Source organism: Tauraco erythrolophus, chromosome 9, assembly GCF_009769465.1.
Source record: "Tauraco erythrolophus isolate bTauEry1 chromosome 9, bTauEry1.pri, whole genome shotgun sequence".
Lineage (NCBI taxonomy): Eukaryota > Metazoa > Chordata > Aves > Musophagiformes > Musophagidae > Tauraco > Tauraco erythrolophus.
Window position 1 is genome coordinate 19,261,652 of NC_141473.1, and position 144,179 is coordinate 19,405,830.

General features: G+C 39.4%; 1 protein-coding gene across 4 annotated transcripts; it reads right to left on the bottom strand.

Annotated features, from left to right (window-relative positions):
* Positions 1-31,977: 31,977 nt before the first annotated feature.
* Positions 31,978-96,076, bottom strand: PCGF5 (polycomb group ring finger 5). 4 transcript variants are annotated; one of them, XM_086616355.1, is made up of 11 exons: positions 96,034-96,076; positions 83,634-83,751; positions 61,798-62,106; positions 49,196-49,292; positions 44,618-44,673; positions 44,436-44,495; positions 40,242-40,390; positions 38,760-38,858; positions 37,017-37,106; positions 35,047-35,106; positions 31,978-32,740 (listed from the first exon to the last, which is right to left on the bottom strand). In XM_086616355.1, exons 3-11 carry the CDS (start codon positions 61,907-61,909, stop codon positions 32,693-32,695), a joined length of 771 nt encoding a protein of 256 aa, XP_086472481.1. In that variant the 5' UTR covers positions 61,910-62,106; positions 83,634-83,751; positions 96,034-96,076; the 3' UTR covers positions 31,978-32,692. The 4 variants fall into 4 exon arrangements, with proteins under 4 accessions (XP_086472481.1, XP_086472482.1, XP_086472484.1 ...); XM_086616356.1 differs by lacking the exon at positions 96,034-96,076 and adding an exon at positions 95,573-95,611; XM_086616358.1 differs by lacking the exon at positions 35,047-35,106.
* Positions 96,077-144,179: the final 48,103 nt, after the last annotated feature.

Genomic DNA, 144,179 nt, shown 5'->3' on the forward strand with positions numbered 1-144,179 from the left:
GGCCAGACGATGAGTTAGCTTAGCATACTGCAATTCAGCTTCATCAGGGGTGTAGCAAGACATCAGTTTCCAAGCAAAGCATGGGATAAAATTACATCAGATGCCATACCAGTCTTCAGCTACCCTGAGAAGGCCAGTCACAGAGGAAATCTTTTTTCCCTGTCTTAAGTCACAGCTTTCCCCCCGAAAACCTCAGATTATTTTGAGGTTCAGTATTGATTCTAATGTCACTTTTTACCAACATGAAATAATTTGTCATTTTCAAAAGGAATAGAGTTAAAATTGAGAATGTCATAGATCTTATCAGAAAAAATCTGTTCAAATTACATGAGTTGGAAGCATGTTCTGAAAACTCTTTAAAGGGTCTTAAAAATGCAGTAGCGGCAGAGAGATGACATTCACTTAGTCCTCTAGTCCTACTCATCATCATGACTACATGAAATACCAAAATAATGAGCTTAGGAGAGGTCAGAAAATGGAAAGAAATTGAGCGAAGGACCCAGCAAAGCCAATATTCCCACCTCTCTGTGATTCATTTCATTCTACAAAGCCAAAGATTGCTTTCTTGTCTTTAGAAAATGAAAGCAAGCCCTGCCCTGTTTTGTTAGAAAGTGACGATCTTTTTATAGCACCTATCTGCTCAGACAACCAGCTAATTTCAGATAAATCCTTGTAACAGCTTCTTTTTTACTGTAATGCCAAACAAATGGCTGAGGTATTTATTTCTTGGAAGAATAATAAATGAGTTTCTGCTCTGCCTCTGCGTTTGTGCCCATTAATTAGCGAGAGCAATTAAAAATTATTGCCTTATAAATTGTTTCCATTACCAGCCTAGTTCACATGGAGGGAGGCAAAGGTGAGCAGGGCCACGGCGACTGGTGGATTTCTCAGGTAGGCAGCCAACACTAGCACTATTGCTGTTGGGTCTCTCTTCCTGTGATGGACATGCACAGGAGCAGAGCTCCATCAGCCTTCGCAGCACGAGCGGTGGCATGTATCTCATAGCACGGCAGCTCCAAAGGGCTGACACAATTGTCTCTACTTTCCCGTATCTTTGCTACACGTGAGGCTAAGTCACAAGTCAGCTAATGGCTTTAACAGCCACCTGCCAAGGGTCAGATGGACATCACTTCAATGAAGGTTTCACAGCAAGCTCGAACAGCTTGTGGTGGAAGTGGTTCTGTCTCATGGGGAGCTGAACTGCAGGGTCCCATAGCCCAAGTAAAAATCAGACTGCATTTATGCACCCAGGCTTTACAAAACATCCATCAGTCGCTTTTCAGACACAGGGGACTTAGGTGGGTTTTGGCAGCTGGATCCTCAAATGCATTCAAAGAACAGGATGGAACCATACTGTGACCAAACTATTAGGAGTCGGTGACACAGACCTGAGGGACTGCTCCTGGGACAGAGACCCTCTGTCACAGCAAACCCCATGCCAAGAACTGCAGTGATGCAAGGACAGAAAAATTCATCTCACTATCTATGAGGTGTTAGTTTTGTGGTTTACACAAGAAGAAATGTATTATTCATAGCAATTTTGGCCCTTGCTTTCAGACAGAAAATTTGCAAAGCTATGAAGCCAGGTGTTTGGTACTGTAGAAATCAATTCAGAGATGAACACCACCAAAGCTGTTTTTAACTGGCCATTGTGGAGGTGTTTCCAAACGTGAAAGCCTCTGTTTAACGAAATCTGCTAAGTTGCCAGGTGACAATAAATAGAATTTACAGAATTTGGATGCTTAATACAAAAATGAACAGATAGGATTGCAAATCTGTCTTATGCTATCTTATTCAGGGATCTCTAGATTTTAATGTTTATGTTTTCTAATACTTGACTTTCATTATGGTAGCAATTACATTACTGTCATTTGGTCAAATCTAGTAGCCATTACTTTCATTACAATCAATGGAAGCAAGATTAGATGCAAACCTATTCTAGCAAAGCCAACCAACCAACCAAAAAAACCCCAACAAATCCCTAAACCTGTTATTTATAAAATTTTATTTGATGCAGCTCATGCTGAGCTCCATGAGAACCATGAGGGGGTATACAAAACCCTTTTAAAGGCTTGAAGGAGGCAAGTACCAGGTGGAAGACACTTTATAGTGGATCTACTCTGACGATTTCTAAGACATTGAAACTTTGGCAACTGTTTGAGATGTCTTCAGGTTCTCTGGCTATAATCTGTTCTTTCAGATTGAACATGGACATTCACAAACTGAAACAGTTTTCTAACCAACATTGCAACGGATTAAAAAAGAAAAAAGTCCCTTCTGCCTTACACAGTTAAGGGAAAACCCACAATCAAGAACTCAAAGCCAATACTCTCCTTTTTATACACAAATCCCAAGAAAAGAGGAGTGGGGTAACAAGCATAGTAAACAGCCAAGGAAAGGTGTTTAAGAAGGATGAAACATTAGGCAGTTTTCTAGCGTGTCTTAAGCCTACATCATTGTAAAAATGGCTATAAGGAGCTTTTGTTAGTGTTACAAATTTAACTGGAAGTAGAATTCTGCAACAGTAATGAAGCTGTTACTGTAAATATTTTACGGTGGAGAAATAAGCTTTTAGTAGATAATAAAAACATACGTATTTAAAGAAAACAGAGCATTACCCAGGTCAGCATTATGTTTCACCTTTGATTTCCTTTTTTCCACACCCTCTGCAGATTTCTTTCTTGCTGAAGGCTATAATCCTTGAGAGAGAAAGGGTAGTGAGGCTCTACACAAGCGTAGTAGTCCAAACCTGTCTTCTTTTTCAGATTGAGATTTAAGAATTTAATGATTTACAAGACAACACCTCTGCTTGAGGCCTTCTTTCAGCTTTTATTAATTAAAAGTACATGTCTTTGATACAAAGTGGAATCTCCGAGAGGTGAGAGGCATTGCATTCTCAAGTATATTTAACAGAGAGCAACATATTAGATGCATTTTAGAGTTCTTCTATACTGCTTATCTCTTTGGTGGCATAAATTTATAAAGTGTTAGAAGATCTAATGTCTATAAAGCTTAAGCATGCTATAGCAAGCCAAAAAAAAAAAAAAAAAAGAAAAAGGAGCTTATGCATTCTCTCAGGAATCTGTCTGAGGAAGTTATGGGTGTAACTACAGCGCGCTTTGGCTTTGGTGAAAGTCTAGAGCAGGAAGTATTGTGGGATGTCCCTGGGGAAACTTACAGAAACAAAAGCTATAAAGAAAGAGAAAAATCTAGATAAGAGAATGGATTATCTTCCTTCTGGAATTGACAGTTTATTGCAAAAAAAAAAAAAAAAAAAGAAATGCTATAGCAATGATGGATCCCCAGAGTGGTTACTGGGACCTGTAACTTGGTTAGGAGCTTGAGGAGGAGTGAGAGGAGGTTTTTTATTCTGCTGTTTTGTTAGTTATGGCTGTAACAGCAATTTAAGTATCAGAAAGAATTTTAAATCACTTGGGGATATAGTCAGGATTATGTGATTGACTATTATTTTGTGATTTATATAAAATGAGTGGAACTTAACACAGTGGGACTCCAAATATTGCCCTCTCCACCACTGACCCCAGAGCCGCTCCTAAGGCGGTGCTTTGAAAACCTACACTTACTACTGGAAAGAGCCATTACTGGCAAACGTGGTTTCAGAAAATGTTCAAAGTAGTCATGCAGCCTTGTGTCTGACTTGTCTTTCTAAAAGCAGAAGTTACCTGGTGAAGTCTATTCTGGAACAATATTTTCAGTTGTTTACGGAGTATTCAGAAAGTCCTGCTTTGTTTGCAAATTTAGACCAGAAAACAAACAAAAGTAGCTTGTCAGCTTCAGCAAAACTATATATTGGAAACTGGGGGCAAATATCAGGATACCTTCTTGCTTGAACATTACAGGCCAGACTACATCAAATGGTGGAAATCAGAGCAAGGTTCAGCAATGCTATTTTGCCAGTTCCCAGTAACTGACCATCCCACTGGGCTGAGCTGCCCCATGGTCGGACGCCAGCACTTATATTTGGGCAAGGTTTCTGCTTCACAGAATGGCAGAAGGGCACGAGTGACCAGTTGCCCTACAGGTACACATTTTAAGTGTAGTTTCAGCATCCACAAGTGGAGACCAATGCCTTTCCCCGCATAAAGCACCAGGCTCTGCTCAAATTTGCTGAAGTCATGTTTATCATGTTAAATTTCTTTAGGGAATAGGAAGACTAGAATTAGTCTCCTTGAAGCTATTTCTTCTGCTGTTTAGAATTTATTGGTGTAAAAAAATCAGACGTGTGCCTAATGTCAAAATTCCAGTGCCCAATATCTTATACTCTTGTTTACTTTGCAGCATCATTCAAACCCCAGAGCCGATTGGTCCAAGTAGCCTTAATAATAATTGCTTAATAATATTACAGCAGCTCCTCATGAAATTTCTACATGAAAAATCCAGTGCTGGCAGAGGGGAGAAGAGGTTCAGGTAGAAATTCTCCCTCTTGCATGCACATCTTCAGGATTTTATGAGGACCTAAACATGTGAGGAATAGCTTTCACCCACAGATGGCAAAGAACACAATCTATGCCTTCCCAAAGATAGAAAATTATACATTTATACTCAAAGAAATGCCAACATATAGCTTAAGGAAAGGGGCTCTAGCTTATGTCGAAACAGTATAATCAATTTGGCATGAAAAAAGTGAGAGTCGCATTGGTATAACATCTACTCGTTCACCAGGATCTTGTGCAACTCAGGAAAGTGCGGATTCCAGGAAGAAAACTGCCTCATCCTAATAAGGCAGAGCTGACTGCTAGCGACATAGTCTGGATGCCTTCTACATGAACTAATGCAAACCATCAGGAGAGCTGCTTCTGTGTGGCTGAGCCGTATCAGCTTTCCGTCAATAGCAAAGTGTGATCATCTTTGCAGGATTATTCATGCTGACTTGCACACAAATGCTTTGCTCATACGCATGTGGCATGAAAACTTCATGTTACAAGAAAAGCCACTTACTGGTGTCCTGGGTTACTCTGCATCGCCTTTGATATGAAAGCGTGGTGAAAAAAACCCAGTCATCATGCCTGAATAGTGAGCATTTGTTTTGCATGGGGAATATAAAATTATAACAAATATTTGGTTTATTTTTGATGCTGTAGTAAAATGATATTGCTTTTTAGTTTGACTTGTCAGGACCTGCCTTTGTTTAGATTTCACTTGATATAACTGAATCCTTTAGAAATAATAGATGTGCTTTAGAACAGAAGACAACAGCTCAGAAGAGGGGCACCTATCCAAACAGTCATGCTTCTGCCTATTGCTGAGTGGAGGTGGCAGGATGTCTGCTGAGGTAGGAGCCGCTGCTCCCTTATTTTGAAGAAATGCCTTTGTTTCTTGATGTATTTATAACTTTCATATCCACTACTTCAATGCATTTCAGGGAGAGCTGGATCTCCCTACTGATGTCAAGAAAAGCAGCTGAAAACAGGCCACTAACAATTTTTGGGTTTTAAAGGAGGCTCTGTGGCTGTGCCGGGAGGAGGAGATTTCTTGTTACAAGCACAATAAGAAAAAAAGTCATCTACAAAGAAGAAAGTAAGTAAATAATGTCAAAATTATTCATGTTTTACAGTAGCTCTTATATTTTGTGGCCTTCCTGCAGTAAGATTTCCATCTGAATTATTAGGAGATTTGCTTGATAAAGGACAGTAAGATGTGGCTTTTGCTCCAAAACTTCATTTTGGTCTATTGGCATTGCGGGCTTTTCTCATTCAGTCAGAAATAGTATATTAAAATGAAAATGAACACTCAGCTACATCTACTACATCTTACTGTTTTCTCACAATAATTATAAACATCTACCCAAAACACAGTGACATTTAGTACTTTTGTAAAGGAGCTAAGTTAAAGCAAGCCATGACCTTTTCCTGCTGCCTGCAATAATCAAGTATGGCTCCACTGGCCTCCTAATCCCCCTCTGTGCCCTCCTTCCAGATTTCTTCCTGGAATGAGACATTAGTGTCTTGAAAGAAAACAAGGAATTGTGGTGAGAGTAGGAGAACGTGCTGTGGTGCTCGTGGGTGAATAAATAGTGCAATTGGAAAGATTTTGATTAAACAGAGATGTCTATCTTGGAGCAGAAGAAAGCATGAGCTTATTGAACTTGCATTTTTATGAGGTGGTTTGTGTTTGTTTATCATGATTGGTGGCTCCCTAAAGTTTAGTTACAACTAATTTTCAGTTCAGAGGAGATGCTCTCATTTGCTTATCAGTTATTCAGGAAATGAAGGTAGCCCTGACATTCCCACGCAGAAAGGGACCTCTGCCTCAAACCTGCCAGTTACTGTGAGCAGCAACTTTTATGGCAAAATTCTGCAAAAACACAAGAGGTGCATCAGACCCAGCACAAATACACCTCTACAGCTAAAAAAGCAGAAAAGAAGTTGAAATTTGGAAAGGTACTTTTAAAAACCCTTCTAATGAATATATATACACAAAGCCAAGGCAAATTATGATGGATCTCTTTGACATGCCGTCTCATACAGATATGTCTTTTCTCTACCAACCAACCATACAGATCAAACTCTACCTGTGACAGGAGAGAAGCTGATTCTGACTAAAGATCTACAATTCACTTACAAGGCCTCCTGTTTCACTGGTAATTCTTTAACAGCTTCAATTTGCTAGTCATATGGTTTCAACAGGGGGCAAATTCCCTGCATTAGTTATGGTTTCCATTTCAAATTTCCACATTTGAGTAGATGGACAGACCCAGTTATTTGAATTTAAAAGTCTTCTGACAGTCCGTGTCTGTTGGAGCAAGAGAGAGGAGGGTTGCAGTATACTCATCAGAGACCAAAAGGTGAGCAAGTGTAGGCCACTGGTGTGGCAGAGTGCCACTGAAACATCATTAAGATGCCCTGCCAAGTCCTTGTAGGTGTAGTCTGTATAGAAATCCATCTGAAAATTTCCAGAAAACAGTTTCCACATGACTGACATCTTCTATATGTCAAAAAAAGTTTATTATTTCATCTCTCTTTCCCAAGAAGACCAGACAAGAACAAATGCTGACCCATCAGCTTTTCTCACAAGACAGAAATTGTCATTTACGGCCAGCCACCTCTGCATTTTTCTCCTTTAGATAAAGGATTTCATTCCTCTGCACCAGAATCTGTCAGCACACACCAAACAACAGTGACGTATATAAGTCTAGATACTCAGCACTATGCACCTGAGCACCTACAGCTGAGCAAGCTATTCATTTAGTAAGCCAAAAATGGAGCCTCATTCTGCTCTCCCTGAAGAAATGCTCCATCATCATTCCACTGCTTATGCTCTTGCTCTGCCATCCACAGAAAGCCTGGCCACGCAGAAGTGCCCACTGCATGCTCCAAGTCCAGAAAGTGGTTGGGAGGGAGCTCACTCATCTTTAACACGGGTTGTAATTCAGGGTTTACTACACTGAATGCCCTTATTCTGGTTGAGAAATAGTTCTCTCATTTTGCTGCTTTCTTACTCCCTTAAGTTCCTACCTGCTCTCTCCATGTCACTATGATGAGAGAACACTGAGTTGAGTCCCAAGCAATCATTCTGACTACGCATTTCAACATTGTTGTGGTTAATTAACTTCTCAGACAGCAATCCAGGAGCAGTTGGATATATAGGTCCCTCAGGCATGCTGCGTATTTTATCTTTGCTGTATCTCTAATTATAACCATAGTTGTGATTAGAATGCTGAGATTCACATTTTTACACCTCGCTCTTTCCTTTCCAATCCTAACTTTCATTTCAGCCTCCTCTCTCTGGCTCCAGCAGCAAAGAAAACAGACATCAGTGACGGGCAACGCCTGCCAATGCAGCAGGAGCGAGCCAATGCTGATCCCTCTTCCAGTAACACATCCTGGCTGAGCATGTCCAGACTAAAAAGTCATTACAGCCAAAGTTACACATCCTTAAAAGCAGCTAGTATCACTAAATACTAAAATGAACAGCACTGTCATCAGAAGCTTCTTGAACAGACAACCTTTAGATTACTGGAGAAATTGGAAGCAGGTTTAAACTAGCCTTCCTCATACTGGAGGGCACTTCTTATGCTTAGTTGCACTAATAATACATAACCCCTTAAAACGCTCATCCTTTCAGAGACCTGTTACGGTCCTTGCAACAAGGGAGTTCAGACCAACAGAGATAAAAAAGAAAAAAATAAAAGAGACAAAAAAGGATACAGGACAACATCAAAAAGGACTTATGCAGGACTCAAGTGCCTGATCTCAGACTCTCCTTGCTTGCTTGCCTCCTAACACTGGAGAAAACTCAATTTGACAGATGCCTGCTTTTTCCACTTCACAATGCCCATGTGCCCTGAGCTGCACCACTTTATACATCCAGAACTGTCGGAGCTGAGCATCCAGCTCTGCTTCAACCTGCTCTACACTCACAGCTAGGGCTTTAGCTCAGCCAGGTGGCAAGAATCACTTGGTCACAGTGCACTTGGTTTCCAAGTCTCAGAGATGCAGATAGACACCATGGTGGTTCCTGCCATCCTGTAAAACAGAGAATGACGTGGGGTCTCCTTAATTTGTTATCAGTCAATGCTTTGCTTCTGCCTGTGGGAAAGAAAGCTGTGATTCTGAGCAGGATGTCTTTGTCACTAGGTGATAGCTTCATCCCCTGTGAGGAAACGCTCCCCATCCCACCAGCTGGAGCTGCGACACTGTTCAGGGAAGCACTCACCATGCTCAGGGCACTCCAGTGCAAGCAGGGAGTCCTGGTTCTCTTTCTGCTGCCAGAAACACTTGCATATATCACTATTCAACTGCCAAACACAACTCATCTTGGGGGCAAGAACCACAGCTCACAACTCCCCTCTTCCTCATGAGTGCCCTAAGCGTTAGCTTGCAGTCCTGCTGCTTTTTTGTTTCTTTGTATTCATGCTTTCTCTCCTTTTAATTAGTTTTGGTTTGGTGGCACACATTCAAAAGGAGAGGGGAAGGATGCTCTTCCAGGATAAGCTGTTGCCTTGAAAATAGAACATGTGGAATTGAATTCTCTCAGGTTGAGAAAGGAACTGAATACGAATCCCCCGATTTCTCTGCAAGGGCTGCAACCACCCATTGCTATGGGAAAGGTGCACATCTGGCACACCCAGCAAGCTGTACCCCACTCCCTGAAGGAACGGACCTTAGAACCCTGCCCAAGGCAGAGCCAGGACCACGCTCCTGCAGGAAGGCTTCTCCCTGAAGCTTGAAGTCCGCAGTAGGTAATTACCCAGGCAACATCTTGCTAGGCATATAGACTTTGCACAACCCTTTCCTCAGGCCTTCTGACTGCTAATCTAAAATGCTAGGGAAAAAAATCAGTGATTTTGTCTAAAAATTGGTATGGTAATAATGACGCTTTCAGAATCGAGCCAATATGTGCAAGTGCTATGCTTACCTTACTGTTTGGGTGAAATGGTCTTATACCTGATTTAATTACTTTTTTGGCTGAAAAGTGCTTTTCCCTCATGACTTCTTTTCAAGTAATATTAGTATTAGGTCTGGGTTACTTAGAGCTAGTCAAACTGCAAAAAGGTTGTCTCAGGGCATGATCTTTCTGAAAAAATGCCAATAGACACAAGCTGGGCTCAGATCATGTGCTGAGTTTTATAGGCTACTGTGAAGGTGTCAAATGATGACCACTTCAGGCATCCACAGCAAAGGCCTAGGGGCTGGAGAGGCTGTGACCCTGCCAGTCCTTTAAGCTATACTGTCCTGTGTGCAAAAGACCAGAAGCAATTGAAAGAATAATTATTGTTTTATATCACGTTGATTCAATACACAAGTATATGTATTTTCACTTCATCTTGAGAGAAGTGCATTTTACAAAAAAAAAAAATTCTGTGAAATTAAATTGTGTCTGCCCAAAAGCCAAGCCTGTTCTGTTTTGTTACTTTTCAGTTCATTTACACTAACAGGATTTTTAGAAGTTCAATGTACCACCGCTGTCCTGTAATAATACTTCACAGTATGGTAAGATACACTGCTTTATTTTTCTTCTTGGCCCAGAGTGAATAATTCAACGTTGCATGTTTCACAGTCTGAGTCATAAATGTTGAAATTGATTACACAGAGGCATTGGAGTAGTCTCTCATTTTGCTTGCTTAAAGATCCACTGAAACTCATTGAGACATTTACAATTCCCATGAAACTCAGGCTTCTAACTGGAAGCTTTTTATTTTTCCCACCCACTGTCAGGACAGTGACTCCAGAGATGCAATACATGTTCAGAAACTGCAAGAACGCTGAAACCCCCAGATATTCACTTCTCGGACAGTATGTGATGAACATCGCCTAAGCTGGCTTTCTTCTAGCAGGGAGCAGGTACTATCACAGGCAGATGCTAATTCTCAGTACTCTGTAATCTCCATGGTAGTCCCTGTTCCTCTGCCTATGAAGAATTTTTGTATTTAATGAAGTTTCTTTTTACTGAAATTACCTCTTTTAACATTCCTTTTTGGAAGCAGAAGAATGCAGTTAGATCCTGCCAACCCTTTCTGCTCCAGAATACACAACTCCACTCCCCTTTAGCTTTCCTCGTCTCTGTTATGTGCTCAGCCTCCTCCTCAGCCCCCCATTTTAATGGCTCACTACTGAATTAATCTATTTGTCATTAATTGCACTTGTTTCAAAAAAATAATATATATATTGCTGGTCTTCCTACTTCAAGTAAGCCCAAATACACCAGAGTGCAGGATGAAAGACCTTCAAGGTTTTTTTTAAAGGTGAGATTTTACTTCTTGCCTATGGAACCAGTTCAGTTAACTCAACAACAGTCATCTGTGCCCCTTTTGAAGTCTGTACAAAGCTGGAGTAAATCTACTACAGGAAATGCAGGGTTGTTTGTTGTTGTTCTTCATACAGGTGTTACTGACCCAATCTTCTACACTAAATTCAATGCCAAAGCAGATGGACGTTTGCCATTTTGGAACAGAGGTCAGAACCGATACTTGTCTGACTTACCTAAGACACCTGTGATGCAGGAGCAAGCTAATGTATAGTTAGTGTCTAACAGGGTGCAGCTCAAGGTAATATGGCTAGAACAAAAAGGACACTAGCAACACCTACTTTGAATTCCGAATATGCTGCCAGGGGAAAAAAAGTCAGTGGAAGACTTTAGGAATTTCTAAACATGCTGGCCGTTTTGGTAATTGTGTTACATTACATACAATAGTGCAGATCTTCACCCATCTGTAAGTACTGTGCCAACTTCTTATGCAACACTTGCTCATTTTCTCTTCTGCGAGCCAATGGGTACTGAAACGGGGGCTCCTAGCAGATCAAGGGAGCTGACGGAACAACCTCAGCAGCCCCCTCGTTACACCTCCTACACGACTGGGACTGGGCAGGATTTTCTGCACAGCATGTTCCTCTTCCCCAGCCTCACAAGGCGAATTAGAATACATCCAATTAAGACACAGAGAAAGCTTCAGCTGGAAGGAAATAACCTGATTTGTATTTCATGGGGACATGAGGGTGATACATCCATCTTTATTAAAGCAAACACAACAAGGATAACAATGTTCTGCAGTCCAGGGCCAGAACATAACCCTTACTGGAAACAGAAGGTTGAAGTATTATTCTTAGAAGGATCATCTTTTAAAGAGTTGCCAAAACCCTCACTGTCCAGATCTAATGCCCTCTGACATATAGGGAGTCATATTTTCAAAATGTTTTGTCTTCTTGACAACCTTATCTCCTAATGAAGGACCATCCCACACATGCCCCGTTACAGTTTGCTGTGTGGCAGCTCGCTCTGTGCATGCGTCACACCTTGCAATCCTCCCCTTGTTTGCAGCACTATATTTCAACACGGCCCTGACCAACTGGTTCCCTGTAACAACCTTTGGAACTTTAATATTTGAAAAATTATACTGCAAAACCGCTCCAGAGATAAGAGTTTTCAGGTGGGCTGCAAAACGCTCCTTGTCACAGGTGAGACTCAGGAGTTTTTCATTTGCTTTAATGCAGTACATGTTTTTTCTGGTATCAGTGGGGAAAGAAAATAATGTTGGTATCAGATGATGATAAATCAGGCAAAGTATTTTTTAAACGACTGTATTCCACTGTCTCCCAATTGCACAACAGTTTCCTGGAGAGGAGCACAGACATAAGGCAAAGCAGCACCCATCAAGAGAGAAGAGAAGGGTTCGTGCTGGCACTGGGACGCAGCCGGACCAGAGCACCTGGTCCCTCCCCGCGCTGCGTATTTGCTCTGCACAGCCTCAGGTATGCGGAGGGCTGGCTTGGCTTGCTGCGTGCTTTTCCAAAGGAGGAGTATTACCAGACTTAGAGATACCTATGCCGCACCGTAAGGTGGGGAGGGAATTGCAGTGTATCAGAAATGAGTAACGCTGTTGTGAACCTTTTACACCCTCCAGCCCAAGGCTTCAAAGTGTTTCCCAGCTGCTAGGGTAGCCTCAGGGGCTCCCCGGGACAGGGCAGTCCCAGGCACAGTGGCTCCCACAGCGCTCCCGGGGTGGCGGCTCAACCCCGTGGCATCTTACTGCAAACCTCTCTCTGGTGCTGAGCTGGTTTGGTTTTAGCTCTGGCAGGAAATATTTGTGTGACATCAGGGCAGAGCTATTCTGTTCCACAGGCAGCCTCCTGATCTAACGCATGAGCGCTAAAAGCTTACTACGTAAATATCAGATTTCATATCACCTACTATTTCCCGCTCCAGTCCCAGGGCCAAGACCAAAAGCAGTGATGTAACTTTACATTTCTGATCAGGTTGCTGCTGGTCTCCTCTCCCCTTCCACCTCTCCCAAGGTTTCCAAACAGCAAGCATTAACACTTCCTCAGCAGTCACCCTCAGCCCACAACACCACAAAGCCACGCGAGGCCGTGGCATCTCTTCAGGAATGGGAGGAACACAAGAGAAAATGAGACCCAAGACACTCACCAACTGGTAGAAGGTAGAAACTATTTCATTCTGCTCCCGGGTTTAAAGAACCAGCTGCCAGGACAAAAGACTATGCAAAACGTCCTCTACAAAGACTCACAGTAAATGAGAAAGGTCAGCGGTGACAAAGCTGCTAAAGAGGCGGTAATTGTAGCTAACTAGATGGGCTGCTGCCCAGCTGTCTGAAACCCAAGGATTTGTCTGAGGTATTTTATTTTCATTTTTTTGGGCCTCTCCAGCCTTCTGTGTTATGCCGATGTAGTTCATACAACACAAAGATGTTTCTTTTCCCTTTCTTTTATTATTCATACCTTAAACGCATCACTGAGGTCTCCGTTAGGTCTTTTTTCTAGAAAAAGTAGATGAAGGTAGGTAAAGGATAGAGCTGCAAAATCTTAGATACCCACCAGAAGGGGACACTTGTGAACTTGAAAATATTTTGCTGGTGGACAATCACTGTAGTGTAAATTTTTTCATCAGGAAAAATTAGCATTTGAAATGGCCAGTTCCAACATTTTCCTAATTGATTTTTCAGTTCAAAATTAAACAAAATTCCTGTTAGGGTAATTTTAGCTTGGCATCTCCAAGTCGGCATCTCTCTCCCTTTCTTAGTGTGTCTCTGTTCTTTCCCTGCTGGAGATAAGCTGGGGGATTTGCATGCTATTTGCTCTCTGACTCATTTTCCAAATATGGCCATTTAACAAATATTATTTCTGCAGGCAGCCATCCCCTTTAGATCCTTCATAAAGGAAATTACTCAATCAATAAAGTTAATTTTCACTCCCCCCTGAAGCAGCCACCCACCCCAACAGATGTTCAGAAACAGGCTAAAACAAAGCCGGAAAACTACTCAGATCCAAAAATCTCTTGCCAATGTCCTCCTGCAGCTAAGGTTGAAATTAATACTTTATCTATACTCGGAAGCAATGCGGAAAGCAAGACCATGTCCTGCTGCTTTAATTAGCCAACTGATAGATTAATAAACAGCAGTGATGAGCCTTGGTCCATTCTCACTATGTTTACAGACAAAAAAAGCCATAGTCACTCCTTCTATAAATATTGTTTTCATGTGGAAATCCAAAGGTGACATTAACCCCAACTAGGTGTCCCCTGCGCACAGCACAAATTACTGTGCTTCGGAAATCGGCCCACTGTGACAGAGGAACTAGTCTCACTGCCTTCTTTTGTCCCAGGAGGAGGTTCACACTGGAAAGGGAGCAAAGACTTACCTAGAAATCCTGAGAAAATCCTGCAGCTGCATTACTTCAGGTTAGGTATGGATGCTGCTGAGGAGACCCTCAGAACCTCTTGAGTAGGGTCTGTTTTTACAAACCTGTAACCTGTGGCAAATCATGCACAACAGCGTTAATCACAGGAGGGAAATAAACAACAACGCTCTTTTTACATCTCTTTTGTTTGCCGTAATAAAAATGAGGTTCAATAATTGCATATACTTAAAAAAGGGTCTTAGGATCTAATCTAATCTGCTTTACATGAATGTGGTGTCCGTGGAGCAAGTCCAGACTTAAACTGAGAAAGCTTAGAATTAGCTTCTCCTCCAGAAGGGTCTTGCCGTGTCCAAATTCTTGCTGCATGCAATCTCCCTGATCCTAACATGTTGGCAAAAGCAGCAGAGAAGTCAGCCTCAGTTTGAGTTTCCTTGGGAGTCACTCTTGGGTAGAACAGACACTGGCACCCTTAAGCAGGATTTAATGAGTGCATTAACTGGCCTTAGATAAAGTTTGGACGAAGGCAGGAAAATGAAGGTTTAAATTTGATCTTTAAGAAACAAAGAAAAATTACAATTATTCTCAAGCATAATATCAAGGAAAGTTGTTAACAACTGAAGCAGGTCTCTACAGAGGCAGGAGGTACAGGGCAAAAAAAGAATAAAAAGCACTTAGTTATGGAGAAAAGGATTTCATAGGCAAAACAAACATCATGAAGTGACTCAGAAATGCAATACCAATGTAGAGCATCCATCCTTACAATACGTGGAGCACAATGTGAGAGGTGTGAAGGAACTGGAACCATAAACTGTAAGTGTATGACACAAAGCTAAAACCAAGGAAAAAACACTGTGAATAACAATAGTAGAAAAGAGAACAAAAGGAGAAATTGATCTATCTACCTACTATCTATTTACCAGGATAAAAAGAAAATAACACATTCTTAAGTGAGTACAGCTGTGCAGGGCACTTGTAGAATAGATGTACTCACATGCCTAAAATAACTCTCCTGTCTCTATGTCATCAGGGGTCTCACTACCCCAGGCACTGCAGGGCACTATTTATGTCACAGGTGTCATCGTTTAAGACACAAAATTAGCCTATCTCCCAGGGGTTCATCTCCTGGGAGTCTTCTAAGCTGAAAGGCAGAGGAAAGCAAATCAACAACCCCCCCCCCCCCCATGACTTGGGGCAGAGGCTGGGTGGAGATGCTGTGGCTGCCCTGGGAAGCCTCCGCAGGTTCCTGCCACCTCATGCAGGTGGGATAGAAAGTTTCCAGAGTAGGGGTGGCTGGCCCATGCTTTGGTATTGTGCAAAGAAGGAAGGAGCGTCTGAGGACTGAGAGAGACTTGCATTCAGACCTTAGCAACTGCACATACCTGTGACTGCTGGTTTAGCAGCAATTTCCATCCTGCTGACACAACCAGCACCAGGAGAGCTGGTTACAAAAAGAAAATTAACCACTGTAATTTCAAGCAGAGCTGCTGCTATTAAAAGGACAAAGACATTTTAATGACAGAGGAAAATTTTCTGTAAGAAGATCTGATAAGTCAGCACCTGATTTGATACGAGATCCAACCTGAAAGGATGGAAACTGGTAACACAGTGCAGCTGGTTTCTCAGATTGGACTTTTGGTGCAGAGAACAAACAGAATAGTCACTGTTACTGGTAAAATTAACAGCAAAAGATCACGGCTTCACAAGCCCACTGGCTTCTGCTGCTTGAACTGAATCGCTAACAAAAGATAGGAAGCAAAATCCTTCCACAATTTAACTGAATATCTGTAACGTGTATCATATATAATGAGCTTAAAATGTGGAGGTCCAGCATATTCCTACCAACAGCTCCTGAATATGAGCAACTGCTTTGCTCTCTTTGTTCTGCATATTGTTGGGCAGCAGGCTATCAGCCCAATTTACCTTAGCTTTTCTACATACCTACCCACCTATCATAAATGCCATCGGAAGAGTCCAGCTACACCACCTGTTGAAAACAATAGATCCCGGATGTTTTTAGAAATTGTTACCACATAAAAGAGCTAGAGCTGCAAAGCTATGTTTGGTGTCTCCTCCTGCCTGGGCATGGAGTCAATCTGTTTAACTAACACCGAGCTCCTAAAGGTCAGGACTGATGACAGACTGCACACAGATGGAGTTTCCAAACCTTAAGATAACTCTCTACACCTCCTCCCCAGCTATCACAGCTGATCTATAGCAGCTGTCTCCTGTATTTAACCTTAGTTTTTGCCTAACCACTGTAAGATATTATTTAGAGTTCAAAATCCTGACTTGGACACATCTGAACCCAGGGAATGGCTGCTTGACTGATCATGAACAGCAATAAATTCTGTTCTAACAGCTTAAGGCTCAACTGTTGTCTTTGTACAGGAAAAAGGCCAGATATTAATGAACATGAAACACATCTATAAAACCAGCTTTTTAAAAAAAAAATAAAATTCTGCTTTCCTTGGCTTCTACTTTGATGTACAATCCAGTGAGTTAGTTTTTAAAGATTCTGTAGGTTTTTTTTCTGTTTAATAAGCGTTCTCCAATTACAGAACCCTCCTCTTTTGCTGCTGTCACATTTGCAGTCTCTCCGTGCCGATGAACATCTCTCAGCGCTAAGGGAGCAGCTTTGCTTTCTGGCCTCCCAGTATTGAGTTTTACCACTAAATTTAGGACAAAAAAAAAAAATGCCTGGGGCTTTTGGGAAATTGTCAAAAAGTAATTTTTCTTTGAATGAAAAGCACAAACTCTCCATGTGCATTCCACCCTTCACAAAAGCAGTGGGTGTGGGTGAAAGATAAACAAGCCTTGATTCATTTGATTCTGGAGAGCTACGGAGGAACTTTTCCTTCTGCCTCTGTTTACTCTGTGTCCCACTCTGGAACTTGGGCCTTGCGTACACCCACATTGCTCTGCTGATAGCACTCAGCTGTGATGCATTGCTGCTCCCCATTCTTACTCAGACTCACTTTGGCATCTGGGCATTGCTGGCTTGCTCAAATATTCATGGAAGTCAGGGAAAATATTGCCACCTCTCTTTGTGAATTTTGTAGAACTGCAAGTGGAGTGTCCAAAGTGCTGCTTAGAAGGGATCTATGGTGCTTGGAGCATTTGTAATGCAACCTTCATGGGTCATCACTCACCAAAGCTGGATTTCTTCTCCTTTTCTAAATATTACTGATGCATGAAGAGATATAGATTCAGTTCAGCTTCCCAAATTAGAAATGTATATGTGCCTTGTGGTCGGTTGCATTAGAGGTGCTTGTACCTGTAGGCTTTTAGAGATGTGTCTAACTGATCCTGTACTGAAGTGGAAGAAAACATATTTGACTCGCAGAGTAAATGGAAACAATTGTCGTCTTCTGTGTGGACTACATTTAGATAAGTTCTCTTAGCAGCATGTTACAACCCACTATGCTTTTACTCTTGGGACGTGGTATCTTTCCTTAGAAGCTATTAATAGCATGAAGCACTATCTAGTGCTTACTTTCTCACAGAGATTTTTATTTATATTCACAACTCTGCACTCCTTACCACGTTATTTTCTACCACTCCCACATAAATATTCTTATTCCAGTGCTTGCTTGTGGGCAAATAAAAGCAGACCAGACAATATAGCTGCTTCACAACAGGTGGCTTTCCTTTCCCAAGACCTGCACTCCCAAAGCATTCAGCAACAAGAAACCTGTGCATCTACAGACTGAGTCTTGCACTGGGTTTCACAGCCTCAGTGTCAGGATGATGGCCACAACAAGAAGCCTCCTATGTTCTGCAACAGCTAGGACACGTTTTTTTCTGTCTGTAACACTATGGTAAGGGTCCAGAGTACCCTTGTACTTTTTCCAAGGTCAAATTCTTTAGTAACTCAATGCTAACAGTAGCTGGAACTAAGTCGAAGCTTCCTGGTAGTAAAACATGAGGACATTTCAGAAACAAATTCATATCTGCCAGTCACCTATTTTAACCTGAGGCATGGCTTGACAGCAGTTAAGAAGATGGCTGATATTAAAAATGTATTTGTTGATGAAAGGTAATATACTTTGAAATATAGTTTTTTATATATACCCGATGGACAAACATATTGCAAACAATGAAGCATGGTGTAAAGGTACCCTGGCAAGCAATGAACCGAGCTGGTACCTTGGCTCAAAACCCACAGCCGCTGCCTGTCTGCTGCCAGCTTCCACACTCATTGCACGGAGCTGCGAATAGCTTGAACAGTGCTGTACCAACACAGCTATGGTACTTGTACTCAACTGGTTGCCTCATTGCTGCTCTGCGGGGTGGCCGACTGGTATTCCCTTCTGTTGGCATGCTGAGCAATTTCCTCCACATGGTGCTATCTGTGATGCTACATCTTTGGAAATTCTTCGCCCCACCTGCTGTTGTACAATTGAGAGAGCTCAGAACTAAAACAGCTGAAGAATTAATTTCTTACAGGCTATTCAACTTTGGCTTTAGCCAGTCTCCTCCTGTGACTAGCAGTAGACGACATTCGAATAAAGAAAACTAGTACACAGCCCTCTCCCTTGGAAAGACAACTAGTCTCTCCTACCACATCCATCCCCTTCTCAAAATCCAGCAGATATTATGAGGCACTTAAAAGGATTTAGCTTCTCTTCAGCTTCTTTAAGCAGTGATTATTGTATTTTCTTCATGTTGGTAAACGAACCTATATAAAGGCTTGCAGTGATATAACATCTTACTCCATTTCCTGATGAAAGAATTGTTTCACAACTGAGAATTTGTTTGCCATAGAGTGGTCTTCAGGAGCTGCAGGCAGGAATAAGAGTGTTTCAAGGCCGAATGCAGATGGTAACCAGCTCGCCATGTGAAGTCACTGAAAGGTTTTTTCTGGGCACTTTTCTCCAAAGCCAGGGGATAGACCTGAACAGATTTCAGTACGAATTCTGATTTCACATTACTGTTACCTTGAAAACTTGTCTTACAGTTGCAGCTGAATGTAGTATTACTTTCTTGTGCTAAGTTGCTCTATTCTACTTTCACCTATGGCCACATTGCCATGGCAAAGTCACTCCTGCATGCGTATGTTTTAAATGCATAACCTACAAAGCACTTTGACAAGGTAGGCCTCTATTTTCCAGGTGATTTCCTTGTTTTAGACACAATCTGTAAAACAAATGGTGAACATGCTATCAGTAGGCCAATTCATGTTTCCACAATAGCATCACTAAAATCCTATGTACAGATGTTGCATGTTATACATGGGAGTACTCTTTAAGGACATGCCTGTTTTTTGGATCAAGCATCTACATAACACATCTTTGGTTTCATGCTGTTATCATGCTGCAATATAATTCCTTGTGGTTTTCATAGCAAGTATAGAAAATTAAATTATAGCAGCCTTAGGTTGAAAACAAGAACAGTGCAGATTTTATCCTTCATAACATAACTTCTCTAAATAAGCATAGCATTATGTATTTATTTATTCTTGTATTCACAGCAATTTCCTCTAGCCTGTCACAATGACCAAATATTTTTGATTTTACATATCTGTGAATAAACATAAAAAAAGGTCAGATTAGATCGGCAATGCTCTGAACATGCACATTCGTCCTCTCAAAATACTAGCCAGAGAGCTCTTCAAAACGGCAATTATTGAAAAATTGAAAACCAAGTTACACATTTCTTACAAGCAGATTAGCAACGTTCTTCTATTTATGTATAAGGTACTCTGGAAGCACCTTTTCACTTTAAGAAGAAAGATTTTGGCAATCAGAAGAACATGAAGAGGGGCAGGTTAACCACTGCAAGTTACAGAAGTATTTACCAGTAGAGATCCACTGCAAGTTACAGAAGTATTTACCAGTAGAGATCCACGCCTTTCTTTTCTCTTGTTGCAGGGATTTTCATCACCAGCGAACAACAATCTGAGCTGAACATTTGCAGAGAGAAATAGTCTAGTAGAAGTCTGTGAAATTGCTGTTAAACATTATAATGCAAACAACACTGGAGATGAAGAAAGAATAGACATAAAAATATAGGTGCTATTCTGGATGCTGTTTGCTTCCAGGGGGCACCCATTGGGAGTGTCTCCCTTTCCCCTTCATTTTTAATGGATTCAAATACATTCCAGAACTTAGAGAGAATGAATGCTGTCCAAATAGCCAATTCTGGATGCTGTACCATAGAAAATCTATGAACTATTTAATATATGCAGTATAAAACCTAAGACATAGTCTACACGCAATGTTAGGTTTTAAAATAAATAGCAGGAAACCCCATTATTTTCAGCTACACTAGCACTTCTTAGATGTACATTAGAACAAGTGCCATTTTTTGCAATGACAAAATTCTTTTACATCAAGGCTCGTGACAGTCAAATTGTTCACATGAACGATATTCAAGTTACTGTGTTGAATTGTGTGTGTCCTGTGGAATTAGGCAAGTAGCCTCTTATATCACAAGTAAATGATGTATTTCTTAACGTGAGTCATGCATTATCTGTCTCAGAAGAGACCATTAGATCTGTTGATCAAAGCACGTTTTCTTCTGGGAGTTCTTAATGAGTAATAAGGTGAGTTACAAATTCAACATCATAAACCAGTAAAGCACAGGAGCAGCAGTGAACTTCCTGAGCCCACTTTTTAAGATCTTCAGAAATCTTGATGTTGGGCGTAGCATAAGGACAGGATAAGTGTACAGAATAGTCTTTTTACGTCTGCATCACTTTCAGTAGTTTAGAGGGAGGAGCATGGGAATAAAACACCTTTTAGAAAGTAGTCAAGACAAAATCATACCGCTTTGAGAAAGATACGGATGGAAAAATTAAAGGAAGGCTTCTGGCTAGTAACAAGCTCTGCCAGTTCTACAGATGTACTAGAACATTAAAATCTGTAGAAGCTACTGGCAGCAGGGCTGGAAATCTGCAGGGGCACTGACACATACATGTTGTGCATTTTCAATCACCAAAGGATGAAACAAAATCCAAGGAATTTAAAGTGTCTCCAAAACTGGTATTAAGTACAGCTTTTCTTAAGAACACGTTCATTATTGTAATTATTTTGCATATCTATAAATGCACTTATTGTAGTTATTTGCATACTGCATGACAGAACTTCACCCATAAATAGTTTACAAAAGACGGACAGAGTGCTTTTGAATACAAGAATATTTTATCTTCCTGTGTTAGTTTAGTGGGATAGATGCCAATGCTTTTATGAATTATAAATGCAGCAGTCTTCTTTCCAAATGAAGATGCTGGAAGTCTGCCACTGGAACAAGGTGCTCATACTACATACTGCCAGCAAATTTCTGTTTCTTTAATGAAAACTAGATTACTAAATCACTTTCCTTTTGAAAAACATTACTCTTGCCTATAATGATGTTGCATAGCATATTCTTCTCTAGAATAAAAGAGAAAAAAATAACCAGGATAGGAAGCAATTTGAATCACAGTTCTAACAGGGAAATTCATATGCTGTGCCCCTGATGTAAATAGCTGTTTGTATACCACCTACCTTCCTCCTTCAATAAAACATAATCCAGGTTTATGACTGATCAGGCATTTTTTACTAGTCCTATGCATATGTTTTTCCCCACAATGATTCTCTTTTTAGCTATGTGAAACAAAATAATTCATTAAAATAATTTAATCACCAATATTTTTAATGGAAATTTTGCTTGAGGAAACATTGGTCCCTACTTAGGAGCAGAATTTTGCACTTAAATATGATTCAATTTCTGTTTCATAAAGAAGGTAGTAGCATTATGTAGCAGCATTATGTAAAGTATGAGGTTTTTGCCACTGAGTGGCACTGAGTCTCAAGAACACTTTTAGAAGAAGGGAAAGTATTAGTCTGTGACCTTTGGCTAATCTGGAGGTAAAATATTCAACATGAGAAAGGTTCAAAGAAAGTCAGTGCTTCTGCTGAACAGGTTACATAGCAGCCAATGGTGCCACAACTGCTCTTTGCCTGTGTATCAGCAAACCGCAGCATTACTAATAAATCCTAGGGAAAATATGCTTCATTTAATCATATGTACATATTGCAATACACTATATACGCCTTAACGTTTTGTGTTCACAAGCAATTGTTACCATCTTCTGCTAAGATCTAGAAGGATTTTACAACAGGACAAAAAATACTATTTGTCTTGCGTTATTTTAGTTTAATCAGCAATCCCTTCTACCATTTCCAGGTCTGAATCACATCTCAGATCTCATGGGGCGGTATTGTAGGTTTCACAGTAGCATCTCAGATAAAAGGTATGAGTTTTCTTGAGTAACACCTCTCCCTCCATTGATTTTCTTTGTAATAACTCAGCATATAGTATGAAGACTGTTGGTTCACACCAAGGGCTCATTTATAAGTACATCCTCTAGCTTCCAATATGCATGCATATTTATTTTGCATTACCTTAGAGTTAAAAAACCCCAACAACATAATAAAGGGTAATGAGAAGTTAAGCGCACAGAACAATAAATACTACTGAAACCACATTAACTTAGAAAACATCAAAAAAAAGGAGAGAACAAAAAGGAAAAAAAAAACCTGACATGATAAAAAGCAGTGAAACTAGGTTTAAAAAAAACAGTGGCAGAAGCTCTATGGGATTGTTAAGCACTGAAATGTACTTTGTAAAAAAAGCCTTAAACACACAGTCACGCTGCATAACCCACTTAGTTATATTTTACAAATGGGGTGTCCAAACCAGTCAAATTTAGTCTTAGGCAGGCTTTGCACCCATGAAAATTAGTGGTTACACTGTCTATGACATTAACAAGAACAAAATTAGGCCACACGAATACTTCCTGATTTTTCTGTAAGGCAAAACATTAGTGCCTCCCATATTCTACTCTGCATTTCTGTGAGTTGATAGTATGCTTGCATGAGTAAGATACAAAGCTAGTAACTGTTTTAATTCAAATATTATTACAAATTAGAGAGAAGTCAGATAAAACCAGAGATCTTTTATTGCACAAAATAAATTATATAGAAACAATGCAACAAAACAACTCGTATTGTAGGCTGCACAACAGATGTTACAACATGAATATATTTATTGCTTTGAGAAAGGAGCAATTCAGTGCTAGTAAGCAGATTAGTTATACTTCTTGCTCATCTAGATTTTTCATAAAATTAATCCAACTGGGCTAGAGGCATCTTGCAGCATACGGGTCAGACCAAATTGTAATTTGTTATCAGCTGTTACAAAGGTGCTGTGAACATTCTTGACATTAGCATGAAGCACTCAATATCAGCAGTACTGAGCCATACAGGTAGTTACATAATTAGAAATATCATTACATATCAGATACATTCATACACAAGATTCTAAAAGGTCCATTTATAGGGTTTACACGAGTTGTTGTTCTGAAATAAATCTTGCTTACAAACGTCGATGCAGCTTCAAACAGGCACACTTCACTCTACACCAAGAGGCAGGACCACGGGGTTTTGCCAAAAAACCCCTAGTACCAGCACTTCCCTTCCCTAATTGTACAATTGCTCTCTAGTGCTAACTCGGGTAGAGGTGTCTTGTTTTTTTCCAGGGCCACACTCAGCTTCTAAGGATTTTAGCAAAGATTAAGAAAAAAAATGATTCCTTTGGTAGAAGTGGGTGAAATTTACAGTGCTCTTTTAAATACTTCAAAACACAAGATATTTGGTTTTCTGAAAGATACAAGACTGCAATACTGGTATTGCACTCATAGCTCAAATGGATTTAAGTTCTTAAAATGCTGCTTTGTGGACACTGAGACGTTAACCCCCAATGAATTAATACAGAAATTAGCTCTCAACAAAAATGATAAAAATGGACAATATTCAAATAATAAACCACATCAAAACCTGATCACTAACAGATCTTTGTGAAGCGTGTGTATTAATGAGATAGTGGCACTACAAGTGTTCATAGTCTGAGTGAAATTCTACCCTGATTTGACGAATGTGCAAGTGTTTACTCCGCTGGATTTGTAACACTGAACTCTACTGCTAGGGTACACACACAATGTTGCAAAACTTATTTACTTATGGGAAGGTTAATATAGTGAGATTAAATGTAAACAATTTTAGCCACCCATGAAAGGAAATTCACTGAGGAAGTGGGGATTCTGGGTCATTTCAAGTTTTAGCCACAAGGTTATTTAAAGAAATTAGCTCCACTGAGGTCAAGTGGAAGAGCTTAACTCAGCATCAGGCCCATGGAGTACATCCCACTGAAATAAGTAAATTGATTTCAGAATGTACACTAAAAACTACAAATAAATGTGGTTGCCACTCTTTACTTTAATAGAATTCTTTGCTTATAAATTATTTGTTTTTTCCTGAAACTGTGTTAGTTCACTATGTTGAATCAAAATACAGTTAGGAGTGATGTTTCAAATTGCTGCAAAATATTACAAGAAATGAGTTATGCTGAATTTAAAAAATACTATTTGTACAAATGCTCAGGAACTTTACTGATGCAATCATGTTCCATGCATGTACCCAGCAGTACTTTCCTTTGGAGGAAAGTAGGTATTAAATTTTACTAATCTGGCATACTTTTTCATCTGGGAAACTGGTTTTTAAATACTGTATGTACAATTCTGTCACCATTTTATAAAAATGTTTATAGGTATAAAAAGGTATAACCGAATAACCAAATATACCCTAAAACATCCATTAAACACAAACATCACAAAAAATATTAGTATTTTTTATAATTATTATGAAGTAGAAATGTTATACGGCAAGATGAAGCTAATATCAAAGATGAAAAACAGCACCAACAGTCTATGTTTTGCAATCAGCAATCTGATTAGGCAGAAGATGTATTATCATATTCAGATACAATTGATTAAGGTTAGAAATGCATTTAGCCCAGCTGTACTAACTATACAGCTTCACACAGAATAAACATTCCATAGCTCAACAGAAAATGCATTTGAGCACAAAAAAAATAAAAATATGTAAGTGATTCTCTAAGCAGCATTTTGTTTTGTTTTGTTTTTTCAAAACATTAACATAGATAGATATTGGACAGATTAAATATCTACAAGTGCTTTTCCTTTACAAAAATACATATATTCTTAATAGTAGGATAGACTGTCATTAACAATGACCTGTGTTTTTTTCACTTCAATTTGAATGATTTATAAGCTAAATTTTACAACCACAAAAAGGTTTATTTGTAATATGATGTTATCACTTTTGACAAAAAGCTTAAAACATTTTATATTTTAAAACAAATCAGCAACATAACATCACAATATGTTCTATGAGCTCCTAAGTACTGTGAGGGCTGTTATATTAAAAACTGGTAACCACTGATCAAATGCAAGGAAGCATTAGAACATTATTACTGCTCACAATAGGCTCCTTTCTTATCATAACTTGGATCACAGCTTATATAAGGACACTTAGGCCCCCATCCCAAAAAAATCCATTGAGAGTTAACTCTGTATCATCTATTCAGTAGCCTGGAACATCCAACAATTCAGGCTTTGCATTAATTTTAAAAAACGCAAAATATTTTCCTTTCAATAAGTCTGCAATAAGGGAAAAGAATGATGCATTGCTTCATGTTTATTCTAAGAAACTTGTATTTGAGAAAAAAAATATGATAAATAAGTTTTTAGAATGAAATATTTCAGTCAGATAAATAATTAAATTGTCCCATTCCTTTCCAGTTTAGTTAGTCACTATCCTGGAAAAGGAAATCAAGATATTTGGATTTCTTTATTCTTTCTATTTTACACTGCACAAGTAAAATACTTGACTTCCTGCTAATCAATGGTCTCATGTCAAGGACAGCAATGCCATTTGCTAAAAAAATATCTATAAAAATCTGCAAAATGTACTTAATATCTTCTCATTATCCTCCAAGTCTGTCCTTTCTACCCTCCAAAAAAATCACTGAACTACGACTAGAAAACCCAAAAGTAGCTTGGTGACTATTTTGTGCTTTGGAAGGTTTACAAGATTGACAGCACACTGAAGTTTTTTATTAGTTCACAGGCCAGGTATAGCAGACACATCAGTAATGCAAGCCTTTGTGCTTTTCTTCATGGACATGAGCTATGACTCAAAGAGCTACTCTAGGTCTGTTAACTCAACCTTTATGCTACTCCTGTTGGTTGTTTGTTGGTTTTTTTCTATTTTGTTTTGGAAACTGCTAGGTGTGCCTAACCCTTTACCTTGATGACACAGAAAGCTACCACCAGTTAAGTTTTGCTTGACTGATTCCAGGTTTAACTTTTCACCACATGAAGTGTCAATGCCTTATTCCAAGTCAGTTTCTGTGTGGCTTTACCTTTGGTATTAAATAGGTCCCTTAAAACTATTAGGCCATCAGATTATTCATAAGAATAGTTTATCTAAAAAACCTTTTTTTTTTTTATGAACAAACTAAATATCTGACAACCAAAAGTAATTTTAAATCAATTAATATGTGATATTTTTCAGAAAAAAGGGAGCACGTTTCATTTCACCAAATCAAAATTCAGGAGACAACAGCAACAATGCCTACTATACTCAATATAATACAAACCAGGATTTTAGGAGTAGAATACCATCGTAAAATATGTGCCTTGCACTTTGATAATAAACATCTTTAGTACAACTTCATTTTTAATACAAACCTCAGTATGTTAACTAGCAGCACATTTTATTTTTGCAGCAATTTTGTATATTGTATAGCAACCTACTCTCAACTCTTACTTTGCTTTCCACTCACTATCATGAGGAAAAAGGAAAATGCACAGTAACTACTTCTGTTCACCTTATCCTGTCAACTGTCACATTATCATACCTTATTAGAAGCATTTTCTAAAAATACACGTAAAAGTTACTTCAAAGAAAAGTACACCTAATGGTTCAGATAAACAAGTAAAGTCAAACTAATGCCTCTCTTTGGTTAAAATGAATGTAATTACAAAAACTTCCACTTGTAGACATCTTTAGTTCCAGAATGTCTCCTTCATCCTGAGCCTACAGAACTGGGTGTCTTTCTGCAAGGACAAAAGGTGGCCTGGATCTTTCCGCCCATCTATACAGCTCTTCCGTTTCACTGCCACACTCCAGAACTGTACAGATCTAAATTGCTTACTAGAAAATGAAACAACATCCTTACTCAACCGTAGTAGCAAGCTACTTGAACTCAGAAGAAGTTTTATGGCACATACCTTGAATGGAAGAATCTGTCAGGAATTCATTAAATAATCAATTTTCTGTTCTGGAATCTGATGCTTTAATCTGATCTACAGACAGCGCAGCTAATAAGTTTTAAAAAAATCAACAGGTACATCTGCTTATGAAGAAAAATATATTACCAATTTAAGATCATCTTTCAGAGGACATGCCTACAGAAGGATGTTTCAGCTGAGGTCTGAAGGCCAGAATACCCATATATGATAAAACTAGTGGTAAATGGGCAGTTGGAAGCTTTTCACATTTCCTTTAGAGTGATCAATTCCCTTGTGTCTCGGAGTTCATCCTGGAACATGCTTCAGTAGACTTCAATCCTTCCTCAAACAAGTGTCTTTAGCTGAACACCTCATGGAAGTACTACCATGTTTAAACCAGGTACAAAGGATTCAGAATGCAGAATTGTGAAAACTTGCTGAAATCCATGAGAGCTGCCTGACGAACCAAATCTATGAGCTGATTCCTCATGTGTAATTTCTCTTTTATAGTTCCACAATGTTTCTACTCGTTGGACATGAAATGGGGTGGGGTATGGGAATGGGCAAAAGATGTGTAAAAACCTAGAATTAATTACAGGACAGAGGGTGCCTGAACAGACATTTTAACTGAAATAAATAATAAAATAACATAGGATGAAGTAAAATGAGAGAAGAATATCCTACAAGATACATGCATTTTCGATGGAATCAAATAGATACCTTCGACCTGTCCAGGTTAAGTGAAGAAACTGGACCAAGCTCTTGATTTAAGCATCTCTATGTTTATATATTTGCTGCGGATAGGCATGTAAGTCTTAACTGCCTTTGGTCTTTTCCAGGATAAAAATGAGTTTGATTAGTCCATGTAATTGACCAGTATTTTATGTAGCCCCTCTATAAACAGGGCTCAATCTGTTTATTTTGGGACTTAAGACTGTCTTTGAACAACTACCTGTTCTCTAGTATTCCTACCAGATGTAGTACCTGGCGGATCTGGACACTATTCCTTTTGTTGCAAATCATCACAAGAATTTTTTTTCTGGGAAGTGAATGCCTCTTGGCATCTTCAGTGACATGAAAATGTGAAAAAAACACAAATGGAACAATACAACTCAGTGATTGGTTCAATTGAAAGACTAAACCCTGGCCTATTTTGTTATTTTAGAAAACAACAGAGAAGAAAAAATTGTTTACTTCTCTCACAAAGTCATGTCTAACAATTATACCTGGGGGAGATGAGATGGAACTCTGGATCATTACTTTGTCTGCAGCAGAGATCAAGAACCTAGCTTGTATCTAAAGGGAATGTTATCCATCTTTTTTCTGCTACAGATACACTGTAACTGTTTTCAATAACTGGAGAAGAGAAAAGTCAAGTCAAATTGTCAGAGCCTAAGAAGAAAAAAGACCAAGATCCAGAAATCAAGGGTTCCTCATGCAGAAAATGAAATAATTTCAATATAAAAGTAATTCTTTTCATATAGTTTCTACTGAGATAGGTTTTTTCCAATTTTAAATTATCTAAGAGAACACATTTCTTTTTCTGCTTGTTTCCCATGAAAGAAAGCTTCTCGATACAGTATGTTTATGAAATATTCTTGCTGAAAATATTAATACCATAGATAAAATACAGAAGCAAGTATTACCCTGCCAAATGCAAACAATGGGCTTAAAAGGTATTCTGTATTAATAATTAGGCACTTTGCTTTATTTAACATTTTCAATAAAGTCAAAATAATACTTTTTAGATTTTTTTTCTGCATAATAACTGCAAGCTAGCTGAGTATGCACAATATCCTTACAGCACTGCATACTCCTAGGACCCAAGTCTCAGAAGCTTTCATGTGAACAGTACCTACCATAGTGATGAGTCACTTAGAACTGTAATAATCTTATTTGGTATTTCATCCAAATAAAAATATGTTTATAGGACTAGGCCCTTAGCTATGAGCAGTGTAGTAATGCCTGATGGAAGATACATTTCTTAATTGATCATCTAATTCCATAGTGTTTGAGATATTACAGGATCTTGCTTGTACATTCTAGCTTACAGTTTGTTATTAGACAAATCCAGCACACAGCTATGCTCAACAAAAAGTTGCTTATGACTTTCATTAATGAGTTACCCCAGAGTTAAAAGCAGATATAAGTTTTTCACTTTTGGGGGTGGGGGGGGGAAGCATCAAATATGCTAAATAAGAGATGGCAAGGTTAGGTAGTAGTGCAGAATTTTGTAGATCTTACTCCTCTGCAGCTAGGTACTGCCGATATGGCAAAGCCATAGAAACACAGTGGAAGCAACACTTATTTTATATTGTTATTCTTTACAACCATGCAGTGGTGACACTTTGTCATGGAAATGCTCAGAAAGTGTGACTGTATAGTCATCTGCTCTAGGATCGCATATGGTGCAATTTTAATGGAATGCTTAGGTACTCATTACATTTTACCCCATCTTTGGCACACAGGAATCTGTACATGCATTCTCAGATACCTATGCTGTTCAGATATTCTTAACTGGCACAGATGAATTAAATATGCATATCTGTAGACACATGGCACATATATACTACACAGGAGAGAAATGTCTTGTAAAGAAGGCAATGCCTGTGTTATATAAGCTGCCCAGTTAAGATATTTATTTCATCGGCACTTCACTGCTACGAAAACTATTAAACTATAACTGCACTCGGGCACTGTGCCATCAAATCTGAAATGCATAAAGTGTAGGTGGCTAGATCATATACATTTAATGCCATGATTCTCAGCTGGGAACATTAAATCAAATCTGTGAGTATTCTCCATGCTTAAAATGAAGATTTTGCCTTCTGTAATCTAGCTTTAAGTTGCACCAAGAAAATACCATGAATTAAAGCAATGTTCAATTCTGATCAAGAGAATATGTGGTTCTCTGAATTCTGAATACAGAAAGTCATTAAACAGTCACATTTTCTATTAGTTGCCATTCAGAAGCCAAAACAAAGTAGGCCTATTTCAGTGGTCCTGTTAGGTGAAGGAAAAGTTCTGTGTAAGATAACTCAAAAAGGATTAAAAATAATGTGTTCTTCTCTCTTTACAACAAATCTGTTCAAATTTTTCAAGACAGCAAGCTCAATTATTGAGAAAAAAAAATTGTCCCCTGAACCAAGCAGAAATTATGCTTAAGCGTACTACCGTTAGTTTTGCGATAAACTGAAACAGGCGTTTCATCTCAAGTGAATCTACAGTGAAAATTCTGGTATAAAAACACACGAAATATATAAAAACTGTAAGGTGTCATCTGTATGTGCATGTAAATATTTACAAATAATATCCTATTTCTACCATACGAAACTGTATATACTAAAGAGAAGAATGATTGCAATTAGAACACATGCTCTGCTCTTCTAAGCTGCTCCATGAGAGGACCTCTATGTACACAAAGAATCTGTTCTTCCCTAGAGACTTTGCAGAGGAGAGGGGCCCTCCCTACATGAAGTTATTTGTCATGTAGCACATCATAGGACTGGGTGGGCAAAAAGACGACCGCTTCCCGCAGCCAGCATGTGCACCCCTTCCCATCTACAGTGTGGGCGAGGCACTGCCTATACCAGTCAGCACACTATGCCTGCAGAAAGGAGCAGCAGCTTCCTAAAGGTTTTGCTTCCCCAGGTTCACCGGCATCTGCACAATATGTGCAACCTTGACCTGCAATGGCAGGTTTCCTAAACAGACTGCTACCGACAGCATCTTTATTTCTGTATGTCATATAGGCTTTGGAGTGCAATGGTAGAATTCAACCCGACTCTATATGGATTCCTCGAGGCCAGATTTAATCCACAACATGCTTATCTCTCCTACAGAAACATATTAATGCACACGAACAAAAATTTGCAAAGGAGTTATACCCTTGCATCTATCTTTTATACTTGATCTCAAGATAGAATTTTCACTTTGTCTTATCTAAGTACAATTAATTCACTCTATAGTAGCTTCTGAGAAGTTGATTTGGTTCCTTTTTACTGTATGCAAAAGGCATAAGAAAGTAAATAGTTATCTACAACACTAGCAGGTGTGTATTCAGTAGAAATTACATAAAGATACGGAACTATAAGTATCTCCACAAAATTTGAAGTGAAAAACTCAACTGACTTTTAAGCAGAGCAAAGACAACAGAAGACTACAGAAAACATATGCATTACTATGCTCCCTGTAATGTTACCAGAAACTTCAATAAACATTCTATACTAGAACCATTACGCTTGCAATACCTAAGGCAACAATCAGTTTTTATCCAGCACTACCAGGTCTTAGGAAAAAGAAGACCTGAACAATTATTTTGGTCAGATTGCTTATCTTCAGTATTGCATTATCTCCAATTTTATGGAAATAAATTTATGATGTGACTTTAACTAATTAAAATTTCTACAATGAATTCTAAACTCCAGATAGTCACAAGAGATATACAATGTAATTAAAGCTATATATTATTTTTGTCTTAGCGTATTATATACCTCCAACCAACCTTAAAGGGAAAAGCTTACTATGTTAGGCAATAATTATGTAGAATTCTGCCTTGGTTGTAACCTTACAGCGAAATTTATTTGTTCCATAGACATTTACATTATTTTAAACTTCATTTTTATGAAGGCTTTATTAGAAGAAATGTAATCTGACCAGAAGTCATTTTCCAAAAATAGCTAGTATCCCAAATTCCAATCTTTAGGGAAATCATAGAAAAGTGAAATCATAGAAAAGTGCAATCACAAAGGCTGCGATGCTTTTAAGCAATATTATCAGAATCTATTTAGATTTAACATTGCTGTTTTGAATTACCATGTTCTACATCTCTTGTTAAGGGTAATTAATCATCATTCACTGCAAAAGGACTGTTGCACACTCATGAGTGAGCTATACCTGGACCCATGAGAAGCTTATCAAGAAAAAGGTAGTGGCCCAATTACCACTTTTCTAAATATATTTTCTATACAAAATATTTTCAAGGTATAATCCTTAGTTAATTGTACAGTACTCTATGATTTAAACAACAATATTCAGTAAAATAGTAAGTGTGAAACTGCAACACCACATGGAATGAGCACTCTGCCATTTTGCTAGTGTAATCAATATTAGGACCAGAAAAATTTTCTAACACGCAAGCAAAAATATTCCAAAGTTTTTGAATCTTGACTGTACACTTCATGATTTTGGCTATGATTTGCAGCACACTCGTAAGATACACAAATATCTTATGCACATTTCAGTAGCAGAATGGCACTTGGCTTGCTCTAATAGAAACAACAGAGATGCAACTGACAATTTTAAGAAAGACAATGTCCTTATTTGCATGCTGAAAATCTGGTTGTGTCCCCCTAATCCAGGCACATCCATTCATTGTGCAATCTGTCGATGGGTAAACAAATAGTGCAGGATTCATCTCAGTGGGATCTGGCCCTTTGGTCTATCCGAAGTCAATTCTAGGTCGATACTGAAGTACCATAGGATAAGACTAAAAACAAAAGCAAGAGAAAAACAACAACAAAAAAAACCCACAAGAAAACATGAAGACATAATTCATAAAAATTACACAGAAAATTCAATTAAAGAGTGCCTTAAGAATAGCCAGAGCTTATCCCTAAGACACATGTATATGCAGTTTTATTTATATGAAATAATTCTATACATTTCAACAGTTAAATCTATACCTGTACTTCAAATCTATATTTAATCTCTAAGTAATTTAGTTGTAGTTATATGTCATTAACATAAAATTCCTGTATCTGCTTTTATATATTTCATGATTTATATGTTTTACGACATATATACTTGGAGTGCTCAAACAAGTCCTCTTATTTCTGCGTTGCTGAGTTTGAGGAAAAACAATCTTGAAATTTTATACTTTTTAAAACAAATTCAATTTATAGATGATGTATTTTGTTTGATTTTTATAAATATGGAGATTCCATAGCCATCCTCCTAGTCAACACTAGTTAATGCGAGCCAGGCTACTCTGGTATTAAAAAGAAAAAAAAAAAAATCTGGTCAAATTGCTGTCAGCTGATTTTCTGAGAGATGAGGGCTAACTTCTCCCCCACATCCAAACTCCTCAACTTCAGATTTAGTGATATATTTTTATTACTTCTCACTGGGAAATACATGGCAAACCAACTGCTTGGATCTCTGAACTGACAAAATTGTGGGTGGGTTTCCAGAAAGTGCCATGGAATACCTGGGCACTTGTTGCTGGAAGTTCTGGTTATTTTTTCCGTCTGTCAGTATTTCATTTAAGTCTGAAATTTTCCTCGTAACTTCATTAGGATACTGGATGTTTTCTATAGTGTAAAAAACAGGAAAATGTTATTGTCTCAGCAACTATATGGGCTTAACTACTTCTCTGCAACAGGGCAGTGGAATATAGCTAATTTAAGCCTTTTTTAATTGTAAATTTGGAATTACAAAGAATTATTACAGAAGCTATCATTAAAACCAGAAATATTTTACCTTATCCTTCAAATGTGACACAGATGAACTCAAAGTGACAAAAAAAGAAAGATATCACTGCATAGACCTATACAGGTTAATAAACTTTCCATGCCATGGTAGTGAAATGATCACATCACTGGAACTGAATGTGATCATACTTGCTGGGGATTTATAAACTGGAGTGCAGAGAAACTGAACCATAAACCCAGAAGTATTCAACAGTAGCAGGAGCATTTAGGAGAGAACACAGGGAGCACCATGTGTAGTCTGCATGTGCAATTAACCAACATATAGCTCCAGTATCATAAATTACTTGGTCTCTGATTTTTTTGCATAGGATATGACTACCATATTATTTAACTGCTATTTCACATGTTTTTCACTTTGATTTTATAAATTGTCTCTAAAAGTAAACTGTAATTGGAAGTGCACACTGGCAGAGAGAGAGCAGTCAACTCACTGAAATTGCCATGTAAACCAGTGAGGCTCAGTGTTTTTGCAAACAAAATTACAAACCAACTGTATAAATGAAATGCACTATGGTGGAACAATTCTAATTATTCCACCATATAGTAGCAGAAGTAGGCATGACTGCAATAGTTCACTCCCATCCATAGTGGGGAGTGACTCTCTATCATTAACTTCAATTTTTTGCACAAGCAAAAATATTATCTCAAACTTCAAAAGTAACTTTAAGAAATTAGTTCGAAACGAAATTCCCAATGAGGAAACGGAAATATTGTTTCATGCAGGTATGAACCAGTTTGGTCAACGAAATTTGAAAATCAACTTCAGTTTGCAGGTTCTGGAGGTTTTAGTTTGCTATATTCTAGAGATAAGGCATTATTCCATTTCTAATTTTAACAGATGTGAAACAAATACAGTATTAGAAAAAGCTAACATTTCTTTACTCCATTAAAAAGAATATATGAATTGCCATAAAGAGATGAAACCAGTGTAGTCTCATTTGATTCACACTCTTCAGTTTTGATCCCTTGTCAGTGACTGCCCAATGCTACTAGTTAGAAGGATGAGACAGAAGAGGTACATAAGCTTTCCAGATTGATGCAGGTATCAGCCTACAGAATGATCTCTCTAACAAAAAGACAAATGGCCTAATGTAAAGTAAAAGAAACCCCTAAACCTTTTGAATGGATTCTATTTATTCATTCAATAAAGTTTTCTCTGTATGAACAAAAATGTTCAGGCCTTGGACATAGACTTTTAGCACTTTGTAGTGAGGAATTATAAAAACTCCACAAGTTGGATTACAATTGAAGTGCTGACAGGACCTTAATGACTGTAGTATGTACAGTCGTGAGTGCCTCTTACCTGATAAAAAGTGCCATCCTGTGAGTAGACTTGCGAAGATGAGCAGTTCTGACACCGAAACTGCGGAGGAGATGATTTTCTGATCAGATAAGAGGCATCCACAGCTGGACATATACATTTACCATTTAATGTTTTCTAAATTTTCAAATGTAAAGTTTAAAAGTAATTTACTTATTTAAAACAGGAAAGACTTATCTAATGAATAAATGGATATTTTCCCTTTACTACTCTACCTCTTGTAGGGTCCACAGGTGTGCCAGTAAAAGCTCAAAGTGAATAGTACCAAAGACGCAGATAATGGATTTACTTGATCTTGACCCAAAAGAAGAGACTGTTAATTAATTACCGTCACAACTTCAGTTTTATAACAAGACCCAAAACAGTTTGGGATAACAAAATCATAGAAGCTCAGACGTTACTGGACTTATTACCAGCACAATGCAATTTTTACAGGTTTTACTTTGTCCTCTCTGACTTCAGGGGAGTGATTTAAAACTACATTAGGGGAAAGATGAACACATACCTGACTATACTATGTGTATGTAAACAAAACTTACAAATTTAGTCAAGAGTTGTCAACTCTTATATTCACTTAATGTTAAAAACTATAGTTCTGAGATTTTTGAAAAATTTTAACCAGCACAAAGAATGTCCTTTTTTTGTCAAAATGATAGTTACTGTTGCTTCCAAACCAATGTAACTGCCAAAAGTCCATTTGTAGGCAGGGGCTGCAGGATTAAACGTCATGAAAGAATTCCATTATCACTAAAGTTGTTGCCTCAACATTTCCTAATAGTACAGCCAACGCTAACAAAAATATAAGATGGCAAGCCAAACAAACACCCACTGGTTTCAAGGCAGAAGTGGAAAAAGTATTACTTAAAGCTTCCTTATTGGTACAATGTTGGGGTTTCAGCAATTCATCAAATTTCAGTGCAATATTACTTTCAAATTTAATGAATGCTTGCCTATATAGATTTTAAGTCTCCTAATTCCTATGAAAATCTATCCTTCTTCCCCTCCTTCAGACTAAGTTAAAACTTTAAGAAACTTGCAAATTGTTAACTCCACAGTGTGCTTAACTCTCTGTCTTCTCTGTCTGTGCCCCACTGCTTGTTATTCTGAGTACAGAAAAGTTTGGAATTTTCTACAGATCAGTACATTAACATATGTTTAAGTGCTTAATCTTAGCAGCATTCCAATATGGGCTCCATTGGCAGTGATACACAACAAACCTGCACATACTACAAAGCAATAAAGAGTAAAGAACAACCAACAGCCACACACAAATGAATCTATAAAAGAAAGAGAAGAAATGGAGCTAGGACTTCTAACAAAAACAACTAAATATACAAGGCATTAAAAGGGCTACTAAATCAAACTGAATATCAGACCTGAAAGAAATGTCTTTTAATAAGTTAAATATTGCAATTCTAAAACATGCACATGCAGCGAGGAAAACTCATTTAGCTGTGTTATCTGGATGTTAGCATTATACAGCATGTCTAAAAACCAGTATTAACAGAAACAATAATAAAACAATTACCTTTCTACAATAATTTTTCAGTGCCACTTTCAGTTTACTGACTGAATAAAACAGATTCTTAATAAAGAACTGCTGGATGCAGATTTGCCAACTATCGTAATTCAAAAGGTCACTAAACCCAAATTTGTAGAGAAAGAACAAGTGCTTGGGTTTTCAGATACTTGACTTAAAACTCAGAGCAGAACTTGCATGTAAACTTTGTGTACCTGCTATTTTAAAGTTTCAGAATCTACACAATACACTTGCTGGAGGGTTTCCCTCATAGGGCTTAACACAAGAAATCCAGAAAACATGCAAATGCATTTTTAAATAAGGGTTTTTTGAAAGCTCACAGAATATATTGTGGACCTAGCTGTGAAAGCAAGTATACTCTCTATAACAAATATACCAAAACACCATTTACTAGTAACGTAACAGCATTTACGTTTTCGCCTCTTAGTCTCCATCTCGTCATATAGATGAATTCCATAGTATGATCCTTCCCCATGATTTCTCCATTGCATAGTACATCCAGCTTAAAATACAACAGAACAAACAGTAAGACAAAGGGATGAAAAATTTTAATGTCTACACGAACTCTAAGTAAATCTCTGAGACTTAATCCTTTGACTCCTCTCATTATACACTAACTCCATTGGACATGTATATCAAACCTGGATAAACACAACATACTGACAATAAACTATACTGCTATTTTTAATAGTAGCATTCTACTTTATTTTTTCACTTCTGTGTTTTCAATTAAGGAGTGGACAGAAGGCACTCTGCTAAACTAGGTAGGAAATCACTAGTAGACAAACACTCCCTGTATTTATCAATACTACATGCTATCTGTTTCAAGAGAAAGCCTTGTGCTGTATTTTGAAAGCCTTCTCTCTATCGTCAACGCTCTTTCGAACCCAAAGATACAAACCAGAAGTATTGTAATTTTCATTTTTCTAAAATAAATGGTAAAGTAGTTCAAAAAAATTACTTCAAAATAACTGTAAATTACAAGGAAAATGCACTTCTGAGTATACAAATGTGATTCTTCATTAACAGAAGGAAAAAAAAAAAAAGTAATGATCTTACTGTGAAAAATGACTGGTTTAAACTGTATTATACCATCCCACTTCTGCCCTCCCCTGAAAATGCTTGAAAATTCTTTCATTTCTATAGCTATAATGCTTTTCTGTATTTTAGAGGAAAAAAAAAGGTCAAAATTAAAAAGTAAGCAGATACTATGTAACACAAGCCATTAAGGTGCTAGAGACAGATTAAATAAACATAATTAACAAACCCAAATGACATCAAAACGGCTGGTCAGCATGTCATGATACTGAGACAAACTCCTGCATATAGCTCTGCTATAACCTGAGCACTTTGCCTAACTCAGCCCTACCTCTGATCAAAGCTGGGATGCTGCCATTTGTGCTAAAGGCAGCCTGCAGTTCACAGAGTCATTGACTCCTGGAAGACAACTGGCTGAAGAAATAGTCTGTGCTGAGGTAAAAATTCCTGTATCCCTGGGAAGGGGAAAAACAGAGGCAGGAGCCTCACATTTCTCAATTCTGTCCTGCATTGCAACTTCTATCATGTTAGGAAGACCCCCCAGGGAACAGTCTTGGCCAAGATCAAATCACTCATGGAGCAAAGACCCTCTCTCCATGAAATTCCACCTAATCCCACAGAAGGTGCAAAAAAAGTATCTGCGTTTTGAAAGATTCAAACGGTATGGGCTCCTCACTTCTTCATAATTACTGGACAGTTTCTTGCATCTAAAGAAATGAAACTGCAGAGTAATTTGGTGTATGTCTAGTTCATCTCTCCTCTTCCCCACTAGCTACTAGCCCAAAATTGTATTAAGTGACTTTTTTATTAGCCACATGGAAAGAGAAAACATTTATTTTTCACATAAAAATGTCAAAACTTAATGTATGTGTTCCTCCACAGGCGAGCATCAAACTGAAGTTACTAGGACTGTATGAGTTCCTTGATTACAAACTTTAGTCACTGTGATAAAATGATGACTTCCCATTTAAGGGCAGAAAAATATAACTGGGAATATTGAACAGTACTTAGTGATTGGCCTAAAAAATATTCCTCAAGTTCAAATATGATTAAATACCATAAAAAACTAATACTTTGCAGGAAAATAAAAATATAAGCATTATTCTTTCAAATGTACCTCATAAGAACTTGGAAGTTTTAATTTCAAGCTGAGAAACTTTTTGATAGTTCCCACGGTCACTCGAGTAGAACAGCGGATGAATTTCTTCATTAAGCCCTAAAGCAACAGCAACAAAACAGGAAAAACATGTTAGAAATTTTGAAACATGTAAGTAATCTTTAATGCAAGAACGGTTGTAACTGTGTGGGGTTTTTTTTTCATTCAGTAACCAATTGCACTGCACTCTCTTCTAAATCATAATGGCACCATAGGTTCATTTTTGTTCACTTTTTTCCAAAACTTGCATGACTAACAAGTTCATTTAACCCATCTCTGGTTCTAAAGAAATTTTGGAAAGATACAAACGGACAAAAGAAAAAAGAAAACAACAAACCATCAAACACAAGAAAAGCCCCAGAAGAACTTTAAAAATCTAAGCATCTGTGTTAGGAACATTGGTGGTCAAAGAGATGTTAAATTTCTTGGAATTTCTTCAGTCCTTGAGAGAAAAAGGAAGTAAAAATATCCTCAAATAATATAGCTAAAATACAAGGCAGCCTCAAATGTGAGATGTGATCTACTATCACAGATCCTGTGATCCAGAACCTAATAGTTTTGACTCAACAGGAAATCTGGAAACCTAACACTCCCACATGGTGAAGGAGATACAGGTTTCTCACTGTATATAGCATAAACAGACAACGATAACACATACATACGTGTTCTTGCTGAATCAAAACATTTCTGTGTAAGAATTTCCAAAATTATACATGTAATATAGTACACAGAAAATCTAAGTAGCATTTTATTAAACAAATTTTTAGTATTTTTTAAATTCTTGTCTTTGCAATTTAAAAAAACACTATTAAAATCTAAGAGCATTTCTACTTTCTTCTAGCCTCGATACCACTGGGTAATCTTTCCTTCATGAACAGAAACCAAATATCCCTAATTCTTAAAACAGCAATTAGCAGGTATTACCCTACACATTTTGCAGATGGAAGTGACCTGCCAAGGCTACAGGTGACACAACAGTGTCAGAATCAGGTTTACAGCTCAGAAGATCTGGATCTCAGTCATTCAGTGCACAACATATCTGAAATGCAGCTTCATGCTGGCATGGTAAGACAGCAATTCTGAAAGTGTGAGGCAGCTCACCTACAGCTAGTTTTTTAAGTACCTCTGTGGTATGCGGTAATCTGTTGTGTAATGGACTCATATACCATCAAGGCTCTCCAGCCTATATAATCTAAAATTAAAATATAATCCATTTTAAAAAAACAAATCCACTGTCACAGATGGCTTTCTGTATGGGATTGTATTTTTTACAAAATTCTAAGATGCACTGAAATATTTCAAACAAAAGCACTAAATAAGTGTGGAAGTGGAGACATCACCTCGTTGAAGTTTATTGTTAATTGCTTACAAAATTATTTGGTTCCTGTAACAATTCCTATTCTGCCAACAATAACAACAGCACCGATCATCTTTACTACTCACTTTGACTACATTATCTCCTGACTGCCCATTGTTGCGTAAACAGTCAAGGCAAATAGCAATCTGTGGGTCACTCCTGTGATAGTCTTTATCTTCTTCATTTTCGTCACACTCCTCATCTACTTTGGGTTTATCAGCTTTTGGGCTTTCATCTGTAAAATATGAAGATCATATTATTTAAGTGTAAAATAATTAAAAGTCACAGTAGCAACAAACACGTTTCTAAAGTAATACTTCATTTTCAAGAGCATATTTTTTCTTCAAATTAACTTTATACAATTTTAATTCGGTGTGTTCTTAAACTGATCAATTTACCAATCTCTGAACACAAAGTTCTACTACTGAAATTTTAATGTAATATACAAACAACAGATTTCTATATGACAGAAAAAAATTAGGCTGATGGATCACTAATGGTTATAGCTGTTCACTTCTGTTTGTGTCCAGTGATAAAAACCTTGCAACCGTGTGTGCATCAAGATCACTCAACCATGCAAACTTACTCTTTGGTTTGGCGGTTCACTGCCAAAAAAGATTGCTTTTAAATAAACAGTGGAATAACTAATCCCAACACTTGTATGTCAAAGAAACATGGGTAATCAATTCATATTACCTCTCTGCCACACTGTCCAAATGGAGACAAGTTCCTGAAATGTTATCAGGAAGTAAACTGAGGGAAGATAAAACTTTACTTTCATCTGCTTTTGACCTGGTCTAAGCAATGTTATTGTAAAAACTCCAAGTGTCTCTCTCCAGAAGGATTTTATAACTTAATAGCCATATACTTACTTATTCCCCTTTAAAAATAAAAAAAGGTATGAAAAGAGAAACAGTCCCCATATTTTTTGGCAGAGCACATATATCCTATACAATCATATACACCTTGTTATCTCTCTTCACTGATGCTGTTACATGTCCTATTGATTCCTGGTTTAAAAATCTAACTCTTCAGAAAAGGCACCATCTCTTACAGTTTTCAAAGGTTTAGCACAGTCGAATACTGGAATCCTAAGACTAGCACGTACATAGAATCATAGAATGGTTCAGGTTGGAAGGGACCTCAAAGATCACCTAATTCCAACTACCCTGCCACGGGCAGGAACACCCTCCACTACACCAGGTTGCTCAAAGCCTCATTCAACCTGGCCTTGAACACTTCCGGGGATGGGGCATCCACAAATTCTCTGGACATCTAGACAAAGCTACAATGTATGTAAATAACAACCATACAATGAACCATAAAATGGAGTAGTTTTTACAGATTTGGAATACAGTTTACAATAACCCTATTATATACGTTTGTTGTAATGATTTTTTTCTGTATCCCCAACTTATTTATATTGATTTAAAACAAAGGCTGCTCTCTGTTGGAATAAGACATTATCACAAGTAACTTGAATAAGCTACTTTCGCATTTCCTGAGAAACTTTCAGATCAAATTCTGCTGTTTTCTACACTTACCACAAAGTCTTTACATCATTAGAAGAGTTAAGATGAGAAGATAGAATGAAAACTTTAACAAATATCAAGCTATGCCTAAGCTTCTAGACACAGTAATTAGTTCACTTCATTCAGTTTACATACCCAAGATGAATTTTAATCTACATTCACAGCTTTTCTTTCCTACAATTTTGAAGTATTTTAGAATTTAAAAAAGGATTTGTTCACAAGTCCCTACTAGCTATTGACACATTTAGCTGAATGTGTATCATACCAACATTTTGTTCCTATCATCTTGCTATGAACAGAATTTTCCATATCATACTACAGATTACTTTTTTTCTTTTTGTGAAAGTCCAGGAAGCAAACTCTTTTAATCAAGCAGGTGCAGTCTACCTGTCACAAGCACTTGTCTGAGGAGTGTCTGCTTATGATTCACAGATTCTTTGGCAATGCAAACACATCGACAACTTTCAACAGTTGTCACTGCTGAGTAATGGTGGAAGATTTAGTTATGCAGTTTGAAAAGCCTTTCAGCAAACCAACTAAAGAACTAGAGAAACTAGCAAATTTGCAATCACAAAATCATTCCAGAAACAGGTAAACACACAAAAAAGGTTGCATCTTTCAAGATATTCTGATAGAAATTCAAATGCTCCTCCATGTAAATGGCACCAGACTATTTACTAAAAACTCCTTGTAGATATTAGAATTAATGATGTTTGTACAGGCAGCCTCCAGAAATCAATGTGACGGTCCATTACAGGCATGTTATTAAAGTTCAATGATAGAAGTTAAAAAAAAAAGAAAAAGAAAAAAAATTAATAAATTTCAATCTCACCAAAATGGACTTGGTGTTCTCCAAGTCAAAAGCATCAAGCCAAGAACAGAAGACAGGAAAAACAAACAGACACCTCCACTCCTCTTTCCATAAGTCGTAAACTGGTGTCGTTTTTCTTCTAACCTTTCTTGCAAACCTTGGAAACTGTCTACTCTCTGTGCTTTTCTCAGATATTCAATGTAAAACCAATCACCAGAGAGTGAGTACATACAAAACTGTTTGCCCTCCTCCTTCTGCAGTTCAGACTGAAGAGGACCAAAAGACTTTTCTTCTCTGTACCACAGTATGTTTCCTATCAGCATCCATGAACTGTCTCTAGCAACCATTCTCCTAGTGAAGTCACCAATACCTGAGATATGCTTTGTTCTTTGGGCTTTTTTTTCTTGTGATATGTGAAAATTGTAAATCCTGGGATTATTTTTGTTTTTATGGATCTTAGACGCTAAGGTTGGGAACTGTGTTGTGACTTGTGGTACAGCACAGAACTGAGACTCTTTTAAACTAGACTGACCATGGCATTGCAGGGCATGGTATTGTCAACTGAAACAGTCCCTTCTTACTGAAATTATTCTCACCAAACAAATTTATTCTCAGGCAAGATTCTAAAAGCTTGTTTATGGCAGAAAATAGTTTAAGTGCTCATAATTTGTCTCAATGAGTTATCATAACTTTCAACCAGTTTGTAGAGCCAAATTTCCATAGCTCAAGGATACAATCACTAACAGAGCTGGATACATCTGTAGCTACTTCAAAGTGTATTTTAAGAGTTAGAGCCGTCCTTAGATCCACAAAACAATCCAGTCACTCATTACACTTAGTAACTGATCTCCATTAGGTTTACTATTAAATTATGAGAGGAAGGTAAGAACCAAAGAATAAACTACATTCTAAAAATTTGCAAATTATGTTATTTTTTTCTATCTATGTATATGGCAGCAAATCATTTTCTCAACAGTCAACAAACATCTATATTTCGTAAAAGATTTTCTAAGTATTCTTAAAACTGAATAGGTATACATCACACAGTATATTGTAGTAAACTAATATAATTTAATCTAACTGTCCTGGAGGTCTTAGTTTAATTATACAACAGAGAAAAGAACCTTGTCCTTAATTATATAAAAGAGAAAGGAACCTTATAATGGATGACAAATGCAAATCAACAAAATTAGTGAGAAAGAAAATGAAATGTTATCAAGTTGAAAAGAAGATAATATAAACAATTAAGTGCAGAAGAGTATTGCAAGACATGTATTTGACAGTGCTCCTTTACTAAAAATAGCTATTTCTTGAGCTTAGCAGAGCCTTTCAAAAACTCTTAAAAATGTCCAAATCGAATGGGCTATAGTATCAAAACCTTGATGTCAAATTAAAGGGACATAAAAACCATTGGATGTAGTCCTCACTTAGCACCTCAATACTGAGCTGTCAAAGTTCATGGGTCAACTACAAATAAAAGAAAAAAAGAAAAAGCATTTTGGAGTCTATATAAAACAATTGTTTAGCATGTGTGGAAAACTGTTTTACTACTTGTCACAACTAATTCTTGACAACCTCCTACTTAACAGCTGGTCAAATTCAGTAACAGAAAATAATCTGTAAAAAACTCAAGTAGTTCTGCATCTTGCTGTGTTAAGAGAATTAAGAATCCAAGTAGAAAATGGCACGAGTGTTGAAAGTGAGAGCTCAGGGAAACGCGAATAAAAATAATGGTAAAACAGCTAGGGTCTGTAAAACCTAGATAAGCAGCAGTACATGAAGGCCCAGACTACATTTACATAGATTTGTTACGAATTTCTGTAGTATCTTTGAATTCAGTAGAAACAATGTACATGCATAAGTGTCTGAAGTAACAGGGCTTAATGAGCAATGTTACTTAACATTCAGATAAGAGAGAGAAAGAAAAAAATCATCACCTTGCCCATTTTCTTGAGGTTTGTTTTTCTTCCAAAATTCGATCTCTCGCTGCAGTTCCTCTAGTTAACATCAAAGAACAGCAACATGAATTTTTAAATCAATACTATAGCTATATCATTAGAAATAGCAATATTCCCTACAACAACCCAAATATGTACCCAAAATCAAATCAGAAACTTACGTTCTCGAAGTCCAGGTACTAGCTTAAATATAATTTCCTCTAAGGTGTTATCCAGCCTTTCAAAGGGAAAAAAAATACATTTCACATTAAGTAGAAACTAGTGCTTTCAATATTTTTAGCTTCTAAACAACAAAAACTTTTGAACAATAAAATGAATTGCATATTTTTGGTAATTATTACATCATGTAAAACCCAATTGATTTTTGCTTGAGAGACAACACTTATTAAAGCTTGTCTCAACCACCTCCTGAATTGATTTCTTTTAGAAATAAACAAGGAATTTATTTTTTAATGTATAAAGACAAAAATTAAGCAAAAGAGAAAAAACATTATACTCTAAAATTTTCATTGTTTTAATTTGTTTTACATGCAAACAATTGTGTTACGAAAAAGAACAAACTGGAAAAGTCCAGGTCATGAGTAGAAAGCATGAAAATTATAAACTCTAGTATCGTATTAAGTGTTCAAGTGCTTTGCTAATAAGGCTGTTACGAAAAACTGAACAGACTATTCCCTACTCATTAAAACACAGACAAACCAATCTTGGCTGGATAAAGATGACCACAGAGCATCCATGCTGCTCTGGCTAGACAGTTCTCAGTACCCAACCTAATCCATTTAAACTATTTAAATCTGCCATGAGTTTGTCTACCAGATGACAGCACACAGCACAGGCATGTCCTCCGATATCCTCATATTAGTGCCAGAAATAGCTATTACAGTCCCTTCCGGAAGACACAGTGTATTTACCTTTGTTGCTGAAACGAAAATATTTTTCTTCCTTTTTCTCTGAATTTTATCTACTCTCCTATCCATTTAATTTATTGTCCACTTTCTAGTTCCACTTCCTCATCCTGTCTCACTTATCCTCTCTCATTCTGTTTCCTTTTCCTTTTTATTCTCTGCTCTCTACCTCTTCTCTTGTGAACAGTAACTCCCACTGCCTACAGCCTAAACAAAAACCCAAAGTTTTTTGTTTTGACAAAACAAAGTACTAAGTACTATGGCCAGAGAAAGGAAGTACCTTGAAATTCAGTCAGAAGCTACAATACAGTAATTGCCTTTGGTATATTTTTAATTGTCTTAATTTTTCATCTCAATAATGATCTCTCTCTCTCTGCATATACACATATATGTATCTGTACATGTTATAAATAACAGGCCTATAGTGTATTATTAAACATATGACTGTTCTCTACCTTTTTCTCACTAGCCATGGCAAAGCAAGAAGACGACTAAATGATTTTTTTTTAAGGAATGCCTAAAAGCCATTTTAATGGATAACAATTATCTTCTTATAATAAATACATGAGCATTCCAGGTTCTGTTATTTACAGAATTTGTATTTGTAACTAAAATTTTGTATTTGTAACTAAAAGTTTACACTACTTAATCATCTTGGTTTGAAACCAATTCCCTATGTTATCTGTCAGTTCATAGAGACATTCACAAGTATATTAATATTTAAGCTATGATCACAACTTATTTTTAAATTGCTGCCATTTATAAGGACAAACCAAAACCAAAACCAAAAACCCCTCAGCAAGTGAAACAGACCTCCCCTAAACCAAAACAGCATAGAGAGTACTTTCTCACAGACAAGAAGAAAAGCAAAATCATGGGATGTTAGAGCACTTCTGACAGATGACAGTATAGGTCTACCTTTCCAAATGGTATGTTATCTCTTCTAGCCTCTCTTCTCAGCATCTAACACACCTAGATGGTACTGCTTTTTATGAAGTTCCCACAGCAGAGCACTGGGAACTTGAGAACCTGTCTTGGAAATGGAATTAATTTCAAATTGTAAGAAAGCTTCAATCTTCATAACTCACTCATTTAGAGAAAAGAAAATCAGGACTTCAAAAGAGAATATCACTACCTTAATTCAAAATCCCACTAACCATTCCTCAGGATGGTATAATACTTGCTGCTATTTCTACATTTATTTTTTAAAATTCTCATTTACCACTTCCTAATCTGTCTTCAATGGTCCCAAAGAAAAGTCACTGGTAATGCTAACATAAAAAGAAAACCAGTATGCTTAGCAAATTCACCATGCTAGAAGCAAGAACTGGCTTCATACTGTACTCAATGACTTTATTTTCTTTCAAAAACTAAACAAAAAGAGCTATTTTGTCCTTATGAAGTGTAAATACTAATACTTTAAAAAAAACACAGAAGAAAATAACACATCTGATCTTTAAGTACAGGGAAAGTAAACTTAAACTATAGGGGAAAAAATAGGAAATGATAAAAAGATTCTCAATGTCAGATGCATTGTACAGTGTTCCTATTATCCACGCCTGTGAGACCTCACAAAGATTTATATTTCTGTGATTTGCATCAAACTCATTCCAAAATGAAAGTACTTGACAAAACCCCAAAGTTGGTCTCAGTCATTTAATATGATACTTCCTGTTAAAGCTGAAACAAGAACATTCATATTTGAGACACACCTCTTTCCATCCCCACATCTTCCAACCTCTAAACCAGAACATACTAAAAGAAGAAACAAGCATTTATGTCAGCTTCATACAGTTTCTTTTTTCACCTCTTCTATAATACTGAACGAGTTATAAGATCAAAGCTACCCTCTGATATTTGCTAATTCCCTGATGTGAAGCAAATGAAGACTATCACTCAGGAAAACTTATACCAAAAGAAGCATGCTACCAAGAAAAAAACAAGCCTGCCTTCATGGTATAATCAATCCAGACCCAACTGAATATTGCTGATGCAGAATTCTGCTAAATTAGGAAAGGGAATTCTAGAATGTAACACTCTTCCTGGATTTTCATTTTAGAGCTCCATGTTGAACTTCAGACTTAGGCTTACAGTTTCAATAGACCCTAAGTGCTGTCAACTAAAAGATATATCTAAAAACTCACAGTTATGAAGTTATTCAGAATTGAGTTTATAAAGTAGTTCAGAAAGTTTATCATGAAGACCTCAGTTAAAAATACTTTCCAGAGACTTCAACGCTATTTCTCAGAAAATGACTGCATTCTTCAGCAATGATGGGGCTGGTCTCTACAGTCAGCATAGAAGACAACATATTAAGTTATGCAGGCAACATCCAAAAAAGATAATTCCATTACACTGCTCATATGCTCTTCTGATTATTAGTTTAGCAAATGTTTAAAACTGTTTCATAAAAACAACCAGCAAACTACTAGTTATATGCAGTCTGTTGGCAAATAAACCCAATTACTCTAAAAGGAATTTCAGGAAATAATCGCAGAGAAAATAGCTCTTCCCACATTTCTGGCTTGTGGTCTCAACTCTTCTCACCCTTCTATCATTTCCTGCTTAAAGCATATTATTATTTTACTAAACATCTACTAAATGTTTCAGAAAATGTATTTTTCAGCTCCTATGAAATGGTCCTGCTAAAATAAAAGAGGTATTTCTAAAATTACTTTGTTTTCAGCTTATTAGTAGCCTTCTGCACTCTGCACAGCATCTTCTGTTATAGCTGTCGCAGAGCCTCAGACACTAACAGAAGATCAGAAAAATATTTATGGTAAACATCTACATAAGCCCTACCCTTCCAAAAAACATTCAGATGATAAGGACTTCAGCTAATTATATCTTTTAGAGTTGCTGAATTTAATCTCTCTCACCTATCCTCTTGGTATATAACTGAAGCATGGGAATTGCTCTGCACACGTTTCCATCATAAAAATCAAAGCAAAACATGGCAAACTGTAGCAAACACAATGATGCTAGGAAATAATACCAATCCTAGTAAATTCCAGATGTAAATATTTATTTTAACATTGATGTAAAAATATTTATTCCTAAGGTCACAACAGTATTACAAACTAATAATATTGGGAGTGGTTGGTGGATGGTGGGAGTGTTGGGAGTGAGGGCAGGGAGTGACTTCATCGTTTCAGAAAACATGAAGTTCTTGGACTTATGATGACATTTTTTGATCTCTGCACTATGCGTGTAGGATGGCTACCACCTTTGTTTCAACACAACATCACTAAAAGAATCTAGAATTTCAATAAAAAAATTGTTTAAACAAAGATGTGTTATTGTGATATAAAAAATGCAAACTCTCAAGAAAAAGCACTTTCAGTGTCAAAATTTTAATTCATGAGTGTCTTTTCTTTAATCTGACAGCAAATTCAATTCAGATTGGTAGATCTACGCCCTGGAAAACATTCAGCTATTTGCATGATTCATTTTTACATTACTCTAAGCAGAAAAAAGTTGCATGCAGTTTGGAACGCCCTAAATCATTTGAAAAAAGAAACTCTAGAATTTAATTTAATGTAAAGAACAAATGGTATCCGGTTCATTAATTTGTTTAATAGAGGTATTAAAATATTTATTTTAATTCAGCCTTTCTGTGTCTTTTTATTATCTTTGCTATTTTCATTATATCTGAAAACACTCAATTTACAATTTACCGGGAGATGAGAAATTACCAGATTCTATGGCCATAGAACAGTTGATATAGGTATACTACACAAATAAGCAAAAAATTAATTCTCTTTCAGGATAAAGATATTAGGATTTTTTTCGTTGTTGTTCTTCTGTTTTCTCAAACATATAATATCATCTTACCTTAACATTTCTAGTGGATTAGTCTCATGCACTTGGTTGCCACACCTGGGACAGTCATTGCTGTCTTCAAAGTGTTGAACAATACAAGTCTTACAAACTGAGGGATAAGAAAAAGAAAAAAGAAAAAAAACAGCTTAGACTAAGATCTGAGTAATATTGCTTGAACGTGACTTAATGATACCAGCTAACTACTTCACGCATCAAAGATAAAAGATTATTATTTTAAAGCAAACAACTACAATGTATCTTACCCACTTCTTGTTCCTCAAAGCCATAGGTAGTTCTGCTCTGTCAAGACACTGAGTTCAGCAGCACTGAGTTCAGCAGAACAGGTTAGACAAGTGCTGCTTTAAAGTATGCAGTATTTGTACTACTCATAATTCTCCCAGCATCATAAAATGCAAAACCCGTAGCATGTAACACACGTAAAGAGCAGGTTCTGAGAAACTGCATGCTGGGGAGCTCTAGTCCAGCAGATCCAATAATCACTTCAGATGATTCAAAAAAGACTTAAGCACATTATTTTATTTCCAACCGTGTTGCTGGCAACTGAAAATACTGTTGTATGCACTTCCTGTAAGAGAAAAGTTCAGAGAAATTGCACAGAGGTTGAACGAGGTTCACTATGTTTCCCTTTTGACATAGTGCCTTCAAAAGCAATGCCAGAACTTAGAGTAAACATTTAATACTTGAATCTTACATTGAAAGATCAGGATCACGGCCATAGCAAGTATAAGCAAACCCAAAACAACAATGTGAATTTAAAACCCAATAAACTGAAATTAAACTAAACAAGGTGCTACACTACCGTTGCTTCCAAATGATTAATCGCAGACTGTAGATTTTACTGCCATTAACAAGAAAATGGGAGCCAAGCTGATGAGAACAGATATGCCTGCTATTATCACTGTGTTACAACTTTCTGGTTGGAGATAAACTCTATCCTCTGTTTATTATTACTTCACCTAAACTGAAATAAGAACTGCAAATTCATCAGTAAATGGACTGAAAAAAAATAAACGGACTGCTGCAATTGCAATATGCTTTCTGCTGAAACACTGTAATTTCTTTCATCAATTACCTAAAGCACTAAGAGTACCTCTAAAACAAGCTGGTAAATCCTAATTATATGACAATCTTTAAGGAATCTCGAAATTCCTTTTACAAATGTCACCTAACAAGCAAAGCTTGCATTTGTCTTTGCCTTAGTATGCTTCGAAGAGCTACTACAAAGCAGCTGACGCTGGTAATGCACACACGTTAAACCTCGGTGCAGGTGTGTTTTCCAGCTGCTTTAAAACACTAACTTAAGGACATTGACTTCATCTCTTTGACTGAAATTACAATGGACTTTCCCACTTTAAGTCTGACAGACAGACTTCAGAGCTCACTGGCTGGCTCTTGGTGCTCTCCTCAAGCTAAATGGCTCTGGGAGTGCTGGATGCAGGGCAGTTTTCCGGTGATCCGGTAAATTGAGCTCAGGAAGCCATGAGTCCTGCTAAACAAGCCCAGTAAGTGGGGTGCAGTGCTGTACTCTGCATATGGAGGCTTCAAAACAGCCGAGAACATTGATACTATGAGTGCACCGTTCAGCCCTCAGGATACGATATCATTTTTTCGTAACCTCAAGTTGTAAGGTATTTAGCACTGGCACACAGATCCAAGAACCTGTAATCACAGAACTCGTCTTATATTACAGATCTTTTATAATTTGTTAAATTACTAGACTTGATTTTTGCACATGCGTTCCCTAACACTTTCACAGGGTAAGAAGTCTAATACAGAGCAGCAAATATGATGTTCTGTACCTACAACATTTCTTCATTTTTCTATATACTTTTTATAACTAATACTCCTAAAACTAAACATTTTGCTACTACACTTACAGAACACAAAGAATTTCATTACCCACATAGAAGCCCTCATGCCAGCCCAACAGAGCATTTAAGAACGTGCTTAAATTAAAGCACAAGTCCCAATAACTTTTAAAATATATGTAGTTAAGATTTCTATAATTTCTCCTCATTAATATGACTGAGAATCCTCTAGAATTGAAAATAACAGAAGTTATCCTTGAAATTGAAAAGATATGAAGATTTTCAGCTCAAAGTTTTTCTTAAGATGCAGTGTCTGGATACGTTCAACCCAGGGACAAACATCACAAGGTAGAATTCTTCAGCTGATCAGTAGCTCCTCATTCCAGCTCCCATAACTATCTGAACTATCTTTCCTTCTGTCACCCACCTGAAATACAAAGAAGCACAGGGAGCAACTGAAGGCATAGTTCAGTCCCTTCACTAATCAAAATCCAGCCACATATACATAATGATATAATAGGATAGAGGCGCAGACAGTACCATACATACAAAAATCACCTCTCCAAGAATATCACCATTCTCTTTTCTTAAATTAATGCACTAGCTGGATAAGGGTTTCAACTTGTTATGCCAAGATTAAATAGAGGTGGGACTTCTTTAATTTCTTCACATACATCTATTATAGACATTTTTAACTACATAGTTTGCTTTAGATACCATAATTACTTTTTTTTTTTCACTTTACCTTAAAATGGTTTAAGATTATGTAAGATTTTAGAGTAAATAGACAAGAACATGACATTGCTTACCAATAGGTGTCATGAATCTGCTCTGCAGTGCTCCATTTAAACAAATATCCTGATTCTAAGCACAACTTCCAGCACCTTCAAAGGTAACAGAGTGTACCCTCATTTCAGGCACACAGCCCTGGTGGTTTGGAAGAGGTGTCGTATAGTAACATGTAACAAACAAAAAGCCCTCTCACCTGTAGCTAGATAACAGGTGGCCTGCTTGATCCCCTGTGGTCAGGAAGTATCACAAGCGGGTCTCAGCGTCACAGATGAAGAAGCAGCATCACTTTCCCAAAGTTATACTTTTTGAACGAGCATTGCCATAAGACATAATGCTCTGTAAACTCATGTACTAAAGAAGAAATAGAAACCCTACAGGTGTCCAGACCTGAATTACTTGCAAGCAGCCATCAACATCATTCAAGTGCACAGACAGAATTTGATTAGCTAGCCAAACAACATAGTGTAATATTCTTCAAAAACATTCTTGCTTATCTTCAAGCTCTATGCCATGGTTTAACCCAGCCAGCAACTAAACGCCCCACAGCTGCTTGTTCACTCTTCCCCACCACCCCATAATATTATTATATAATAATAATAATATTTAAAAGTAATAATGAGAACACAATAATATTTTATGAATATTTATATATTTATATATTATTTATGATAATAATATATACAAACAAGCGATGCACAATGTAATTGCTCACCACCTGGTGACCAATGCCTGTCCCGTCCCAGCAAGCGATCCCGAAACAGATAAGTCCTGACACCGCAATTCCAGGCAAGCGAGAGGCCCGAAAAGAGAGTGAGACAGAGACAGAACTCTGAGAGACTAAGAGAGTCCCACAGAATAGAATATTCCAAACTTCCCATCCATATACTGGGCATGACATTGCATGATATGGAATTACTCCATTGGCCAATTTGGCCATCAATCCTAAATATAAATCCAAAATCATAAGGGGAGTTGTGGACCCTTTGTCCTCATCATGCTCCCCCCCAGCCTGTTGCGCTCCTGCACACTGGCAAAACATGGGAAGCTGAAAACTCCTTGATGTCTCAGCAACAATGATAAACATCAGTGCACTATTAACATTCTTCTCATAACAAATCTCATACTAAATCCAAAACACAGAGCTCTCCAAGCTGCTAAAAAGAAAAACTATCTCTGTCCCAGTCGAAACCAGGACGCTCTAACTACAGTATGTTTACTTTTTTAATACTACCAGTAGTCCCGATGATTATTTAAAAAAAAAGAAACACCTCCAGCTAAATGCCATGTCATTTGAATTGAAAAAAACAACAGTCAATAATACTAACTAATATGAAATTGTGATACAGTGTTCATGAGAAAGCTAGGATGAAGTGAGCTTTTGCATCTGAAACAGGCCATGCTGGTACCAAATCATCCATTTATCTTCCACTTTTTGAGAACTGAAAAACGAGCCAATCATAAAAAGGTCCTACTCTGAACATATGACAGTAAAATCTAAACAGAAGACAAATGTGGCCCAAAACCATGATGGAGAAGGTTCTTCAACTGATAGTAATATGTATTGTAATCACTGTAAAAAAAATCAGTAATATTTCAAACAGAATATAGTGGCTAAAGTGCATTTGTTTTTTTTATGCAATTCAGAGATTTTTAGAAAGAAGATAGTCTAGAAAAGGAAATATTGCCATGAATGGAAGTATTTAACATTGTTGAATATCATATCTTCCCCGTTCACTAACAGAGCAGATGCCTTCTTCCTATTTACCAAAAAAATCAAGACATTTTTGGGGCATGATTCTTCTATGTTATTGAAGTAGAGAGCGTCAAAGCAATTAAATACAGAGAAACTAGGTCTGCACGAAGAAAAACAAAGGACTAAAGAAGATTAACCTATTAAATCCAATGTCAGATACAGTAAAAATCTGAAACAAATGTCCTAGAATAATTCCTAGATGACTCCAGTGAGAATGAAAATAACCATATTCTGCCCAAGCTTCTCAAGGAATCTGTGAAATGTGCTGCTGTCAATTGAATTCTTCAACTGCTGCACCTGGTATCTCATAATGCTGGTATTTATACTGTGATGAAGATGGAGATGATACACTACCACTGTCAAGAGAAACTGTACAGATTAGTGGCAGGCAATGGCAATACTGCTGAGAACCAGTAGGTTAATAATCATCTATTATCCTAGAAATTCCAACAGTTGCAGAACCTGAATTTAAAGAGCGTGGGGGAAAAAGGCCTGAGAAGCTAGTTTGATGATGAAATTGTGAAGTCTAACACAGTCATGAATAATGGCCATATGGAAATTCAGCTGAAAGTCACTGAGGTAAGTAACACAAGGGTTTGGTATTCTCTAGACCTTTTCTGACTTGACTTCACAGAAACTGAGCTTAGGGGTAACTCTTTTTCAATGGAGAACCACAAGTGCGATAGAGTTGCTCTTCTGCTAACTCCTACAATAAAGGAAGGGGTTGGTCTTTAATTTTTTTTTTTTGGAAGTCTCCTATCCAGTAGCAACGACAGTATCTCTATGGAGTCAGGTTAGAAAGACTTGACACCAATTTTAAATGCTTTATAAAGATTAAAAATATTGGAAGAAATGGTATAACTGTAATTGGTATTGGTCAGTATTAGTTTTGGAACTGATAAGCCTAACCCCTAACCTTCTCTTATTTGGGAAATTTTTAGCAATGGAGACTCTTAAGAGCATTAGCACAAAAATTCTTAAAAAGTATTACCAGTGGCTTCATATCAATACCAGAGTGGTTTCTTTTTTTTTCTGTAAGCAATTAGTACTAGCCTCCTTCAGAAAGCATTTCACAGTGTTTTAAGAAAGCTATGTCTGAAATTCTTTGAGGAGGCTTCAGTTCCCTTCACTTGCTCTTAGAATCTCTGCTCCATTCATGTCAGAGAAGTTCTTGAAGTCTGTGATGAGATGACACTGATCTGACTGCTTTGAAAAGGACTCATTGCTTTGTCTTGTAAAGATATTTTAAACTTGGCTTTGCTAGGCTTCTTGTTTGTTTTCCAAACTAAAGACAAATAGAACCTATCTGAGCTATGGCTTTCACACAGAATCACAGAATGTTAGGGATTGGAAGGGACCTCAAAGGATCATCTAGTCCAATCCCCCTGCCGGAGCAGGACCACCTAGATTAGATCACACAAGAACGCGTCCAGGTGGGTTTTGAACATCTCCATAGAAGGAGACTCCACAACCTCTCTGGGCAGCCTGTTCCAGTGTTCTGTTACCCTTATTGGGAAGAAGTTCTTCCTTGTGTTTAAGCGGAACCTCGTATGTTCCAGTTTATATACATTTCCCCTTGTCCTATCATTGGATGCCAGTGAGAAGAGCCTGGCTCCATCCTCATGGCAGTCACCCTTTACATATTTATAAACATTAATGAGGCCCCCCTCAGCCTCCTGTTCTCCAAGCTAAAGAGATCCAGCTCCCTCAGCCTTTTCTCATAAGGGAGATGCTCCACTCCCTTAATCATCTTTGTGGCCCGGTGCTGGCCTCTCTCAAGCAGTTCCTTGTCCTTCTTGAACTGAGGGGCCCAGAACTGGACACGATATTCCAGATGCAGCCTCACCAGGGCAGAGTAGAGGGGGAGGAGAACCTCTCTTGACCTACTAACCACACCCCTTCTAAGACACCCCAGGATGCCATTGGCCTTCTTGGCCACAAGGGCACGTTTTTGGCTCATGGTCATCCTGCTGTCCACCAGGACCCCCAGGTCCCTTTGCCCTGTGCTGTTCCCCAACAGTTCAGTCCCCAACTTGTACTGGTACATGGGGTTGTTCTTACCCAAATTCATTTAAACCCAGAAGAAATTTCAAATTATTACTTTTCAGAAGAACTCTATGCCACAGGATAGATAACTAACACATTTGTTTAAAGTCAGATGATTTGACTCCCCAAAACCTCCCAAATACTAAATCCTGCTAAACATAAAGCCTGCTTAAATCCATACTAATGTAACTTGAAGAAACCATAGAATCACAGAATGTTTTGAGTTGGAAGGGACCTCAAAGATCATCTAGTTCCAACCCCCCTGCCATGCGCAGGGACACCCTCCACTACACCCGGTTGCTCAACACCTCATCCAACCTGGTCTTGAACACTTCCAGGGATGGGGCATGCACAACTTCTCTGGACAATCTGTTCCAGTGCCTCACCACCCTCAGAGTGAAAAATTTCTTCCTTAGATTTAATCTAAATCTACCCTCTTTTAGTTTAAATCCATCGCCCCTTGTCTTATCACTATATACCCTTGTCAAAAGTCCCTCTCCAGCTTTCCTGTAGGCCCCCTTCAGGTACTGGAAGGCTGCAATAAGATCACCCCGGAGCCTTCTCTTTTCCAGGCTGAACAGCCCCAACCAATTTGTGTAAAGGAACTGAATTCCTTAGTCTGAGTATACTTATGTGCTCTCTTCATACCTTTTCTTGAGGAAAGCAGCCACGTGTGGTCCAAGAAAGAGACTGATGACAAATGAAGAGCTTAAACTCCTGTGTAAGACAGGTCTTCGAGTAGAATATATACAGACAAAGCATTATAAGGAACCAAGAATCTTAAGCCAGACATATATATGGATGTATTCCCTACTCCAATAAACATACTGATCTCGATCAAGTCTTCCTGCAGCCAGCTCAAATCATGAGGTCATCTTACACCATGAAAAAAATCCTTGAAATTGTAAATCAGTTCTGTAGTAATCTAAAACAACTTTTGCTTTTTCTCATGTAAAGCTATGGTGCTTTGAGGATTTGCCTGTCAAAACTAAATGTGATTTACCAATAGCAATGTAAAAGTCAAAAATACACAAATTCTGGCACTCAAGAAAAATGAACTGGTATGTAATACTCCTAGTAGGAGTAGGATCATCAACCAGTATTTTCAGATATGATAGGTATAATCATCCTCTGTTATTCTCAATATAAAACACTGAACCTTTTTCAAAGCATATCACTTTGAAGTTTCAGAGAACGGATGAAGTCTAAGTCTTGAGTGAAAAGGGTAGGGAAAGAGAGAATCTTTAAACACAATTAAATTACAGATATGTTTAATTCATAACCTTGGGGAGGGAGGAGGGTGTGTGGAAGCCAAACCCAAAAACTTTTAACACTACCAGTATAGATTAACAAAATGACATGGTTTCACTTGCTTTACTGTAGGTCACGGTATGACAGCAAACAGGCAAAAGAGAACAGCTTAACCAAAACATACAGAGTTTGCAGAATTCTGAGGCATGTGCTACGCATGCCAGTGAAATGAGGATCTGAATTTCATGGTTGTACTCTGACACTTCAGATGAGCCACAATAAAAGTTAAATTCACATAATTTACTACAGCTGATAAAAGCACTTGTGTGGCTTATGCTAATTGGCTGTCAATCATAACAAGCTACACAATACTGTGTTCCAATACAGAGATATCTGGTTCACACACTCTTTCACATCTTTGTAATTAGCTGAAAAACATAGACTGTGCTGTACGTCATCTTACGTAAACAAAAAAAAGTACGTATCTTGTGCATATCTACACACATATTGTTCAATGAGAAGACTCTTTCTAGGTTATTTTTTAAATGCTGATTAACAAGGTATGTAAATAATACTTCATTTGTGTTTTTTAAACAAAATATTCTACAACAGAAAGTGTAATTCATTAATTGTGGGACAAACTGTCAGAACTCATCCATTGAATTCTTCCAAGGATCTCCTCTCTAAAAGTTAATCACTCTCTGATCCAGTGAGCAACAGAGAAGCACAGGATACACACAGCTAGTGGAACATCAAACTCATCTCAGCAATGGCACAGAGATGTAACAAGTCATTTGGTATGTTTAATGAAGTATTTAATCAGCTACCTTAAACCTGCTTTAAAAGCAGTTACTTTTATCATAGGGAAAAGTGTGTGCATAAAAGTAGGACAGAAAACTTTAATATACTTAATCACTATTCTCAAAAACTATAAATGTGAGAGTACTCCACTGTTAATTACAATTACCAGACACATTCAGACTGGATTCTCTTTTGTTAAAAGGGAGAAATAATTTCAGCATGCAGTGATCACAAAAGGCTTTTTGGGTTGAAATCTTCTATTTCAAATTAAGATAGATCTGCTACATGCCATCGACTGAAGCTTCTGCAGGAGAAGGAGCATGAAAGCCGCTCAGCTTGCTTGTCTGAGGGTGAGAAGTTTTCCTGCAAGTAAAGATCTTTCAGGATCTCCTGGTGACAGCATAAGTTTTTAGCAAAATCTGAAAACCACTCTGGTTCCATACTATTGGTTTGATATTGAAAATGACATCTCTGGTTGTTTTCCTGCATGGAAGGGCATTTCTGCAAGTTCCTCGACTGCACTGATTGACAATTTCTTAAGGCAAACACTAGAGAGACCAACTAGGAGTAATACACCAGTTCATCTGCTGTTCATAAACACGGAAAAAAATGGTGATGAATAGAGTCGCAGATGGCAGCTTGCCTTGCAGTGACCACAGGATGACCAAGTTCAGGTTCTTGAGGAAGGATATGAAGTTAAACAGCAGAGTTAGGATTCTGAACTTCAGGAGATGAGACTTCAGCTTGTTTAAGCAGCTGCTAGTCAGATTTCTCAAGGAGGCTATCATTAAAAAGGTAATTAGGAGAGCTGGCTGGTTTGTTTTTTTTTTTTAAGAAAACTTATTTAGACCGCAAGAGCTAACCAGCCTACCGTACAGACAATTGTGTCAGAAGAAGTGCTTAGTGCACAAGAACTGCTTGATGCACAAGCTTCCTAACTAATATGCAAAAATAGAGCATATTAGAAGTGGAAACACAGACAGGAAACAAAAGAATATAAAAGCATTGCTCTAGCATTTAGGGACAAAACTATGAAGGCCAAAGCCCAGCCATAGCTAAAACTGATAAGGGACATAAGAGGATTCTGCAAGTAGGCTAATAGCTGAAGGAAGTTCAGACAAAATGTGGGTCTGTTAATGAACGAGGGAAACAACTTGGGAATATAGAGAGGTTTGAAGTCCTCAGTATCTTGTTTGCCTTGGTCTTCACAGGCAGAACCTGCTCCCAGATCTATCTCTCTATAGCTATACAGCCTCCTCTAGCTCTCTTGAAAGATGGCAGATCACGTCATGTCCCTCAGAACCAATTTCTAACTATATGAGGGACAAAAATGTCATCAGGAATAAGCAATATCGATTTACAAAAAGTGAATTTGGTTGAGGTTAGCAGGTAACCTAATAGCCTACACCATCTGAATAGCAGTTACAGGAGTGACGGAGCCCAGCTCTTCTTGATAGTGGCAAATAGTATCACAAGGAGCAATGGTCACAAGCTGTTGTTTGGTAGGACATTGAGAAAAACTTCTTCACTAGGTAAACAGTATAGCACTGGAAATGGTTATTGAGAGAGGCTGTGGAGACTCCACATTTGGAAATTCACAACTCGACTATACAGAGCCATGGCTTGACCTGGCAACCAATCTGCCGCATTCATGAAGTTGGCCTAGACGATGTCCCTTCCAATCAACATTTCTACACTTGTGTGACTAGTCTGATACTTCCTAGGACACTAAAAAACATTCCTAAAGAAAGTTTATTTTCCGGGTTTTGTAAGCACACACTGTACTAAGCAACAGAGTGACGCGCGACACAGATAATGGGATGTACCCTTTAGCTCATATCTAGCCTTCTTCAACTAGTAGTTCTTAAACATCCTTGACAACTGTGTAACAGACTAGAAAAAAAAGGTCTCAGCTCATAAGAAGAAACCATTCTGTTACAAGTAGTGAAAAGGAAACAAAGTACTGAATTTTAGAATAATTAATTACTCTGCAGTATTTCCTTCCCAATAGAGATAGGAAAGTTGGTACTGCTGATGCCCAAGTCCAACATCTCCAAAAACCCCATCAGAAACACCTCTTTTAAAGGCACACATTTCTCAGAGCAGAACTTCACTACTTAACATTTTTCAACAACACAGAAGATGTGAATGAACCGCTAATTTGGTTTCTACCGATCACATTAGCTCCTCTGTGATCACTGGAGAACATTTATGTCAATATATGCTTTTCATCTTATCCAGGGTAATACATTGTACTCCCAGTATCTAATGAATTTATGATACTTCTTAAATCATTAATATCTACAGATTTTGATCATTTGTGCAACACTGTTTTGAATTATGGCAATTAGTAGTACAAAACAAATATCAAAGGACAGTTAAAATTGTATTTTGTGGTAACTATTTGGATATGACTGAAGAACCATAACTGTACTTCCAAAAAAAAGTTTACATATTTTCTAAAAGACAAAGTGTAAGATAATTTATCAGAGTATCTTCCTGAATCCTGCCACATACAGATCACCTTTTCCTCTATAGACATAAGAAACCAAACTTTGCTTTAAAGAAACACCTGTGCAACTACATGGCAGCTCAGTAAAATTCATGTGCACTAATCCAGGGACTAGGCAGTAACAGAGCTGTCTCAGTCAAGAGTTCACAATCTACAAGTGAACAAAAAAAAACAAATGCTGCTGAGAAAAAAACACTCCTTCTGACATTATTATTTTGTAAAGGGAGTGAAAGTAAACAAACAAATAAGTTCTCAAAACAGAAAGACACTGTAATAAAAACAACATTTTTTTCTCAGTTTGAGCTGATGTCTGACGCAACTTTTCTCCCCCTTCACACCAACCTTTTAAAAGTTACTACTGTTCATTAATCTTCAACCATAAAAAAAAAATAACTAATGCTGGAGTTTTTCCACTTTCTTTAAAGGGAAAGATAATTTAGTAATAGCTAATATACCTCTCTCCCTCCTGTTTTATTTCAAGTTCTTATAAGGACAATTTGCTTAACTTCTCGCCTCCTGAACTTAAATTCCTTTACCAAGTAACCGAAAAGAGAAAAATAATACCACAAAATACATTATAATCCTTAGCTGGTATTAGACTTGGAAAAAGACAGCTCAACACTATTTTTTTTCCTCAAAAACTAAACTAAAAATAATATTATTATAATGGTAAACAATATTATGTTTGTACTATGAACGTTTTAGTTCTCCATGTACTTGATATACTAGGGATGTAACACCATAATGTAAAAATTAACAGCCAAGCCAATAACAACTGCAAGAACAACACTGTGCAGAAATGACAGAAAATGCTAAGATAAAGCTTTTAACTGATATTTATTAAAGGTTCAAAAATGGGAAATCCACCAGAAAACATACAGTTCCCCTTACTCCTCTTTTAGAATTCAAATTTTATTTGGAAAGACGCCAAATTCTCAAGAAGGTCTGAGCAAACTATCTTCTATTCAGGAATAAATGTAAAAATTCAAGCGTGTAAGTAACTTAGCTCATGGAAGTAAGCCGACTGAGTTTGATAGGATCGTTCCTACATTTAATATAATTCATACACACAAATGTTTTAGAACTATTAGGAGCATAAGACAACCTGAATTCTTCTTGAGTCAGTTTCATTCAGAGATCTACTCCCTGAATAAATATTTTGCCAACTTTCAAATATTTCTATGTGTTGTGCCATGGAACGCACTACAGAGGGATGTGAGCCAGTACTAACCAAACTGGTGGATCCATCATGCACACTGCCAACAGACACATTGGCTTAAATTTCAGCAGCATAGTTGTATCATCAAAATACCACACCTGACCTAACGATCTTACTTGAGATCAGTCAGGCCGTGGTGATACATGTTTGGTGCTACAGCCAGCACAACCACCACTAGCGTGGGGAAAAGAAAAGGGGTATCCTTACTCTTCAAGATGTTAAGCAGTCCCCATGCTCTCAGGATGACCCAAATGGCAGACCAGTGTCTAGGAAACCCCACCAGAAACTGCACAGCATTTAATGCAACACTTCAGAAGTGAACAAAAACTGTTACAGAGATCATATTAAACACATAACACTGTAAGGAAGTATCATGTATGAAGGAGGGATATTTTGCAAAGCACTACTTACAGGTATGGAGGCACTCAGTTACTGTAGTTGGCTTGATGAGATAGCCTTTACAGATATAGCAGGTGATATGAGGATTGAAATCTTTCACCAAGTGCTTCCTCTGAGTAGCCATTCGTGGGGTAGGAAATGCTGGCAGAGTGCTCGGGCCAGAGGAGCAAGTCTGAGAGGCGTCAATGCCCGCGGTTCACAAGAGCTGCGGCGCTGCTCTGTGCAACTGGACTTCTCCAGGCATTTGCTCTTAATTCTGGAGGTCTCACAGGGACATGGCTCATAACTCCTGCTCCTGTGCCAGGCGAGTCATTTTCCTACCTGTAACACACGTGGAAAGAGAGAGGTGTGTAAACCTGGCAGCACAGTGACGATGCCCCAGAGGACAAGGGTCGCCATGAACTTGGCAGTGGCAGCCGGGCTGTTATTTACGTAACCGCAGCTGCGTGCCCGGCGCTCGGCAGCCGCGGTGCGAGGCAGCGCCCCTGTCCCCGCCGGGCTCCGGCCACCGGCGGGACGAGCTGCCGGGCGCCGCGGGGCAGCAGTGACAGGTGCCGGGGCCGCCGGCCAGCCCCGGCGGGCTCCGCGCCGCCCGTCCGGCACACCCCCGCCGAGGCGCGCCGCGGTCCGCAGGCCTCGGAGCGCCCCCGCGGACGGGAGCCCTCCCCCGCCCCACCGGAGCCCGGCGGTAGGAGAGGGCGGCGGGCGGGGCAGCTCGGCGGCGGCCGGGCTCTCCTGCCGCCCGCCCGCCCGCCTCCCGCCCCTCTCTCCCTCGCGCCTGCCGCCCCCGCCTCAGCCCCCCGCCGTACCTGGCGCAGCCCGGCGGCCTCAGGCGGGCGGCCCGCCCAGCGAAAGAGAAAGGGAAACGGCGTGCACCTCCCGCCCCCTTCCAGCCCTCCCTCCTTCCCTCCCCGCCAGGCTGCCGCGGCCGGTCCCAGGGCGGGACGGGCGCGCAGGCGCTGCTCCCCGGCCGAGCCCTGCTGCGCCACAGCCGGCAGCGCCGCTCCGGGGCGGGAGGCGCCGGGAGCCCCGGAGCGGTGCCGCGGCTCGGGCAGCGGGGCGGGCGGCCGCGGAGGTGAGGCGGAGCGCAGGCGGCAGCGGAGCGGAGGCGCTGCCGGCCGCAGGTAAGCGCAGGAGGGGCCGCAGCCGGAGCCGGCGGCACGTCGCTCGCCCCGCTTCGGCCCCTGCTCCGTTCCTTAAAAATAACTTCAGCTTCTGCCCATGGAAGGGCGAAACTTAAACCCGTTTTTCCACCCCTCCAGAGGAAATAACGAACCACCGGACTAAGTTAGGCCCAAATCCTATAAACAGTTGATACATGTGGTTCCCTCTAACTCGGACCAACTAGCCGGAGAACGGTTAAGCACGAGTGAAAGCTGTCTGTAATTCAGTGCGTCTGCTTTTTGCTCCCCTATTCACAGAAATACACCATATTACCAGGAAATTATCCATAAGACTAAAGCTGCCTTAATGGTATTTTTCAGTTGCACTATTTCTAGAAAAATTCTTCTACGCTCCCTTTAGCACTAATCACAAAAATATAAGGAGGCATTTCCTATCTTAGCTGCAATACCATCACGTTACCTGTGACTGTGCTAGGTCTTTGCTTTCCCATTCTGCATTTGAAATAAATACTCCTTTTTGCATTGGCCTTCCAGTGCAGTCTCCCTTTCATCCTTGGGTGCATTCTGCAACAGCAGAAGGCTTTAATAACTTAGGCCGGCTCCTGCCATCCATTCCTACTTGTGGAATATTTACCTTCCAGTAGATCTCTGTTCACATCAATTCAATTGCCAGGCTGAGTCAGGTGCATTAAAAACTGTTATAATTAAAGTTACAGTGCAATGGTTAATGCATGATAAACCTGACATAGGGTAAATTCAACAGAATATGCATAATTTTTCCTGATAAAATGTTATTGTGTATGAGATGATTTCTTTACAACACGAACAAAACTTTATAAAGCTAAAAATCTTTTGAAGCAGCATGTGCTATAGTTTAACAAAAAGTTGTGTTTTGATGGTTTTTGCTTTCCATTGTTAACCATTGTTTGAATTATTATACCATGAAGTACACACTGCTGAGTCAAAGGTTAGAGAACACTAACAGAGAAAGTAGGCAACATAGACTATATATAGACAGAAGTTGACATTTTTCCGAATGAACATGAGAGTGGCCCTGCTTGAATGTGGACTAATAAGCATGATACAACATTACTAAACTTCTGTATATGCATTTAGAATAAGCAACTGCTGATGTTCTCCCGGCTGTTTCAAAATGACTGTGTCTGGTAAGATTTATTTTAAAAATAAACTGGATTCTATGTGAGATTTCAAAGCATAGTTTATCAGGTGTCCTTATTGAAAAAAAAACCCACCAAACCTCAACATTTTCTCACAGGTTTATCAACTAGGCTCATGTTTACACAATAATGGTTATACAATGTTCTGTTCAAGCACATTAAAAGCACAGTTACATCATTTATTATACGGTGTAGCCCATACAGTAATAATTGCGCAGCAGTTGTGACACTTGCAAACACCCACAGGTGGTATAGATTCTGCAAGCTGCACTGAAGCCCCTCTTCTAAGGACTACTGGGTATGTGACAGTATACATGACAAATTCTTGCCTCATCTCTCCACAATGTAGGAGCTCGGTCCTGCCAGTATCAAGCTGTATTTATGAGATGCTGAGAGCCCTTAACTCCCAGTGAAAATGATGAAAGTTGAGGAATTCAGCACCTTTCAAGACCATAAAGGGTTGTCAGCCACTGGAATAGGCTGCCCAGGGAGGTGGTTGAGTCCCCATCCCTGGATGTGTTTAAGAAAAGGGTGGATGTACTGCTTAGGGACATGGTTTAATGGGGGATTAGGGACAGTTGGACTGGATGATCTCTAAGGTCTTTTCCAACCTAGAAATTCTATGATTCTATGATAACATGAACAAATGAGAAGCAGTGCAGAAACAGTTCTCATTTCACTATCAAAGAAAAGTAGTATAACAAAGATCCTTAAATACTTACTCCTACTTTATATAATGAGGAAGCAAATTTTGTTAATAAATGCTTATGAATTAATTATAATTTCAAAGGTAGTTAACTCCCAGCATTGCATACAACAAGTTTCTTTAAAAATATAGGGCCAAATAACTGATGTGAGCGTTTTGATCTACTTATAGCAGTGAAAAGGTAACAAAGGAACAGTGTTTGAATCAAACAAGGTGGTCATCTTCATATTATGAGAGACACAGAATTAACAAAATAAACAGCTAGTCAGAGTAAATATATATCATACGTTAGCGACTGCAAACGTGGTATTACAGAGAGGATGATTATAGCCTTCAACTCAGTGATGAAAATACAGTTGCTCTCATTTTTCCATGTTTCTTAAACTTCTGACTTTCCTATTGACAGACTTGTACTCAGCAGTTCTCAGAGTGTCCTCTAAGAGAGTACTTACGTTTTTTTTAAAACTAAGTCTTTTTTTTACATATATGAGCTCGTCTAACACATAGAAAATAAAGACTACTTTCTAAGCATTATCAAAGCACAGATGTAGTTTGTTGAAGACTCTGAAAAACTACTGGATCATCCTCATGTGAATCAGAGTAATTCTTTACTTTTGATACAAATAAAATGTATCTTTTCAAAGGAACAGCCAGGACACATAAGAACTTGTGAACTCCAAGCATTAATTTTAATTAATTTCATTAATTTTACTCATTAATGCAGCTCCAACATTTTTTGAAAAATACCAATGTTTGATGTCAGTTTTCAAGTACATTCCAGAAAGAAAATAAACATTGGTCAATACAGCCAAGTTCTCAGTAACATTTGAAATGAGTGAATAATTCTAATTCTGCAAGTAGATCCACATGAGTACCATCTTATAACCCTATAGAGCTACAATGGAGTCTGTTTCTAGGCAAGTCTCCAATTACCCTCCAGTTATCCTAAGAGTTACTTGTATTTTGTAGATGGAAGAATTACTGGGACACATCTGGACTGGGAAAATAATGAAAAAAAAATCCCTACTTTTCTTAATAGACATTGTAGAGCTATCTGAATGATATTTAGAGGGAAGGCACAGCATTCACCTTCAATGAATACTGAGTCTCTAGGCATCTGATGGAAATGTCATTTTATGACTTTTTAAATCTTGAAAACTTCATAGAATTGCTTAGGTTGGAAGAGACCTCCTGAGATCATCTAGTCTGACCCCTCTGCTCAAGCAGGTTCAGCTAGAGCAGGTTGTCCAGGACCGTGTCCAGTTGGGTTTTGAATAGCTCCACAGGTGGGGACTGCACCACCTCTCTGGGAAATCTGTTCCAGTTTTGACCACCATCATAGTAAAAAAATGTTTTCTTGTGATCAGATGGGATTTCATGTGTTTCAATTTGTGCCCATTACCTCTTGTCCCTTCAGTGGGCACTACTGAGAACAGTTTGACTTCCTCATCTTCATTCCCTCCCATCAAGTATTTATACCTGCTGATAAGACCTCTCCAAGCCGCCTTTTCTCCCAGCTGAGCTGCCCTCGCACTCTCAGCCCCTGCTCATGAGAGTGATGCTCCAGTCCCTTAATCACCTTTGTGGGTCTGTGCTGGATTCGCTTTGTGTCTTTCTTGTACTGAGAAGCCCGGCACTGGACACAGCACTCCAGATGTCACCTCATCAGTGCTGAATAGAGAGGAAGATCACTGCACTCAAACTGCTGGCAACTTTAAATTGCTGCAAATTTACCCAGGTATGAAAAATAGACTAAATATAACCACTTTTGGATCTTTTTCCAGTGTTAAATTCCCTATCCACTAGAACGGTATCTAGCATAGAACCGTACACTAACGGGGTTGGATGGGACCTTTGGACACCACCTGGTCCAATGCCCCTGCTCAAAGCAGGTCTAACATTAAAAGTTAAATGAGATTGCTCAGGGCTTTATCCAAACAAAGTCTGAATATATCCAAGGATGGCAAATCTACAGCCTCTCTGGGCAACCTGTCTCAGCTCTTGGCAATCCTCATTGTGGATTTTTTTCCTTAGGTCCAGTTGGAACTTTCCTCCCTGCTTATTTTGTACCTTTCCATATATATTAATAATTTACTAGCAGGAAGTAAACTTAACTCTTACTGCCATTATCACTGTCTTTGCCCTTATCTTGGGATCATGCGTCATATTTCTTCACTTTTTAGGCAAAAAACAGTAACATTGTTTATCATATAACCAATATTACTATGCTCAGTGTGAAGACTGTCTTTGATTAGGCCATTCTTATCCTCATCTCTTATTCGTGAAAATGATCAGCAATGAGGTTTCGCGTTTCTACCTGTGAGGGCTTTTCTTCATCCCTGTTGAGCTCCATAGAAGATGCTGTATACTAGCACATAGTAGCACTTCTGGGATATATATATAGCATTTCTGTCTTTACGCTTACTCTTCTTTTGTAGTCTAAAATAAAGTAGCAAAGCAGGTTGCAGAATGCTAACATCTGTATTATTGTATCATTACCAAATAAGTAAACAAAGACAAATGCATTCAAGATGCATTTCAAGAGCAAAGTAAAATTGTGTCACAAAGTGTTGCAACTTTGTTGAACTAATTTCAAGCAAATTTTAAAAAGTAAGAGAAATCGTAACATAAGTTCCTACAGGTTTTATAATAATTGTCTGCTAGTAAAGGAGAGGGAATCAAATTAGTGACTCTACCAAGGGAAAGATGAACAGATCTATATTGTTAAACATTTCCTTGGCACAAGAAGATACTGATCAGCTGTAGCGCACGCTGTCTCTTCCCAGTTAGAGAAACACAGAAAACAAATAAGGAACAAGGTCATAGCAGTAGGGGAGAGAGATTACCAGTGCAAGAAAAAAAACCCACAACTGTGAAATAAAATTGACTAGAAATTGTCACTAGCATGAAGGAGACAATTTAACTTTAGCCACTTGTATGCAGAGGTTGAAGTGAAAAAAATACCTGATTTTGAACATATTATCAGCTGAGCATTTAAACATACTGAGATAAGATCTTGTAACCAGCTTGACATACCTCCCTGTGAATAACATTTAAGAACTGTGGTTACAGTCTTCAGAGGTATTGCAAATTTAAAAAAAAAAACAAACAATCTCACAAATTCTCCATTCAGTTACTCTAGTGTCCAACTGTGTGAACTGTGATCAGCTGTTGCTTTCTGTTTTGTGGGTTTTTTTTCAGCACAGTAAAGGTACAGTATAAGCTGCCACATAGCCAAGCTGATTGTTCACATGAGAATGACCTAATTGACCTTATTTTGGCTTCAAAGGCAGTTGTTCATTCTAGTATAGAGCCTTGCGTTGTGCCACTACAATATTTTTTCTCTCCTCATAAGTAATTGATTTTTGGTGACAAGATGGAGAGAAGGGTTTGAACCATCTGAGATTGCTCACAGGGAGCAATGCAACAGCAGGAAGGATACAAGATGTGCAATCAAGAGACTTCTATGCATCCATTTGCCTCTGTGCTCGGTTTCAAAACAATGATCTGCAGTGGGGTTAGGAACTGTAGGCAACTAAAACAGTGGTGGTATCCTCAGCCTCTCCTGGTTTTGTCTTACAGCACACTGTAGTTCCTATGCTCTTTCGTCTCCTGCACTACAGCGCCTTTAATTTTTACAGGGTACTGAAAAAACTGTTTTGTGGTTCGTGGTATGTTCTGTAGGCTGAAATGGAGTAGGCATAATTTCACAGTTGCCTGCAATTGTGGGGAACCACAGAGAATGACCAAAGTAGTCTTTTACAGTTCTATGTCTTATATAAATTTATAGCAATTCTGTGTAAGTACTTAGAGCAAGTAACGGTCACACATTTTTGTAAGAGCTTAAAGAAGACGCATCATTTGAAACAACCCACCTTGGTTCTAAATCAGCTGCTCTGCATGCACCACAAAGACCTTGCATCTTCAGAATTACTTTTTTGGTCTCTGGCCAGTTATTTCACTTCCACTGCATAGTTTGTTAGACTTTCTCTGAACCCATGGAAATCACACCTGTGTTGCCTTTTCTACTATTGTATAATCTCTAATACTTTGAACTACTTTACCTATGTTGGTATCTGTTTATATGCTTCTGCCAGTTCAGTTTCCTTTTACTCTGCTCTCTACAATAATATCACCTGCTTATTCTGTGGCTTTTCCAGAGAAAATCTACTCGGGAATTAATGCTATTTCAAGTCACTCTGCTACTGCACAATGGAAAAAAATAAAATCAATCAGTGACAATCGGATCCACATTATCAGAAAAACTCCAGTGGCGTGACATGTATGGGCCAGCCTGAATGTAATTGTCTGCATGGGCAAGACTATGTCTCTTCCATAGGTTTCTAGGATCTGTTGGCCATGGGGCAAACCCTTTGCCAACCCTATGTATGTATCCTTTCAGGGCAGAAGTACCTCTATATGAGTATAATCATAGGCTTCAAGTTTTCAATGAAGTCTATGCTTTTCCACAAGATATGCTAATGGCTATTTGCTACAATTTTATTATCTTTTTTTTTTTCATAAAATAACCCCTTGTTTCTGTCAGCATTGATTTACTTCTGTTATTCTATACTGCATTTTAAATCATTATTTTTTTCAAATCTTTTTTTTTTTCCTAAAAATATCAAAGCCACTTACATCAACATATACAGCTCAGCTAAACAATAATGTGAAGTGTTCAAATAGTTTTATAAGAGTGTGATCTTTCTGTCTCTGGGAGATGGAAAACAAACTGTAAGAACCCTCCAATGACTCCTGCTAAAATTGTTACCAACAGATTTTGTTTCTTACAGTTGAAAACTGGCAGGAATGCAAATCAAATTGTATCACGCATGTCAAAGAGCTTTACAATTATGCAATCAACTTGCACTGCAAATTAAAAACAAGACTTACTACTAGATCTTAAGTCAAAACAAATTTAAAACTCCAATAAGCTCAGCAAAAGCAATCCTCAAGAAATCTACTCAAGCCCATTATGATGGCAGAACCAGCAAACAAAGAGGCTTGAAAGGAAATAGAACAGTAGCAACCAAATTGTCTCATCTTTTACAAGACAAATTAGGGACATTTGCAATGTCTTCGGGAGTTAACTACCTTACTTCAATTGATTTTCAACAGGAGTTCTTTTTCCAGCTTTCTCAAGAATAAAACCTTTAACTTCATAACACAACGTTGGATGGACTCCATTTCATTTGAACTGCATGGGAAGACTCTCATTCCTGGGAACCGTCGCTTTGTCTGCCGATTAAAACAGTAGGCTTCATTGGAGGAAACCTAAGATAGATACTTGTGAATTTCAGTTTTAACTTGTAAAATAAACAGGTAGTTTTTTCTGGATAAATTAAGAGAAAATCGAGGGCAGACCAAGACACTCCAACCTTAGCTTCACATCCTCATATGGTCTTTTTTGACAGCAATTTAGCACCTATATAGAGTTAAACTCTATGCAGCAGCATGTTCCATGTGATCCAGACTGTCCAATCATATGACCATAGTCACAGCTGAATTTGGCCTACTAAGTTAGGTAAAAGGTATTATCTCCACCTTTCCTTAAGATTAAGCAAAAATAGAAGTTCTTTATGTATTTTGGGTGTTTGTAACAGTTCACATTAACAAATGAGAGTCACTCCAGATAACATTTTAATGAAAGTGTTATCTTGAAATATGAATAATTTTTATCCAATATACTGATGGAAAAAGCATTAAGCAAAACTGATAATTTTAATTGATTCTTCATTTGAGTAATATGCCAGTTTTAGGGAGAGACAGGCTCAGGATTGTAGCCAGAAGGTATTCTCAAGGGAATAATTGCTCCTCAGCCCTTAACTTGGCATCATATGCCAGTTCTGCAGTCAGATTAGCTTAGGCAGTTGACAGTGCTGGTTTCCCAACTTTAGTCCCATTACTGCAGTAAATCATAAAAGTTTGCATAAGCAGTGCCTGTGTCTAACATTATCATCACTGAGTTTTCTGGAGAAAAGATGTATAAAACAATTCTCAAGTATGCAAAAAAAAGGTTTGATTTTTTTTGCAATTACAAAATCATGGCCTTCAGACTATGCCTGCATGTAAACAGCATATTCTGAGTTGATGTGCATTGAATCAGATTGTGCACAAAATCAAGCAAAAGCTGTGAGACTATGTTTACCATCCCTGCATCTTGAGCTTCCTTTTTGTAATGCTTGGAAGTCTGGGTTCAGCACGGTGCTAATGAGATCACATGGCTTTTAGCTGAGTACGCTATGGCAGTCTGGACTCTCTTTTTTTAGGCTCTGGACAAGAGCAGGGCTGAGTCCCTCCTAGAATACAAAGAATATACACAATCCTGCTTTTAAAAAGCTGTACTGTCTGCAGAAGGTTCTCATGTTACTAACTTGTCTGGTCTCATCAACTAGACAGGATCATGAACTACTTTGCTAGAAAATTCTGTAGGAAAAAAATTATTGTAAGAAGTGTAGGTAATACTTCAGGACATCAGATGCTTTGAGTCTGAGAAATCAGTTCTTAAGCACAATAGTACAGGCAAAGCCCTTCTCGAGATTCAGTTGTTTGAATAAAACAAAATTATGTCTGCTTTGGTTCTTAAATATCTAATGGCACTTACTGAAAAGGTCTGACAAATGCTTAAATTGGATCATTCTATGAAGATTCTTGCTTTATATTTAGAAAAACAGATCTTTATTTCCTCTTCAAAATGCTCTCATTTAGCAAGAAGCACATTCTTGCTAAATTCACTACATTCTCCTGTAAGTGTATCTATACTTAAATGGCAAGTGAACTATGTTTATATTTCATATTTAGGCCCTGATTCTATAAACATTACCAGTCATGCTTCGCGATGCATCCCCACAGTCCATGCAAGTCTACAGTGCAACTCATTAAATTGGTTGACTATTCACTTGCAGCAAGCTTAGTATGTAAGTCCATGCAGCAGTGCACATATATATGTAAGTCACCTCCATGTATTTTACAAAGGTGTGTAAAAACAGCAGAGAGTACGCATCATTCTTTACTATTATTTCATGCCTTACTGCTATTTCTAATCTGTATTGCAAAAGTTCCAAATCCTATAGTCACATCAAACACTGAGAGATTCTAAGAGATGAGATTTATCTCAGATATAATACCTCAGCTTGAGGTTGCCAGCTGCCTTTTTTTTTTTTTTTTTTTTAGTATCAACACATTTAAAAAAAACTCAACAAATGCAAAACCTTTTCACTTTCAAAATTTTTCACAATCGGTAATGAACTGAGCTGCCTGTTAAATACATTTCAAGAACATTTTTCTAAAGTACATGATGAACTATGCTAAAGATATCATAGAATACCTGACCTTTCTATGTTACTACAATCTGTATACACTTTGCTGAGGTTTTTTTAGATGTGACTATTTTCTTTAGTGCTGCGATAAGTTTAGGTTCTAGAGGCATAAAGCCAGAAGGTTTCACCTATCAATTTATGTGGCAAATCTCACTCCATTCCCTAATCTAATATCCTTAGTAGGCTTTTAAGAATAAAAGGCATAATACTCTTAAAGTTATTTCCCTTTATCACAAATTCATAGATGAGAATATGAATTTTTGACAAGGTATATGGCTTATGAGAACTTGTTGATACATACAACACATAGTCTGCTCCTATCATCATCATGCTGTCTATTTAATAATTCACATTTAAATACAAGACCTTAGTTGCCACAGCTCAGTAGGAATAAAATTAAGGAGATTTACATTTTCCTGCTGAGAAATCTGGAATGCTGTCTAATGTTTTATCCTTGTGTCTTTTAAACTTGTCAGAAACACTGGTGCCATCATAACCCTCCATCAGTCAGGAATTAAAATATGTATTTTGAGGCTATGTCTTCCACTAAGCAGCAACTTACGAAAATCATGAGAGAAACCATTGTTACAAAATACATCGACAAGAAATGCCTTCAAATACAGACTACCAATTCACACTTTTATCTGGTATATTTTAAATCTATTGTATAAACATCCTCATTCATTGCATCTGTTGGTCTCCACATTTGTACCAGTGAAGAAATCCCCACCCATCTCCTTTTAAAAAAAAAAAAGAATAAAAATCAGTGAATAGTATCAAAAATGCAAGTAGAGTTGAAAATCCTCAAGGTGAGGTATTGAAACTGCTTCCTAAGAATCCTATTTTACGTCAGTGTCCCTCATTCAATAAGGACAAACCTATGAATTTTAGTACAGAGATAATACTCCTGAAAACTACAATTTTTGGTACAATTAATGTGGTGCTAACAAAACCATATAACAAAGATTGTTATAAAGATGATTTCTTACCTGTTTTGTTGTAGATAGATTACATATGGTAGCTCCATAGTTTTATCTACAGTCTATGAGTACCTGTCTAAATCTTTAGAAGCATAATCTTTACTTAGTAACAAGGTCAATATTACTAGTTTTAGGGCAAACATTCTCACTATGAGCATGACCTCTCAATGATGTTATTGCCCAAACCACTGGCACTGATGGAAACAGGAGCCAATTTAAATGATACTTAGTGCCCAAAGTATAATAAACTTGTAACCACTTAAAGAACACTGTAATTCATTTAGCATAGACAAAAGATGATGAAGATCCCTGCTTCTTTGATAAGTGTCTCTTCTTCAAAGCCACAGAATACAGTAACATTAATTAGACAAGATGCAAATATTGATGATAAAGAGTGAAAGGTAACTGCTACTCTATCACATAATTTTCTCCCTCTGTTTATGATTTTATCATACAAAGTGCTTTAAGAGCCACTAAGATGATTAAGGGATTCCAGCATCTGTCATATGAGAAGAAGCTGAGAGAACTGATGTTAGTTAGCCTTGCTCAGGGGGGTTCTTATCAATGTGTATAAATACCTGATGAGGAAAGTAAGACAGAGCAAGAAACTTCTCAATATTGTCCAGTGACAGGAGAAGACGCAGTGGACACAAATTGAAACATGCAAAATCCCATTTAAACATAAGGAAAAAAAATCCACTGTGAAGGTGGACAAATGGTGGAATTGTTTGCTTGGTGAGGCTGTGAAGTCTCCATCCTTGGCAATTTGTCTAATTGACTCTGCTTTGAACAGAGGTGCTGGACTACACAAACGGACAATGAGGTGGACTGAAAATTGGCTGAACTGACAGTCTCAAAAGGTTATGATCAACAGCACAAACTCTAGCTGGAGGTCAGTTGCTACTGGAGTACCCCAAGGGTAGATAGCAGGGCCAGTGCTGCTTAACATCATAATTAATGAGCTGGTGACAGGATAGAGTGCATACTCAGCAATTTTTCAGATGATGCAAAACTGAGAGGAGTAGCTAATAAGCCACATGGTTGTGCCACCACTTACAGGGACCACAAAAGCTTTGAGAAATGCGCATACAAGAGCGCTATGAAGTTCAACATAGGGAAATGCAAAGTCTTGTACTTGCAAGGAATAGCGCCATCACCAGTACGTGCTGGGGACTGACAGGCTTGAAAGCAGATTTGTAGAAGAGGATCTGGGTGGGGTGTCCTGGTGGACATGAAACTAAACATGAGCCAGCAATGCATCCTTGCAGTAAAGAAGGCCAATGGCCACCGGGGCTGCATTATGAAGAGTATTACCAGCAAGTCAAGAGAGGTGATGAGACACATCTGGAATGCTGTGTCCAGTTGTGGATTTTCCAGTAAAAGAGACATGGACATATTGGAGCAAGTCTACTGAAGGGCCACAAAGATGACTGGGAGATAGGCATATCTATCACATGAGGATAGACTGAGAGAGCTAGGAGTGTTTGGCCTGCAGGAAAGAAGCCTCAGGAGAGATATAATTCTTGATGGAGGATGGAGAGAGGCCTAAAGAACACTGAGCAAGAGTCTTCTCAGTGGTGCCCAGTGAAAGGACAAGAGGCGATGGAAACATACTGAAACATAGGAAATTCCATGTAAACATCAGAAAAAAGAGGTTTTTACCGAGAGGTTGGTTGAACACTGGAGTCATTTGCCCAGAGAAAATCCTCAGAGATTTTCAAAACTAAACTAGATATGGTCCTGAGCAACCTGCTCTAGTCGACCCTCCTTTAAGCAGGGGCAGTGGACTAGATAATCTCCAGAGATCCTTTCCAATCTCTTTGATTCTGAGATTCTGTGAAATACTAACCAGACTTACTCAATAGGTTTGGAATATGCTCACTACATAGATTTCTAGGCTACCTGTGAAGACAAAGGGTTAGTAATTCCAGTTGAGTCTGAACTGTATCAGAGGTGTACGCCATGGTGAATGCTGGAGTCTTGTCTCACAGTCATGACATTGGTCCCTGGCGAGTGTGTAGCATGTATACTAGGGATACACTCAAGCATGCAGTGGGTCTGTCACCTTGTCTTCATTGTCCTATGGGATCCACTGTGGTGAGCACCTTAATGTAAACTCAACAAAAGCCACTGGGTTTTCCTAAAGATCATTATTCATCAGCATCATTATATTACACAGCAGCTCTGTGTCCATTCCCAAAATCTCAAAATCTGATGAAAAAATTTACCTGTTAGCATCCAGAAAAATAATTGTGTTTTCAAAATATTATAGCTTTGAGGTAGAGCTGTTACTCCATGTTACTTAGGTAACAGGAATCTAAATCCTCTTTGAAGAGCAAAATTCAGTCTCAAAATGCAGAATACGTTCTTCCATAATACAGAACTCTACTCCATCAACTTTGTTTTATATTCAGTGCACTACTTGGCTTTTGAACACCTATAGCCCAATTGTCACAGAGGAGAATGTAATTTCAGAAGTGGGTAATTCATGCAGGAAATTGGTGCTGTTAGAGGTGGTTCAGGATGAGAATGGGGGTAACTACATTTAGGGTCTAGGCTATGTATTACTACTATCCAGCCCTAGGGAAGTCTGTGCTAATCTGCGTTGACTCAAGCTTTAATTATGTTTATACCTTGCTTTTCTTAAAGCACCAAGGAAATCATACTTCTTGGGAATTCTGAGGCAACTGTCAACTAGTATTCCCCAGCAAAACAGCTTTGTTGAGCAAAGCAGCCACAGAGGTATGCCTTCCAGTCTTCTGTGAGTAAAGGAAGAATCTGTGTATTATGGGGCAGGGAGGGCCAAGGGGAGACAGAGAATGGAAAAACCTTGCTTCTACAGAGAATAAATCAGAAGAAAATCTAAAGGTTGACTGGAGAATTTAGTAAAGGAGTAAACCAAAAGCTGATCAAACTAAAACTTTTTTTTTTTTTTTTTTTTAAAGAGAAAAGCAGATCTACTCTTCAATCTAGCTAACTCCAGTGATTATGGAAGTGAACATGTAGAAAGTACATCAGCATAACCTAGCCACACAAGGGCCCAGGGTAAGCTGGGTCCCATTTACTGAAAAACTTGACGCTATTTTTATTGCTATTCAACAAAGCTGGCTAGCTTATGCTTAGTGCAAATATATCCATTCAGCTAACACACCTGCGGCTGCAGAGGAAACATACTGTTTGAGAGTCCATCTGGTCTAAAGAGTCTCCAATATAAACCGTGTGAAGAAATGGATACATGACTGAGCCTGTTTTACACAGAGAGTGAAATATTTCTAGCTGGTTTCCTAATAAATTTCTGATGTCAGCCACAGAGACATGACTGGCTAGGAATTAAACTTCCAACTCTCAAATTTCAATACAAAATGTTAATCACAACATTATTCTTCATCTGAATGTTCATTTGACATGCATTTAAACCAGACACCTAATCTCTGAGGTGAGAGATTTTATTTTGAGAAAAAGAGCCATATTGAACCCTTAACCTACATGTTGCCTCACATTGCTATTGATATTAGCTCTTCAAAGTAATCGAGATACCTGCAGTTAGTTTTAGAACAGGATTGGTAAGGAATTAAAGGTAAGTCTCAATTTTTCATTGTGTGGAGGCAAGTATAACATTTTGCAAGCTAAATATTTGAAGATTAAAGCTGGATTCTTCAGAATTTCATATCTTATATAGTATATGTCTGTGTATTTACAGATAGGTAATTTTATACACTTGCAAAATGGGAGTGAAACAGAACATTGTGTTTTAATTGCATATTTGCATTTGGTTTTAAGCAAGAGTAAATGACCACTTAAGATGACAAAGAATCAGACACATCAATTCATCTTTCTTTTTCATATTAACAAACATCTCACAAATGTGAGTATCACAGAGCCTAATCCCACACAATACCTCCATGACTTACTAAAACAAGTTATTTTTATGTCTCTGTGATGTAATTAAATATACTTTTACCTCTGCTATGTTGAAGAAGTTGTTGGTTAATACCTGTCTAGTACTGATAGAGTGTTTTACAGCTACATATTCATTATTAAAAAGGAAATAAAATGCAGTTATGCTCATTTCCAAAGCAGCAGTTAATATTAACAATTGCTGAAACAAAAAAACTATCTCACTTTATATTTCTAATTAACTGAAAGTATTTTTGGTAGCAAATAAAAGAATGTTATTACAGATTCAAGCACGCACACGTATCGTATTCTGCAGTGTGGCTTAAAGATAACATCTCCGTCATTGCACTCTTTGCACATGGTTAGAAGTGTACTTGTAAATTACTCTTATTCCATACATGCACAAGTACCATAATCTCTGAATAACTATGAGGGAAGATGTCAAATAAAAGATATCACTGGTGTCCACAATGTATTGACAACTCTGGGAGAATAAAGTGTCACTCCTCCTAACTCCTGTAAGCATTCCTATGTGAGAAAATTCTGGCACTACATTATCTAATAAAAAATGTTCTGAAAGCATGTGAACACTATTAAGAATGGAAGTGGTCCTCTGGTCTACTGCTCTATTACACCTCTAGGTCTCAAAGCCACATACATTGCATTATAATCACATGGATGTTTCATTACCTTTGGTTAGGCTGTGATGATCACTGCATAGGTGGAAAACGCTCATATGAAAGTGCCAGATTTCCTTTTTTTTTTTCTAGTCTCTTCCTCACACCTCCCAAACCCAGGATGGTTAGATACTGTAAGTACCTTCCACTCCATCTAAAGTACTTCCATACTTTATAAGCATTCAAGTGAACTCTTTACTACACAGGGGAGTCAGTGACTCCTTTCACTAATGACATGTGAGTACAGTGAGGAAAGAATAAGGTTTTCACGGAATATTCAAACATTGTTATGGGAAGAAAACTGCTCACATGAGGAATGCTAGACTGCTTACATCCCTACAGACTCCATGTCAACAAAAATAACAGCAACCTTTTTTTCCTCTATTCCCAAAACAGCACTGCTAGTAAACCTACAAAACTCTCAGTAGATTCCAGCAAAAACTTCAGTTTCACTACAGACTAATGCCAAATATGATCTTTCAGATCTCATTCGTCTATAAAAGGGATGTATTATGTTAGACAGGAGTAGGTGGAAACATAAGACATTTAGGCAAAACATCAAAAAGGTTCCTGCTCAAGAAAATAAACACACTAGTTTGAGAAAGTTGAGCATTATGTAATTGCACACAACTGTGTAAGTAGTCTGTTTTCGCCAGTAAAAGAAATGAAACAAAACACTGACTGATCTAAGTAGAAATTTGTGTCCAAGACAAACCTAAATTCTTATTTTTCAATTAATTCAAGTCTTGAGCAACTTCAGAGGGACACACTGCTTAACTATGTACTTCGAACACCTTTGATGTGTGGATTCCCTTCTCAGTCTGAGTTAGAAATATTCATCATCTCCCTCACCATGAAAACTATAGAATGTGTTCAAAAGCACTAAGGATATCTGTAAAAGGCTGTATTCTTCCTTCCTGACAAATATTTTGTTATTCAGTCTCAGAGGATTCCTAGGTCATCCCGCTAAATAACTGTACTGGGCCTGGCTAGGATAGAGTTAACTTTCTTCATTGCAGCTCATACAGTGCTGTGTTTCAGATTTGTGACCAAAACAATGCTGATAACACACTAATGTTCTGGCTGTTGCTGAACAGTGTTTGCGCAGCATCAAGGCCTTCTCTCTTTCTCACTACCCACCACAATGAAGACTGGGGAGTACACAATAGACTGGGAGAGAACACAACCAGACAGATGACCTGAACTAACCAAAGAGATACTCCATGCCATATAACATCATGCTTAGACATAAAAAGGAGAAAGAGGGAGGTTTAGGGAGATTAGCTGTCTTTTGCTTGGGAACTGGCTGGGCATTAGTCTGTTTGTGAGAGGGGAGAGTGATGGCCTTTGCCTCATTTGTTTTGTTTCCTTTCTTTTCCTTTCTCTCATCTTCCACTTATCTTTCACTCATTAAACAATTATTTTTTTTTATCTGCACCCTCAAGTTTTCTTTCTTTTACTCTTCCTTTAGTCTTCCCCTGTCCCATGAGTAGTCGAGGGGTGAGTGAGTGAGCAGCCTGTAGTGATTAGCTGCCTACTGGGGATAATCCACAAAAATAACATAATCAACAAAATTAGTAATGTCCAACCTTTCTGTTGTGTTGTCCGGCGATGTGTGAGTTGGTATTGAGGCTTTACATGGCACTTGTGACATGACTAAGCCTGTATTTGTGTTACAACCAGATGTGTGCTGTCCCATTTCTCCATGGCCAGATACAGATGTGCATTGTATGACATGACCAACACCTCTGAGCAATGGGAAGAATGTGGGAGTGGGCTGGGCGCCAGATGAACTACTTGTCCAGGCAGTATCCAGCTCAGTCTGTAGTTTGCCTACAGGTCAATCAGCTATATGAGAATAATTTTGTGTAACACTATACGTTGATTACAGATTGTCAACATAAACACCTTCAACATATTTACCCCAAAATAAACACAAAAAGTCTACCAAAATGTGTCCATCTACTGCACATGCTCCCCTCCTTGGGGAAAGGATATGTTAAAAGCATGTGACAAGTGTTAGACACAGTGTTTAATACACTGCAGGAAGATGCTTCACTTATATAGCAATAAACACAGTGTAAGAAGCCATACCGAATAATGACATGATCTCACAACAGATAGATATTTATGCCAAGATACTGACATTTATTTTTTTTTAGAATGGGAATATATTAGATACAAATGACAGTATTTTTGGGTGCCATCTCACTGATACTTGTTACTTTTACTGCATTCATAGTAAAGCACCATTTGTATTACCGAATATTCTTAATGTCCTCTCACCGAGCATGGAAATGCTGTATTACTTCAAAAATAAAAAAATTCTTAGCAGTAGATTTTCAAACAGAAATTTTATGGGTAACATAGAAATCAAAATGTATGAGCTATAAGTTAGAAGTTGTTGCAAGCCATTTTCCTTATTGACTTTAGGGGGATTTGAACCTGTGGTTTTTGACTCTTAAAATAAACACTGCATCACTGTCCCACGTGACAAATGCTGTGAACACTGAAGTGTACTGTGGAACTAGTGTAATCTACTTCTTGGGGAAGACTGAGTATCTCTTACAGGGGCTTAAAGAGTACTGTGCATCTGAAGCAAAGCTCTTTCTTGCACACCACTGGAATATAGTACAAAAATGACTTAAAGAATGTGGTTATTAACAAGAATGTTTATTGATTATAACAAAATATTTATTTTCTAGCAGTGGTATGAAAAAATCTGCAAAAATGAAGAGAAGAAGCCTAAAAGAGAGGAATCTTGACTTCTTAAGATTCCTAAGCATCTATTAGTTCTACATACACAACTCTTGCGTTACCTCGGGAAAGCTAGGGCATACACTTTCACACAATATTTATTTTCTCTAACCTTACAATTTGCAAAATAAATATGAGATGTTTACTCAAGTCTGGCTTTCCTCTCTCAGAAAGAACTCTTCTGGAACACTGATCTTGGATTAATCTGCACCTTAGCTAGTTTGCTTTTATCAGTTGTTAAAACAACAAATCTTTTCTACGTTTATTGTTAAAGAACATAAAAATATAAATGGAGAAGGGTTTAATACAGAACAAACAGGGAACAGTATTTTTGCAGAAAACCAAATGGCCAAGCAGATATCTAACCTACTTTGAGACCAAAATGTTATACAAATACAGCGCATAGCTCTCGCTTGCATGCAAGGGCTATCTTTTGCAGGGCTAGCTGTTGCTTTACTTTCTATATACTTTTTTGAGTACTACTCACGACAAAGGTAGATAAAAGGTAATTTAAAATTTAAATAGCCAAGTATTTACAAGGGACCCTGTCAGGCTTTTATAAAGTGCTGACAATCCACCCTAGATAGGCTATTCTTGAAAATGCCTCATCTGTCTAATAGCATCCTACTGCCTTCTCAATTTACATGTCCCTCTATTCTGCTTTTACTGAATTAGCAATGTGAATTCTGGAGAATTTCAGGTAATCACATGCAGAACATTCTCTGCCAGGGCTGTGTATAATTAAACATCCAAATGTTACAGTAAAGACTGACTGCACAACCTTTACTGTAATATATATTAAGTCAAAACAGACAACTGTGATTATCTAGTCTGAGCTGCAATAAAAAAAAACCACAAACCATAGGACTTGCATTAATTCCCACCTGAAGTTCAACTGATTACTTTGACTAAATCATCCTTCTTAATTTTCAAGATTACCAGTGCCAAGGAATCTACTACTATCATTAGTACTTCCAATTAGTAAAAAAAAAAAAAAAAAAAAAAATCCTTAATTGTAGTTCTGAATTAGTCCGGTTTTTATTACCTCATTTGCTAAGCTACAGTCGTTTAATTTTCTTTTAATCTGCAAGACTGAACAACCTGGTTTTGAATATCAGTCACTTTATCTCAAATGTTTCCATTTAGTTCACCAAAGATAATATTAAGGGATGGTTTGACTACTGTCTGGAACTGCCAGCTTAGCTTTACTTTTACTAAGCTGTGTCTCCGGTCTTTCATGATAAAGCATGTGTCCCAGGTCCTGTATCATGTTTTTAGGTCTTCTATATACCCTTTTCAATTTTTCTGCATCCTCCTTGAAGTGCAATTGCCAGAACTAAGTTCAGTATTTGAGCAGTGATCCCAGCATTCACAACCAGAGAAGCAATGTAATTCAGCAACTGCTTGATATTCCCCTTGCCCATTCATCCAAGACTACCTTCATTCTTTTGTCTCCCCTTGACACTGGCAGCTGATTATACCATGACCCTTCAAAACTCTTTTAGAAGTCTGTGCTTTGTGAGGGAAGAATAAGGCGGTCTGTAAATGGAACCTCCAAATAGTTTCTACATAGTGATTTCTCTTTTTCTATTTATCCTTTTCTTCTATTTTATTATCTCAGATCTTTGAGAGATTTGGAATATGCCCATAGAAGTGTATGAGACTTCTATTTGAACTCATCTAATGTCAGGGAGCTTAATTACATTTATATAGAAAATATCGATTTTAGAAATACTCCCATGGGTTTTTTTCTGCAGTTTCCCTCATGAACACCTAAACACCACATACTTATCTCTGCAGTTTCAAGCGAGGCAAGAATTGATAGGATACGAATGCCTAGCCCCCCTATATGCATTCTTTGGCTTCCATCTCCTTTGTGATGCTTTTTTGATTCACAGTTAAGCTGTACTCTAGTCTAACATTTGAATCAAAGGTCTATTGTAGGGAAATCATGATTATATTAACTTCAGAATATTGCCAGATTATATCTCCATTTCATTTCTGCTGATGCACTGGTCCTTATTCAAGGTTTTGTGTCATCTAAACTATTTTTGTAATGAGTTTCTCTTCTCTCTGCTCCCTGTCCTTTCGTCTGGTTGACTTGAACACAGAACTAAGAAACTTCTAGCTGCAGCATTCTATACCAGCTGAAGTTAGTACTTAGCAACAGGGAGATCATAACTTGAATTTCAGTTCAGTGGACACTAAATGGGTGTTTTGATATAACAGCACGTAGGATATGGGCCTAGAAAACATACATGGTGACCTCCCAGTCTTCTGGCTTGCACTTACAAAGAGAAAGCTTTTGAAATTGTATCAGTAAGTCCATCAACATAAGACTAAAAATAATCAAGCCATTTCTCTAGGATTAGGTGATTGATTCCAGCCAGTCAACTTGTAAGTATATCTAGTTTTAGCCTGACAAGCTTTTACATAGCCAAATTCTGGAAATATTTACTAGTTGAAAAAATGCAAATTTAATGCTACAGAAGTGAAAAAAAAGCAATTAAGGTTTTCTGAATTTAAATAAGCTTTCTTGGGTTTTAAACATAATCTGATTTCAAGGGAAAGACCTTTTTTGTTTGTTTCTTGCTTCGTGCAAATTCACAGGTCTAAATTCAGAATTTCCACAGTAAGTATAAAGGATTCAAATTGTGGCCCCTTAAATTAGCAGGAATGCTGGCCAGTGCCTTCAGTGGAAATATGGAGTCTGAAATAGACCAAGGTATTCTCTAGGTGAACACTGATACAGTGTTATTAAAATGCATGGAAGATTTCAACATCTTTGGTATTAAGAAAATGAACTGCCTTTGACTTCACACTGTGGAGATGGCAGAGTGCATCTCGAGTATTTAAATATGGTTTTTCTTCTGGTATCTTAAGGAGGAAAAAAGTTACACTCAAAATGTTTTTAACAGTGGCAAAAAAATCTAATACTAGAAAGTTGTCCTGACTCCTGACTTTGTGGCTAGTTTTCATACAAACAAGTTTTCTTACATATAAAACACTTCAACATTTGAATAATGCAGAGTAGGAACTATGCTAGTCTGAACACATTTAAACACAGTTTTTCTAGTAAGAAGTAATCTTCGCCTGGCCAGCGCGGACTCAGTGGAACTGTTTTACATGCTATATTCTATACTAAGTGAGGTTTGTCTTCCAGAGCAGACAGTGACCTGAATTCCAAGGAAAATATTTAGAATTTCATACCAGAACTTGTACTCCAGATTCTTCTCCACAATCCTTCTGTGATTTCTTTTCAGTGTACAAAAGTTTCTTCTTATTCTGAAATGTATCTTCTACCTGGAGTTTTGATTAGTTCCTTTTGCTTGTGAGATAAGCAGAAACATGCAAATAAAAAAAGAAGAGACAATGAAAAAGTAAACCCCTGGATACCAAACTTTGCTAACTCAGAAGTGTTGCAGAGAAAAATCATAAGGGTGAGACCCAAAAACCAAAAGACAGCAAACATATGCTTACATAGACAGCAGCTTCAGCCCCCCAAACTGAAAATATTTTGCACCTACTTGCTTACAGGAAAACAACTTTGAAAAAGACTCTTAGTTGTTAAGCCCAGTAGCCTCTTGTGCAAGTAATTGCAGTGCAGTTCACTCCTGCAGGGATCTCCTAACTATGAAGGTACTTCAAACTGGTATCCTGCAAAGACCTGATCTACCGTCTTTCCTCAAGAGAAGGAATGCAGCCTAAACATCTCCTCCTGCATCTGTGCATGGTCCAAAAAAAAAAAAAAAAAAAAAAAGCACAAGCTGCTAAAGCAACTATTCTGTCATAGGGTTTTCTTTCTATGTTAGTAGCCCTCAAAAAAGTTCTGGAGGTCCTGCTCTGTGCTCTGTTTCTGGGCATACTACACTGATTAGTTTTGGTACATGGCCAGACAAGACCAGCAACTGCACAGTAAGCAGTCGTATTTCCTTGCTCTATTTAGCTATATAGCTTATATGGAAGCATTGCTTTCCTGTATTTGGTATAGGTCCAGGGACTGATGCATGCAGAGCTGGTGACTTCTAAGTGGGTGTTCCTCATGATAACATGATAAAATGAGCAATGATGGGAGCATCAGGTATTTTAGCCACTACTTAAAACCTGTGCAGCCCACAAGATACATAGAAATTAAATTAAAAAATTTAAAAATTAGATTAAAAAGAAAAGTTACTATAATTTAGGAACTAAATTAATATATGGGATGCAATGTAACACTTATGTAACACTCCAGTCAGTCATCTGACTGAATAGCCACAATTTGAGTAGGCACAATCATTAATGCCAACATTTTACAACTCACTTTTAGAGCAATACCACAGTAAGTTGTTTGATCTACTCTGACTTACAAAGAGCTCCTGCAGCACAAGATTCTGAGACATCTATCAAAACAGGACGCTCAGCAATGTTTATGCTTTTCTTACCAGTAGGAAAGCACAGGAATCAACATTTAACTGTTGATCACCACTTCCAATGAATGTGTAGATTTATTGCTGTGAACAAGGTAAATCTCACTCACTCCACTAAGCAGGATCAATAACATCCCACTCACTGAGGTATAAAAGAAGAGAAGGTCCAGCTTTAAGTATTGTGAGCTTCTCTCTATTATTCTATAGTTACACTTGTTCTTTCCTAACCTCTGCCTGTCTCTTCCCACAAATACCATACTCAGAATACATCCATAAGATCGCTGTCACAGCTTCCTAAGTAACTGTCTGTTTGTTTTAATCAAGTATTTTTAATTAATCTTGTTTGTTTTAACGACAAGAAAAGTTGCAGGCTGGGTCTACTAGCAGCGAGATATGTCTGTGCTGTAAGCTGACTAGAAACCATATTCTGATGTTACCATGGCACTGAGCCACAGCTAACATACTCTGTCTTGACATTACACTAACCATAGGTAGATATCTTCACAGTTCCTTCAAGCTCAGGCAGCAGGAGCTTACATCTGCTTAAAATCACATAGACGTGTCCCAATGCATATTTAGTTTAAGGAATAAAATAGCACCTTTGTACCTCCAAGCAGCACATCCAAGTACATTATGGAAAACTACACCTGAATGACTAGTGCCTCTCTCTGAACTCAATTCGTCTCTTACCTTCTTTTGTCTAAATACACAACCTTTAGGCAAAACCAATCTCTCATACATCTCCATGAAACCAAACTCAACAGAACTCCATATCTAGATGGGCCCTTCTGAGATTAGTATAACTTCAGTAAAAATTACCGACTCCAGAAGAGCCGAAGAAAAAAATCTGTGCCTTTGCATACATTAAATATAACATTGGTTTTAATACTATGAATCTATATTTCCTACCAAACAACTTAGTACAAAAGGCAGTTATTCTTTTTTTATTTTACTCGCAGTTGTTTGTTACCACACACATACATATCCACTCATTCCTGCAGCATTTCAATGCTCTCCAAATAGTAAAAAAAAAAGAATCTTCTCCACAACCTATTCAACAAGACAACACTCCTAGCCATAATTTACAGATACAGTAACAGGAGACATAGAAGTCTAGGTCCAAACTGTCCCAAGTACTCTTTAGTTCCATACACCTGACGTAAGTTTTAAGGATCAATTTTTCATGACACTTAGGACTCTAAACATTAAGCAGCTCAGCTTCACATGATTTTAGATGTACTGGTGACGTCAGAACACTGGCAAATTTGGGGCCTTGTGTCTCATAAATGTTAAAAAACGAATGGCCATCTGTGAACCCCTGACCGGTGTTACCTGCTCAGTATAAAATAGTCATTTAGCATCCAAGATGGGCAGAAACTAGTTTTCCAGGCCAGCATCCAGCTTCCTTAAGCTAAGACCATTCTTTGTCTTCCTGCATTCCTCTGTGCCCATTCTACACTCTACTGCAGACAACTCCTACTGATAAATCCCCAAATTCTTTACAACCGTGCAGTGAATAAGGGGTTGATGGGGAGAAAGTCTTTTAAGAACAGAATTGAACAGCACTGCAATGGATAAATTATGGTCACAACAACAGCCTAAAATAAGAAATGTCCTAATGTATTAGCCCTTTAGCCTTAAAATAGCTGTATTAGAACAGTCTAATTTTTATACTTAACCATGCTTAAAATACTGGAATTCTACTACAGTCAGTATGACTCCATGCAAGTGTGAGTTCTCAGCAACTTAAGTTCTGCACCCTTCAAACAGACTTCACGTGTATGAATAAACAGAATCAATACCAAACCAGCAAGCACATAAGGGAAGAGAAGTTCTTTGCCAGTTGTTCTCTCTGCTATTTGCTGAGAGCAGAGGCAAAAAAGAGGCTCAGGAATTATGCTCTCTACTGGTTTTGGACCCCTACCTTCCCCTGATCAGAGGATCCTTCCAGATCACTCAACATCCATCTCCACATTTCCCTGTGCCTAGACCCTCCTAATGATATTCCAACTTCCTTTATCCTCTGACACTTGCCAACAGAAGCCACTTGCAATTCTCACTCCTCTATGGAGCAGCCAACTCTTCTTTCTCCTTCATGATGTCTATGCCTCTAACAGTCAAAGCAGAGCTAATCTCCTCTTTTTTGATACTTCTATCGGAGTGCACATGGGGATTCAAGGAGGAACAATGACAGGGAAAGTTCTACTCAACTACTTGGATGTAAATGCTGTCTTTGGAAAATGTTGCTGCCAAACTCTCACCAGCCTTTTCTAAGAACATATATAAAGTTAGATTTTTTTTTTTAAAGGCTTATACTTAGATCAAATACTGTTCTATTTTCACAAGAACAGGAAAAAATACATTCATAATACAAGGGCAATAATCAAGACAAATTTGAAGTCCTGGCTTAACAAAAAATGTACAAAGATTTGTTTAACTGTCAAAATGACAACTTTTTCCTAATCTTGTTCTTGGAGTTACTTAATAACTGACAATTTTATAAGCAATTCAAAGCAAAGTCTATGGTAACTTAACTATGGTAAGTACAAGTAGTACCTGTGGTTAGGCTTTCCTCTATCTACAGGAATATTCAATATTGGAATAAAGTCAAATGGATCAACTGAAGTTTAATTTACAGCAGTTTTCGTCAGCTAAGGTTAAAGTTCTAAATTATTAGTATTTTTACGGATTCTATCTTGGATTAATGAGATCCAAGACACTTCCTTCGAAAACATACAGTAAAAATGACATGGTAAGCACCTATCATCACTGGTAGGAAGTACAGGAAATTTCTTTTCCGTCAGCACATTACCTATCGATGTTATCACATATTACCCCTCCAAAAAGATGGAAACTGTAAATCCAAAGGACTAATGTTCAGCAGATCTTTGGAAATATTCTTTATACATCAGAGGTGTTTCAGAAATCTACATATAGGACAGGAAGATGGGGGAAGCAGGGGGGCTTCTCCAAGCAAAGAAAGAAGTCAGATACAGAGTCTGCACCTAGCAGTCCAGAACGAGAGAACATTGAACTTGCTCCAGCAACCCATGTCCACGTGACTCAAACCCACTTCTAGTGCAGCAGCCTAGTAAGTATCTAAGAAAGGAAGACCCAAGATTACCTTAAATAAATAATAAAGAACTGCTTTCTTAATGTACACTGTTCTATTTGTGCTGTTCTTCTGTCAATGTAACTGCACGTATATTACCAAGACCTCTAGGTGCCAGAATGAATTCCATGAGAATATTTTTAATCAGAAAATTCCACCTCTCACTTCTCAGTCCTGATCACCAAGTAAAATCCAGAAATGAGGATTCATAGATTTTCCAGATATGAAAAACTATAGACTTAGTGGAGGTACTGCCTCTACTGCATGATGACACTTCAGCTAAAGCCTTCAGTGTTCTGGTGGTAATAACTCGTTTTCTTTCTCTCCATGATGGAGCACTACCTCACATTTTCTCACGATACTAATATCCTCTTTGTTTTACAGGTGATAACCACACTTTTCCCTCAAATTAGCTATTTGATTGCCATAATTACAATAAACTCAAAGCAACCATTCCCAACTTGTCGTAAACCTACAGTTAACTGAACAGCAGAGCTGATCTAATGGACCAGGTGTACCAAAAAAGGGAAGCACCACTCTGGAGCTTGTTGGTCCATCTGTAAGCCCATTTAACACACCAGCCCAGCTGAAAACTTGTTTTTATTAGTTTCTTACTGGGTAAGTTACACCTAATTTATTTGTTCAATAGCAGTGCCTACAGATGTCTTCTGAAACCGCAGCCTTAGTTCAAGGTTTGCTGCTGTTGTTTGAGACCCGAAGAAGGGCTCATATGCCCAATAGTTTGTGTGGTTTTCCCTATTGTACTAGTTGGTGTAATAAGAGCGTTATACCTTGAGAAGCCAGATGTTACAGAAAAGCTCCTCTGTTACAAGTTTGTCACTGGTTTCAACCAGCTCCACATTGAATTCACTGGAAAATCTCCTCTGCAATTAATGGAAATTTTGAATTCTAGACTGATCTCACGTAAATTTACATCCTAAGTTTTCAGCAATGAATACACAAAAGTTACACATCAATAGTAGATTTTAAACACTTGTCTGTGTGAGGCACCATCACTGAGTACACTATTTCAAATAAATCCATTTGCATTCAGTGATCACTGTCCGCACAAAACACTTGCAAATTTTGGTAAACATGTATTTGGGATGAAAGCATGAAAAATTACTTTATCTATGACATATCAAAAGAGTTAAGATGGAAAACTGAAAAATATTGGTTTGATTAAGCAGCTCTTCAAAATCACTTTGTATGCAGGGAAATTCTACAGCCAGAATCAACCAAGAGTACTTAGTCAAAATATCATTTATATCATATAAAGGATCTTTTGTCTCTGCAGCTAGTACTGATGATTCTTCAAAAAAGTAAATAACAATTTTATAAAAACATGAAAGAAAGAAACATCTTTAACTTCATTCAATCCACACATTGGCTATTTAAGAGCTGATCTTCCATCTGAAAAAAGAACTTTGTTTTCATTATGAAATTAATCAAGAGCCTGGTTTCCTACATATTCCATTCTTCTTCTTGAGGAAGGAAATAAATATAATTGCACTTGCTTTAATTAGTAGTGATGCTTCTCCAAGAATCACTCAAGACTTTTATCTCAAGATCAACTACATTTTTGTGGCAGAGAGAATTTATCTGTCTCTCATATCTGATCAGTAGTAACTAGCACTGAAATCTACCTTCAGAATATTTAATTTTTTGATTCTATTATTTTAATGTGCTGTGTTAGTACACAAAGTTTTTAATAGATGTAACACAATGCAAAATGTAGTCTGAAAAATTCTAAGAAATTTATCTAAACAGATAATCCTGGCACACTTTATATCCCAAAGAAAACTAATAATTTCTCTTTTGGAGACTTTGAGCACATACTGGAAAAATCTAACAAACAGAGACTTTCCAATCCAAATTAAATTAATAAGGCGATAATATTTTACCAGTATCGTTAAAAAAAAAAAAGAACCAGAACTAAGAAGCACAATGTGAAGTCTTCTGCTATTGAAAGGAACTCCAGTGCCTTTTCTTTCTACTACGTAGAGTAGAGTAGAGCTTCAGATTCAGGAAATTAATATCTTGTTATGGGTCATGTCATCAGTATGACATTGTAGTACTACATCAGCAACTGCTAAGGATACTCAGTGTTAAGTCCTGGAGAGCTGCTTTTATGAATCAAGCCACTATTGATCAAGGCCAGTAAGTGCTATCACTGCACTGACGAAGCTAAAATAGGAATTATGATCATACAAGTAATTTCAAACTGCAGGTACTTCCTTTCTGCATCACAAATTCACAGACTATGAAAAATGCAGCGATTAGGAGAATGCCAAGACTGGAAATTGAGACTGTTCCATAACAGAAACTTTTTCATGGGTTAGGATGCTCAGTAAAAGCTACAAAACAACTAGGGTAGAACACATGTTACAGCCTATGTCCTTGTCTTATATTAGGGTTTTTTTTTAAAAGCTCTCATTTATATAATTATCTCAATTTTAAAATGAAATGTCTATAGGCAGATGAAGACACAAGAATTAATCCAGTGCATTCTCATATATCCATGCTATCTGTATGAATACATACTAAAATACTTAGATTTCTTATATGAGGGTAGGTACTTCTAAAAAATGTAAATGTTAATGCATATTAAAATGTTCCATTTTATAATTCTAAAGAGAAATCTCAGATATTCTGCTTCTGCAAATTAGTTTGTCAGCTGCAGCCACCGGGAAATATATGTTAGTGTCTCATAAAAAGTCAAAAAATCATCTATATGATCATACAACTATTAGTTCACAGCTGTTGCAAACCAAATTGGGTATTTTCTTGTTTTGTTTGGTCAAGTGGAATTCATTAGTATTGACTGAAACTGCTGCAGAACAATTATATTAGTCCTGTAAAAGTAATCCATGAATATTAATACTTTTAAAGACCACTGCAAAGATAAATTAATATAAATGTACCAGGATAGCTCAGGTGAAAAAAGAACTGTGTGATTCCAAGTCCACAGCTGAACAAACCTCTTCTCATGTTACCACAGGTTGTTTTGGCTATACAAGAAAAATCCTAATTTTTTTTTTTTTTTTTTTTTTTTAAGAAGGACTAGAAGATACTATGAAAATTCCAACTAATCTGTCCCTTACAGAAGTTCATCACATTTGAGAATTCCTGTGAGATTTTTCCTGCTGAACTATGTCAAAACAAAACAGAAGTCTTATTTTTCCTAGGGCATAATTTTGCTCTTGGTGGCTTTCATGGTCTCCCTCACTGGAGCTTCACATGAGTCACAAAAACATGAATTTGGATTTGTTATTCTCTTTCATTCGTACTGTTGTCTATTCGAAGTCATATTTTATTTATAGTGTTGGTCTTCGGACAAATATTCTATTAAAACTGCAGAACGGTTGTTTTGGTTTTTCTTTTCACTGGGACAGAAACACAGTAAAGATTCAGGCCAAAACATCTAAAATAAAAGCTATTATTTATTACTTATTTCCACAGAGATCGGAAGCCAAATGAGCCAGGATACTCAAGTGCTGCAAATTTTACAGATACAGAATGAATGACAAAAGTATTCCCCAAGAGCTCATAATACAAAAACTAAGCTGTAACAGGTGAACTAAACAAGTGTGCAGGGTGGAGCTTGGAAGATGGGAATAATAAACTGGATGTAAGCAACTCTACGGCGATAACAAACTACGACCCTCCCTGCTGGTATCAGCTAGTACTCACTGATGCAGCTGTCTGCGATCCACACGCACAGAGCCAGAGATTTTCGTGGGGAAGCAGCTAACTGCCAGAAAAGTTGCCAGAAACAATGTATCTCTGTCAGAAAATAATTTTGTAACACTGCCATCAATAATATGCATAGAATGAATCATACCAATGAATCAGGAAAAAAACACAGCTTCACCATTTAGGGTCCCAACACTATTTCTCGGTACATCTCCCTGAGTGCTTTAGTGTGTAGGAAGGGTTCCTTTTGATGAGAATTTGCTTGGAGTAGAAGTGGTATGACTACAAATTGGTTTTTCTCCTTGTGGGAGAACCAATATTGAAGCTGTGCACGAGGGGTCACCAAAGGCACTCCACTTGCAGCCTGGATACCTGGTTCTTCAGCAGTCATTGCTCAATGTCCGTGTGGTATGCTCCTCAAAACAACTAACTAGTGCTAACTCAACTGCCAGTGAAGATTCAACGTGGGAAAGCAGTTCTTGAACCATAAAAAGACTGCAACAGCTTGAAGCCTGGTGCCCTCCTCTTCGCAATGCATCAGTCAGCGCTATAACAGTGTCTCAAGGAAGTGAAGACTCTCCCAATAACTTTTACTCTCACATCTATCCTCTTTTGAGAAAGTAAGTCTTCTCCTCTCTTCCTAGTAAGGTCTTTCATGAAAATGGGATTATTATGCCAAATTAGCAGGATATTTTTTTTTTAAATTTCAGCCAAACCTCAAAAAACATGTAAACCAATGACAAACAAAGGAAGAAAATTATTCCATAATGGGAAAGAAGTGACAGTAGCGAATGAGCAGTTTGGCCAGATGTTAGGAAAACTGCTGAGACATACATGAATTCAACTATTAATAATGGGATACACAGTTTCAGCTTTAGGTAACCAGTTAAAATTACTTGTTTCACATGTAAGAAGTGACAGCTGTTGAGACCATTGCGTCCGAGTAACACTACCTATCTTTCATTCCAGAAGTGCCCTACACTTGGCACTGGGCAATTTTTATTTTATAGGCAATAATCAAGATAGCAACAGTAACACTGATATTTCCTACGCGCATACACGCAGCTAGATACACGGAGTCTTGTCATAGCACGGTGGAGCTTGCCGCCAGTGCCACACCTGCTCTGCTCATTAAGGGCTTCAGTCTCAAAGTCTGTCAAGCTGGTACTTTTCATGGCACTACATTTAATGGAAAAATGTAAAGAGAGAAACACAATAATCAGGGGAATAAGCTTTATTGTAGGAAATGTCTAAGGCACTACCCACCAACATTAAAGAACAGACTAGCTACAACTCTAATATACAAAGTGATACACTTTGCTATAGTATCAACTGTTTTCTAACTAATTTCTTAATGTTTTAAATATTATGATTAGTAATAGAAACTGAATTTCCTTCCAGACAACCGCAACAAATGTTTTTAACTGAGGACTTGGGAAGCAAACGACTTCCAGGTCAATGTGTACTTGGTGCAAAGTTTTCAATAGTTGAAGAAAGGACTCTCTTTTTCAATACCAGCAGTATGTCTTTCTACAGGAATATTTCAAAACCTTGCTTGGGACTGCTGCATCTGTCTAGAAAGGGTCTTTAAAGCAAAAACTGTGAAAAGGAAAGAAGCTATTTTTTTTTTCCATTGGGATGTTAACCATTCATTTCCAGTCGAGAGAGCTGGAAGGACATAAGAAGGTGCTGTTTGCACCAGCCTTTCTGAGCACAGAATCTGCAAAGCGGGTGGTAACTTGAACAAGTTTTTGAGCAAAGTACTATTCATTTCAAACAAACATTACTACTTCATCGCTTTTTTTTTCCTTTTTGATAAAAGGCAGTGTAAGATTTGATATATATTCATTAAATTATCATGCAAAGTCTATGTATCCCAACATAGAAAAAACCAAGATACAAAGTTCAGACACTCCACTTTTATCTGCATTGCTCTCCACTGTTCTCAAAGTTCTGCTGTGCATCCTGCAGTAATCTGCTTATCAGTCCAAAAAATGGAGCTGCACAGAACAACCTTAAACCAATCCATTTTATCTCACTTTATATTGCACATTCTGCAGGCTTAAAAGTGACACCTAGAATTTTTCACTTCTACTTTGAAGCTTAGAGTGCATATAGAGTGAGGGAAATGGCTGGAGCAGAGTGGCGAGTCCACTTTCAGTATTATTTGCTTCAGTGCTTTCAGCTGAGGTCTGAGCGCACAGAATGCCATATACACTGTATGTTTCTATCTTCTTCGTAAGGAAATGAAATAAACAAGGATGAATGTTCTTTGACTGTTGATTTAAATGCACAAATTAAATAGTACTTTTCCCTGTTTGTTAACCCCACCACCCAATATACCTAACTGAAGAGAATCTTTATTACAGTGTGTTCACAGTCACAGGCAGTCTTAACTTGGTTAACTTCAGAATCTTCTTCTGATAGTGAGGTGTTAAAAGCCACACAACAAACCCTGAAGTAACACAGTTTTCCCACACTTAGTGGCTCCAATCCTCTAACTAATGCTATAAAATTGGTTTTGAAGTGCCAGTACACTCAGTTCTAGACAAACAAAAATTATAACATGCCCTTTCTCCCCAATATTAACAAATGTCCAAACCAACCCTTTCCATAACTGATTTATTCCTCCATTCCTGATTTGAGAATGACTAGAGGTACAAAATGCAGGCAGCGAGATAAAGGGTACCTGATGCGCAAGGAGACAGAATGGTTTACCAGTAAACATGCAAAGATCTTCACATACTTTTATGTTCTAAAAACACGGAGGATGGAAATCGCACTTCGGAACCAAGTCGGAGTTGAAAGAAAACCTATATATAGGACTCAGCCTCAATCCCATTTAAAACAGCAACAGGCAAGAGGATCAGGAACAGAAGTCTATCTAGGTACAACTCTAACGTGTTTATTAAATAAACTGGCTTAATTTGTTTTCCAAATATGTATTTATATATTTTTAGTCTAACAGAGACTAACTATTTTTGCTTAACAAAACTAAGCAAAACAAATCCCAGATTAAAAGCATCTGGGATCTGTCTCTGGCTTCAGGGCATGGACATGACATGATACCATTTCAGGGTTTTTTTGTTTAAATGTTATTTTAAATTAATACCCTTAACATTAACACAGTAACTTAAATCTTACCATTAACATCCCTTTTTTTAGAATTTGGCTAAAATAAAGAGTAGCGAGTTGATACAGAAAGAGGTTACCATTCAACCACTGAGCCAGGAAAACAGCAACTAAGTGTTGCAAAACTTTCACAGCTCCAGGAAACCTGGTGGGTTTCTGAGCATCGTCTATACTGCTTACATCCCATTGCGTATCAGAAACTGACACTAACCTTTCACTATCTACAGTAACAACTATGCTCCCTCACAGTTGTGTGTGCGTCTATGAGAGATGATTCACTTGCTTTTATTCCATGGAACTGATGATTCATTCAATCGTCTCCAGATCATGTTAACATATTAAACATGCACATAAAAGAAGCGAAAATCAAGTTCTTGAACTTCGTTATGCTCAAATGTTTTTGGGTTTGGGTTTTTTTTTGAGAGAGAATATAAGAAACCAAACATGCGGAGAGGAAACAGAACAGGTTATGTTTCTGCTCCAAGGCAAGGTTTGGGAAACACACCCAACCCACGTGTAAAACGAGCCGCCGTATTTCACCGGCGGGTGCGAGGTGAGCTCCCCGCCCTGCCCGGGCCGCCCGCTCCGGGCCACGGCGGCTCCCTCTCCCCGGTACCCGGTGCGGGGAAGGCGCGGCAGATCGGTGCGTGTCCCGTTCCGCCCCCCCCCCCCCCCCCCCCTCCCCCGCCACACCGAGGACTTGTGCCTCTCCTCCTCCGGTGACATCTTATATAATAAGCCAAGCTAATCACGACGGAAGCGAGCCAAACTGCCACGGAGCATTAGCCAGGGATAATTACCAGCAGGAACAGATGCTTTGGAGCAGAACCTACTCCTCGCTAACTAGCCGCCCAGGCGCCTTGCTAGAAAAATCCTAGCAGGGGTGGAAACGGCTCCCGCAGCAGCCAGACGCGAAGCGCTCGTCACCCCGCCGCGCTGCGCGCCGTCCCCCTCGGGAGGCTACAAGCATCGCCAACGGCATCAGCCTCTCCCGGGCGCGTTCCGCGGTCCCCGCCGGCAGCCCGCCCCGCCGCCGGCTCCCTCCTCAGCAGCGAATTCGAGCAGAAAGTTACTCGGCGGTCCCTGCCCCGCGCGGCCCCGCTCCGCGCCGCCGCCGCAGCGCAGTTCAAGAGCAATGTCACGTTCAACAACTTGTTATGACACATGATCCCCCCGCACGCATCCACACCCCGCCGCCGCCGCCTGCCTACCCGGCGGCCCCCATCGCCCCTGCCGCCGGGCGGCTCGGCGGGCCCCTTACCTTCCCCCTCGAGAGGCCACGGGCACCCGCGGGCGTGTGCGGGAGTGGGGTGCGTGTGGCGGCGCGGGCGGCGCCGGCTGGGCGGGCGGGCGGGGGGAGGGGAAGGCGGTTGGGCGGCGGGAGCGCGCGCCTCGCCGGAGTTGTTGGCGGGCGGCGGGGGGTACTGCGGGGCGGCGCGGGGAGCGGGCGGGAGCGGCGCGGAGGGGAGAGCGGGGGGCGGAGGAGTTTCCCGGGGCTTGTTTACGCATTGCCGCCCCGCTCGGTACACGCACTTCACTCTCTGATTGGACACAAACTGGGGCACAGCCTGGCTCGGCGCTGCCGGCCCGCCAGCGCGGCGGCTCCCGGCGCCGCTCGGCCGCCGCCGGAGTCCCCGCTGGGCTGCGCCGTGGCGGAGCACGGGACGCACCTCCGCCCGTCCGCCGCCCCACGGGCTCCGGCAGCGCCCGCCGCCGCCAACGGCCCTCCCTCCGACGCTGCCCGGCCGCCGACTCTGCGCACGCCCGGCGCTCTGGCGGGCGCCCGGGAGGCGCATGCGCCGGCGGGGCGCGCATGCGTATTGCGGCGATGAGGCTGGCGCGAAGCCGCTGCCCGTTCTCTGCCCTCGTGTCCCGCTGGAGGAGCGGTGGGCGGCGGGTCAGTTTCGGGAAGCTCCGCTCAGCGGCCGGAGAGCGGCCGCAAGAGTGTTGTCTGCCCCCGCCCCCGCTTCGACGGGGGGAAGGCGTGACCGAGCGGGGAGTTGTCCGCCGTGGCGGTCGCTGCTCCGCTCTCCTGTGCTTCCCCGGGAAGCGTTACGTAACCGGCAGTTTCTCCCGCGGAGGGCCCGGGGGCTGCGGGCAGCCCGGGCGCTTCATCCGTGCGCGTCCTTAGGGCGGCGGAGGCGCGCGCCCTTGTTCGCGTCGCCGCCGCCGCCGTCAGTGACGACGCCTGGGAAGGAGGGGCCGCCCCTCGGGGCTGCTCGCCCCGGCGTTCACGTGGCTGCGTGTCCCTACCGGAGAGGCGGGTTTGCGCTCTCCGGCTCCTGCCGGAGAACCGGCCCCCGCCATCTAACGGGAACGTCCGGGGCGCACCGCTGCCCTTTTCCCGCCCCTCCCCGGGCAGGTGCGTCCCCGAGGGGCCTCCGGTCGTGCGCTTGGCCGTCCTGGGGGTTCGGTTCGTTACCCATCCAGACAATGACCCTTTCTTCTCGTGCTCTTGGCGCATCGGGTCAGAACTTGGAAGTTCGGGTGGCAGGCAGGCACAGCGTACCAGGTGCAGAGCATGCATCTTAAGGCAGCGAGGTTTGCTGTCCTGTGAACAACTGCTGCACAGAAATGCCATATTATTCCTGTTTGCGTAGGCAAAAGGCCATTGCAGCAGCGGGTATTTTTTTTCCTTAGTTTATTTCTGCTGTGCCGATTATGACTCATTTCTTACCCTTGAGTTAGAATTATTTCTTTCAGTGGAAGTTAGCAAGGAATTAATGAGAACATAACACGATTGTATGACGTTACTCAGGTATTCATTAATTCTAATTAAGCGACTCATCACCATTCCTTTTACTCCCATCCCACAGTTAACAATGGCAATAAATATAATGTTAAAATATACGCCACGAGAGCGCTTTGCATTAGGAATCCCCAGTTTGCACCACAGGAATTTCCCTGACTCACTTTCAGATGAGTAAGATGCTCAGTCAAGTTTTCCTAAGTTCTAACAGTAAAGCACTCAACTTCCTTATGCTGGTATCGGAATCAATATTCCCTGTAACCTGCTTCCTATTGCTTCTTGCATGAAGTTTGGTATAAGGTCCCTTGCAAGAACCATTTTCCTGCAAGCCAAGAGAGCAGTTGGCCAGCAATCAGGACTGCTGATGCTCTTATAGCTGAGCATTTGCCTGCAAGTTAGCATCTTTCACAAGTCCAACTTTGATTCTTGGATGGAAAGTAGGAGAGCAGTTTTGAATGGTTCACTTTAATCTATCTGTGATGCTTTCCAAGTAGCATTGCATTAAAAAAGCATTATCTAGGGAGGAGTTCTCTTGTATCTACTTACTGACAGCTTTTACCCTTTTAGCCACTTCAGGCCTTCCTAGGAGCACTCACCAGGGTATCTTGAGTTTAAGATGCTTTAGTGTTATCTGACCAGATCACAGCATCACATTTATTTAGACATCGATGTGCACTGTCAGTAAGTGGATATTCTGAGGATTTGCTGGTCAGACTAGTGTTCATCTTGCCTGTCAGATCAGCTGTTTGTTATAATTGGGTTTGTGATTATCAGCCGGATTTGTGATATCAGAGCAGTGTGTTCAACTCCTTTGAGTTTATACTCAATGAGGGTCGCACAATGCACAGAGTATTTTTGGAGATTGAAAGATACTTCACCGAAAAGAAACTCAGCTGTCTATACTTTAAGCTATTGCATCAGGCTCACTGAACACTAAGACATATCTGAATTGTTTTACCTGGGTCATATCCTTAAAAGTTTTGGGGGTTTTTGTTTGGTTTTGTTTTGGGAGGTTTGTGGGGTTTGGTAAGTAAAAGTTCTGACTAAAAGCTTTCATTTACAGAAAATAAACAGAGAAATTCTGGATCATGAAAGAACAGTTCCAGAGAGAGAGAGTGGTTCTCACTGGAGTCTTTGTTTATCTGAAAACAGGGCAGAAACAGAACAAATTCCTTCCTAGTCCTTCCTGTACACGAAGGTACTTAAGCACTCAGTGATTTTACTGGACAACAAATGCAGCACTAAAACTTGAGAGCTCCCCTGTTTCTGGGAGGCATGATGGTACCAAATTGTAGCACTTAGAGAGAGGGCTGTCAGTGAGGAACAACAGATGCCTACACTGGAATCACAGAAGAAACCATACCAGAAGATAGAGATACACAAAGTATTGTTACAAGTAGAAGATGTAGCTACCAGTGATGGTCTAGACATGGCAGGACAAAGCTCAGAGCAGATTAGCTTTCTTTACCAAGATAGCAAGGAAGGCGTACGATAAAACCAATGCAAAACATAATTCAGTGTTAAGATAGTTATCTCACCAAATGTTCTCTGCTTACCTAAATGATAGATGTGGGTTTCCCCTTTCAAGGTTTTCTTCACAGCCAAGAGGGCCACAGATTTAAATGTAAGTACATACATATAATATATCATTGTAAATTTAGATGATAGCTTATCTTCTCACACATTTGTTTAGCTCCTAGGAGATATCAAATAGCAAGAGACTAATAACCAAAACACAAGAGTTGTCACCACTCGCTGTATTTGTTGCAATGTAAGACATAAAGCTCTAAATCTATTAAGTGGCTGTGAAAACCTCAGCTACAGATTCCAGTTTTATTTTTTTATCTTTAGATGACACTGAGTACTTAGTGTAAAAACTTTTTAGGTAAAAAACTTTTACAGCTTCATAGTAGACTTTGCATACAGCAGAAAAGGGTTTGTCTGGTTCAAGACTCAGTTTTCTAATTATATTTCTTTCACTTCCTCTGCTGATTTTATTTCTAGTAGGGTGAGGAGCCTTAAACTACTCCTTGGGACTTTCTTCTTGATCCCAAGCTTTTTAACATGTAGGTGTTTCCTCAAGATGATGACTTCTATAAGCTGTCAGTTAATTGTGATTAGAGCAACAGCCACATCTGGATCTCCTCTTCTGATGATGCATGTTTGGAGAACTGGCATTAATGTGGTTCTCAACTGTAAAATATGTGGTTGAAAAATGTTTTTTAAAAATAAGCAAAATCAAAGTGCTTAACTTGGTTCTAAGCAGTTGCTACATTTAGAATTGTAAGTTAACTTAAAAGTCATTAGCAGATTCTGCCTGTCATATAAGGCCACATGATTTCCATTGAAGGACAAATCTTTTGGCATACGTTTATCTTTCAGATCCTGGCTCTCAATTTCTGACTTAATATACAGAAGTCTCAGTGGATGCCCTGCCTGCCTCCTCAGGAATATTGCCAGGGTACATTTTTCCATTTCCAAAGCTTACACAGGAGTTGCAATTCGTGGCTTTAAAATATCTAGCATTAATTATGCAGCTTTCTTATGAGCTAGGACTTCTTGCCAGAGTAAGCGAAGAGCCCCTCTCTCCCTTTCATCCATAATTTGACTACTAAGCTATCTTGTTTAATAGGGCACTCCATGACTACCATTTGAAAAGAGAGCATCACCACTCCTAACTCCCTATTTAGAACGATTATGCTATTTTAAATGCTATTTTACACTATGATTTTGCATTTCAGTTTCATTTGTTGCATATGTTACTGTGTCACATGCAATAGCCTCTCCAAGCAAGGTTATCGGTTGTTTACTGGTCAGCTATAGGCACCCTTAGGTTTGAGTTTTACTGAGCACAGCTTAGTGGTATTCTGATTCTAGAGGATCTCATAGCAACAGTAAGACTAAATTGTGAATTCTTCTTTTTGGTGGATATTTTTGAGGAGGGCCACGAAGATGATAAGAGGGCTGGAGCACCTTTCCTATGAGGACAGGCTGAGAGAGTTGGGGCTGTTCAGCCTGGAGAAGAGGAGGCTCCGGGGTGACCTTATAGCGGTCTTCCAGTACCTCAAGGGGGCCTACAAGAAAGATGGGGAGAGGCTGTTCAGGAGGGCCAGCTGTGATAGGACAAGGGGTAATGGTTTTAAAATAGAGGGAGGTAGATTCAGGTTGGATATTAGGAAAAAATTTTTTACCATGAGAGTTGTAGAACACTGGAACAGGTTGCCCAGAGAGGTGGTGGATGCTCCATCCCTGGAGACGTTCAAGGCCCGGTTGGATGAGGCCCTGAGCAACCTGATCTAGTTGGAGATATCCCTGTTCCTTGCAGGGGGGTTGGACTAGATGACCTTTGAAGGTCCCTTCCAGCCCTAACCATTCTATGATTCTATGATTTTCAGCTTGAGCATTGTTTTATTTCTATTGTATAAATACTAAAACACACTAACACATGAGTTACACAGCAGAAAACAAGTGCTCTCTTGCCTTTGGACTAGAGTGGGAGAATTTTTACTCAGTTGCAGAGGAGAAGAGGTGTAAAACACCTGCTTAGCCTGGCTTCAGCTCCAGAAGGAGGAGTTGCCAGATGATCTCCCTATCTTCTGTCAGCTGGAAGAGCTGCCTAATTACGAAGCTGGTATAGAGCCTACCACAAGAAATGTAAGAGTTTACTTTCTTCTGAGGACAAAGCTGTGGAAGTCAGTGAGTAAACAGCATGTTTAATATCATTTATTGGTGCATTATAAATATGTAAACAAATGACATATCTTCTAGCTACTTGCCAGAATCTGGTACTAAACACAAAAAACTCTGGTGTTGGAGCAGACTATGAGCATAGCTACTGCAACATCAGGGCTAAACCCTCAGCTGAACGTTCAGCACTTCTGCAAAGGCAGCAGAGTTTCCATGGACTTGCTCTAGCACTTTGAGGCAACTCGTAGCTCATCTGCAGTAGCACTGTTCCAGAAACTTTCTCTACTTCCTTTCATTTCACTTTTTTTTTTTTGTAATTAAGCCATGCTCTATAGCCTAATATGATTGTGAAGCTTTTCAGTTTTCATGTCAGAGAAAGGTGCTTCCAGTAGTAGTTTGAATTTCATCATTTCATGCAATACAAACTAAGGTATAATTACATTATATAAGAGACTATTACAACATGTCATTTTGTAGGCAGAATAAAATACCTGTGAATGACTATGGGCAAGCTCCCTCCAAAATTGAGAAGAGTATAGACAGGTTGTTTCCTAGTAATGAGCTGTGTTGCTTCACACTGGGGAGTTCTGCTCATAGAAAATTGTGAGAGTAGATTTTAATAGACTAAGTTATTAATGTTCTGTTTGAGTGGTTTGGCAGGACAGGACTAATACCTGTGCTCAGTAATCACAGCAGCTATTTCTGAGAGAGTCTCCATCCTGTCAGTGAGGAAGCAATCCCTTATCAAAAGTTTCAGAGCATAATTACTGAATGAAGTCAATCCTTTGGCAACCCAGAGACCACACTAGACACTTGCTTTTATGCTGCAGAATGGAATGAATGAAGGAAAGGGGGATGGCAGCCCAAAGTCTTCAGGAGCACTTTTCATTTAGATGGGGACATAACCCATCTCCTGCACTTCCCTTCTGTAGCCTGCGGTGTGCAAAACAGCTCACAAGTCAATTGAGAGAAGTAGCCACTCAGAAAGAGGAGGTGAAGCTAGATACTAAATTTGGATCATGTGCATACCCTACCATGTAAACATTTTTGGATTATCTGAAGAAAAATATTTCCTGCATTGAGTCTTTATTGTCTTTTGATGATGTTGATTTGAGCCAATATTGAAGTGAAAGAAAGTAAGACTAGACTTCTTTGTTGTTGTTAAGATCCCTAGAAATCATTTTTTTTTAGATTTCTATAGTTTCTACTAAAATATTTGCAGTGAGTCTTGCTGGCAACATGAACAGTAAGATAAATTGCAACCAGTCAAGTTCATGTATTGCACCAATTTCTCAGTTAGAATTCAAAATCCTTAAGGTCACAAGTGTTTGATCTGGTATGTTTTGTCACAGTCCTCACTGGGGCATCTGAACATGTTAGTACTAAAAGAGCAAATACATTTTTAAGTTTTATTTGTATGTCAGCTAGAATGTAGGAATAAAGATTTTTAAAAGGTAGAGAGAAAAAAGTTCTGCTTATGCAGTATTTATTTTCAGTCTAGCCTGTGGACCCTGTTAAAAACAAGCAAGTTGTAAGGGATTTATATATTTAGGATGGAGCAGTTGAGGTCTCCATGTGGATAATTAGAGCTGTAAATACTGGAGATTTCCTTTAAGATGGGATGCAATAGTACAAGGAGAAAAGGAAAAAGAAAGATGTGTGGCAAATCCATCCCACAGATCAGAGATCTTCCTGGAATTTCTTTAAAAAGAAGCAGCTGCTAAGAACTCTTCCCACAGGATAGAGCACAGATGGATTGAAAACTTCCCATAAGAGGAGGAGCTTTTCTAATTATTAAGGCTCAACCTGTTCTCTAGTGAATACTTAGGATGACACAGCACACACAATATTGTATTAAAAAAAATCTAGTTTTTAGCACATACTAAATTGTGCAGTAAAAAATTACATTTTTTCTTCCCCACAGTATGAACATATTTTATTCATTTTTTTTTTAATCCCCTCTGCATGTACCTGATGGCACCAACACTTGGAACACAGTGACATTCTGTATAAACGTCCTCCCAGACAGCAGGGATCCAGCAGTTTTTAATCTTGAATGATTTTTAAAACTATTATAAAAATGTATCTGAGCAGCCCAAACAGTTACTATTGAGAGCTTAAATTATTATGAGGCAATATATATACTTTGAAAATGAGTCAGTGAAAGATTTACTTATCAGGCGGTAGCGTACTAGTATATTTTCTTGGCAAACATAGAAAAGATTTTCAACCAAGAGATAAGGAAGGAGAATTTGACAGACAGCTCTTTATGCTTCTAATCAGAATGGTTACCAGGATATTTTGGTTTATCAAATGCATTAAAATTCTCCCACTATGTGAAAATTTTCACTCATTAAAATATGAAGAGTCTATAGCTGCAAATTCATGCAGAAAAAAATACAGTGCTTTCATAATTTGATTTGTCATATTCAAAGCCAGGTACTGCATAGTTCCATAATGGTATATTGAACATTATTTATTTTTATCTCATTTTATTTAATGAGGTGCATGATCTCTTTCTTTTTGAGTCCTGCTATTTACAGATGAGTTTATAGCAAACTGAAAATGTTTTAGTCACATGTCCGATTGGTTTTTCTCCTGACTTCATTCCGCTTAGGCAGAGCTGCCTCCATCTTGGCAGCTGGGCTACAGCTTCGTGGTAGGCAATGAGAGTAATCACAGGTGGCTTTTATTTGTTCAAGGCAGACATGTCAACACCTTGGACTGCTGTACTGAGTATTTCAAAAAGCCTTAAATATCCTTTCTTTTCAATTAATTTCCAGCTTTGCCTATGAAAAGCTAATATAAGTACAGCTGCTGGGAAACATGGGGACACCCTGACATCCTCAAACTGCATACAGGCAATTGCCTATGAGGTAGTCAGAAAGAGCAGAAACAGAATTGCAGAAACACTCTGCCCATCACATTAATACGAAGAAGTTTCTTGCCAGAGGAGCGTGCCTGAGACAACCATGTCTCACCCCTGGATAGTTAGTCTGTAAAGACTAGGGGAGGGAGGCCATGCAAAAGTACTTCTGTCATCGCATACCCTCTTCCTGCTGTTTTTAAGTATGAATTAGTTTCTCTGTAAGCCAACTTGTTTTCTGAGCAACAGGACTGTGGCCACCTGTTCCCTACCCGTTTTTGTCCTATAGACTAGCACTGCCCCTTTTCCCAGTGCTCCGAGACGCCTGCTTCCCCTCCCAAACAGCACACAAAGCATCACCCAGTACCTTTCTGCATCCCTTGCAGCTCTCCCCCTTGGAGCTAAGCACATCAGGGACTAGCTGCCATTAATCGAGGTGTCATTAATCTGGGATGTTCTCCTCTGACCAGTTGCTGGTTTTCATGAAGCTTCCAGGAGCTTCATGTTTTCAAAGTCTCTTTATCTGTCAAATATAGCTAGAACTTGTCAGTAAACTAAAAAATTAGGGAGAGGAAGCCGGCAGATGGACAAACTGTGGGACTGTAGGTCTTATTTCATTCAAATATCCAGTTGAACTCCAGGTAGATCTAGCCTTCAGAAGTTCTCTTAATGCTAATCAAACAATTTCCTATAATGCTGATTAAAAGCCCAAATTATGTTTTCAGTAACCTTATGATAAAAATATTGGTGTTTTTAATTGAAATTCAAAGTTTTGAGAAAGAGCTTTAAGCAATTAAATTTACAGACATCCTTAGTGACAAATCAATGGAAGCAGGTGGACATCTAAACTTAACGTTGATTCTATTTTCACACAGTGGAAACTGTAAATAGGAAGAATCTACAAGATGAACTGGTGAAACTGAAAAGCTTTACACCCCCAAATTTTATGTAATGGAAATTTCAAGATCTCATTTAAATTCCTGCCAAATTCAGGATCCATATGCACTGCTGTAGAGTTAATTTGAATTTGGAATTTAAGGTGTTACTTCTTCACTGGTGTATAGCGTGTTCAATAAAGACAAATTCATAGTTGGAGAGATGAAATGAGAAAGAGCAGCAGAGCATGAGGAAACAAGGATTGGAAAAGAAGAGCAATAGAGAGAAAGCAGATGCATGTCAGGTGCCATTATAATTTAAGTTCTCAGCTGCATTGGCAGCTCCTCTGCCTGTTGGAGAGCTAGCTGCAGGTACAGTGGGAGGAGCAGGATTTTTCATGCTGTTAGGAGACTTCATTCACAAACTCAGGACGAGGAAGTCAAGAAAAATCAATGCCACTCTTTCCGTCTGGTTGCCCACAAGATCATGTAAATGAAATCTGCCAATGATGCTAAACGGCTCGGCAGACTGGATGACTGTAATTACTGCAATTTCCGTCTTCCTCCCTCTGTGTTTAGTTTATATTTTCTCTGACACATTCTGTCCAGCCCCACATATCCTTAGTTACTGATAGAAGTCACTAATTTTAAACATACTAATTAAGTGCATTATAGAGAATCATGTAGATCAACCAGAGAGAAAGAGAAGCCTTCATAATTGCTCAGATGTAGACATTGGTGGAAGAGTAAATAAAAAACATGGATGCACACACCATCTGGTGAACTGCAAAGCGAGAAGGGAGTAGGTTCTGTGTACCTAGGATGACATCCTCTCATTTACAGTCTTATACCTCTATTGCAATGCTCTAATTCAAGGAGGCATTTTGGAAAGGCAAGAAGAAAGGGCACTAGTTAAGTATAAATCTATGTTTTGCAGAAGGCTTTCTTCCTTTAAAATACTCTTTTGTCTATGTATCTTCCTAAAACAGAAGGGAAGATTTCAAAAGTACTTTTGATAGCTATTAAAAAAGCCCATTAGTGCTAAGATAGGAAATATCTAGCTTCTGACCGATTTCCTTTCCTACTTGGAACTAAATAATTTTCATAATACTGTTCCCGCCACCCGAAGTAAGTTGATCACATCTGGTTTAGTAACTGATATACAGATAAAGCTTCATTATCAACTGTATCTATGTATATGCAGAAATACAGTAAAGTCAGATTTTTTTAAACAAATATCCAAAGATATGGATATTTTTGAACGTTGACATTTTCAGTTTCAAATAATTTTACTAATATTTTAAGATTTGCTTTTACAGACAAAGCTAAGTTTAATTTCACTGTGACTGCAGCACTTTGAACATCACGTTTCAAAAGCTCAGACATCTTGTGTGATACAACCAAATTTTAGTTTCTATTCAAGATGAATTTGTTCTGTTGTCAAGTATCAGACTCAAACAAGTCACAATATTTGGTGAAATAAATAATGAAATAGGATGGCTGTCTAAATGCGAGCACACTCTGACCAGTGGTAGTCTTTAGAGAAATCTGGTTATTTTATTTTTCCTTATCTCCAAAGCCTCAGAAACCTGAGCAAGACTGGCCTGAGGCCCTCTTTCATTTTTTCATTTGGAATAGTAGTTCTTAAACCATTAGATGGAGACCCTCAGTGATGTACAGACACCTCCAGTGTGGCCGCTGCTGCAACATGGCAAGGGACTAGGAGAAACTGGAAGACCACCTTTCTTACAAAAAAACAAGTACCGATCTTCTGTTTATCACCACTTTGACTCAGGAGGTTGTCTGGACTGCAAAGCCACTTAGAGTGATGACTGGAGCTAGGTGTGTCCTTGCTGCGGTATCATAGCTGCCTCACTCAGCGAGGTGAAGAAGGAGGCTTACTGATGTGACAGGATACACTTACGCTGGCATTAGCTATGCTAAGCCTGTCTGGTAGATAGAAGACTTCTGTCTCCAGCACAGATTTTAGGCACATTTCACCAGCGCAAGTTTAGTCACTCCTGACAGCATGCCTACTCTAATGCCATCTTTCTTTTTGGAAAATTTCATCCATCTTTCCTCAACAACTTTTACCACAGAGCTCCTAGGTAAGTAGACCTAAGGTGCGAGAAGGGTGCTGGATTGTTAGCGAGAGGTCAGACTCCTTTATCCAACAGATTTGATGCTAGTCTCACACAGCATCCAGCTAGAGAAGCTACTTCATGACTAGTGGTGATTAGGTGATGCAGTTTACATGTGCTTTATACTTTGCCAGACTCTTGAGGCTGATAGTAACTCCTGGGAGTCATTACTGATGATTTATCTTTTGAGAACATCCATCCACTATGAAACTTTTCCCAGTTGCAAGAGACACCAAATGAGGACTTTTTTTTTTCTACTAGCAATATAGTCCACATAGCTAACAACTTAGAGTTGGGAGGTGGTTTTTTTTTTGTTGGTGGTGGTGGTGGTGGTGGTTTTGTGTTTTTAAATGGCTTATATAATAGCTCTAGCAATTTCAGTAAGCTCCAGCATCTTGCTTCCTTTTCCCACAATCCCCAAATAAGCATCACTACTGCACACACTGTTGGTAGCCCACACTTCTCCTTTTCAATCCCTGCAGCATTTCCCGGTTTGTTCATCTTTACTCTCTGCAGGGAAGGTACCTTAGCTGCCTTGCAGTCATTCTTCATTCAGCAAAATGTGGAACAAATGTTCAGTGACAGCCTGTTGCACACCAGTTTAATAGTGCATAAAACAAAAAAGGCTACTGATAGCAGCTTTTGGAAATTCAGCATTTTGTATTTAAAGCTATTCAGCTTTACTGTAATGTGATGGTTCATTCTGCAACTAGATTCCTGGAGATGTGTGGCTTTTAATGTAAAGCAGTACTACTGTATTTTGAGACACTTTTGGATTTCCAGTAGAGTCCTTCGTAAACTCCCAAGAAGTTTGTTCCAGATATCGCAAGAAGAAGGGTTAATAATGCAAATATCCCACTAACCTCAATAGAGTACTTCATGCCACATGTTCTCCAAGAAGTCACTAAAAGATTTTTGAAGATGCAAAAATCACAGCAATTTAAAAATCAATAATAATGATAACATTTATCTGATGGACATGTATTTCTACCTAATGAAAAATCTTAAATGCTATTTAAGCACTTCATTACCAGATCACATATCTCCTGACCACTGATGAAATTGTGTTACTGCATTGAGGAAAGAGATGTTTGTATTAGCAGGGAAAACCACAACCAATTTTCAAAATTCAAATGCAAGCTTGGAGATACGTTGTCTGAAATTTCCTTCTTTCTTCCCAGCTTCTTCCTCTGCTCTTTGTTCAGTTTCCCTTTTAGAACTCTAAGCAGCCCCATTTATTCAGATTTCTCTCTCCCCAACACAGGTCTTTACTGTCAGTTACTTTGCTCCTATATTTCTGTTGTCCTGCCATACCTTGAAGGGATTACACATTTTCCTTCTGCAACACCCATAGTGGCTGCATGGAGGAAATACCTCCATCTCTTCCCATGTAAGTATGAAGAAGCGTAGAAGAATCTTTCCTATGAGGATCTTAGGCATCCCCATGCCTGAGTTTCTGCCCTGGCTGCTGTAAGCAGACTGTGGGATACCCTATATAGCCATGTGCTCTGCCTGCTATGTCAAAGAGCTCCATTTTTTCCAGGGGCTGAAGATGGCAGTGCAAACCTATTCCTATCCTTTTCTCTTAAAAGGCCTCCATAGCTTTTTTTTGTCTACCACAGCAGACTGTGCAGAAGGCTGCACAATGCAGGCCCCTCTCACTGCTTAAAGAACACCCCTGGTATTGCAGAACATATCAAGTCTTTCCAGTTGTTCTCCCTCCTGTTGCACTAATGTTCCTGTTGGGAGCCAGCTCTTCTGTCTCCTGACTGGGCTCGTCTTGCAAACAGAACAGAAGGTAAAGAGCTACAGAGGCAAGAGTATCCTTTTACACACAGTACTTAGTTTTATGAGAGCATTTGGGGGTCAGGCATCGATCCCTGCCTATACTCAATTCATGTGAGAGTTTTTAAGCATCTTTGAAGACAGCTCTTAGCAGAGCCTTCCTTTTCAAGTCGTACATTAAACATAAGATATGACTTTTGAAGAAATGCTTTTGTGCATGGTTAGTCTATAATCTTCTAAGAATAAGCCAATCAGATGCAAATGTATTTCCCAACAGCATATAATATGTCATCTTAATATAGACATCTTTCCAGGCATTATGGTTTCCCTAACAGCAAAAAATAGAAAACTGTCCTCATGGAGGGTGGAAATAATACAGCACTGCTGGAATAATTCTATTGCAACACAGTCAAGAAACCTTCAGATTGTAACTTGCCATTGAATCCTGATTGTCACCTACAGCTGGTAGCAGAGCTAATAGTGCTCCTCTGAGAAGTGGTCCCCCCACTCCAGTGGTTTACCTCCATTTACTTCTGGTACATGGGCAGTGTTGTTGGAGGGACACACATTGTGTGCCATCTCCAGTCCTTTGTGAACACAAAGGAATTATACACAGAACAAAAACCAGCCTCAGTTTGACATTTGTCTATGCCCAGAGATTTAAGCAAAACAAGAGATAGGTGACAGATCTTTAAGAGTCACTACCTGCTGAAGAAAACCAGAAGAACAAGCGGCTGCTAGCTGAATGTTCTTACCTTCCATCTGTACTGTAACTGGGAGGTGAGCAACATGAAAGGGAAATGTTTTCTGTGTGCAAGCCTTCTTACAGCAGTAGGCAAGAACAGCAGTTTTGTTTCAGGTATAAAGTATTGTAAGTGTAAAGCAGAATACATTCTCAGTTTTCCTTTTAAAGACTTTTTCTCAACAAGTAAATAATAATAGAAACACTAATTTTGCGTATAGAATATAATAGGAAAACTTCACAATTATCAGCTCTATAACACTGTAAGACATTAAACAATGTTTTATAAGAAATATAATCTTTTCTTTGACGTGATTTATGTAATGAAAATACATTTAACATCTCTGGAAAATAAAACCCAGTAGCTCAACATAAAATAACTGGTGGATCACTGTGGTTAATTTTCTTCAGAACTATTGAAGTGCTGAATAGAATAGGAATTCAAACAGCAATAACGTGCAAAAAAGATGATTTCACTCAGGTTCGTTTATGCAAAAATGAAGCAAAAAATTACCCCATCAAGACAAAACTGATGCACAGAGTGCAGCGTGGAGTCCATATTTCTACCTTTGCTCATCCAAGAAAAACAAGGGAAGGTTTGCAAAGTGCATTCTGTTCTGTCAAAAGCACTCACTTAAAAACGTTTGAGTCACTACAATGCCTGTGACCTGGAACGCCCACCACTATTTTTGTGTTGATTAAACTTCATTAGAGGTGAAAAAGCTGCATGCCGTTGCAAGGGAGGGGAGAAAGAAGTACTAACGGGCCGCCTTCCAAACAGATTTCCCAGAAACAGAGCAATTAATAAAGGACCCTAGAAATGCTTTTTGTGCACTTACATTTGTTATGTCATGAAGTGTCAACTGAAAGCTTTATGAATCATAAAATGTAGCATTTTTATGACTTTTTTTCACGCCTAATCCAGATATTTCTAAATACACAGGGTATAAGTAATGCACAGGCAGCATTTGGATCTAGCTTCTCCTTGACCAAGGTCACATACACAAAACAGAGTTCAGTGAACAGAGGAGCTAAAGGAGTCTGGTTTGCTGTGGATTTTATCTGGGAGCCGAGTTCACTGGCAGCAAACTGGGTGTGGATTTCAAGTGAAGTTTTTGCTGGATTTGGGATACTTGTAACATAGCTCCTCTCATGTGGAATCTCTTGTGTTTTGTAAGAGCTGAGTCCTCAGTGGAGGGGCTTTCCCTTGTTAGGGGCACTCTTAAAGCTTCTCTCTCCTCTGTAACAGGCTCTTGATATTCATGAATTTATAAGAATATATATTGCTTGGAGACTGCTGCTGCTCTCTAATTTGGTTAAAGTTTGCTAGTGGGTTAAAAAGCTGCCACAGCAGGACAGACATGTGTATGACCACATCCCGATCACATGATTTCATAAGCCTTGTTTCCTTAGAAAACCAGACCAAGAATTCACAGACCTACAAAAACGAAGTTACAGAGAAAGAAAAGAACAATTTAAACATCAGATTGACAACAGCTACAACACACCTCCTAACTCCTATCCGTAGGAAATTTACACACATGAAAGAAAAGTTCTTGTGGCAAATATTGTTCCTAGATTAAAAACATCTTAATGGCTCTCATTTACCACAATAGTGTCACTTTTTCATACGGTAAACACAACCGAGCTTCACTGAGCTACCAAAAGGACATGCTTCATCATCATAATATCAATAAGGTAATACATTGCGTCAAAGAACCATTATCTAGTGAGTGACATTTCTTATTGTAGAAGCAAGATGACATCAATAGTTGCCCATCTTAATTTCTAAGTTTTTTTCAGAGAGAACTAAGTTGGCTACAAGTATTTCTGTTCAGACAAATATGCGAATAAGGATTCAATCTCTTTAAAGATTTTTTTTTCGTATCTTGTAAGCCATATAATTTTCTTTTACACAATATTTTTCACTAGAAAGAGGATCAAAGCAAACTTTCAGAAAACACTTTCTTGGGTCTGCAGAAGCTCTGCTTTGGAAAATTGTCTCCTTTGATTCCCTTCCTTTTCCCTCCCCCTGAGCTATTTTCAGTATTTCCAAAATGTTGTTAGTCATAACAAGTTACCAAAGCTGGAGGGTCTTATCTCTGCAACGAAGGAGAAACAAGTCCTAGATGAGGTTCTCTCCAGATAGCTTCATCATATGAATGACACTGGGCATACTGATGCAACTTGCTTGAACCAACAATTTGATCATATCTTTAAACAAATTTATATTTCTGATGAAAGCTCTGAATGGGCTTCTCTTCCACAGGAGAACTTTATATCATGCTAGGAACATTGACACAGGTGATAGAGGACAGGGTTGTATGACACCAGGGAGGCATGTTTGCCTTAAATTAAGATCTGTAATGTTAACTATGACAGCAACTCCTGTAGTCCTCCCCCAGCTTTACACACCTCCCATCCTTTCTTTTGTCTTTCCTCCTAGCTATGACTCTTGCTTGGCTTTTTTTGCTCCCCTTTCTTCATCTCCTTCTGAGACACCACTGTAGAGTGGAACAACGACTCAGACACTGGCAGAGTTCAAACTGCCCGGCAGCTGGTGCAGACACTGCCATCCCCACACTAGGACAGCCATGCGGTACAGTGTGATCTGAGCTACCATGTGTCTGCAGAAAGAGCCACCCTTGGCATTTGCATACGTGCCAGGATTTTGCATAGACTGAAAAAAGCTCACTGTTTCCACCAAAGTCAGCTTAGGTGGGTGATGCTCAAGGTAAACAAGTCTTCAGCTGCGGAACCCATCCCTGCCAGCTTCTACAGCTTTTTCCGCTGCAGCTGCAGACATGACTGCCTGTGCTGCACAAGCATCATTCACCCGGGTGCTGCACTGCTTGAGGGACGCCGTTTAGGGAGGCTGTGCTAAGCACTAGTGCAGCTTAATAAACAAGAGGGAGTGCATTTGTGAATACTTAGGTTGGTAGGTAGATTAGATTTTTTGATACTGGGAGAAGAGACTATAAAACCAAAGGTTAAGCCATCTGTATTGTCACTCAAAGGAGCAAATTACATTATTATTTCCTTGCTTCTGAATTAGCTGCAGTCTCAGTACTAATTTTTAATTCTCAAAGTTTGCTCCTTGCAATAAATGCAAGACGTTAGTATTTTCTCCTGTTTAATGGAACACTCTTCACCTTACAAGCAATACAGACCTCTGCTAAAACATATTTGGTGTCTTGTTTTTTCTCCTAGGAGGGGGGAAGCAAAATTTTTCTCACCGACTGTCCAGGTATGTGTAAATAGTCAGTTGGGAAGTTCATGTGTTCAGAGAAGAGCTAGTGAGGTGCCAAGTTCCAGGAGTCACGGAAGTGCTCATTATAAAGGTAGCATTTCTTACAACAATCATGCTTTGTCTTTTTAGCAGACAAGCTGTACTAGTTGCCGCAGGTTTGTTTTTCCGATAGCCTCCTCTCCCAGGGAAACAAAATCCCCAGCAAGCAGCAGCGACTGCTATAATTGCTGAGAGCAGAATTAAATGCACATTCAGGACTGGTCTACTACTAACCTTTACCCTCCTTGCCCCCAGCCCAGCCCCTTATCTGTGTTTTGCATCAGTTACATGGAAGCCTAAAAGTAACCAGACAATTCTGAAACCTGAGCAGCTGAAATTGTTTCAATCCCTCCCCACCACCAAGGAGCTCGATCCACCTCTGGCAATTACACTATGGTTAAAACTCAAACTTTTTTGTTCAACTGAACATGTATGTTTTTCAAGACACACACACACCAGACTTGGAGTAAGCCAAAAGTAGCAAGGTACTAATGCAGACAAGAATTTTACTGCTCTCATATATGAGGTATTTGTAACTTTATCACATTTGAATTATTATTTTCTCATCTCTAAATGGCAGTCTGCCAATTGCCTCTATCTCTTGAACTGCTCCTTTGTATGCTAGAACCAATACAATCATCAGCATGCATTAATATTTCTATTTTTGCACTGAGCACCAGCTCATAAAATGACAAATATGATAGCACAAAACCAGAATTTAATAGAGGCTGATGATGATCAGAACCACATTTTTCCTGGTGAGAAGTGAAAAGATTTTGATGAGATCTAAATGGAGTAAAGTTCTTTGTCATGTGCAGCTTTGGGGAATCAGATGAGCACTGATTAAAATTTGCCTCTTTTTTTCTCAATATGAGATATTAAATCTCTCTGTTCAGGACTCCTCATGTTTTCTTGCTAGAGGAGAACATGCTCTCCAGAGACTCGATACATTCCCCACCCCCTCCCTTGTGGTTTTATCTCGAGTTCATAAACAGGTAGTTGTCTACTGTTACTCTACAATGAAACATTCAGATTTGGCACCTAGTTCTCCTTCTAGATGGGAGGATACAAATCCACACACCTTTTAAAAATAAGAAAAGGCTCCTTCATTTATACTTTACAGTTTGAAATCTTCATAGTGCAAAAGGCGTAATTCTAGCTCAAGATTCCACTCTGGAAAGTTTCTTTCTCCCACATTTTTCTGTTTCCATTCAGCCTTAAGAAGTCAGGATTCAAATCCTTCCTTTCCCCATTTTTCTTCCTTCACTACACAGCAGCAGAGCTCACAGTATAATCTGCATCAAGTGTTCCTCTTGATTCCACCTTGATAACAAGAAGCATTTTAAGAGACATGTGGAAGAAAGTATAGTTTATACTGCTTACTGTAATGGAGCTAAGAGGACAATAGGCAAGAGAGACAGCAACCATGCAAGCAAGATTTCTGCAGGAATAGATCTTCTAATAAGTATTTAAACTTTGGATCCTCTATTTCATTCTAAGTGATCCTAGCAGAGGTATATCATCAAAACTGGTCAGGTATGCAACTATTTTGAGACAGCAGAGCTTAATTTCCAATTGTAAGAAATTAATGTTTCAATCAGTTTAGTTTATTTTAAATCAGTTTGAGCGCAGGTAAGATGACAGTATTAATTCCTGCTGCTCTCACCAAAAGTTGATATTGTCAGGCAAGACTGACAAACTCTTTAATTAACAGTGGGATGGCTCTTTTTGGAAAGATCCTCACAGTGAACAAACTCAAATCTAAAAAAGCATGTCCAATTTAAAGCCCAAATGCAGCACAAAAAGTTATGCATATATAATCATATACATAAAAATTAAAATGAAAAAATACATATAAAGCATATACATATGAAAGAATAATTAAACATTCTCGCACTCCTCCCTGCCCTTATAAAAAAATATTACAAACAGCACAACTTTGGATAGCCTGCATTTGTCTTTATTTTGTTAATTGTTAAAGAAATTGGACGCAAAGGCAATTGTTTGTGTGACTTCCTCCACTATTCAGGGGTAGATAACTCCGAATAACATAGCAAGAAGCAGGCTGATTTTACTGGCCCAAATATCTTTCTCAGATGTGGTTCTCACTCCTCCTCACCTTTCAGACAGACATTGCCAACATCAGAATTCCTACTTTTCCTTTTGGAGGAGACTTCAGAAAGGGACCGTTTTGGCTGGTGTTAGGCAGGCAGTCATACAATCTGCTGCTAGTCCTAAAGCAGAACTCCAAGAAAATATTTCTTAACCACAGAAAGAGCTGTAACTTCACCATTTTTCAGAAGGCAAACAGCATAACTTTTTGAGGTGTCCTGTGTCCAGAACACAAACCACTGCCATCTGCAGGAATATCAAGGTGTGATTCAGCTACAGCACCAGAACTTCTCTGTGTGTGCATGGACACACAGTCAGACCATTGCTCCTTACCAAGATTTCAAGTCTGGCACTTGTGACTCTGCTCTCAAGGTAAGGCCAACAAATGTTACTACTTCAGTCTTGCAGTCACAGTTACACTAGAGAGAAGGGTGACCTTAGTCAGTTGTAAGAGTCAGTGTTCATAAAGCCATTTACTTGCCAGGTATTTCAGATAATTTCCTGCTGGGTAAGGAAATAACCTGTCTATGGAGCAAGGGTAACTGAAGCACTAGAGAAGTAATGTGTTGATATCACAGTAGCAGTCTGCCACCAAAGCAGCTTTTCTGAGTCCCAGGGAGTTGCCTTATTCCCCAGTAGAACCATTCTCCTTTTTTTCCCCACCATCACAACTGGTCACTCTGAGTTTGGTTTGTGGTCACTTCATGACTCAAAGCTCCTGCTGACTTCAATGACAGTTAGGCCAATATCAGATGCTTTTCAAAACTAATATCTGAATTGCATCTCAGAATTAAAAATTGTTTTCAAAACAAGGCAAATGAGAAGAAAATCAAATCAAAGGCTCACACAGAGATCCTTGAAGCATACTTCAGTCATCATCTGGCTTGGTCTTAGGGTATGTGCCCTCTCTTCACTCAACAAGGCTGAATCAGATTTCTGTATAAAATTTTCTGCTAGCTTCAGCATTTTAGTTACCCTCCTAGAATCTGGAAGTAGGGGGGAAGGAACCCAAACTCTCACCTTCTACTTTTTTAGGGGAAGCAGAAAGTGCTGAACTTGCTGATCAATATTGTTTGAGAAGCTTTTCACTGTCATCATGAGTAAGAAACAAACTTTCACTGAGACTTGAAGTAATGGAAGTAGGGCTTTAATTAATTTCAGGAGAGCATAGACAGTCAACTCAGACAATTCTTCATGTTCAAAAGAGAAGAAACTGAAAAAGGCTTTGACTCATCTGTCATTTATGCTGCCCTGATATACATGGACTACAGAACTCCTTCTGAGAGCAAACTCAGACTAAAGAGGAATTCTCAAAGCTCATTATACAGTACTTGCAAATGAGTCGAAGTGCTAAGTCTTTGATTTCTGGAGTTGCCAAACACTGGCTCAAATCCTGAACCCCTAGCACACAGCCTGCATAACTAGGACATACACTGAGGAAATCAACAGGAGAGAGTTTTTTCCTCCTTAAGAGTTCAGGGCAACAACAGAGCCACTTTGCACTTAGCCATTCAGTACTTGCATCTAATCACACTCAGACACGTCTTTTCTCTACTGCAATGGCAAGCATGGTTATGTATTTGCAGTGTTCTACCCTTTTCTTTCCCTGGCCATGAGGCAACCTTATTAGTTACTCTCCAGGATCTATAGTGTCTTCATGGCTTTGCCTAGGTGTTCAGAGAGAGAGTCAGATTTGGGAAGCTCTACAGCATATTGCATCTATCTGAAAAGATTAACATTTCATTGTCTTATTTTTCTCTCTAACTTGAGGAGCCCCCAATCCTCAGCTCCCTGCTGCAACACTGTGTATCAGCCTAAGCCAATGAGTATTTGTGAGTATTTGTTACAACACTGGCCAGGACTGTTTCAATAGGAGCATATTCCCTAGCCAGGCTACAGCATGGGCAAGTGTCAGAGCTATGCATCACAGGGCTGGTTAAAAGGCAGATCTTATGCACCTTGAATTCTGGGGGGAAAAAAAGCCAGCTAACATTGCCATTCCCTTCTTATTACTGTTTAAAGGTGGGTAGGGAGGAGAGGGAAAAAGAAACACTTTCATCTAGAAGTGCTTTTCCAAAGTGATGTCATCTGAACTCGGAGGATTAAATCTAACAGACTGACATAAATCAATTGCCTTAAAGCATCGTAGCTGCACTAGATCCGGCCTGGAGCATCTTCAGTCTTCGTTCGGTCATCAGATAATGTATCACTAGTTACTTTAGGCATCACTAGGACTCCATTTCATTTCCAGGAGGCAAAAAAATGATACAGAGTTACATGACTCAATAGGCACCCTCCATGTGATTTACTTCTTTATGATCATTGAACTCTCGATGTATGACCTCTGTTAGCTTTGTTAGATTGAGCTACCATAAAACTCAGTAGCTGCATCAAATTTTATAATTATGCAATTAAAATCAGGAGGGAACCTTCCACAGTCTCAACAGCAAACAGTCTAAGGTAATAGCTTTGGTGTTTTTCTCAAGATGTACTTCAACTACAAGGTTCTTCTATTTGGGTTTGATTTTTTTTTTTTTCAGCTAAATAAACCCATACCATGCAGGCTGTTTACCGAGTACTGGTAACATCATCAAGTCTGTGTCTGATCACTATGCTGGGAGCACACTAGATTGAAAGGGGTTTATGCGTCTCAAAACACGCCAGAGGAACTGGCAACTTACAGCTCAAAAAGCAGAAATCACCCTTTTAGTAAAACTCCATAGTAGGTTCCATAGACACCACATGATACATCCACCACCAGCAGTTTTCAAGAGGATAAGAGAGAGGGAGAGAGCACCAGCAAGTGTATCATCAGTAGGGCTTAAAAATGTAGTCTCCTGTTTTGAGGAGGAAGAATAATCTAGATTCCCTGTGATCCTTTCTATCTCAGGTTGTTTTGGGTTTTTTTTTTTGTTTCATTGTTTTTTGGTTGTTTTGTTTTAAAGGGATAAGGCCTAAGCTATTCCTTTAATCCACAGCTGAGGAGCTACAGACTCAAAGGCAAAAATCACAATTAATTTTGTGGCTGTTTTCTGGATTAGTAATTACAAGTGGAAGAACAACAAGCCTCTCATGAATTATACAGTTATTGGTTTGATTTCAAAAGCTCTTGACATTGAGGGTATAAGTAATCTAATTAGTCTTCTGTACAACAAACCTTTCCTTTCTTCTAACTAGGATAGTACACTTTAATTACTATTGTGTTACCAAACCAGGCCACAAATTAAGTAAAACCTGATGCAGCTGGTTGGCAACATTAACATGATATTTCCATTTAATGTAAGCATGTTAATGGTTAAGTTTGGGGAACACATTCTGCATGCTCCTTCACAATTTCTGCCTCCTTTTCCACAGCCACAGCCATGAAACTAAGTGCCTTTTTGTTGAGCAGGGCAGCAAGCCTCCAGGAAACCTCGTGCACTTACAGGATGTTGTTACAATCTTGTCTTCAAAGGACCTTTCTTCTGTAGTTCCCTAGAGAGAAAATAGTGGTGATGTACCAAGCTGATTTTCACCACACTGGAGTCATTTGTCTTTCCTGCCAGTGAAGGATATATACCACCAGACACTATTGTGGTCACAAAGAGAAGCTGATAACATCTCACTGACCTTTGACTATAGCTCTTGCATCCTTTTCCAAGATAAGTAGTTCACTATAGTAGTTGGTTGCCAGATTTTTCTTTCCTTAAACATACAGTGGAACAAAAACCCACCCTCCCCTTGTCCTTACAGTTAGTACTTTCAGGGCATCTCTTATTTTTCTTTGAGGTCATAACTTATTAATAGTCTAAAAATACACATTTTGTTTCTGCTGCCTACAGCAGAGAATGCGTCTTGTGTCATCCTCAGCCTTGGAACTCCCTTGTGTCCCATCAGGTACAAAGCAACTTCAATTTTGTTTCCTACTGCTAAGTAGAAAGGAAAATAGATCAGTTGGCAATGACTTATAACACAGCTCTCTAATAAGAGGAACCCAGAGATTATTATTTCATAAAATTAGGGAGCTGTGAAGTTAAGGGCCAGTCTATCAAGAGATAAGATTTGTACTATGGGTTTACAGCTGTAAAACTCAGAGACCTGAATTTTAAAAGACATTGTGCAGTTTGGCACAGCCCAGAGTGCTTGGACAAACTTACATTTCAGGTGCTTTCAGTCTAAAAGAGCAGAGGAGAGGGCGTCAAAACTGAAGAAAGGAGCTGTGTTTTGGGTTTGGTGGGTCAGGCATACTGAGGGGCAGGACAGATTCCCAGGCAGAGGAGATCACAGCTTGTCATGCAGCTGGATATGCTGTGAGCAGGTAGCAGGTAACTTAAGGACAGAGCTGATGACAGAGTTCAATGTATCAGAACAGTGAAGTTAAGAATTATTTCCTTTGACTTTGCCCATGTTGTTTTGCAACAGTTCCATATAGCAATTTAGCATTCATCCTCTCTTTAACATCAATGGTAAGTCTCTACTGAGAGGCCTTTCATACAGTACTGAGTGCATTTTTGAACTTTAAATGATAAATCTAAACAAAAAGGAAACCCTTAGAATCATAGAATGGTTCGGATTGGAAGGGACCTCAAAGATCATCTAGTTCCAACCCCCCTGCCATGGGCGGGGAAACCTTCCACTACACCAGGTTGTCCAAAGCCTCATCCAACCTGGCCTTGCCTTTGTGCAAAGATTTTCCTTTTGGGCTTTACAGAACAGCAAATTTGTTCAAGAGTTTCCTCTTTCTGCTTTACCTATTCTTTTTTTAATAAGTGCTAAAATATTCTGATGTGTTAATATAATTCATAGTATTCCTGACTGTAAAATTCTGTGTCAGCCCAAGTTGTGATTTTAACCTTCCTCCTGAATGGGCAAGGCTAAAAATTGAGTATTTTAATGAATCTATTCAATCAAATAATCCACATCTACAATTCAACATTGAAAGAAGTCTGTAGTTTTCTCGCATTATCTTGTTTCACAGCAATTATCAGAATACAAGAACAATTATTGACTCAGTTTACAAATCTGGCAGCCACACCAATGAACACACAAAACCTTGTTGTTAAATAAGTTAGCTCTGATTAAAGCAAACAACTCTTTTCACCACTAAAAACTGTATCTGCATGAACTGAGACACATTTACATCTCTGTTGTCCTAAAAGCATTGCGAGAAGAGTGCTTTAAGAAGCAAAAAGCAAGTGAGCTGGGACTGCTTTATGGCTTGCACAGATGTGCAAGCTGGGGACTGAGGCCATGCACTTCCATGAGATACCAAAAAATACTGTGCCACTGTATAAAAACTGGACTAAATTACAACTTGGATTCCTGTGCATGAAAACTTCAGGGAACCAACATCTGACCTGAAGCCAGTACCTGGGCCACAGCTGCAGCCACAACCAGAGGAAAAAAAATAACCAGAATAAGGCCCAATATGCTTGATCCTGCTGCCTCCCAGATCCCAAATGGGTGCACATTGAAGCCGCAAAGGAATCTAGCATCTCTTTGGCCAGTCATCCTAACACACTGGCAGAAAGGAGATGGTTTGAATTTCTGACCTCTCTCATCTTGCAGTGTCCCATAAACACGGTGTGTCCACAGTCAGCACCAAAGCCACATGCAACTATATTTGTGTTTATGTTTTCTCACCTAACCTGCAGCTCTTGTTCATCTTTCCTACACAACAGGACAGCTTGATCTGCTACAGCGATGGGCATAAAGGGAGTCAGGGAGATGTGCTGTCCTATCCTTGGCAGGAGAGCCTCATCAGCCTTTGTTGCATACTGGAAGTTTCAAACAGACATTCCTATCCCTGCCATTTCGCCCCACAGGTATCTGGAGAGATGGTTTTGCCAGTGTTTACAGAGAGCTCCTCACCCCCTTTTGAATCCTTCCTTCAAGCCTCTCTTGCTTTAGCAGCAGCATAAAGCTGACAGCTGTTTGGCACCTGTACGTCACTACCACTGTCCCCCATGCAGTGGTGGGTGCCCATCATCCTGGGGGCCCTGGCTGCTTGCCTCCCTCACCATTGCCTACCTGCATGCCTGGAGAGACAATTCCACCTCCTTGCAGCAGGGACCAGTTTTATCCTCTGCACCTGGGCAGCATCTGGTGCAACAGGACCTCAGGCAGCAACATCAGCTGTGGGAGTGTTAATTCCAGTCCCACTTGAGGGAAATCAGAGCTTCTCATGGACCAGGCTCTTAACATGCAGAAAATGAGCTAAACCTTCATTCAAGTGGGGTCACTGGGGGTTGTTTGAATTCATCATCCTTTGGTCAAAGATTTCAACACTCAACCTGTTCAAAGGCCACAAGACCTACTTCTGACTGGAGTTCTGCAACTGCAGTTGGAGTTGAAGTGAAGTACACTTTAGTAAGTATTTTCTTGAAAAATTCCTCCCTTGGGAAGAGGAAACAGGTAGAGAAAGGTTTCATTAAGTCAGTTCAGATTTAGCATGCAATGGTGACCGAAGAGGAAAAAATGGGAAAGTCAGAACACTTTGACATTTAACTGACATTTGTTTTGAAAATTGCCAAACAAATGCTAAACCAAAGTAAACTTTCTGCATTTGAGTCAAGTGAAACAATTGCAGGTAAGGAAATCGCTTCCTTATTTTACTGAGAAAACAAATGCAAGAGAACTTCACTGAGTCTCAGATATTCCAGCTTAGCCACTGATGAAAAGCCCCTGCTTATTTAGGCAGCTCTAACCACAACCCACTCCCTCTACTTATTTCAAAAAGCAGAGTTCTGAGGAGGTTTTTGTTGATGTTCAAAAGAGGAATGTTTCATATAGGAGAAACTGCATCAGTTAAAACAAAAAACTTTTCCATGTGCAATTTAATAATGTAAATTTAAGTTATCTTTTAAGTTATGCTAGTTTTAGAACCTATTTCAGCTGCATAGGCCAGGAGACCAGGTATTCCTCCACTGCCAATGATGTTTGTAGAGCTGAATGAAGGTTAAATGTTTGAGTGATCATTTATCAACCACAGAAGAGAAAAACTTTCCAAGCTGGGTTGATACATTTCTTGCATAAAATGTTATTTTTATATAATTGGTGAAAAAGGGATAACTCATCATTTCCCTAACCCACATTTTATTGGCAGAAACAATACTTATCAAGGAATTGTATGAAAACACATATCCTTTCACAATTAAGATGTTGATTTAATTAAACTCCAAAGTTTATTAGTTTGTCTGAATTTTACCCTGCTACCTTAATTAAGTCTATTTGTAAAAACCATCCACTTGTTCAGATGTAAGGCTACAAAACCAATTTTGGAATAGCAAAAACTGCCTAAAATTAAAAAAGTTTGGAGACCAAGAGAATTTATCAGTCACCATGAGAAGAAGTGGTGCTAGTGCTGTCATGCATTACTGAGGCTTTTAACTGCAAATTAAATTAGGATGAGTGGTAATTATTCTGACTTTGGAAAATAAAGAAGATGCTGCTAACAGCTGATTCAGGTACTGTTCTCACTCCAACTTGTAGAGCTAGCAAGGATTTGACAATAACTCAATAATGCCACATAGATGAAACACCTGTTGAATTGGTAATTTTGTTTCACTTCTGTGTCTTCTGACTCTAATGCTGTTTCACATTTTTGTTTCCAGTAGTAAACAGATAAACTTTTATTTGGTGCTAATTAGTGTACCTTTTTGATTGTTGGTCCAACAGCAACTAATCGCAGTGACTATATGACAGTTTTCAGACAAATAAAACCCAACCCTTGGAATGGATGCCTCAACTCTTCTGTTTCTTTCTACCTCTTAAAAAAGATTTTCACTTGTGCATCTAGTGCTGGATCATGTGGAAGAATGAAATAAATTTGGCTTTAAAAAAAATGAGGGGAAAACGTTTGCAAGTCTCAGCTATAAAAGAAAACTAGAGTGATCATTACTGAAGTACCTTGTTTAAATTTTCCCCCTCTTACCATAAAAGATCACTGAACACTCACTTGTGCCCTGTAGCTCTTTTGTATGGGTCAGCTGGTGCTTGGGAGAGCAAATCTCTCATTTTGAGGTGGCAGCCGTCCTGATTTCTGCTGAAGTTAGCACGGCTTGAATGCATTCTCCTCCCCTCTGCAAACTCTGGCTTTGGTTTTTGGGAGTGGGGAGAAGGAAAGGGACATCAATTGGGCTGCTGTAAATGGATTTAAGAAGTTAAAGTATTGTTCTTTTCTCCTCCTTTCACTTTTTGCCTCAGGTTCAAACATGATACCAAAAAAGCCCCACAAATATAGAAGACCTATGACAACACAAGCTATATTTTGTATTAGATATTACCAACAGACGAACTCCCTGCTGTCACAAGTAACATTTGTCTTTCCCAATGAAACTATTCATGATTACAGTTTTAGCATTTGTTTTCTAACCAGATTCTGAAATATTTGTTTAAGGGTCACTGTTCTGGTGACCATTCCCAGCATTAAGTGTAGACCCTAGGATAGCTGCAGAAAAACAAGAATTTGTGCATTAATGAGTTTTAGAAGTGAAACAACTGGTCACAGAAGCCTGCTCTGTATCTTCCCTCTAGCTTCAGTATCAGGAAGCGTCAACACAAGCCTGCAATGCTGTAACATACTCTCTAGAGTGAGTTTACAGCCATGTTATTTTTAGGGAATCGCTGTTGGATATTAAGTGAAGTTTCCCACTCAGCCAGTACTGGTTGCTTTATCTAAGTGAAGGGGCTGCTGTGAGCTTCAGTTCCAGTTCTCTGCCTGTGCTGTCCCCACTTGCACCCCAACAGTTGTTCTGCTTTGTCCCTTGTAACTTGTTTATAAGTTTGAGATCTACCTAGTTATTCTGAACTACTCAATACAAAGTTTGTGTACCTGTCACAACTGGTGCAGGGGGAAGAGCCTTGGAATGAAAAGGCAGAACAGAACACGGAAACGCCGTTGGAGGACACTAAGCTTTTTTGTAAGGACAGCATGGGAAAAGCAGCAACTATTTTTTTGGCTAACATAAGGACTGTCTCCTTCAGATAGCTACAGATGCCATGCGTGAAGTTTCGTCTTGCTTGGAACTGGAAGAGAAACTCTGCATCTTTACTGTCAATATGGGCCATGGCCCTGCAAACATGTACTCATACTCCCAGGGCAGCCAGTGGACATAAAGCTAGGCAAAGCTACGGTCCTTTCATGACAAATTAGTACTCTTATGGCTCTACTTCTCTGCTTTATTGTGCCTGGCATGGATGTGACTGGCACGGATGAGTGTCACAAATCAGCAGGTTTTTTTTTCTGGCAGCCTTTATATTACCACCATCATAGGTAGCCCAATAACTAGAATTCACCGAATATAACAATCCTGTTGCTTGCTTGAAGGCCAGTGTTGCCTGCAGGTAGCTGCATTATTAATTTGTGACTTGCAGTGACCATCCTTTGTGCACTGGAAGACAATTACTTCCCTTGCTGAAGGGTAAGCCCTTTCCTCTCATCCTTTCACACATTGCCAAACAACTACATAAGAATAGTGAGCAGCAGAGATCATCAGCACAAATCCGTTAGAACAAGTTTACATCTGTAATTTTATGCTTTACTTCTTATTGACCTCACTGGAAGGGCTGACTGCTAAAACAATGCACAGACCACCATGATAAAATGCAGCTATTTATTTGTATTACTTTAGTACCTAAAAGCCTCAGCCAAGAATTCCTGTTGCAGTGCCCAAGGCCTTATTTGAGACACTTACCCAGCTGTCAGCTAAGTGTTATTCCTTAACCACACCTGCAGGCATGTTTATGTGCAGCAAGTTCAAATGAGAGCAAATTCAACAGTCTGGGACTTTCTGTGGCTATAGACACATCAATAGATTGGTGCGGCACAGGACTGCAAGGTTGCACGGGAAAAAAGTGTTTACAGGGAAGCAAAGGGCAGAGTCCAGGGAGTCATCACGACAGTCAAGTGAAATTTAATTACTTTGGCAAAGCATGCATTTTAGGTGGTTTCTCAGTTTATGCTCTCTCTTTTCCACTAAAAGTTATAATAAATAGAGGTAGATGCATAGTGCAGTTGTGACAGGAGAATACGTAGAATAATATTTCATTTTAAGGACTATGGAGACTAGTTTTCTCCATTTTCTTTTCATTTTCCACTGCAATCATCTTTATTCTTGCCTGCTCATCTCTTCAAGTTCATACAGTACCCTAAGTAGAACATCTGTTTATCACTCATTATCTTTCTACTTATTTATTCAGGCTTCTGAAAGGAAGCAGGGCTCAAAACAGAAAAAGTCTTTTCAGTTTTTAATTTATGGAAGGAATACCCCCAGCTGGGAACATCTCAGTTCGTTCCCTAAGAAGGGATCACTCTGGAGTACACCACTCAGCAGATAGCTAAGGATGCATCAGTGGAATAAACTACCTTCCTCGGTTACCTGTACTTGCCAGAATCTCATATCAACATTTAAACAAAGAACGAATGCCAAACATCAGATGTAAGTAACATTAAATGCTTTACATTTCTTTTCTCATCTCTTTAGAAGTGTTTTTAATTGTTAGAAATATTTCCGATTGTTCATGTTTTTGTATCTTGTGTTTATTGCAATACTTTTCCTTGGCGGGAAAGCAACTGTTGTTTGCACAGAAAGACAAAGCTATTAGAAGCAATTTATCCACAAGCGTTTATCTAGGTATTTGTATGGCCCCTGGCTACATGAATGTGCTCTTATACAACAGCATTTAGTAATCTGCAAACAGATCTAACAAGTGCCAACCAAGAGCTCCTGAAGCAAACCTCCACGCACAAAAAATCAAATATATACTGAATTTCTATTTTGAATTGTGAAGTTAAGAGAGTTTTATGGGAAAAGATCCCTCTGTTTTGTTACATAAATCCCTGAATAGTGAAGGAACAGAGGAAAATGCTTGGTACGTGGGCATAAAACTTCTATCTGGAATAATTTGTTGGCTCAAGAACTCACCTGAGACACCACATACCCAGGTTCACAACCTTACCATGTCCTGTTTTGACAAGAGCTTTGAACCTGTTTCTCTTTGGCCAGGGAAAACATTCCAATCAGTTGGTACTTGCTGCTCTGCTTTTGTATTCTGGTAGTGGCAAGAATTTAAGGAAACGCAAATTGCCATGAAAAGATGAGATGAGTCTGTTTTAGTGAATCAATGCTTTTGTAGTACCAAAAGGTGACACAGCAAAAGAAAATCCTTATCAGTTCTGCTTCCGCTGACACTAAGGGACTTTGGAGCCAGGGTGTGCAGAGGGAGGCCCTGCTTTTCAGGCACCCAGCAGCAGCACAAGGCTGGCTGTGCAGCCCCTTCGGCGAGAGGAGGTCTCTGCTTTGCCCAAAGAAAGCTTCTCAGGACAATTGAAACAGAAAAAACTTCATGAAAACAAGATAGGTAATAAGAATCCATCCTAGTGGATATTTAAGATCTGAGGGACTGCAGGAGGGAAAAAGTACCTAGTTCTTTATTTGTATGTAGTAGACACAGATTACTTGAGATTCTGTGACTTTTGAGAGAAACAGAGGCAGAGAGAAGATAACATTAAGATTTTGAATTGTAGCAGAGCAAGGGTCAAAAAATGGATGAATAGCTCGGTGGGTACTATATGAAATTTACTGTAGGCAGAGGGGAAAACGAAGAGCAATCAAAGCAAGATTGCCGCATGTGCAGCAACAGAACCTAAAGCATGAGCAAAAGAGGCACAAGGAGGAGAATAAGCTTGTTGGGTGAACTTGGAATTATCATAAATTGGAAAACTAGAGTTTCAGGGAAGGCTTAGCCTCAGGATTTTAAAATGAGAGCAGAAAAAAGTCAGAAATTATTTGGAATAGGAGAGAAAATGCAGCACCTCTCATGTTAAAGAAATAAAGAAGAAAAGCAAAGAGTAGGAAAAGCCAAGGAATAACACAAATTTACACTAAAGATGAAGTTGTCTTAAAGAAAAAAAGATCATCAAAACAGGATAAGAGCAGCCTGCAGATAATTTTCTGTGAAGATCTGAAGACCTGACACAACCTCTCACTCTGCTCTAGACTAAAGGTGTGTCCCAAGCCCATGCCTGCCTTGAACTGGACATTTTGATAACTCCAAGTCATTACCATAAAAATTACTTTTCACTTGACCCCAAACCAAACAGGACTGGCTTTTACTGTAATAAGAAGTACTGGGATTGGTCTTGTAGTGCTTCAAAGGCTGGCAGTAGGAAGTTTTATGCTGTTTTACTCAGGGGACAACAACTTGGCAGAAGCATATAGCTGTTGCAGTCAAAGAGAGGGGTCCATAATGCTCACAGTACTGCACACTTGAAGCCTGGTGTTGGCTGCTATATACTTAGCAACAATTAAACTTCATTGAATTGAAGGAGTCAGGCTATCACATCAGTACAACCTGCTGCAAAATCATGAACTGAAGCTACAGCAATGAGATTTGTCCGGGTGGATATTGACTACTAAGCTGAGAAAACAACCTGGAATCATGGGACATACGTAAGCTTAAGTTAAACATTACTGTGTTCTCAGTCAGCCACAGAAAGACCACAGGCACGCAGACCAAAGCAACGCCACAAGAAGGATTGCACCCTGATGATGTGAGCTCTCAGAGCACTAAGGAGCTGTGCATCACACTTGTATTTTCCATCATAACTCCGAACATCTCTTTTCCTATGTTCACTATATAGCAAGTATAAATGCATCAATTTGGGTCATTATGGGATGTCTCTGATACAAGACAAATAATTTCAAAACATTTTCTCCTAGAATAAGTTGCCAGAATGTTTTCCACATCACAAATTCCTGTATCCTCTGAGCTCTGAAGTCTGTCTCTTGAAAATGAGAAAAATTCCCAGGAAGGTTAGTCCCAAGACACATATCAGTATGGAAAGCTTCAGCCCCCACAGTTGCTTACAGTTTTCTTAAAATTAATTTGAAGAGGTCCCTTATAACCGGCATTTCCCCACTAATCCTTTGTGAGTCAGTCTGCATAAATTCAACCCTTTCTTACCATATCTCTACCATACACAGATAGTACCTCTATGCCATTCCCATGTCTCCTACCCATCACATCTGGTCTATGCCAGGTTACTAAAACTCCTGTAACATCATGAGATGAAACAATGGAAGGAACAAGATGCTGAGTTGTTCTGACTAAAGAAATAGGGCCAGGCCAAATCTGTGGTGAAAACTCTAAGGTTAAATGATTCCATAGCCAGTTTTTCACTGTTTCAAGTGACTCATCCTTAGTAAGATAAACCACTAGGTCTTAGAAAAAGGTTGAGGGGAACCTAAAAACCAATTTTTGCATCATAAGTAGCAAGATGACTTCTCCAGTAGCTACTGTGCCCCCTCTCCCAATCCCCCCCATTTAGACACCTGCACATCACAGTCTTCACAGGCAAGTTCTCTTCTCCACTTTTTCCTCTTTTACCACACTCAAGCCTCATTTAAAAAAGCATGGGTGAGTGCTTTCTTTCAGGAAACACCAGCACATAGCAAACCACATTGCTCATCCCAAAGTAGTGCTTGGAGGTGTGCTTTGTACAGCTGACAGCCTTGACCCAGATCCTCCCCATGTCCATCCAAGAAGATCAAGACACCCCTGAGAAATTTCATTTAACTTCCAAGAACAATTTCAGAGCTGGATCAACTGTTATATACTTTTTCACTGAGTTTCTGAAAAGACTGAAGCAGACTTCTTAATGCCCTAGTAACAAAAGCACGTTGATCCATAGAAATCTCTTCAGCTCTGTTCTTTCTAGGTTCCTACATCCAGCTTATCAGCTGAGTGCCTTCCAGCCCAGCATTAGAAAACACAGCTAAAGTCTGTCACATGCTGTTTGTTCCCATCTCTCCCCCAGGCATGTGCAGTAGAATGCCTTGTTTTGGTAGTTTTTTTCTCTGAGAACACACATACTGCTATACATTTGTGTTATAGGTTGGAGGATGTATGCCTTGATCTTGGCATTTGTTTTGTTGAAAGCTGCAGTGATCTCTAGCTTGCCGAAGAAAAGTGTTTCACTATTTTGAAGACTGTCCCAGGAAAGATTCATCTCCTTTGCAAACTGGCACCTGTAAGTGCACTTACTGACCATGGGAAGCAGAGGCTTGGCCAACAACTCACCAGGATGCCAGCATAGAGGAGTGGGCAATAGGTTAATTGAAAGAGTCTAAGACAGAAATCCCTACCCAATGCTACTATTGCTAAAGCTGGTACAGGCATAGCTGCTCTGCATCAAAGACACAGGAGCTTCCTCTATGCCAGCACTGCTTGTGCCTCCAGTGCTGTGGGACAGTGTAGATGCCCAGAGCCAGGTAAGCTTCACAACAGAAGCAACATCCATTCAGGGCAGCGCCCGGATCAGTCCATGTGCTGCCTGCAGCCCTCCTCACAGTTCCGTGGCTTTTGGAGTCCAGGGAAACAGTCGTGCTGCACAGAGCTGACCCATGCTAAGTCCAGAGCATAGTCAGTGACAGAAGAGTGTGTGTGCAAGAGGGGCTTAGCTGTGCACTCTGTTGCATGAAGCAGACGTACCCTTCCAGAACAAAGTAAGGGTATCTGCATCTGTTCCCGTCACAAAACATGACCCCCATTCAATTTTTGAAACACTCACAGAGGAGGAACTACTAGAAGTTTTGCGTGTTAGAAATGAGAGTCTGCAGAAGTTTACAGAAGCATCACCACATAATGTGTGGGTGCAGCAAGAGGATCTCTCCCACCCTCAGAGAGTTGGCATTGGAGAGGTCTCACTTGCTATGCAGTTCATTGAGACATTCTGTTCACAACGAGGGGCCCATTTAATAGAGTTGTTACTGCACTAGCTGACAAGGTTGAACAACTTCTCACCCCCAAAGGTGGCTAACCAAGCTCTGTTACAGTTTAGTGCTGCTCTGGGAAGACCCGAGCCATTTTCTGCAGAAGTTCCTCTCCGTCTTTCACTGCTGGTTGGGATGCAGGGCTCTCCCACCTGTGCTTTTCTCTCTCAAGCAGCTCTGCAGAGCCCATCAAGGGTACAACTTCCATTTTTCTGCCCTAGGAAGCTGACACCAGCAGACCTTGCCCGCTCCCCACTGCTGAGAAACAAGAGCATTTACAGCAGTTGGAATTCCCTTCCCTCCTCGACTCCTCAGCTTTCAGCATCTTTTCTTCACATTGAACTAATAAAGTTTTTACTTACTGAAGCATTCTCAAGTTAAACTGAACTGGTTCCTCTCCCAAAGCCATCCATGTTGGCTTTCTACTTCACACAGCAGCACCACAGGACACCAGCTCAACTCTGCTCTTCTAAGATACCCTTTAAGGCATCTTCCTACAGATGACTGAATCTGAACTCCAGATATCTGCAGGCACAACCTACAGTGGCAGATAATTAAGCTACCGAGAACTACTGTATGGGTTTGAGTATGGACCTGCAGGATTTCCTGGCCTAAAGCCAAAGCTGTGTAGGCCCTGTCAAAGATGAAAACAGAGGTTTACACACTAAGCAGTCAAAGCTGAAGGAGGATTCACAGGCTGTTTTAAAAGTAAAAATTCAGTTTATGGTGGGGAAACAAGAGGAATACCACCATCACGTAGCCATGAAACAAGTATGCCCAGTAGGCATACTCAATAGATGAGTACCTACACAAGACACAGATCACCAAGAATCAGTCTCATAAGCCACGGCTGCCCCTTTTCAGAAATGAGATCACCAATATGCTCTCTACAAGCCTTCAAGATGTACAACCAGTCACACAAATAGATGCTCCCGCCCCCAGAGCATCTAGGCACGAACATCTGCCAGTCTGCACAGGAACTGAACCCCTCCGAACAGCCTTTGCCCTCCTCTGCAGGGGAAGCACACCCCTGCAGAGATTTGTTACCTCTCATTATTCACAAAGATCCTTGCCAAGACCAGTTACATTATTATTTCTGCAGCTTGTCGCATTCATTTCTCCCTCACCATTCTCCCCTTTGCACTCTCACTATCATGAAAGCACTGGACTTGCTTGCCCATCTCATCAGGGCTTCCAGTTCAATCCCCTGCTTGTTTTGCTCCATCTACTCCAGTGCCTTGTAAATGGCTTTTTGCCTGGTTGTTTTAGACAAGCACATCACCAGGTCATTCTTATGGAGCTCCTACAGATATGCATTGTTTGGAGAAGATGATAGAGAAGTGGCTGAATGAAAATGTGATAAGGGGGTCTATTTCCTGGTGTCACTTATTGTAACAGTTCAACATCCCTCTCTGCCACAGAGCTTTCCATTGCAAGACCTCAGAGCAGTGATTTTGACTAAGAAACAACTGCAAGAAGTGAGCACTGAAATTACCAGAGAGCCTCATCTTCCCATTTCTGCCACAGCCTCACCCTGTGGTCTCTGGTAAGACACTGAACTTTTTCTTGTTCGCTTGTTCAGCTCTGCTTTACATGTGCGTCCCCAGGAAGATGGAAGAGAAAGGCAGTGTTAGCAGCAGAGGATGCTTTATTTTCACAGAGCATGTTTAGCATGAGCCTTGGAGCGGTAAAGGCAGATCCTCCTCCTTGCACTTACTTCAGGAGCCACTACCTGATCAATCCAAGGCTGTGGTGAACAAGTTTTTCCTCTAACAAAACAACTCTAAAGCCATCTACCACTTGTTACCAGCGCTGCCAAGCTGAGTCACTTTTATTACTATCTTAAAGGGTAGGTGGAAGATCATGTGGATCTTTACTGCTTCAATAAAAGCAATTTTATTACAAGCTGCTGTTGCCTTTTTGTTCTGTTCAGCATATGCGGCAATGCCATCTGACGTATTCACAATTAATTTATTCATCTCTAGAAAAGAGATAGTTTATTTTATAGCCTTGACACAGACACATTGCATTTCCATGAAGAAAACGGATGCGTGGGATAAAACAAAACAGCTTCCAGCACTAGTTTTCTGAAGTCATTGATTTTAATTGAACTCGCTTCAGCAGAGCTGCCTTCAGAGGCACCAGTGAGAGGAGATCTCCATCCCTGGAGCTGCACATGCTCTTCCTCCACAGCATTTACTGGGCAGGCACTGAAATGTCAGTCCACAACTGCCATATCTCAGACCTGCCAGGAGAGCTGGTATACGAGCAGAACAGATGTAACTGGTGGGACATCAGAGTAAATGAAAAGAAGTTGTACTTTCTTTACAGAGAAAGAAGAGTGAGAAGGCACTCATGCCTCACATCATAAGACCCCCCTGCTCTCAGGGTGAAACTTGCTGCTTACACCAGTTTAGCCCTGGCTGCCATTCCACCCTGGCTGGTTCAGACTCAGCCTCCTTTACTTTGCAACAGACCAGCTTGGAATAAGCGACCTATGAAGAAGGACACCCTAAGATGGTCACCTTATGTTAGTCATTACATGTCTCTATATGACCAAGTCATATACTGTAGAGAGAACAGAAGATGACAAAAGAGGGAGGAAGGAAGGATTCCAGCAGAGGGGAGTTGGCATTGAACACCTAATGTTCCTGCCCAGTTTTCTTCAGAGACAAATACATCCCTCAGTACAATGCTTGCATCAGTGCATGCAGTATTTTAGCTCATCTCTTGCTTGTTCTGAATTCAAGTTAGCAGGTAAGTACATGCTTACAGGACAATAACCTGACCCCAGACTAAGGCAGCCTGTGTTAGGGCTGGATTCAGCCACACGGCACCTGCCAAGGTGCCCTCTGAGCCTTGCTCCCCACGTGCCAGCATCGAGGGGGCGAGGATGCCTGGGGCAGACAGGGAGTCTAGACTCTCCCACCCTGGGGTAAGTGTAACCCTGCCAAGGCCATGCTGAGACTGTTTAATCCTATTAAAGCATAAGCTGGGAGTACATGATACTCATTTGAAATAAAATAGCCTGCTTTGTTTCCAAGATCTAAATCCCACAGCAGCAGATGCTGTGGGATAACCCACCATTGTTGATCTCTACAGGCAGGGCTTGCCATCCCCCATTTCAGTGCCCGAAGAAATCCTACAGCCTTGCCCTTTGGTCCCATATGAGTACAAAGGTCTAGGATCCCTACTCAGCACAAGTGCCAGAGCTAGCGCACATGTATTCACAAAGGGGATTTTCAAGTGTGAGGGCCCAGCTAGTCCTCCAGCTGCTGCTTTACAGGCAGACCTCTGCACACAGAGCCCATACAGAGCCAATGGCCAGTTGTCACTGTCCCCACACACGTCATCTTATACTCCCCCTTGCTAGATGTTCCTAAATCTCTCACTGTTGCTGCTAGCTTTGCACACACATGTGAAAATGACAGGATACAATCTTCAGGCGAGGCAGGGAAAGAAAAACCACTAGACAGTTGTACAATATCCTGACCATATCTGGTCAGGAACAGAAATAATTTATCAAAGGTAGAAAAAAGGTCTAAGAAGATGGGCTGTGCCAAATCATCCTTTTTTGTGTGGAAGGTGCAGAAATATGATAGCACATGGAGATGTCTTTTGCAGCATCCCTCTCTAGCATGGGATTCAAGAATTCCAATGGTTTTAGCTGTCCAAAACATTAATAAGTTTAACAGATTAAATGAAATATCTGAAACGAAGAAAAGTTCCCATTCCAAAACTGCTTGTTTTTAAGATGCTTGTGGTGCAGTGCAGCACAGCGAGTTGATTAGAGATCACCTTGCTAAGGAATTGATGAAATCAGCATTGTTACTTTTATTCGTTCCGTCTATAACTAGTTGAAGCAATTCCTCCCACTCTCATGCCATTCAGAAAGACGCAGCTGTGTGTATCCAGGTAACCACTGCTGGCACCGCAGAGCTTGCTGCAGATGTGCACCCAGGGACATGTCTCCCTGGAGCTCACAAAAGGACTGAGAAGGAAAGGATCAACCCTCCTGAAGTGGCACCACACTTGAACCTACAGAAGCCAACATGCTTGTCGATCCATCTTCCCCAGATAAGGCTGGTGAGGATGTCCAGACACTGGGCTGCTTTGTGTGTACGTGGAGCTATGTAAAGCAGAACATCAACAACAAAAAACAGAAAGAGAAGCAGGACAACAGCAGCAAGGGGGAGAGAGACATATGCACATAACCACGAATGACATGTCTTTCATTCCTTCATGCTTATTTCCTGTCTTGTTTCTCTGCATCCCCAAGTACTAGAGCATTGCCTCCCTGTCTTCTGACAGCAAAAAGCCTGCCCCCCAGTAATAACCATAAAACCTCTGATTTAAGGAGACTACCAGCTGATCCTGCTTCCCTCACCCCAATCAACTCAGCTGTCATCCTCCCCTCCTCCTTGATGCTTGCTTCAGGTAACTTCCCTCTAGATCTTCACTAAAAGTATTTATTCACTGAGCTGCTGAAGGAACAATGACCACAGATCTTCCCATACTGTCCGCATTCACTAACAGTTTACATGAATGAAGCACAAGTCCCCCATTCTCTAAACCTAGGAATTTGTTTTTTAAAAAAGTGGTGTTCTCTAAAACAAAACATGAATATAATCTTTTTTTTGGTCACAAAAAAAATAACATTACACAACACTTCATCCACACAGCCAATTGTGAGTGTTTTTTCAGAGCCTGCGTAGTCAGTTATTTCTTGAGAAGGTGCTTTATATGCTCTCCGAGGCAGTATTCATACTATTCCACATATCCTTGCTGTTGCTATGGAAATCAGTTCTCTGTAAGCCGATGTGCAAATGCAGGTCTCATTGCCGAGTACAGAGGCTAAAGGTGTGCATGAGTCAAACTCTTTGCTGTGCAGTATTCCTCTGCAATCTCACTGCTGCTGGGGGACAGGGAGAAGGAACAATTAGTGTCTGTAATGAGAGCACCTTTAACAAGGAGCTCTGGAGAGAGTTAACAGGGTATTAGCAATATCAGATAGTCACAGGAAGGCTCTGGTTGAGAACTTCAGCCCAGCATGATTTAGCCATGCAGCTCACCTGCTCTGGGTGCCACCAAAGTGACAGGATTCAGGCACATGAGGTACAAAGCATAATTCATGGCATTTTTAAACATTTGAGGGGCATGTTTTTAAACATTTCTGGCAGCCCAGAAAGCAAATCGTATCCTGGGCTGTATCAAAAGAAGTGTGGCCAGCAGGTCGAGGGAAGTGATTCTGCCCCTCTACTCAGCTCTCATGAGACCCCACCTAGAATACTGTGTTCAGCTCTGGAGTCCCCAACACAAGAAGGACATGGAGCTGCTGGAGCGAGTCCAGAGGAGGGCCACGAAGATGATCTGAGGGCTGGAGCACCTCTGCTGTGAAGACAGGCTGAGAGAGTTGGGGCTGTTCAGCCTGGAGAAGAGAAGGCTCTGGGGTGATCTTATAGCAGCTTTCCAGTACCTAAAGGGGGCCTACAGGAAAGCTGGAGAGGGACTTTTTACAAGGGCGTGTAGTGATAGGACAAGGGGCAATGGATTTAAACTGAAAGAGGGGAGATTTTGATTAGATATAGGGAAGAAATTTTTTACATTGAGAGTGGTGAGGCACTGGAACAGGTTGCCCAGAGAAGTTGTAGATGCCCCATCCCTGGAAGTTCAAGGCCAGGTTGGATGAGGCTTTGGGCAACCTGGTGTAGTGGAGGATTTCTCTGCCCATGGCAGGGGGTTGGAACTAGATGATCTTTAAGGTCCCTTCCAACCCTAACCATTCTATGATTCTATGAAAAGTAAGTCGCAATGCACCATCATGGATACGAGGCAGACAGTCTCCTGCTGTCTGTAGACCTGCAGCCACTCAGAAAGGTTGATGATAAAATTCAGCTTTTGACAAGGACCTGCTGTTGACTACAGAGAGCCAGAGACCACAGAGCTGCCTGGAGAGCCTTCTGACTCCAGTGAAGCAGCAAGGCCAAAAGGGAAACACCTACAAAAGTCAAACTTCTTTGCATCTGCCGTGATTGGTAACTCTTTCAAACATTGTTTTCTTACTCCTTGAGACCTATGGATAAGTACTGAGGTAGTATTGGAGCACTCCCAGTCAAAACACAGCTTGGTATCAGCAGCCGCTTTTCAGTAACAACCCGCCCACTCTCACAGTGTAACAGAAACAACAGGACCTGCTGCCTCTGGGACTCGTCAACCCTTTACCATCAGTGGAGATGAAGCCCTTGGAGCAGGGGCCATGCGGGGCCAGCTGGAGAGCTCCTCCACACCCCACTCCAGCCAGACACAAGCATCTCTGCCTATGGGAGGTTGCGTGAACATTTCAGCTTCCAAAGTAGACAAGAACACCCCCCCCCAAATTTATTCCTCCCTTCCCTGGAGCGCTTGATAATGTTTTTCATAGATGTATCACAGGAATTAATATGTTCCAGGGCAACTCTCATTCCTTGGTGGTTTCCTAGTTCAGTGCTCTATATCCCTCCTGCGGCCTGGGGCATCACCAGGATCTGGGAGGAAACAAGGAGTATAAGGCACATAGATTTACAATAGGTTTAAGAGGAGCAAAGATAGTTTTTTTTGACAAATACCAGAGTAGCCATCAGAGTTGGGGTTTCATTGTTTGTTTGAGGTTTTTTGTGTTTGTTTTTTTTTTTTCTTCAAATGAGGAACTAGAAGGCTGCAGCGGAGAGGCAGACTCATCAAAAAAAGCCAATATGAGATTATTTTTTTTTCCCCTCCATGGCACTGAAAGAACTGCTTCTGCAGAAGACTGGCAAAAGGTCCATTACACAAAGTGAAGGTTTCTATTCACATCTTATTTCCTTTCCCACTGCTCTACAAGAGACACAGAGGGCATGCTCATCCTCTCTTCTTACTTATCTTCTGTCCTAGATGTTAAGGAACTCCCTAGCACATGGACTAGAGTTACACATTCACAGAAGTTAGTGAAGTTTTTACCAAACTTTTTTTTTTTTTGCATCAGCTGCCCTGGGGAAAGGCAGCTAGACGAAGAACAGAGTCCAAACACACATTCAAAACCTGAACATCCACCCAACATCTCAGATCATACAGGCAGTAATCGCAAAGCACAAATCCTTTGAGGCACCATTATATATGACAATCAAGCACAGTAAACAGACTATGGCATATTACTGTAAAAAAAGCAAGCAAATCTTCCTCAACCATAGCCCAAAATAAAGGTAGCACTTACTTCAGTACAGGGCTAGAAAGGAGACAGCTATCATTCAAAGCTGCTCTGCTTGATTCCAGCTTGACTTCCAATGGGGGCAGGGCTGCGCTGCTCTCCTCTCTTATTATCTGTCTGCCAGGAGGTCAGCCCATCAGTGGTCCTTAGTAGAAACACCTGCTAGTTCAACACAGCTTGTTAGCAGAGTGCAGGGACGGCTGGGATTTAAAACGAAAGAATACAGTTAATGATTCTTTATGAAGTTTGTTGTAATTCTAACTATCTGTGAGTTGTAATGGGCATTTTTATGTTATCATTCCGGTTAAAACCAGCTGCATGGAGACTTGATCAATACTATCCTAGTATTCTAATAAACTGTTACACCATTTTATGAAAATACAATAATATGCAAATAGCAGTGTTTCCAATTGCTTTAAGAAGATATGGTACGAATGTGAATAAATTACATTAAATCGTGCTGTCATAGAGAAGTACCTTGTGATTTATAAGTACCTACCTTATGTAAATTAATACCACACAATTCTGCAGCCCTGTGGATAGCTGTCTTTTGTGTCATGGTATGAACACATATACTATGCCTCAAATGCTTCCAAATCTGTGAGTGGGAGTTGGAGAATACAAATGACATAAGAAACTAAAGAGTTTTATTTCAGGAACAGTTTAGTATGCTAGAATATGGTATTGGAGATTAGAGGTTATGGATTAGAGATTCACTTTCACTACCTTGTTAGAAAGGGTGTAAAAGAAACAGTGAAGGAATTGTAGAGGAATAGCAAAGAGTAATGTATACGTTTGCATTTATTACAATTAATTACCATTCCTTTTATTTTTAGTATAATGGTATTCATAATGAATCATGTTGTCAGTGTAAATTTAAGAAATGTAATTGTGAATGGATTTAGTACGATCTGTTTATGACATTCATAAATGCAGACATAATGCCACTGTCAGAGGGACTGGGAAAGATTCTTCTCATGTACATGAAAGCCAAAACTTCATATTCTCTATAAATTAAAACTCTGAACAAGTTCCTGCATTTGCTAATCCATTAGTGTAATTTCTTCCTTCCCAGCTGCATCGTTTCATTTAAACCGCTTATTTGTTGGCCTCCAATTCAGAGGGTCAGTTTGAGCTAAAACACTGCTTAAAAATATTTGATACTCTTCTTTAAAAGGTGCAAGTGAATTTATAAATCCAGACCAGTCAAACAGTTGATCAGTTTCAATAATTTTCCAAGATAATTTCTTCAACAACAGAAACCCAAACCAAAACCCAAGTCAAACTCAGAGACAAAATTATTGCAAATATTAAGAAACCTTACCCTATGCAGAGATTGCTTCATTGTGAAACAAAAGATTAAATTAGTACATGAAGGGAGGATGCACATCTAAGACGAGCATCAGAGAGAAGGGAAGAGGTGTTACTGACTCAAAGTTGTGCTAACTTTTAGTTTTCCCTTGAGACAGATGCTATTTTTCTGCTTTGCATCTGAAATAGCTCATTCAGCTATGGCAAAATTACCCAAAAAGGACTTTTACCTCTCATTTCTCAACAAAAATAGCACCTTAATTTATGTGTGTGACTACAGGGGGACACAAAATAGACATGCCAGTGCCAAATTCTAGAACTAAACTGCAGGAAGAAGGCAGGTTTGTCAGCTTCTGAGAAGCAGGATCCTGTACAGCACCCTCCATGTGGGGTGCACCCTAAGGTGTCAGATGCTCTCAGCTCCTATTGCAGTGCCTCTTTTTACTGATTCCATACACATAAATGCACTCCAGCAAATGTCATCATCAACATATCCAACCAAAATTGGTGCTCTCTTTGCTGAGCATTATGCAACTTGTCTTCACTTGAACAGCGATACACCCTGAGATACAGATATAGGAAGGGTATTTTCATCCCACTAGACTGTTAGTGGAGCCAAACGCTATTCAGCTTTCCCTGCCACTCCCCTTTGATGCTAGATTTATTTTGTGAGAATATTTGTCCTGTAAACAAGGAAGAAATCATGTGATTGTTCTTGTCATTTAAAAAGTATTCCTGGAAGCTTTTTAAAGGTTGATAGTATATAATGCAACATGTCCTGTCCTTTCACAAGAGCAGAACTGGCCTCTAGTGTTTTTTCTGTTACAAAGTAGAGAAAGCAAGTGATGTTTCCTCCTCTTCTGCATGCACCTTGGGCCCTGAGCTCAAATCTCTGACCATCAAATATAGATTTAGAGTCAGAGAAAGACAGACAGTCCTGTATGATTATCAGATGCACCAATGCTACTGATTTTGGATGGCAATATGTAACCTACCACTTCAAGAGGAAATTTCCCAATTATTTGGCTGCGGAACATCAGGAAATCCCAGCCAAGTTGTTGCTGTGCACACAATGGAGTTGCTCCAAGTATTTTCTCAAAGTCCAGCATATCCAGGATGGGTTTGACTGTGATAGATGATTGGGTCACCTGTGCCACCAACTTGTGTTTGGACTAAAGTGACCTGAAGGTGCTGGGGCCCATGCAGCGCTAAGGGATGCGTTCACTGGGGCAGTGTGTGTCCCTAACAGGTCCAATGCATGGAATGCATTGCACTTTCTGGTCACTGATCTGCACTGGCATCCCTACACGCTGTAGTAGTTTCTCTGTGCGCTTTACAGCTCATCAGGCTGTTTGTGGCATCTCACCATATTTTAACAAAACTATTCCTAACAAAAACTAGATTTTTGTTAAGATTTCAAAACTCAGGTTGGAAAATGGATTGATTCATGGAAATGATCTTTCAGATCCATTCTGCAGTGTTATTCAGTACAAAGGCATGTTCTTCCCAGAAGACTGATTTGGTATTACTTGAAGAAAGGCATTTCAGAGCAATCCAGCAGAAACTTCACTTTGATCAGCAACACATCAGCTCCCTTCATTCATCAACAGAATAAATTCTCCTTGTGTTGTCTCTGGATGATCCCAATCATCAGTACAAAAGGCACGATGCCTTAGGAAGCACAGACTTGCAGGGATGGAATGGGACTTGCCTATCCCTTGTTCTGCTGTAACCTGGAATCAAACCTGATTTAAATGCAAGTCATAGACATGGCTATTACAGTCACACTGTCCCACCTTGCAGTGAAACACCAGTGCCAGCTAACTGGTTCTGGTGTGTCTATAATGTTAGAAAACAGTAACTTGATACAAAGGAGGCATCAGCAGGGGTCAGAACTTACTTCTCAGTAACAGCAGTCCCTGGTCTAGGAGTATGGCTCCAGACGATGTTAGGATGACAGCTCAGTATCCCAGCCGCAGTGGGGAATACACGATTGTCCCCATGTGACATGGAAGATGACGCTGCCTGCAGCACACAGTTTTAGCCATTAGACATTTGTTGTGAATACCTAGCAGCTGCAGCTGGGAATAGTTTCTAGAGCGAAGGGCTTGCATTCCCTGCATAGACAGAGTGGAAGGGAGAGTTGGCGACTGCTGAGGTTATGAGTCCTCAGCCAAAACTCTGCAAGCTTCTGACTCCATGTGTTTTCCTTGAACTTAGTGGCTCCATGAACGTGCAGCTGCAGAGGCTGCAGAGACTGCAGAGGCTGCAGAGGTGGTGTGGCACTTGCTCTGATGGGAAAGTGTGTTTGCAGCTCCATGTTTAGGTCCTTGGTATAGCTGAGTTTGTCCACTTCTGACTGATGCTTCTAACAGTTACTTGATTCCTCTTTCTCATTTGGAACTATTATGATTAATAATTACCTGTTGTCATTTTTTAAAAGATACTGCTAGCAACTATTCCCTTTCATCCCTCACACTCGAGCCATCTTAATGAGGTAGGAAACATGCTAAGCTGGAAGAGTTTGTTACACTAGTTCAGCCTAGCAATAATCTCACAGGTAACTGTCCTTGCAAGCTGGGAAGAGATGACTGTGGAAACTCATCTATGCTTAGAACAAGCAGCACTTGATGAATTTTTCAGAGAAGCTGATTCCATTTCTCTCCTGTGAGCAGAACTGGTATTAATAACTTGTTCCTTTCAGCTGGGAAGTCTTCTGGTTGAGTGTATTGAGCATTTAGTTGACTTTGGACAAATACTGTCCTGAAAGAGAGGTGACAGGCCTTGACACAGAGACAAGCTGTGCACTTCAACGTGGTGATGTTTGTGGTCAGTTTATTGCATCTAGCAACGCCTTCCATACGGATGCTCTGATTCATGTGACACTTCTTCATGACCCATCTCACTGGCTGACAGCACACGGGCAGCAGGACATAAGTGAGATAAATTTGCTGTGTGCTGGACAAAGAGAGGGTAAAATGGTTTTGTGTCATCTTAAGTGAACTCAGACAACCAGGGTCAAGTCCAGTAAAACTATGGCACAACCTTCTGCGAAGATGCTGAAGGTAGCACCTATTTTGTGGTTATTGGGTTTTCAAAAGGTGTTGTAGACTAATTTATGATTTTGAGATTTCTGCTTTTAACTGATGGTGCTCTTATGTAGGAACAGAATAGCTCAAAGGTTCTTCTGTTAGCATCATCTCTATTTTGGACATATTAGCTTCAGCCAGCTGATTTTTAGCCAATTTAAGGTAAGAGCTAATTATGGGAGAAGCTTCAGACTCATTTATGGCATCGCAGGAGACTATGGCTTTTTAGGCCATAGCCTTCAACTCATATAAGTTAGGAACTGAAGAGCTTACTACCTGGAAAGAGAAATGGGGAAAATATCTTGAAATACAGATAATCCATGAGCAAAACTTACCAGTTCATTTCAAAAACTTTGTATTATTTGCTTGAATGAAATGCTGAAAGTATGACAATTTTAAATGAGTTGAAATGTCCAATCAAATATATTTGTAAATTCTGGGATTGAAGTAACTTTTAAACAAAATGTTTTTGACTGCTCTGACAAGTACAGAATTATAGCTCCTTCTAATAGGTCTAAAGCCATTAGACATTCCATATCTATGGCATAATAATGCAAAATAAAACACAGGTTATGCCTGAGATAATGTCTCTCCACAGTGAATAGTTTATTAGGTCTTGTTATGTTTCAGTAACCTACATCACATTAATTCACTTACATTTTATAGACTCTATACATAGATTGAATTTATGTAATTTGTGCTAGTGGCTATTTCTGTCAAGATGAAATTGACGGATCCTTATGCTGTGATTAGTGTTCTGTATTTCAAATGTCTGTCAGCAGGTGGCCAAAACCGACAGCTCACAAAGGAACCTGTCTGCCTCTGTTACTGGCTCTTGCACAAGGGCACAACTTGTGATTTGCAACACAAAACTCATGATAACCATAGAAACAAAGCAACTCCTATGTGCAGAGTGGGTTTTCCCCTACTTAAATCTCTCAGCAAGCGTGTATATCCTATCCTTAGGTGTTCTTGAGGCCTCTCTGGGTACAGTTACACTGCCCGCTGGTGCAGCAAGCATGGGGAAGGGCTGGAGTACAATCTGCAGCAATGTGTCATGGCATTGGGGCTGTATGGCCACCTCACGCCTTTACCAGCAATGAGGCTCCCTGTCTTAAGCTTACAATGTGCACAGCTGGTATGGTGACTGCTGGAGGACCCTGCATCCACTGGGGCAGTGAGCCTGGCTCCAGGGCACCCTGGGATGACTTGACTCTGATCCCACCAAGGGAGGGACTGCTGGGCTCCAAGTATGCAGGGGAAATTTACAAAAAAGAAGCCCTCCAGCACTATAAATAACTCATGTAAACAAACCCCGAGAGAGGCACCTGGTGGTCTACGTGAAAGTATGCTTGTGAAGGAGGACTACAAAAGAATTAGGAACTGGCACCTGACAGAACAAAAACTTATAGCAGGAATTGTTAAAAAAACAAGCATCTCTCAAAATAGATTTTATTCCTTAGCAATTTTGGGAAGAACATGAGTCTAGATTTGAGTTCAGCCCGGAAGTAAACATACGATCACTTAATGATGAGTAGTGCATGTTCTTACATGAAAAGCCAACAGAACATAGCAGAAGCTTGTATTAGTCCCCGAACTGGTTTCAAGAAATGATGTGATCACTGAAGTAATTGATTTAAACAAAATGCATGCTTAAGAGAAAATACTTATTAAGCTATTCATTGCTGTTTTTTTTTTTTAAACAAAGATTATTTCTGCTGAGGTCAGATCTTCCACTCAAAACCTCACTCTGTTTTCTCAAGCTCTATTTTCTTGTCAGCCGTGTGCCATATTGCCTGCTTTCATATGTATGGAAAAGTCAACTGGTCAAGGTCACTTCCTCAAACGAGTGCTTGTGCTGAAAGAAAAGGATGAGGTTGATAATCCAGAACATGTGGAGTGGCACTTGGCCTTTAAATTTGAAAAGGCAGTCTCTAATATAAAGCAAATGAGAAGTGATCTTTTTGTAAGACTTGAAGTACACCTCTTCCTCTGGCTCTTAAACTGCTAATGTGATCTGAAGCCACACTTAAGTGCCTTCCAGGGAGATGCCACTCCAGTGAAAAGCAGGTGAACAAGGTGAGTCACCTGTTGTCACATGTTCCAGTCTTGACTAAGCCTCCACTCTCTAGCACTGATAAGAAAGAGGAACGATCACATGAGATAAAAGTGTCAAAGATGAAACAGAAGTTCAAATCCTACTTTTTTACAATATCTGGACACCACCACCTATTTTTTGAAGTTTTTATTGATTCAACTGCAATGATGTGATAACAGTTTTAAAAACTTCTTAAGGATAAACACTGACTTGTCACTAGGATAGCAAGGAGACTTCACTGGGTTTCAAGATCTACTGTGTATACTTTGTCAGTCACGTGTATGTTGTATCTCTGGAAAGAACCTAAGTTACCAGGGAAAGGTGAAATAAGTAAAACCCCTGCATAGCAATGCTTCTCTAAGATAAGCCAACATGCACATCTTTATTTGGCGATTCACTGTGGGGACCCAAGGCCACAGTACAAAATAACACATTGGTCTGCCTCAGTGTCCCAGGGATACCTATGCCCATCATGACTAGATTAATATGGTGCAGTAATTTAGCTCAGTCATAGAATTGCCTGAAAATTCATCAGTTCAGTAATATATCTGTAGATTTATGCTTTTAAAAAAAATCTATGGGCACCACATGGACTGATTCACTCAACTGTAACTTCACTCTGAAGATGAAGGTGCACTCGGGCCAAGAACCTGCAAGTTACCTGATTCTGTTTCCAAGTTGACACCTA

Excerpts from the sequence above, each read along its gene's own strand:
- PCGF5 (XM_086616355.1), bottom strand. The coding sequence starts at position 61,909 with ATGGCTACTCAGAGGAAGCACTTGGTGAAAGATTTCAATCCTCATATC. Across the intron at positions 44,674-49,195 it reads AATCCACTAGAAATGTTAAG|GCTGGATAACACCTTAGAGG; the intron begins GTAAGATGATAT and ends TCCCTTTGAAAG. Across the intron at positions 37,107-38,759 it reads AACTTCCAAGTTCTTATGAG|CTGGATGTACTATGCAATGG; the intron begins GTACATTTGAAA and ends TTGTATTTTAAG.